This window comes from Lampetra planeri, chromosome 54 (assembly GCF_965212315.1).
Source record: "Lampetra planeri chromosome 54, kcLamPlan1.2.h2, whole genome shotgun sequence".
Classification (NCBI taxonomy): Eukaryota; Metazoa; Chordata; class Hyperoartia; order Petromyzontiformes; family Petromyzontidae; genus Lampetra; species Lampetra planeri.
In genome coordinates, this window is record NC_136160.1 from 2,228,149 (window position 1) to 2,350,368 (window position 122,220).

Consider the following 122,220-nt stretch of genomic DNA (forward strand, 5'->3'; position numbering starts at 1 on the left):
CTGAAATTAGTACCTGGTGCGGTGTGTACTGGGGAGATAAATGCAGCCGGGCGTGGTGTTGGCCACCCACCCCCTCGTGTGCCGTGCCGACCTTCATAGGTGCTCGCTAACAGCACTTGCCCCTACAGTGTTTTCAAGCTATACGGGATACGAGCGTGTAGGGAATTTCAACAGGACAGCAGCCTGCGCGACCTGGGTTTGACACCAGGCCAAGGTGCCCAACCACGACCATAACCCGACTTTGTCCATTGACCTGCTCTGATCGAGCAGAGTGTTTACTTTAGCCTGGGTCTCCACCACCGTCGGATTAGTTTAAACAAACAAAAATGCATATATAAAAAAAATCATAATCTTATAATCTCATGGTTAAACATGAAAAAAAATATATAACGCCGTGCAAAGAACGTGCCTCTCAATCACCACCATGACCACCACCACCACCAAAGACAAAGATCCCCCGTATAGCCTGAGCAGACTGTTGGGGCAAGTGCTGTTAGCGAGCACCTATGAAGGTCGGTGCGGCACACGAGGGGGTAGGTTGCCAACACCACGCCCGGCCGCCTTTGTCTCCCCACTGTCAATGTTTTACACACCGCACCAGGTACTAATTTGAGGTTGAGTCGACCTAGGGGAGGCCCAAGACTGGTTCATATAATAGTCACTGGTGTTGGCCGTGAGTGGGAATCGAACTCGGTTCGCCAGGTTCGTGGCGCTGTGCACTACCACCGCCACACACACACTACACACACACTACACACACACCCTACACACACACACCCTACACACACCCTACACACATCCTACACACACCCTACACACACCCTACACACACCCTACACACACCCTACACACACACAGCCTACACACACACACCCTATACACACACGCTACACACACACTACACACACACAGCCTACACACACACAGCCTACACACACACACCCTACACACACCCTACACACACACTACACACACATACCCTACACACACCCCACACAGACCCTACACACACACACACCCTACACACACCCCACACACACACTACACACACACACTACACACACACCCTACACACACACCCTACACACACACACCCTACACACACCCTACACACACCCTACACACACCCTACACACACCCTACACACACCCTACACACACCCTACACACACCCTACACACACCCTACACACACCCTACACACACACTACACACACACTTCACACACACTACACACACACCCTACACACCCTACACACACACACCTTACACACACACCCTACACACCCTACACACACCCCCTACACACACACCCTACACACACACCCTACACACACACCCTGCACACACACACACCTTACACACACACACTACACACCCTACACACACCTTACACACACCCCCTACACACACACCCTACACACACACCCTACACACACACACCCTACACACACACCCTACACACACACACCTTACACACACACACACCCTACACACACACACCCTACACACGCCGTCTGCAGCATTGTAATTGATTTTTAAATTTCAACGGGCGCTGCCTCTCTCCATCTTCCAGTCAAAGCCCAACCGCCGGGCTGTTGATCAAGAGCCAAAGAGGAGCCATCGCATCCATCAATTAGGAGGCAGAGGGGTGCTGGTGGTGGTGGTGGGGGAGTAGGAGGAGGAAGGGAGGAGAGAGGGAGATCCTAGGATGGAATGGGATGAGATGAAGGAGCGGGTGTTGGGTGAGGGGAGGGGGTGCGGGGAGATGGGGTTGGTAGGGAGTGAGGGGGGGGGGGTCACAGGAAGCCCTGGGAGTGGTGATTGAGCCGATCCTGCGTTGGTAAACTGGGGGAGCCGAGTGATGAATGTGAGTCTCTTCTCGCCACGTGAATGGCACTTTAACGCAGCCCCGCCATGCATATGCATCGCAGGCGTCGCCGCTATAAAGCACGACGGGGGGGGGGGGGGGGGGATGGAAATATGTACGCATGGAAATATCCGCACGCGAGCGGGTTTGGTGGGCCAGGGATAAATAAGTAAACGCCAGGCCGAAAGAGGAGGAGGAGTAGGAGGAGGATGAGAAGAATGAGGAGGATGAGGAGGACGTGGCAACGTGGAGTCACGGACTTGCCCCCTTGGCCAAAGAAACATCAAACGGAAATCTTGCACGCATGGGGAAATCTGTGCTCACCTAGTGTGGGAAAAGGCGAGAGAAAGAAAATCAGGTCGGGAGAAGGAGGTGGTGGAGGAGGTGGGGGGGGGGGCGTCTGATGCAGAGCACGTGGCTCATACAGAAGGTCAAGAGGTCGTCACGGCCAATGCCGTTGATGCGACCTCGCGCCTCCAACGCGTCCTCCCCACTGAGAGGATCCAGCAGCTGCCACCGAGTGACGCTCCGTGAGGTCTCAACATCACCACCACCATCACCACCACCATTATCACCACCACCACCACCACCATCGCCACAATCACCACAATCACCACCATCACCACCATCACCACCATCACCACCACCACCATCACCACCACCATCACCACAATAACCACCATCACCACCATCACCACCATTATTGCCACCACCACTACCACTACCATCACCATCACCACCATTACTACCATGGCCACCGTCACCATCACTACCATCGTCACCACCGTCACTACCATCACACCACCGTCACCACCAACGTTGGAGGGCCCGAAGCAGGAACTGCTTTAAGGGCCCCTCGATTTCAATTGATAACCTCCTCGCGAGGTGACAGAAGAGTGATGGACAGTAGAGATGGTAGTGAGGCAGCGTAAATGTAGAGAAAATTAGTGAAGAGTGATGCAGACAAGATAGCGATTAAATATATTAATTGGCTTTATTAGATAGAAATGATAGGGATTCAATATATTAATTGGCTTATTTGAGGTCGAGGATCGATACAGACAATCATCACTGGTGCTTGGCCGTGAGCGGGAATCGAACTCGGGTGGCCAGGGTTCAGGGTACACTACCGCGCCCCACGCACACACGCGCGCTCACACAGAGGCTTCGTTGTGCTATTTCAAGTGGCGTGAGTCTCAAATATGTTCATGCCACAAAGGTCGAAGGTCAACCAAACAACATCGCCAGTGCCCTTTCACCGTTTTGATGGCCATTTTGGCTCCTTTGAGGGCACTATTTAATCAAATGTTTGAATCTGAACTATTTAAAACGTTTCATCATGGGACCTCCTTTGCCAGTACCAAAATATACTAATAGTAGCGTGCGCCTTTTGGCGTCATCTGGTCGAACACCATATGAGACTAGGCTCTAAAGAAAGCTGTCTCTGGTGTGGACCAATCAGTTTCAAAGACAATGCATAAATGATCAGAGTATTGTTTTTTGTTTGCATTTGACTGCAAGTATTGTGGTTAATGTAAGCATGATTCCTTGCAAAAGGTGTCAGTTTTGTTGCCAGAAAATAGGGGAAACACCCTACTAGTATATTTAAAATGTTGTTATTTATTAATTTCCCTAGCTAAGGCCCACTCGCGCGCAACTAGAAGCGTCGACGTGGACAGACAGAAAGGGCTCGTCAAGCGAGGCACCGTGTGAGTGCGTGCGGCGACGACGCTTGAGCCAAGCCCTATACGGTCCCACTTCACATTGATTCATGATGGGATTTACAGCCCCTTCGCCAATCCATTTACTGGCCGAAGCCCTCTCTGCGTCGGTGTTGGCCATGGGCACGTGGGGGGGGGGGGGTCGGCACGTGTGGCTCTGTAAGGAACGAGCTTTGTGACGCTTTTTTTTTCTCTCCATAATACAGAGGGTGGGGGGGGTTCGGGGGGGGGGAGGTTAGATCGCGTAAATATATAAATGTTGCGTCGTTTAGCTCGCCACCACCACCCGACACAGCCAATTAGTAAGGTTTGTCACGTGAACAGAACGTGGCCAATTCGTTACTCGTACAGCACACCGGTGTGTTGGAGAGCAGATCCACAGTACTCAGATTGTAAATGTCGTGGCTTGGCTCTCCCACACACCGGTGTGCTGTACTAGTATACTACACTATACACTACACTATACACTAGTGCTGTACTAGTATACTACACTATACACTACATTACTATACACTACACTATACACTACACACTAGTGCTGTACTAGTGTACTATACTATATACTACACTATACACTACTATACACTACACTATACACTACCATACACTACAGTATACACTACACTATACACTACACTATACACGATTACACTATACACTAGTGCTGTACTAGTGACGAATTGGACACATACTGTTTAAGTGACAAACCTTACTAATTGGCTGTGTCGGGTGGTGGTGGGTTTAACGACACATTTATGCAGTTACGCGATTTAACCCTCCCAAAAAACTCTATTATGGATGATATTAATCGCGAAAGCCCTACCACGTGTTAAACTTACTCTATTTTTTTTTTTTATGAAGGAACCACTGCCGGTCTCGTATTCACCACGCGGCACTGCGGCTCTTCAAACATCGAAGGGTCTTCGTTGTTGTTGAATGACCGAATTCGAGCAAAAAAAAGGCGTCTCTGCTTGTTATTTCCGTTGCCAGCTCCTTTGCCACGGGAGTAGTGAGGCCAAAGTTCAGCACCCCGGACAGCGCGGGTCTGGCGGAGATGTGAACCAGATGGCCTGGGATCGGCTCGCTTTGCTACTGAACCAGATGGCCTGGGATCGGCTTGATTTGCTACTGAACCAGATGGCCTGGGATCGGCTCGCTTTGCTACTGAACCAGATGACCTGGGATCAGCTCGATTTGATACTGAACCAGATGGCCTGGGATCGGCTCGCTTTGTTACTGAACCAGATGGCCTGGGATCGGCTCGCTTTGCTACTGAACCAGATGACCTGGGATCAGCTCGCTTTGCTACTGAACCAGATGGCCTGGGATCGGCTCGCTTTGCTACTGAACCAGATGGCCTGGGATCGGCTCGCTTTGCTACTGAACCAGATGACCTGGGATCAGCTCGATTTGATACTGAACCAGATGGCCTGGGATCGGCTCGCTTTGCTACTGAACCAGATGGCCTGGGATCGGCTCGCTTTGCTACTGAACCAGATGGCCTGGGATCGGCTCGCTTTGATACTGAACCAGATGGCCTGGGTTCGGCTCGCTTTGCTACTGAACCAGATGGCCTGGGTTCAGCTCGCTTTGCTACTGAACCAGATGACCTGGGATCAGCTCGATTTGATACTGAACCAGATGGCCTGGGATCGGCTCGCTTTGCTACTGAACCAGATGGCCTGGGATCGGCTCGCTTTGCTATTGAACCAGATGGCCTGGGTTTGGCTCGCTTTGCTACTGAACCAGATGGCCTGGGATCGGCTTGCTTTGCTACTGAACCAGATGGCCTGGGATCGGCTCGCTTTGATACTGAACCAGATGGCCTGGGTTCGGCTCGCTTTGCTACTGAACCAGATGGCCTGGGTTCGGCTCGATTGCTACTGAACTAGATGGCCTGGGATTGGCTCGCTTTGCTACTGAACCAGATGGCCTGGGATTGGCTCGCTTTGCTACTGAACCAGATGGCCTGGGTTCGGCTCGATTGCTACTGAACTAGATGGCCTGGGATTGGCTCGCTTTGCTACTGAACCAGATGGCCTGGGATTGGCTCGCTTTGCTACTGAACCAGATGGCCTGGGATCGGCTCGCTTTGCTACTGAACCAGATGGCCTGGGTTCGGCTCGATTGCTACTGAACTAGATGGCCTGGGATTGGCTCGCTTTGCTACTGAACCAGATGGCCTGGGATTGGCTCGCTTTGCTACTGAACCAGATGGCCTGGGATCGGCTCGCTTTGCTACTGAACCAGATGGCCTGGGTTCGGCTCGCTTTGCTACTGAACCTGACGGCCTGGGATCGGCTCGCTTTGCTACTGAACCAGATGGCCTGGGTTCGGCTCGATTGCTACTGAACTAGATGGCCTGGGATTGGCTCGCTTTGCTACTGAACCAGATGGCCTGGGATTGGCTCGCTTTGCTACTTGACCAGATGGCCTGGGATCGGCTCGCTTTGCTACTGAACCAGATGGCCTGGGTTCGGCTCGCTTTGCTACTGAACCTGACGGCCTGGGTTAAAATTCCGCCCACGGCGAGTGATATCTGAACCGTGCCTGGGCTTCCCCTAGGCCGACTCAGCCTTAAATTTATAAAGGGGCAGTGTGTGATCACCATCAGCGTGGTGCTAGCCCCACCAACTCCGCGTGCGTTGCGTCCGGCCTTAGTAGGTGCTTGCCGACAGAACTCTTCCAAACAGTCTACAAGGCCTTACGTGGTACACAAAAAAATGAAGATCCCCCCCGTATAGTCTTTACACAGTGCGCGCACACACACGGCACAAGAAGGCGCGCACACACTCTCTCCTGCTCCTGTGTGTATTGCGCTGTGTATAACACAGAAAGCCATCAATAAGAACATTGCTTGGGTAAACTGAGCTTCAAGATCGCTCCCCTCCCACCCCCCCCCGCCCACCCCCAACCGCTCCCCTCTTCTTCACGTCTCCCGCGTGTACCCCCCCTATCCATCTAACCCCACGCCCCGTGCTCCCCCCACCACCCCACCACCACTCTCTCTCTCCCATCTCCGATCCATGTCCAGCCACCCACCCTCCCGCCCTCTCGCCAGTTTAACGCGGCGGGCCGAGGGGTTGATTGCCGTATTGGCAGTCGCAATTGCGAATCGATTTCAGGAGCCGTGCCCTTGCTCGTGGGATCACTGGCGAGGGCAGCCATCCTCCCCACCCCCTCCCCACCCCCTCCTCCCTCCTCCTTACCTCCTCCCCACCTCCTCCACCTCCTCCACCTCCTCCCCACCTCCTCCCCACCTCCTCCTCCCCACCTCCTCCTCCCCTCCTCCCCACCTCCTCCCTACCTCCTCCCCATCTCCTCCCCACATCCTCCTCCCCACCTCCTCCTCCCCACCTCCTCCTCCCCTCCTCCCCACCTCCTCCCCACCCCCTCCTCCCCTCCTCCCCACCTCCTCCTCCTCCTCTTCCAACTCCTCCTCCATCTCCTCTTCTTCCAACTCCTCCTTTAACTCCTTTAACCCCTCCCCCAATTCCTCCTCCACCTCCTCCACCTCCTCTTCCAACGTGAACTCCTCCTCCTCTTCCAGCCCTCCAATTCCTCTCATCTCCCCCACACTCCTCTACCTGCCGCTACTGCTGCTGCTGCTGTTTATATGCTGACCTCTTCTTTTCATCTTTCTCCAGTCCGTCTTTTCTTCTCTTCTGTGTCTCTCCTCTTTTTCCCACCTGATAATGTAGTTACTACGCCACTGAAAATGTAGTCACTACACCACTGATAATGTAGTTACTACGCCACTGATAATGTAGTTACTACGCCACTGATAATGTAGTTACTACACCACTGATAATGTAGTTACTACACCACTGATAATGTAGTTACTACACCACTGATAATGTAGTTACTACGCCACTGATAATGTAGTTACTACACCACTGTTAATGTAGTTACTACACCACTGATAATGTAGTTACTACACCACTGAAAATGTAGTTACTACACCACTGATAATGTAGTCACTACACCACTGATAATGTAGTTACTACACCACTGATAATGTAGTTACTACACCACTGATAATGTAGTTACTACGTCACTGATAATGTAGTTACTACACCACTGATAATGTAGTTACTACGCCACTGATAATGTAGTCACTACACCACTGATAATGTAGTTACTACACCACTGATAATGTAGTTACTACGCCACTGATAATGTAGTCACTACACCACTGATAATGTAGTTACTACACCACTGATAATGTAGTTACTACGCCACTGATAATGTAGTTACTACACCACTGTTAATGTAGTTACTACACCACTAATAATGTAGTTACTACACCACTGATAATGTAGTTACTACACCACTGATAATGTAGTCACTACACCACTGATAATGTAGTCACTACACCACTGATCATGTAGTCACTACACCACTGATAATGTAGTTACTACACCACTGATAATGTAGTTACTACACCACTGATAATGTAGTTACTACACCACTGATAATGTAGTTACTACACCACTGATAATGTAGTTACTACACCACTGATAATGTAGTTACTACACCACTGATAATGTAGTTACTACGTCACTGATAATGTAGTTACTGCGCCACTGATAATGTAGTCACTACACCACTGATAATGTAGTTACTACACCACTGATAATGTAGTTACTACGTCACTGATAATGTAGTTACTAGGCCACTGATAATGTAGTTACTACGTTACTGATAATGTATTTACTACACCACTGATAATGTAGTTACTAGGCCACTGATAATGTAGTCACTACACCACTGATAATGTAGTTACTACACCACTGATAATGTAGTTACTACGTCACTGATAATGTAGTTACTACGCCACTGATAATGTAGTTACTAGGCCACTGATAATGTAGTTACTACGCCACTGATAATGTAGTTACTACACCACTGATAATGTAGTTACTACACCACTGATAATGTAGTTACTACACCACTGATAATGTAGTTACTACACCACTGATAATGTAGTTACTACGCCACTGATAATGTAGTTACTACGCCACTGATAATGTAGTTACTACACCACTGATAATGTAGTTACTACACCACTGATAATGTAGTCACTACACCACTGATAATGTAGTCACTACACCCCTGATAATGTAGTTACTACGCCACTGATAATGTAGTTACTACGCCACTGATAATGTAGTTACTGCGCCACTGATAATGTAGTCACTACGCCACTGATAATGTAGTCACTACACCACTGATAATGTCGTTACTACACCACTGATAATGTAGTCACTACACCACTGATAATGTAGTCACTACACCACTGATAATGTAGTCACTACACCACTGATAATGTAGTCACTACGCCACTGATAATGTAGTCACTACACCACTGATAATGTAGTTACTACGCCACTGATAATGTAGTCACTACACCACTGATAATGTAGCTACTACGCCACTGATAATGTAGTCACTACACCACTGATAATGTAGTCACTACACCACTGATAATGTAGTTACTACACCACTGATAATGTAGTTACTACACCACTGATAATGTAGTCACTACGCCACTGATAATGTATTTACTACACCACTGATAATGTAGTTACTACACCACTGATAATGTAGTCACTACGCCACTGATAATGTAGTCACTACACCACTGATAATGTAGTTACTACACCACTGATAATGTAGTCACTACGCCACTGATAATGTAGTTACTACACCACTGATAATGTAGTCACTACACCACTGATAATGTAGTTACTACACCACTGATAATGTAGTTACTACGTCACTGATAATGTATTTACTACACCACTGATAATGTAGTTACTACACCACTGATAATGTAGTTACTACGCCACTGATAATGTAGTTACTACACCACTGATAATGTAGTTACTACACCACTGATAATGTAGTCACTACGCCACTGATAATGTAGTTACTACACCACTGATAATGTAGTCACTACACCACTGATAATGTATTTACTACACCACTGATAATGTAGTTACTACGTCACTGATAATGTATTTACTACACCACTGATAATGTAGTTACTACACCACTGATAATGTAGTTACTACGCCACTGATAATGTAGTCACAACACCACTGATAATGTAGTTACTACACCACTGATAATGTAGTTACTACACCACTGATAATGTAGTCACTACACCACTGATAATGTAGTTACTACACCACTGATAATGTAGTTACTACACCACTGATAATGTAGTTACTACACCACTGATAATGTAGTTACTACGCCACTGATAATGTAGTCACTACACCACTGATAATGTAGTTACTACACCACTGATAATGTAGTCACTACACCACTGGCAATGTAGTTACTACACCACTGTTAATGTAGTTACTACACCACTGATAATGTAGTTACTACACCACTGATAATGTAGTCACTACACCACCGTCGTCCATGCTGATTGCATCTGTCAATCGCTGAGTAAGAACCACAGGCCACGCAGAAGGTTGCTTGACTGGACGGTCTGCCGGCGCCAACAATGCTCTGCAATTCTCTCCATATAAAGATGTTTTCAGCCGACCAGCGAGCGTTTATTATAATACACGTGGGAAGAAAACAACCGGACCACTCGTATGAAAAACCCACGCACGCGAGGGGACAACGCTCTATCCCCGTGACAGAGGTTGAGACGCGTCACATCAGCCCACGCTTTTTTGTGCTGGACTACAGACGCAGTGTCGCCAAGGGAGCGATGGCGTTTTATTTCCCTTGGGGGAGAGGGGGGGGGGTGCGGTGCGCTTCGTGAAAGGATCGTTCGACTCGTGAGGAGCGAGTAGCATGAAGCAAGAGAGGAGGAGGACGAGGACGAGGAGGCGACCCAGCGTGGCCGGCCAGACAAAGCGCGGCCTGGACCTCCTAATGACTGGCGGTCGTATTTGACGATTTTTTTTCTTTTGTTAACAAAAAAAAAATCGTCAAAAATAAACTTTTTTTTTGGTTAACAAAAAAAATCGTAAAAAAAAATATTTTTTTTGTTAATAAAAAAAATCGTAACAAAAAATCGTCAAAAAAATTCGTTTTTTTTTTACAAAAAAAAATCCTCCCCCCGAGACTGCTGCCACCCTAATGATGATTTACGGCGTGCCGATGATGAACGACAAACGGCGGACGGATCATTCCCTCCCTCCTCCTCCCTCCTCCTCTTGTTGCGACCAAATTATTGCGCCGCGTTATTTCTTTATTTATATCCCATCGCTAATTCGATTTGCGAACTCGTTCACGAGTTTAGCACCGCGCGTGCCGAGAATGTGTCTCCGAGGGAGGGGCTCGTCGGCGTTCGGAGGGAGCCGCGTTGCTCCTCTTGTCGGAGGGTGGCGGTGGAGCTTGGTGAAGGAGGGGGGGGGGCGGTGAAATTGCAAAGGGTGTAAGAAAGTGATCCCCCCATACTTTACACACTCGTCGTGAGTGATAATCCACGTGGGTACGCGTGCGTGCGCGTGCGTGTGTCCTGTAGATTTCCGGCAAGCTTAACGCGTGGTGAAGGTGTATTCTCCGCTGTATTGAACTAAGAAAGAAAGTTTAACTAAACTCTGTTTTATTTTATTTTAGCAGGTAAGGCCCCACTGACCTCTATGCAGCGCTTTTTTTTACAGAAGCGACCTGGCCTCATCACAAATGACAGCTCAACGAAGTGGACTCATCATCATCATCATCATCGTCATCATCATCGTCATCATCGTCGTCATCATCGTCATCATCATCATCATCGTCATCATCATCATCATCGTCATCATCATCATCGTCATCATCATCATCGTCGTCATCATCATAATCGTCATCATCATCATCGTCATCATCATCATCGTCGTCGTCGTCTTGTGGACATTGAGAGCAGCCGAATTACTCGAGACGCGCGATGTGGATTCTAAACGTGGAGGGTGAAAACTGGAGGACCCGGAGAAAAAATAAATCCACGCGACCACGTGGAGAGAGAGGGAGAGACACACGCAAACTCCAGATGTACATTTTGTGACTGAAAGCTTTCGTGACTGCAGGAATTCATATTCTTTTATTTATAATTTTATTGATAAAATAATATGAAAAAGAATATCTTTCGGTAAAGTCACGTAGATAGAAGAATTATAATAATAAAAAGAAAGTGAATAAAAATAAAATAAAAATAATAATGAATAAAGAACCAACGATTCCAAAATATACAGCGGGCGTCAGGGTAGGGATCGAACCCACGACCTCCTGCATACTGGACGAGGTAGTTAACATCTCCTCGCCACCGTGATGTGTATGACGATGATGACGACGATGACGACGATGATGAAAACACTCGTTCACGACTGATTATACTGATGGCGAATAGCGCCAACGCGATGATTTTGACAAACGATGTAAAACCGACGATTGAAGATGATTTTGAAATATAAATGCACTCCCACACACACACTCACACGTACACACATTCACACACTCCCACACACACTCACACGTACACACATTCAGACACACACTCACACGTACACAAACTCACACACTCCCACACACTCACATACACACACATACATAACTCACGCACTCACACGTACACACACTCACACGTACACACTCACACACTCCCACACACACACTCACACGTACACACACTCACACGTACACACTCACACGTACACACTCACAGACTCCCACACACACACTCACACGTACACACACTCACACTCCCACACACACTCCCACACACTCACATACACACGCATACATAACTCACGCACTCACACGTACACACACTTACACGTACACACACTCACACACTCCCACACACACTCACACGTACACACATTCACACCCTCCCACACACACTCACACACACACACTCACACACTCCCACACACACTCCCACACACTCACATACACACACATACATAACTCACGCACTCACACGTACACACACACGTACACACACACACACACACTCCCACACACACTCACACGTACACACATTCACACACTCCCACACACTCACACACACGCACATACACACACACTCACACACTCACACACGCACATACACACACACTCATATACTCCACACACTCACACACACTCACACGTACACACACTCACACACTCCCACACACTCACACACACTCATACGTACACACACTCACACACTCCCACACACTCACACACACTCATACGTACACACACTCACACACTCCCACACACACTCACATACACACACTCATACATAACTCACACACTCACTAAACACACTCATACAACCACTCACTTGCACACTCACTTACACACACAACACTCACGCGCGCTCACAAATCACGGCCATCAAAATCCCACACATGGCAAATGAGTGGAATGATGGAAGTGATGACTGCGACATTCTCGATGCTGACCACGCACTTTTGTCCCCTTCCGAGTGAACTAATAACGGCGGGGCTGGGGGCTCGGGGACGCGTGGCCGTGTTGGGCTGTGTGGGTGGGTGGGTGGGTGAGTGGATGTGTGGGTGGGTGGGTGAGTGGTTGTGTGGGTGGGTGAGTGGTTGTGTGGGTGGGTGGGTTGCTGAGTGGGTGAGTGGTTGTGTGGGTGGGTGAGTGGTTGTGTGGCTGGGTGAGTGGTTGTGTGGCTGGGTGAGTGGTTGTTTGGCTGGGTGGGTGAGTGGGTGAGTGGATGTGTGGGTGGGTGGGTGAGTGGTTGTGTGAGTGGGTGGGTGGATTGCTGAGTGGGTGAGTGGTTGTGTGGGTGAGTGAGTGGTTGTGTGGCTGGGTGAGTGAGTGGTTGTGTAGCTGAGTGGTTGGGTTGTTGGGTGGCTGTGTGGGTGAGTGGCTGAGTGGGTGATTGGTTGTGTGGCTGAGTAGTTGGGTGGCTGAGTGGGTGAGTGATTGGGTGGCTGTGTGGGTGAGTAGTTGGGTTGTTGTGTGGTTGAGTGGTTGGGTGGTTGGGTGGCTGAATGGTTGTGTGGGTGGGTGAGTGGTTGTGTGGCTGAGTGGTTGTGTGGTTGTGTGGGTGGGTTTCTGGGTGGGCGAGTGGTTGTGTGGCTGAGTGGTTGTGTGGCTGAGTGGTTGAGTGGTTGTGTGGCTGTGTGGGTGAGTGGCTGAGTGGGTGAGTGGTTGTGTGGCTGAGTAGTTGGGTGGCTGGGTGGGTGAGTGGTTGTGTGGCTGAGTGGGTGAGTAAACGGCTGGGTGGGTGGGTGGCTGAGTGGGTGAGTGGTTGTGTGGCTGAGTGGTTGGGTGGCTGACTGGTTGTGTGGCTGAGTGGGTGAGTGAGCGGCTGTGTGGGTGGGTGGCTGGGTGGGTGAGTGATTGTGTGGCTGTGTGGGTTGCTGGGTGGGTGAGTGGCTGGGTTGGTGGCTGGCGGGGGGGGGGGGGCGGGTGGCTGCGTGGCTAGGCAAGTGGCTGTGGGTCACGGTTGGCGTGGGGCCACGTGTGGAGACCTGGGCCCAGGCTTGGGGAGTAGGGGAGCTGTGGTGAGAGGGGGGGGGCACCGTTTATGATGAGTCTATTAACGAGCGGCCGAGAACTTCCCCGTTGATTAATGCGTCCGAGGCCGACGCTCCGCGTGCCTCCGTGACTTTAATGAAGTCGCGGGGAGCGCGCGAGCGTGGCCGATTTGATAAACAGCGTAATTAGGGGGGCAGAGGCAAGGCAACGGTCGATAGGCGCCCCTTGTGTAACAGGGGGCCTACCCCCCCCCCCCACACACAACCCAACCGCAACAACTCACGGCTTGCCTCATACCTCACCCGCTCAGACAGCCAACCACTCACCCGTGTGGTTACTCTCGCACGCAATGAGCCACTAGTCCACCCAGTCAGGCCGCTCACCCACCCGATCAGATGACCACTCGACCATACAACCGCCTATTCACCCCGTAATTCATATCGCTCGTCCACCCACCGGCACATACATACAGCCATGCACTCATCCAACCACATATCCACCCTCGCAGCCATCCACCTGGTTATCTGCTTGCCCACTTACACAGGCGTCCACCACGTCACTCAACACCCTGTCATCATCCATTCACCCACTCAGCCGTCAACCCACCTGCCTACCCAGCAACCAGTCAGCCACTCACCTGCCCACCCACCTGCACACCCACCTGCCCCCATGTATCGACTGGCTCACCGCATCACACTAACCCGCCCGTCCATCTGACGTTGCCAGCCACCGATCCGTCCGCTGGCCCCAAATTAATCGCCCGCGTACGCACACCACACACTCCACACACAGACACACACCACACAGACCACACACACCACACACCACACACACCACACACACCATACAGACACACACACCACAGACACACACCACACACAGCATACACACCACACAGACACACACCACACACACCACACAGACACACACACCACACACAGATACACACACCACACACACACCATACACTCCACACACACACCACACACCACACACACACCACACACACCACACACACCACACACACCACACACAGATACACACACCACACACACCACACACACCACACACATCAGTAGTGTGTATGTGTGGTGTGTGTAGTGTGTATGTGTGGTGTGTGTGGAGTGTGTGTGGTGCATGTGGTGTGTGTGGTGTGTGTGTGGTGTGTGTGTGGTGTGTGTATGGTGTGTGTGTCTGTGTGTGTGGTGTGTGTGTGGTGTGTGTGGTGTGTGTGTGGTGTGTGTGTGGTGTGTGTGGTGTGTGTGTGGTGTGTGTGTCTGTGTGTGTGGTGTGTGTGTGGTGTGTGTGGTGTGTGTGTGGTGTGTGTGGTGTGTGTGTGTGTAGTGTGTAGTGTGTATGTGTGTGTGGTGTGTGTGTGGTGTGTGTGTGGTGTGTGTATGTATGGTGTGTGGTGTGTATGGTGTGTGTCTGTGTGGTGTGGTGTCTGTGTGTGTATGGTGTGTGGTGTCTGTGTGTGTGTGTGGCGTGTGTTGTTCGTGTCCTCCTCATGTAGTCTCATTCATGTCGCCTAACTCACACGCGCTCACACATGCGCACACAACACATCAATCGTGCATTTGTTTGAACGCGGAGTTTTAACGTGCTTAATTGTAATTAGCATGCGTTGTTTACTTGAATGAACAATCTGTTTTGTATATGCATCGTCCTCTTCTTGGGGTGTGATAATCACGTAAGCACCCTGGGCTTTCCAATCTCACCTGCACCACCACCTCACTTCGTCGTTTTAATCTCCGCCGTTTGTCTTTGACGTTGTAATTTTTTTTTGGTACGAATAAAAAATACATGCGCTACGGACCCGGCGACCCGGGTTCGATTCCCGCTCACGGCCAACATCAGTGGCAATTATCTGCACCGGTCCCGGGCCTCCTCCCCTAGGTCGACTCAGCCTCAAACGAAATCATCGCCACTGGGGGAGACAAAGGCGCTCGGGCGTGGCGCTGGCCACCCACCCACCCACCTCGTGTGCCGTGGCGGAAATGGAACTCGGCTCGCCAAGGGTTCGTGGCGCAGCGCGCTAACCACTGCGCCACCGCTCCCCGCCGCCCCTTCCACGCACGCAGACGCGCGGCAGAAAACTCGCGCGAGACGTAAGCGCGCACGCAAATTGATACAAATTGGAACGAAGAGAGTGAGTGGACGACGACCCGGAGGGGTTAATATTTTAACGCGAGAGCAAATTGAATCTCCGCTCCTTGCCCAACGAAATCAATTAGGGCCGCTGATGGCATTTTGTGTGTTCACGAGGCGCTCTGACCGCGGTCGCAGTCGGCGAGACGCGCGGAGTTGAGACCCGTGCCTGCACAAAGACAAAGATCCCCCGGGTAGCCTCAACAGACTTGCTGTTGAGGGGCAGGGGCAAGTGCTACTCGATTTGAAGCTTTCGTGACTGCAAGGATTCATACTCTTAGTTTTTTTTCGGTAAAGTCACGTGGGTAAAAAAGAATTAAATTAAAATTAATAATTATTCTTTTATTTTTTATTAATTTTAATTTCATTTTTTTACCTACGTGACTTTACCGAAAAAAAATCTAAGAGTAAGTGCTACTCGCTCCGACGGTCTCTATGCGCGCTATGCACGGGGGATATTTGTCTGTAGAGCCCATTCCGGGCGGACGAGGAAAGGGGAATGACAAAGGACCCCCGGGTAGCCTCAACAGAGCTGTTGGGGCAAGTGCACTGACGGGATTGGTGGCCAGCAATGGCACGTGCCCGACCGCCTTTGTCTCCCTCGTGGCGATGCGTACACAGACACGTACCCAGTCTTACATGACTCCAGCAGTGATATATCCACACACACACATGCTAACACACGCACACACGGTCTAAAGTATATACACACACGTACACGAATTTGTGCACATGTATCCAGCATAACAACACACATATGTAGCTTATTTTGCTACTAGTATCACCCGGCACTGCAAGCGACACAAACCACAGCGCCATATCGTTTGGAGTATTTGTCTGCTATAAAATTCCACAGAAGCCACTTGGTTGAGCTATCATTTGTGGCCAGGTCGCTTCTGAAAAAGAGCTCCATAGCTCAGTGGGCCTCATTTGGTAAAAATTGACCCGTAAAAACAAAGTTTTTCACTCTAAATCCTTTATATGCGTGGCGGCTAGAGTCCTCTCGTCCTCTGGCTTGAGATGGCTGCCACCTATGGGTCAGCTGATTGCCTGCCACCATTAAGCAATTGGTAATTAAATATAAAAAAAAATTCCTAAAAAGGGTTAAATTTTGGAAAAAAAATTCACGAAAATAAATTGTCACGCACAACGAGTTTGTGTGCAAAATGTCAGCTCGATTGGATCACGGGAAGTGGGTTAAAAACGACCGAAAGATTTGCACGGTCGTAAGCGTGCAAGCAAGCAAGCAAATGAACTTAATATAAAGGATTTAAAAATAAAAAAATAGTTGAGTTTAGTTTCACTCCTCCATCCTAACCCCCACTCTGCCTGATCCACTCTCCCAACTAGCTGAGCTGCAATGTGAACCTGAAATTCTACTCAGTCCGAATCGACACGCTGTTCAGCCATATATCCACCCACCCAACAATTCGCTCAGCCATCCACTCAACCACCGAACCACCCACTAATTCAACCGCCCACTAAACCACCCAGCCACCCCAACCAATCACTCAACTTCCCACTCACTTAACGACACAGGTACTCACTCACCTACCCAGCCACCCAACCAATCAACCATCTAGTCAGCCACTCAACCACTCACTGACTCAACAATCCACCTACTCCTTCAAACACGCAGTCACCTAACCATTTATACAAACACCTAACCAGCCACAAAACCACCCACTCACTCTACCACACACTCACTCAACCACCTAGCCACCCAATAAATCACCCACCCACTCAACCACCCAGCCATTCACATACTCAATTACCCAGCCACGCATCCACTCACTCAACCACCCAGCCAGACATCCACTCAACCACCCAGCCACCCACTCACCCACTCAACCACCCACCCACGCACCCACCCACCCATTCACTCAACCACCCACCCACCAACCCACCCACCAACCCACCCACTCAGCCACCCAGCCATTCACCCACCCACTCAACTACCCTGCCATTCACCCACCCACTCAACCACCCACCCACCCACTCAACCACCCACCCACGCACCCACCCACCCATTCACTCAACCACCCACTCACCCACCAACCAACCCACCCACCCACTCAACCACCCAGCCACCCACTCAGCCACCCACCCACTCAACTACCCTGCCATTCACCCATCCACTCAACTACCCTGCCATTCACCCACCCACTCAACCACCCACCCACCCACGCACCCACCCATTCACTCAACCACCCACCCACCCACCAACCCACCCACTCAACCTCCCAGCGCCCCCGTACGCGCCCCGTGCTTGCACTGCCTCTGTCTGCGAGGGGGCACGCCTGGCCAATGGGATTTGGCAGTAATGCTAATCTACTTACTATGAAAAATGAAGGCGTGGGGAGTGCATCCGTCAAGCACTTCCACTCGGCCTCGTCTTTTGTTTGTGTCTCCTTAATTCCGTCCGCCCTCACTCAATTTAGCCCATGCCGCCCTTGATCGCGTTACTCGTATTTTTGTCCCCTTAACTTCATCACGCGGGGGGGGGGGGTGACATGCGCGTGTGTGTGTGCATCTTATGGAAATGTTCGCGCGATGGATTTGCAAAAAGTTAAAGAGACGTCGGTGTCTCGTCTGTGTCTGTGTGTGAGAGAGAGAGAAAGGCGGGAGCGGTGGCGCAGCGGTTAGGGCACTGCGCTACGAACTCCGGCAATCGATTGAGCGCTCATGGCCAACGTCGGTGAAGAATATATAAACTCGTCTTGCACCCTCCATAGGACAGCGAGTCGCTCTGTACCCCAGCCAGCGAGTCTCTCTGTATGGCAGTCAGCGTGTCTCTGTTTCCTGATGGTGATGATGTTTTCGTAGCGACACGACTTGAAACCACAGTAGAATTACAATCGAGCGGCACGCTTCTTCTCACGTGCTCGATGCATCGTATCGGTCGTACGCTGGACTTCTTTCGCACCGTACCGTAGCCATCCGTGCCAATCGGAGATTGTGGGGGAATTCATTGTTACATCTCAGAACGCACAATCAGCCGTGGTTCATCCAGCAGTGGATCAACCGTGGCTGATGATGACTTGATGATTATTATACTGGTAGGAACATCTTGGTTACACCAGCCCACATGGGATTATTGTGTCTGTCCGTCCGTCGTGCAGGGAGGGGCTGGGTGGGGAGGGTGGGGAGGGGCTGGGTGGGGATGGGCTGGGTGGGGAGGGTGGGGAGAGGCTGGGTGGGGAGGGTGGGGAGGGGCTGGGTGGGGAGGGTGGGGAGAGGCTGGGTGGAGAGGGTGGGGAGAGGCTGGGTGCTGAGGGTGGGGCTGGGTGGGGGGTGGGAGGGGTGGGGCTGGGTGGGGAGGGGCTGGTCACCCCGTGGTGCCCTTATAAAACTCAACGTTTAACCTACTCACGCCGGCTTGTGCCCGCCCTCACAGTCGGCCATATTTGCGGAATACACCACGCCGCCGTTGACCCTGGCCATTGACCAAGCAACCCAACACGTTCCTACCAGCTCCCTCCGCAGGAGGAATGTGTTACTTTGCTGTATGTACGTTGAACTTCTTTCACACCGTAACATAACCAACCGCTGATGCTATTGATTACGATGATGATGATGATGATGCTTTGACGTTGACGGCGACGTTGATGAACGTAACGTAAAGCGACGCGATGGGGTAAATCGACCCACAGCACCGGGGATTGAACCTGCACTCGGCCTGCTTGCGAGTCCGAGGGCTTCTCTCAGGGACACTTTGCGTCTCATCTCGTGCTTGTCGGTGACGAGGAGGAGGAGGAGTTGGAGGAGGAGGAGGAGGGGTTAAATGACCCCAAGTCGCGGGCCACTCCTCAACGCGGCAGTGAAATCACGGGGAGCTCAAATTATATCAGCCAACTCCAGTGACGAGCTCAGCAAAAATTAACGGTCGGGAAAGTCTTCGCGTGGCGGACGAGCCTTAGCTTCGTTATTAAAACGCGAAGCAAAAAAATTAAGTTAAAAGCGCAGCCCCTGCAATCGCTCGCTCGCATCGCTGCTGGCGGATGCGCTAACCCGTCCACTCCACTCCCACCACCCCAAAGACAAAGACCCCCCCCCCCGTATAGCCTGTAACGGAATGTTGGGGCAAGTGCTGTTCGCGAGCACCTGTGAAGGCTGGCATGGCACACGCAGTGTTATTCGACGCATGCGTCGAGTGTGTTTTTTTATGTTTTGAGAAATAAATGACGCGCGTGATCTCCTGCGATGTCACATTTTCGAATCAATCCGAAACAATTTTTTTTCTTCAATCGGATCGTCTCGATCTAAAGCAATGAATTTCAAATCTTTTAAATCTCGATCGAAAACTCATTTCTTTAGAACTGCTGTTTGTCGTTTAGTTTGCTGTTCACACTCCCCTCCCCCCTCCCCCGAGCACCTCCGATTAGCGTGGTTGACTACGTACGGTGCGAAAGAAGTTCAACAGAGCACACAACTACGACTCCACGACCCCACGCAGCTTCCAAACGCCATCGCCAAACGAACATCAAAACGACGTCTTGAGTTGTGGGGGAGGGGGGGACGAGGAAGGAGGGATGGGGGGGGGCATCAAAAGCGATGGCTGGGCGTTTTTATTTTCCTGTTTGCCCACGTCTCACAATGCGTTTGTGTTGAGAAGCACTTATTGTGTTACATAACGCACACACACACACATAGCAATCATCACCACCACCATCTCTCGCTAGCTCCGGCACGCGAGACGATGATTGTCGCTCCGTCTCCGCGTTGAACGTCCCCCCTCCTCCCCCCCCTTTCTATTTCGCGTTCCATTTACTCAGCTTCCAACTCAGTGACAGGGGGGACCCACACTACGGTTCCCAGGACCGTGTCGCGCGAGTCTCAAGGATCATTGCCAAGAGGCTCCTCTCTCTGCATTGGGATGTTTGGCCACGTTGTGTTGTTGTCAGCGCCCTTTCTTCAAGTTCAAGTTCATTTATTTGGTATATTCTTAAACGCACATTTCTGAATGTGGAGGGGAAAAACCGGAGGACTCGGAGAAAAATCTACGCAGCCACGGGGAGAGAGAGAGACACGCACACACGTTTTTTTCAGCTTAATTTATTTGGTATAGCCCTGTGAGCCATTCGGCTCTTGAATCGGGTGCAACCGCAATCCAAGAAAAGACAGCAAAATATTGGCAGAAAAAGCACCGTACACCAACACTGTGTTCTTAGCGGGCACCCTATCAAAGCCTTTACAGAGAGTGAAGATGCCAAGCCGTGGGCACTTGCAAGGCACGCCGGACCGCCTTTGTCTTCCCAGTGCGAACGCTTCTTTCGCACCGCACGTAGCCAACCGTGCCAATCGGAGGTGCGTCATCACGACGACGGTCCACTGCTTTGTTCGACGGCTTTTTCGCACCCGGCTTGGAAATCCCAAGCCGGGTGCGAAAAAAGTGATTTACATTTTCGGACCCGTGTTCACTGGGGTCAGAGGTCGCAAACGGGTTTTGATTCCTTACCCGTACCCGTACCCGGCCGCACCAGGGTCGCAAATGGGTACCCGTACCCGGCCGGGTACGGGTACCCGTTCCCTACCCATACCCTACCCGAAATGAGTGACAAACGGTTACTCACCAGTGACTCACGGCCTACCCGTACCCGGCCGCACCAGGGTCGCAAACGGCTACCCGTACCCGTACCCGGCCTAGTACGGGTAGCCGGGTATCGGGTAGGGTACGGGTATCGGGTACCCGGTTGCGACCTCCGCTTGGGGTTCTCAGCTGCAGTCTGGCCCGGCACAACCACATCCAGAATAGCTCTCGATGTGGCACACGCACGTGACTTCTCGTCACTTATCGTCACGCGCCACCTACAACAACACTGGGGATACAAAGGCGGCTGCGCGCGTGGTGCAGGTCACGTGACCCACTCATGCGCCGTGCCGGTGTTCGTAGGTGCGCGACGGCAGCAGAATCAGAAAGATGAAAAAACAAGTCGGAACATTTATTTAGACTGGAGGAATCCGATGCGCGATTAAACAACAGCAATAACAACAACCACAACAACAGTAACAACAACCACAACAAAAGCAGCAACAGCAACAACAACAGCAACAACCACAACAGCAACAACAACCACAACAACAGCAACAACAGCAACAACAACCACAACAACAGCAACCACAACAACAACCACAACAACAGCAACAACAACAACAACCACAACAACAACCACAACAACAGCAACCACAACAACAACCACAACAACAGCAACAACAACAACAACCACAACAGCAACAACAACCACAACAACAACCACAACAACAGCAACCACAACAACAACCACAACAGCAACAACAACCACAACAACAACCACAACAACAGCAACCACAACAACAACCACAACAACAGCAACAACAACAACCACAACAGCAACAACAACCACAACAACAGCAACAACAACAACAGCAACAACAACCACAACAACAACCACAACAACAGCAACCACAACAACAACCACAACAACAGCAACAACAACAACAACCACAACAGCAACAACAACCACAACAACAGCAACAACAGCAACAACAACCACAACAGCAACAACAACCACAACAACAACAACAACAACCACAACAACAGCAACAACAGCAACAACAACCACAACAACAACCACAACAACAGCAACAACAACCACAACAACCACAACAACGACCGAATCGACTCCGTTAACCGGCACTGATTGAAATCGGAGTTAGGTGAACATTTTTAGACTTAAGTTGCTTTTTGTTGTTGCTGTTTATGAAACTGACCGCTGGAAAGTTCAGTCGATCCCCGAATGTGATCGTGTAGCTCTTCTTGAACTTCCCGGTGGCGAGCGAGGCGCTGGGAGCCACGCGGTCCGCTACAACGACCCCCCCACCCACTTCGCCTTGTTTCCACATCGCAGAGCACTCAAGCAAAGGGGTAATTAAGTGGCCGTCTCGCTGATAAATCTCAATGTTTGCGCGCGTGTGTGTGTTGGTGGTGGTGGTGGGAGAGGGGTGGGTGTTTTTTTTTGTTCCACCAAAGAATAAAAAGCTTTTAAAATCACACACACACACATACACAAAGACAAAGATCCCCCATAGAGCCTTAACAGACTGTAGGGGCATGTGCTGTTAGCGAGTAGCACCTATGAAGGCCGGAACGGTACACGAGGGGGTGGGTGGCCAGCACCACGCCCGACCGCCTTTGTCTCCCCCAGTGACGATGTTCTCACACACCGCGCCAGGTACTCATTTGAGGCTGAGTCGACCTAGGGGAGGCCCAGGACCGGTTCAGATAATCGTCACTGGTGTTGACCGTGAGCAGGAATGGAACCCGGGTCGCCAGGTTCATAGCGCAGCGCGCTAACCGCTACACTACCGCTCACATACACACACACGGTCATACACACACACGCGCGCGCACACACACACACACAGACACACTCTCACACACACACTCTAACACTCTCACACACACGCACACACACACACATAGTCACACACACACAGTCACACACACACACGCTCGCACACACACACACACACAGACACAATCTCACACACACACTCTCACACACACGCGCACACACACATAGTCACACACACACACACGCGCACACACACACACACACAGTCACACACACACACAGACACACTCTCACACACACACTCTCACACTCTCACACACACGCGCACACACACACATAGTCACACACACACAGTCACACACACACAGTCACACACACACAGTCACACACACACACGCGCGCACACACACACACACACAGACACACTCTCACACACACACTCTCACACTCTCACACACACGCGCGCACACACACATAGTCACACACACACAGTCACACACACACACGCGCGCACACACACACACACAGTCACACACACACACAGACACACTCTCACACACACACTCTCACACTCTCACACACACGCACACACACACATAGTCACACACACACAGTCACACACACACACAGACACACTCTCACACACACACTCTCACACTCTCACACACACGCGCACACACACATAGTCACACACACGCACACAGTCACACACACACACAGACACACTCTCACACACACACTCTCACACTCTCACACACACGCGCGCACACACACATAGTCACACACACACAGTCACACACACACACGCGCGCACACACACACACAGTCACACACACACAGACACACTCTCACACACACACTCTCACACTCTCACACACACGCACACACACACATAGTCACACACACACAGTCACACACACACACATACACACTCTCACACACACACTCTCACACTCTCACACACACGCGCACACACACATAGTCACACACACACACACACGCACACACACACATAGTCACACACACACAGTCACACACACACACGCGCGCACACACACATAGCCACACACACACAGTCACACACACACACGCGCGCACACACACACACACACAGTCACACACACACACAGACACACTCTCACACACACACTCTCACACACACGCACACACACACATAGTCACACACACACAGTCACACACACACACAGACACACTCTCACACACACACTCTCACACTCTCGCACACACGCGCACACACACATAGTCACACACACGCACACACACACATAGTCACACACACACGCACACAGTCACACACACACGCGCGCGCGTGATTCCGAGTCTTCCTGCGAGAACGGTGCCCCGGTCTGGAAGTCCTCACCACCCCTCACCACCCCCCACCACCCCCCCACCACCCCCCACCACCCTCACCACCCTCACCACCCCTCACCACCCCCCACCACCCTCACCACCCTCACCACCCCTCACCACCCCTCACCACCCCCCACCACCCCCCACCACCCCCCACCACCCTCACCACCCTCACCACCCCTCACCACCCCCCACCACCCTCACCACCCTCACCACCCCTCACCACCCCTCACCACCCCCCACCACCCCCCACCACCCACCACCACCCCCCACCACCTCTCACCACCCCCCCACCACCCACCACCACCCCCCACCACCTCTCACCACCCCTCACCACCCCCCACCACCCCCCACCACCCCCCACCCGCCGCCTTATCGCGATGTCGCCTTTCCCAGATTTGGGGCTTCATGAACACAACAAAGGGGGGAGGGGCGGCGGGGGGGGGAAACAGAAGCGTCACCCGCCTCGTCTCAACGTCGCCCGCGCCGCTCGCCCTCCATCCGCCCGCCCGCCTCCTCCACGCGGCCAAAATATTTCTAATCCGCGACACTCACTCGGCTCTGGCACGGTTCTGGCACGGCTCTGGCTCGGCTCTGGCTCGGGTTCGGCTCGAGTTCGGCTCGGGTTCGGCTCAGATTCGGGGTCTGGCTCGGCTCGAGTTCGGCTCGAGTTCGGCTCTAGCTCGGCTCTGGCTCGGCTCTGGCTCGGCTCATACCTGGCCTCTCGCTAGGCTCAGCCCAGGCTCGTGCCGCGCAGTCGCTGCCAAACTCAAAAAATAGTCGTGGGTGTCGTCGTGCACACGGTCATACCTACGTGAGAAAACTAAAGTTTTGCGGACTGGATTCCTGCCTGGGCGGATTCCTGGCCCGGCACGTGGCCAAGTGACCGTGCGCTGTGGTGACGTCACCGCGCACGTCTGCCGTGACGACGTCACCCGCATCCCCAGAGTGTTGAGCCGCAATAGGTCGGCGGGATTCGCTATCACGCTACGGACGTGAGACAACTACAAGTTTGGCTTGCTGGAGGGACGGCACGAACGGTCGCATTCAAAGGGCGTGCAGGCTGCTATTAAGCAACACAACTAATGAATATCCATCACTCACTCACCACTCACTCACCACTCACTCACCACTCACTCATTACTCACTCACTCACCACTCACCCACCACTCACTCACCACTCACCCATCACTCACTCACCACTAACCCATCACTCACTCACCACTCACCCATCACTCACTCACTCACCACTCACCCACCACTCACTCACCACTCACCCATCACTCACTCACCACTCACCCATCACTCACTCACCACTCACCCATCACTCACTCACTCACCACTCACCCACCACTCACTCACCACTCACCCATCACTCACTCACCACTCACACACCACTCACCCATCACTCACTCACCACTAACCCATCACTCACTCACCACTCACTCACCACTCACCCATCACTCACTCACCACTAACCCATCACTCACTCACCACTCACCCATCACTCACTCACTCACCACTCACCCACCACTCACTCACCACTCACCCATCACTCACTCACCACTCACCCATCACTCACTCACCACTCACCCATCACTCACTCACTCACCACTCACCCACCACTCACTCACCACTCACCCATCACTCACTCACCACTCACACACCACTCACCCATCACTCACTCACCACTAACCCATCACTCACTCACCACTCACTCACCACTCACCCATCACTCACTCACCACTAACCCATCACTCACTCACCACTCACCCATCACTCACTCACTCACCACTCACCCACCACTCACTCACCACTCACCCATCATTCACTCACCACTCACCCATCACTCACTCACCACTCACCCATCACTCACTCACTCACCACTCACCCACCACTCACTCACCACTCACTCACCACTCACTCACCACTCAACCATCACTCACTCACCACTAACCCATCACTCACCACTCACTCATCACTCACTCACCACTCACTCACCACTCACCCATCACTCACTCATTACTCACTCATCACTCACTCACCACTCACCCACCACTCACCCATCACTCACTCACCACTCACTCACCACTCAATCACCACTCACTCACCCACCACTCACCCATCACTCACTCATCACTCATCACTCACCCATCACTCACTCACCACTCACCCACCACTCACTCACCACTCACCCACCACTCACTCACCACTCACCCATCACTCACTCACCACTCACTCACCACTCACCCATCACTCACTCATCACTCACCCATCACTCACTCACCACTCACCCACCACTCACTCACCACTCACCCACCACTCACTCACAACTCACCCATCACTCACTCACCACTCACTCACCACTCACCCATCACTCACTCATCACTCACCCATCACTCACTCACAACTCACCCACCACTCACTCACAACTCACTCATCACTCACTCAGCACTCACCCACCACTCACTCACAACTCACCCACCACTCACTCACCACTCACCCACCACTCGCTCACCACTCACCCATCACTCACTCACCACTCACCCATCACTCACTCACCACTCACCCATCACTCACTCACTCACCACTCACCCACCACTCACTCACCACTCACTCACCACTCACTCACCACTCAACCATCACTCACTCACCACTAACCCATCACTCACTCACCACTCACTCATCACTCACTCACCACTCACTCACCACTCACCCATCACTCACTCATTACTCACTCATCACTCACTCACCACTCACCCACCACTCACCCATCACTCACTCACCACTCACTCACCACTCAATCACCACTCACTCACCCACCACTCACCCATCACTCACTCATCACTCATCACTCACCCATCACTCACTCACCACTCACCCACCACTCACTCACCACTCACCCACCACTCACTCACCACTCACCCATCACTCACTCACCACTCACTCACCACTCACCCATCACTCACTCATCACTCACCCATCACTCACTCACCACTCACCCACCACTCACTCACCACTCACCCACCACTCACTCACAACTCACCCATCACTCACTCACCACTCACTCACCACTCACCCATCACTCACTCATCACTCACCCATCACTCACTCACAACTCACCCACCACTCACTCACAACTCACTCATCACTCACTCAGCACTCACCCACCACTCACTCACAACTCACCCACCACTCACTCACCACTCACCCACCACTCACTCACCACTCACCCATCACTCACTCACCACTCACTCACCACTCATCCATCCCACACACGAGCTTTGATTTATTTACTGCCTCGGGTCGCAGACAGAGCGATAACGCAGATCTCTTTTCCTGTCTCTCCATATCCACCCTCTCCTCCTCCTCCTCCCTCTCTCCTCTCTTCCATCTCGTCTCTGTGAGCTCGCCCGGCTCACCTCTCCACACTCTCTCACCCATCGCCATCCTGTGAGAATTATTTTATTATATTATTTTATTACGTTTTATTTTTATTATTTTATTACTTCCCTTCTACGTGACTTTACCGAAAGAACCAAGAAGATGACATCGCCATCCTCTTCATTTCCTTTTCATATCTCTATTTCCTGCCTCTGTATTTCTCTATTTCCTGTCCCTCTCCTCTCTGGAATATCTCCTCTCTCCACAACATCTATACCCTCTCTGCCTCTCCGTACACTCCCCTATCTAACCCCATGTCACTCTCTCCCATCACTCTCTCCAATCTCTCTCGCCCATCTTCCATAACAATTCAAATCGCTCTCAAATCTGCTACATCTCCCGTACATTCATCTGCCCCATCTCTTGCGCCTCTCTCTCTCTCTACCAACTCTCTCCCATCTCCCCATCCAATTTCGCATCTAGATTTTAATCTCTAATCTCTCCCCCACTTCTCACTTCTCTCTCCCATCTCTGTGCCATCTCTCTGCCCCGTCTCCCAGATCTTTGCCATATTCCTCTCGTATCCCCTCCCTCTGCCATTATCTCACTCACTGTCTCCCCATCCCTTCACCCTGCCATCTCCCATCTCTCTCTCATCTCTCTCAAATCTCCCCCACCCCTCTTCCTCCTCTCTCAGCGTGGTTGTGAGAGGCGAGCGGATGGGATCCCATCCATGCACAAGCGTTGCGCACAACACGCGTCTCTGAATTATTGATGCCTCCGCTGGCCCCCTGCGTCTTTCTTACACGAACGACATTAAATTTTAACCGCGCCGTCCCAAAAAAATTGGCACGGAAAAAAAACACACGTGGGGTCGGTGGGTGGGTGTGTGGGTTGGTGTGTAGGTGGGTGTGTGGGTAGGTGTGTGGGTGTGTGGGTAGGTGGGTGGGTGTGTGGGTAAGTGGATGGGTGTGTGGGTAGGTGGGTGGGTGTGTGGGTAGGTGTGTGGATGTGTGGGTGGGTGTGTGGGTAGGTTGATGGGTGTGTGGGTAGGTGGGTGGGTGTGTGGGTAAGTGGGTGGGTGTGTGGGTGGGTGTGTGGGTGTGTGGGTAGGTGGGTGGGTGTGTGGGTGTGTGGGTGGGTGTGTGGGTGTGTGGGTAGGTGGGTGGGTGTGTGGGTGTGTGGGTAGGTGGGTAGGTGGGTGGGTGTGTGGGTGTGTGGGTCGGTGGATGTGTTTGTGGGTAGGTGGGTGGGTGTGTGAGTCTGTGGATGGGTGTGTGGGTAGGTGTGTGGGTGTGTGGGTAGGTGTGTGGGTGTGTGGGTGTGTGGGTAGGTGGATGGGTGTGTGGGTGTGTGGGTGTGTGTGTGGGTAGGTGTGTGTGGGTGTGTGAGTAGGTGTGTGTGTAGGTGGATGGGTGTGTGGGTAGGTGTGTGCGTGTGTGGGTGTGTGTGTGTGTGCGTGTGTGGGTAGGTGTGTGCGTGTGTGGGTGTGTGGGTGTGTGGGTGGATGGGTGTGTGGGTAGGTGTGTGGGTGTGTGTGTGGTTGGACATAGCCACAAGCCGATCCCGCATGTGGGCCCACTGCGGGTCTAAGCAGAAAGAATATTTTTGACTTTCGGAATCCGGGATCGACGTTCGTGTGTTCCCGATTTAGTTGTTTGTGTTGTTATCAATCCACGTTACGATTTAGTTTTTTTGGCCGGTCAGTATGTGGCGTCCGTGTGGCGTCATTTGCATCGCCTCGAACAACCAATCACGTGGTCTCAAACCCCCCCCCCCCTAAAATATCACAAATTGTCCGTAACAATTTTATTTTCTGATGGTATTTGGGTGTGTACTGTATCTCTATGTACCGAAATGCGTTGAACACATCAATGCATGTTTTTCTTCTTTTCTCCACACTATACCAGGCATTCATTTACGGCTGAGTAAACCTAGAGGAGGCCTAGGATAAATCCTGACAGCACTTCCCCCCACCCACTGATGTTAACCACAGCCAGATATTTGAACTCACAGTGCGGAACCACTACACGACAGCATAGACAAAGCCGCAGGACCCCTGGGGTAGCCCACGCAGGCTGACGGGCAAGTGCTGGACATCTGTGATAAATACTGGGCATCGGATTCCTCCGGCGTGAATAAATATCTCTGCTTTTATTTTCCCCTTTCTGATTCCAGCTTCCAGCAGAGGTCGCAACCGGGTACCCGATACCCGTACCCTACCCGATACCCGGCTACCCGTACCCGGCCGGGTACGGGTAAGGGTACCCGTTTGCGACCCTGGTGCGGTCGGATACGGGTACGGGTAGACTGTGAGTCACTGGTGAGTCACTGTTTGTCACTCATTTCCCAAAGTCTTGTCTCTTCTCACAATTCAAGTTCCTAGAATCAACCCACCCGCGCCTGCGACATGGCTTCATCCCAGAGGTCGCAATCAGGTACCCGATACCTGGCTACCCGTACCCGGCCGGGTACGGGTACGGGTACCCGTTTGCGACCCTGGTGCGGCCGGGTACGGGTACGGGTAAGGAATCAAAACCCGTTTGCGACCTCTGGTGCCGGGTACGGGTACCCGTTTGCGACCCTGGTGCGGCCGGGTACGGGTAAGGAATCAAAACCCGTTTGCGACCTCTGGTGACACGTGACCTCCCATGAAGACCAGCGCGGCCTGTCAGAGGGCCGTGTCACCGGCACCACGCCCAGCTGCCTTTGTATCACCCAGTGCTGATGTTCACCCCTGGACACTCATTTTTACGACTGATCCAACCTAGAGGACGCCCAGGTCCGGTTGGGATAATCGTGCCTGACGTGAGCTGTCGCCAGGAATCGAACTCGCGACGCCGGGTTTGCAGTGTCCTAATCACTGCACCACCGCTCCCCCCCCTCCCCAAATGCGTAAAACAAAGGTAGATATCCCCCGTATAACCTCGGCAGACTGTTAGGGCAAGTGCTGTTAGCGAGTAGCACCGATGAAGGCCTGAACCTCACACGAGGGGGTGGGTGGCCAACACCACGCCCGGCCGCCTTTGTCTCCCCCAGTGGCGATGTTTACACCCCGCACCAGGTACTCTTTTTGAGGCCGAGTCGACCTAGGGGAGGCCCAGAACCAGTTCAGATAATCGTCACCGGCGTTGGCCGTGAGCAGGAATCGAACTCGGGTCGCCGGGTTCGTAGCGCAGCGTAGCGCTAACCGCGTAAGCACAAGCACACGCATGCAGTTTTGCATTTGGAAAACGTTTGGTCCACCGGTTCTAGGTTTAAAATAAAAATAAAATAACAGAATGGCAATCTCGAGAGAGAGAGAAAGATAGACAGAGAGAGATAACAAGAAATCTAACGCTTCGGGGTTTGAATAAAATTGACATGGAGCCCTTCAATCAATCAAGGGCGCTCTCGAGTCAACCCAGAGATGCGTGGAATGCCGCTGCGCTGGTTGTCACGAAATGCCTGGGTCGTTTTGAGGCTGAGTCGACCTAGGGGAGGTCCAGGAAAATTTCCCGCAGCACTTTTTTTTTGCCCACCGCTGACATTCACCGTGGCTCAGGGGAGGGGGTGGGGGGAGGTATAAGCACCTTGTGGACACTACTTGATCACAAAAAAAATCATTGCAAGCGCGCGGAATTCCGTAACTCGAAATTCCGTAACTCGGAATTCCGTAACTCGGAATTCCGTAACTCGGAATTCCGTAACGCGCGTTGTTTGCGGCGGGGCGCGAGGGGCCGTCACGGACGAGCAGCAGGGGAAGGCAGCCACGTGGCGAGCGGGCCCCAGCGATTTCCCAAGCTCTGCGGTTCTCGGATATGTAACGGTGCTATCGACTAATGAATGAAGTGAGGGGTTTTTTTTTACACACATGGGAGGAAACCGCAGCCACTTCCGGAGAATCCGGAGGGCCCCCTTGAGCCGTTTGGGACCTCTTAACCTTTAGCTTTGCCGATGTCTTCTGCGCCAACCGCCGATTGTTGGCAAACTTCTCGCGCCGAAGCAAAACATGAAACCTTCGCAAGCGAACTTTGATTTATGATGAACGATGAAATAAACGAATTAGACCAACCACAAGAAAGAAGGAAAAAAAAAACCCCGTTGGATTTTTTTTGTTCTCAGCTCTTAAATGAAATTCAAAAAGTGCGGCGCGCGTAACCTTAATTCGCGCGCTGTCGCTAATAGACGCACACGCGCGCACGCATCTTAGAGCGCCGATTGAATTAGCGGAGATTTAAACAGATTTCAAAAAGTTTGGGTCGAGAGTGTCTCTCTCTCTCTCTCTCGCTAGGCGGTGGTGGTAAAGTTATTGGATAGATGGGTGATGAGTAGAGCCGGGGATGAATTTCATTCCTCGGTAAAGTCAAGTAGGTTAAAAAAAGAAAACAAATAAATTAAATGACGACGTTTCGGAGGCAACACAAGCCTCCGTCTTCAGGTGGAACCGTCACAGCAAAACTACTGTATCAAGTGATACAGTAATTTTAATTTGTTTTATTTTTTAACCGACGTGACTTTACCGAAAAAACCAAAGAGTTTATGGATCCTTGCAGTCACGAAAACTTCAAATCTAGAATTTCATTCCTCGGGTCTATCCTTGTCGGCGAGCCGCGGAAATATTTGCGCACCCGGCATGCCACATCCAGTATACTTGGCGCGTTGACTGTGGCTACTAAACACGCGCCACAAACTCCAGTCTACCAATAGAAGTGGAAAATGTCCTGTGAGTGGTGAAGCCCTGGAATGAGGTGGAGAGAGGAGCAGACAGTGGGACTAATGAGGGTGTGGGGAGGGGGTGAGGTCAGAGTGGGAGAGATGAGTGGAGAAGGGGAGAGATGAGATTGGAGAGAGATGAGTGGAGAGCGGCAGAGATAATTGAGAAAGACGAGAGTTTGAAACACGAGTAAGTAGTGGGAGAGATTAATACTGGTAGGAACCTCCTGGTTACACCAGCCCACAGGGGATTATTGTGTCCGTCCGTCGTGCAGGGAGGGGCTGGGTGGGGAGGGGAGGGTGGGGAGGGTGGGGCTGGGTGGGAAGGGGCTGGTCACCCCGTGGTGCCCTTATAAAACTCAACGTTTAACCTACTCACGCCGGCGTGTGCCCGCCCTCACAGTCGGGCATATTTGCGGAATACACCACGCCGCCGTTGACCCTGGCCATTGACCGAGCAACCCAACGTTCCAACCAGCTCCCTCCGCAGGAATGTGTTTGAGAGTGGGAGAAACGAGTGCAGAGTTAGGTAGAGATCAGCTGAGAGTGGGAGAATGAGAGAGCGAGAGAGACGAGAATTCAAGAGATGAGAGTTCCAGAGACGAGAGCGAGAGAGGTGAGTGTGCCTGCCGTGGGAGCAGCCGTGATTTCAGTGCGGAGATTCCAGATTTGAGAACGTTCGTTACATCTCGTGTTCACGGGCAGGCGGTCACCGCCATACCTCTGGTGTTCATCTGTTCCTTACCCGGAGCTTATCAGTGACAAAAAATGATGGACAACCAGAGTCAGTGGGTGTGGTTTGTTGCTGTGGTGGTTCTTGTTTTGACCAAACTGGACGATCCGCTTTCATTTCACCGATTGTGACGAGCCAATCAAACTCGCTGACCTTTTTGTTTTGGGGGTTAAGAAACATCACGCGTCTCTTAAAACAATGCAGCAGCAACAACAACAACAACCACCACACAATCTAATTACGTTAAACATTAAACGATCATTCAACGCGAGTCAACGCGTTGTGCGTAGCCTTGCAAACAACTTAATTATTTTAAATGCTTTGCGCAAGATCGCTTCGCTTTGCCAAAAACGGCAGAAAGAAATCGTAACGAAAATAAAATAAAAAAACGCGTGGACTTTCGGTGAAACCAGCGCTCTCCCCTCGTGTTTACTCACGGGGTGATTGACCATACTTCACCACGCCTGGTCATTGCGAATTGGTGAAGGGGGAGGCAAGACGCTGTTCCGCCAGGCCAGGCTGCTGTGAGCCGCTCTGCTGACGAGGCATCTGCGGCCGTTTGGAACGTTCTTCTTCCTTCCGACACTACGATGCCACTGGGAGCGATACACCGTGAGAATAATTGAGATTGAAAAGTCATTTATTTTTAAAACTGCTTTTTGTGTTTAGTGTGTGAGACACGTGATGAGATTGAGAGACACGTGGTGAGATTAAGACCCACGTGGTGAGATTGAGAGACACGTGATGAGATTGAGAGACACGTGATGAGATTGAGAGACACGTGATGGGATTGAGAGACACGTGATGAGGTTGTATGTATGTATGTTTGTTGAACCATACGTACCCAACCATGCTAATCGGAGGTGCGGATTCAGAGATTATGAGTGGGATTGGGATATACGTGGACATAGAGTTGTAGTGAAACAAGGAGGTGAAGGACGAGATGAGATTCATTCACTCTTCCCTGTTTCCCATCTCGTTGTGCCCATTAGGATCATGAACTTGAGCTGATGTTTGGTGCATCTTCGAATGTTTTCATGAATCCCGGTGCCCCTTGATCCACTTGGGTCCCTTCGCGTTCGCTCGGACTGCTCGCCCCGCGTGCGCACGCTACTGAACGTCACCACCGAAACCCGTCCCGCGGTCCAATCCACTGGCTCATAAAAAACAAAACTGACAAATCGATACGCGCCTCCCTCGCTGGGGTTCTGTGGTTAATAAATAAATAAATAACCCCCCTCCTCCCCCCTCCCCCGTTTCCTCGCGAGCGATTTCTACGTTTTTCTTTAATATAAATACACGCAGGCGATGACGCAGCAGAGCGGTAAGCAAGGCGCTGCACAGATCCTGGCGGCCCTGAGTTTGATTCCCGTCCCGGAGCAAACGATCCGAATCCCGTGCGTGTCGTTCGGCGCGATGACCGACGTTCTTGCTCCACGTGCCGGGAGCTTCTTCACGAACCAAACTCACCGCGTCGGTACGCAGCAAAGACAAAGGTCCCCCGTGTAGCCTGCAACAGACTGTTGGGGCAAGTGCCGTTAGCGAGCAGCACTTATGAAGGCCGGCACTGCACACGAGGGGGAGGGTTGCCAGCACCACGCCCGGCCGCCTTTGTCTCCCCAGTGGCGATGTTTTAACGCACCACACTCGGTATTCATTTAAGGCCGAGTCAACCTAGGTGAGGCCCAGAACCGGTCCAAATAATCGTCACCGGTGCCGCCGGGTTCGCAGCGCTAACCGTTGCACCACCGCTCCCGGTACAATCCGCACGTACGCGCGCGCGCGCTCGTGCCGCAGAGCTGAAGAGGGCTCGATTGGGCGGCCGTGGAAGTGGGCTGTCTGCCCTCTCGCCCGCAGCGAGCGAGGGAACACACTTCCACGTGCAAACACAAAGTCGCAGCCACCGTGTGGCCTGGTGCTCCTGCAGGTGACCAGTGGAAGGTATTTGAGCGCTGGGAGAGCGACCAACACCACCCCAGATAAACATCGCACTGACCCCCCTCACCCCCCTGCAGCGCTACTCCCCAGACCCCCCCTCCCCCCCCCCCCACTACGTGTCTGGCCTATCCCGCTTCTGTCCTCCCACTCCCTCCCTCCGTGTCTCACCACCTCCCCCCCCCCTCTCTCACTCAACTTACCCCTTGGCCCAAATCCTTCCCATCGCATCTTAAACCCGGGGGGCTTTAGCGAGGAGTAAACGAGTCTGCGTCACTCCCCCTCCTCCCACCCCCCCATGTGGTTGTTTACACTGCGGGTGGATGCGGCTTGCTGGAGAAATTGCGTTGCCGATAAGGATGAGGATGGCTGATACTGACCAGACGATTAGGGATATTCTGCAGAACTGAACCCTCTAAATAGACATGCATGCTCTTTATAATATATTTGTTTTTATTTTAGCAGGTAAGGCCATGCTGAGATGTATGGCTCTTTTTTTCAGAATCGACCTGCCCACAAATGATGGCTCAACGAAAGTGGCTTCTCATCGCGTGGAAATGTGTAGCAGCCAGACACTCCAAACGCGTGTTTCTCGATGTCGTGGGAAACATCGGAGGACCCGGAGAAAAATCCACGCGACCACCAGGGAAAATGCGCAAACCCCAAATATACAGCGGGCATCGTCAGGGTCGGGATCGAAGCAGCGATCTCCTGTACACCAGGCGAGGTGGTTGACATCTACTAGCCACCGTGACGCCCCATTGAACCATCGCAGTGCAGCTTTCTCAAATAGGAAACATTTACGTACGTATACATGAGAGATGGGAAATCCAGTTACTTTATTGAGGGACTGCTACTGCTGTGTGATGTTATCTTGGTGTGGTCTGGGAATCATTTTGTCGTTTTTTTTCTGCCTTGCCCAAGCCTGATGAATCGGACTTACGTAATTAATACATTTATTACGTATTTAAATTTAGCTATATGTAGCTATATATTTAGCTACATATAAATTCGTCCACTCTCATCGTTTTTTTCGCTGTCCCATTGTTTTCCCCTGCAACTCGCTGACCCGCCCGTTTTTTTTTTCTGGACGCATCTGTGAAAGAAGAAAAAGAAAAAAGCTTTTCAGCTCATCGGATTCCTCCGGCCTGAGTGAACCTTCTTATGGCGACGATTCTGGAATTGTCCCGCGGGCGACAGAGGGGGGTGGGGGGGGGGGGCAGGAACACGACCACCACCACCACCACCGTCATCACCATGTGGTGGAGTTAAAGTGGCGAGTGACCAAGAGCTGCCTTACCGGCTAGTCGAGAAGGGTGATTGCTCAGCCAGATTCTTGATGTGCGCCCGCAACGGAGACCGCATTCGCTTTGTTGTTCCAAGGTGCCACAGGAAATGGGGGGAGGGGGAGGAAAAAAACAAGCCCCAACATCTCGGAGCCAGAGTATCGCAAGACAAAGTGTAACAACAGGACGATAATTCTTCTTGGTTCTTTCGGTAAAGTCACGTAGAAGGGAAGTAATAAAATAATAAAAATAAAACATAATAAAATGAAATAATTCTCACGACGTTTCGGCTACAACGCAAGCAACCGTCTTCAGGTGAAGAATGAGACACTACCAAGCTAGGAGCTTATATATAAACTGGGTTGGAGGTGGAAGAGCGCCTTAACAAAAAGAATGTGCATATGAAGAGGAATTTAGCATATTCATGGCAAATGCGTAGGAGGTGGGCGGGGGGGTTTCAAAGTCATATTATGCCCATGCATTATGCAGGATCAGCAGCACCAAGGGGGGGTGCAGGGAGTAGCATTAACAAAGGAAAGGAATGTTAATGATATGTAGCTGCAGTTACTAAACAACCACGTAGAGAACTAAAGTATAAACGATAATTGTTACCGTATTCCGTCGATGCACGTTGTCTTCTTACCCGGCGTGTCGAACCGAGAGTCGTGGCACGGAAGCTGCTGCGCTCACGGCCAACATCAGCGACGGTTATCCGAACTGGTCCTGGGCCTCCCCTAGGTCGACTCGGCCTCAAATTGCTAACTGGCGCGGTGTGTAAACATCGTCACGAGGGAGACAAAGGCGGCCGGGCGTGACGCTGGCCAGCCCCCACCCCCTCGTGTGGCGCATTGCCGACCTTCATACATGAGGTGCTACTCGCTAACAGCACTTGCCCCAACAGTCTGGTACGGCTATACGGGGGATCTTTGTCTTTTGTCTAACGTTACCGGCATCAGCCATGAGTCTTATCGTACGGAGATTAGGGCAATAGTTTTATTTTTTTTTTTTAATAAAAACACAATTGGAATATATTAAGAAAGAGATCAATGTGGCTCTTGCCAGTCTTGCACCACTTACCAGGACACATTTAGCAAATTAAACGCGCAGTGAGTGAGCTAAATGCTTTCAAACGCGGTGCACACATAGCGGGCCCCATTGTGTTGAGGACACGAACCAACATTGCCCGACAGATATTTACTTTCATCCGAAAGTGTTCACAATTTCGAGACGAATGAGCAAAGAGTCAAACCGAGTGCCGAATTGGAACAGTTCCTAGTTTTTTCAGCGTTCAACATCGCGGCCACGGATAACATCAGCGGCGAGCGATATCTGAACCGCTCCTGTGCCTCCCCGAGGTCGACTCAGCCCTAAAACGAGTACCTGGTGCGGCGTGTAAACATCGCCACTGGAGAGACAAAGGCGGCCGGGCGTGGTGCTGGCCACCCACCCCCCTCCCTTCACTGGTGCTATTCGCTAACAGCACTTGCTCCAACAGTCTGTGAAGGCTATACGGGGGGGATCTTTGTCTTTGTGTGCTGTGTGTGTGGAGGGATTGGAGCATCTGCAGCGTCTGTGTGGCGAAGAAGGGAAAATCGACATAAGCCAGGCGGAGGGTTATCTGTGCGTATGTATGTTGAACTTTTTTCGCACCGTACGTAGTCGACGTGCCAATTGGAGGTTCGGGGAACGGGGACGAGCTAAGGACAACCAACTGTTGTTACATTGTTTCTTTAAGCTTTATTTTGATGATTTTAAAAACATATGGTTAAGCCATATTTTTAAAATCTAAATTGTCTTATAGCTGTTATTGTTTGGCTTGCATCACACTGGGATTATTGCACACAGTGTTGTAATACGTTTTTTTTTGGAAGATTTGCTGGTTTATCCAGGATGTTTCTGTTGCGCGTCGTCGCTTTAAGATGTTTCTCCTAGCCACCGTGATGATGATGATGCGAGAGAGAGAAACATAGCAAACTCCAAATGTACAGCAGGTATCATGGTCGGAATCGAACCCACAACCTCCTTCATACCAGGCGAGGTAGTTAACATCTCCTAGCCACCGTGATGATGAGAAAGACACGAAAACTCAAAATATACAGCAGATGTCATGGTCGGAATCGAACCCACGACCTCCTGTATACCAGGCGAGGTAGTTAACATCTCCTAGCCACCGTGATGATGAGAAAGACACGAAAACTCAAAATATGCAGCAGATGTCATGGTCGGAATCGAACCCACGACCTCCTGTATACCAGGCGAGGTAGTTAACATCTCCTAGCCACCGTGATGATGAGAAAGACACGAAAACTCAAAATATACAGCAGATGTCATGGTCGGAATCGAACCCACGACCTCCTGTACACCAGGCGAGGTAGTTAACATCTCCTAGCCACCGTGATGATGAGAAAGACACGAAAACTCAAAATATACAGCAGATGTCATGGTCGGAATCGAACCCACGACCTCCTGTACACCAGGCGAGGTAGTTAACATCTCCTAGCCACCGTGATGATGATGATGAGAGAGACACGCAAACTCCAAATATACAGCAGCAGGCGTCAGGGTCGGAATCGAACCCACTACCTCCTGTATACGAGGCGAGGTAATTAACATCTCCTAGCCACCGTGATGATGATGATGAGAGAGAGAGAGACACCGCAAACTCCAAATGTACAGCAGGTGTCAGGGTCGGAATCGAACCCACGACCTCCTGCATACCAGGCGAGGTAGTTAACATCTCCTAGCCACCGTGGAATCCCAGGCTAGAACCTGTCGATCAACACTCACAATTGGGGTTGTCCGTGTGAACTAAATGACTCGTCAACTAAACTTGACATTAACTGCACGAGGTGTTACCAAACAAAGACACGCGAACTTGGTGCAGTCATGTAGCAATAGCGGTGCAACTTTCCAAACATCACACAGTGAGCAATTACCATACACATACATGCAACCCTTTAAATGTAACTTTATTTTGAAATTAATACCTTCACGTGTTTTTTTTATACATTCCGCAATGCTCATGGTTTTTTCTTTTTTAAATCCGCGAAAAGGTTTAGTCAATGCAGATAAAATGTACTTTTATTAGATTTGTGCAGGCAATATTGTGTTGGTTAGCATGGCATGCTCATCTCTAAATACCAGGATCTGCCACGGCTATATACAACACACAACAGTACTGTTCTTGATTTAAATATTGCTTATATACAACTTGTGTATTTTTTTCAACATACCGTCTATTTAAACTTTTTATTTTCGTTTTTTTTTCTTAACAAGCAAACCCCCCCTGATTACTGCCCTTAAAAATCAATAAATATAGATGGGTATATTTTACAAGGTATACCAACTTTGTGTAAATATCGTACCATCATGCATAGATTTCGCGACGTTGTAAATTTACACGGGCAACTATTTACAAATAATCCAGTACCTCAATCTTTTACTAAAAACTCAGGACATAGTTTCGCCCAGTAACTCTCCGCTTCCGTACTCGTGCGAAGAAGCGACAATTAACGCTGCTTCCCCCCCCCCCTCGATTATCCGACACGTACGATCGCGTGCCACGAACGGCGCATGATACGAACGCAATCGTTCATGGGTTGTCACGCCAGAGTGAATGTCCACCCCGTTGTCTGTGCGCGTGCCCTTTTGCGCCTTGCCACAGCGCCCGCCCTGTGATTGCGGAAGATGCCAATAAAATGTCGGGCACAAGACGGGTCAGAGAGCAGGCACACGCAACACACACCTGCCCCAGCTGTTATTCAACGCAACTCACCACGTCGTCTTTGTAATACAGCGGCGGAAGAGGGCATGGGGGCAGTGTAAAGTGCATCTTATAATCCGGACAATTCTGGCACCAATGTACACAAAAAAAGATGAAGATCCCCCGTGTAGCCTCGATACACTGTAGGGGCAAGTGCTGTTGGCGAGCACCTATGAAGGCCGGCACGGCACGCGAGGGGATAGGTGGCCAACACCGCATCCGGCCGTCTTTGTCTCCCCAGCGGCGATGTTTACTACACACCGCACCGGGTACTCATTTGAGGCCGAGTCGACCCAGGGGAGGCCCCGTTACCGGTTCAGATAATCGTCACCGGTGTTGGCCGTGAGCGGTAATCGAACTCGCGCACGTGAATATCTCGTTCGCTGTGATCCTTGCAAGCAGTTTGGGAGGAGCCATTGCGGCATCGCTGTGAAACCAAACAGCATTGCAACGATGTTGTCACTTAAGTACTGCAATTAGAAAAACATATATAATCGGTGTAAGCGGAGATGGTTTCGTTGAAATGAAACTAACAAAAACACACGGAGGAGGCGTTGTGCGATAACAAACAACAACAATCAGACGAGCGATCATCATCATCGTCAGTCATGATCCATCCACTGCTGGATCAAAGCCATGATACATCCACTGCTGGATCAAAGCCATGATACATCCACTGCTGGATCAAAGCCTTGATCCATCCACTGCTGGATCAAAGCCATGACCCATCCACTGCTGGATCAAAGCCATGATCCATCCACTACTGGATCAAAGCCATGACCCATCCACTGCTGGATCAAAGCCATGATACATCCACTGCTGGATCAAAGCGTTGATCCATCCACTGCTGGATCAAAACCACGATCCATCCACTGCTGGATCAAAGCCTTGATCCATCCACTGCTGGATCAAAGGCTTGATCCATCCACTACTGGATCACGTCGTGAGATGCTTTCATCACAGCCACTGCTAAGGGGTGGGGGCTCTTCTCAATCATCCACCAGTGGGGGGGGGGGGGGGGGGGCAAACGCTTAAAAGCCCCCAAACATCGATGTCGTTGTGAGCGAGCCGCCATAGGCCACGTGCGTTCTGCCGTTACTGCTGCTGCTGCTGTAGCAAAAAGGGGCTGGGTCAGTTCAGTTTAGTTCATTTATTAGGTATAACCCTGTGAGCCATTCGGCTCTTGAGGAGGTAAATCAATAATAGACGTGTTTGCCGCGGGAAGAGTTATATTTCTATATTTTAAATATGACACAGATGGCGCTGTGTTAACCCTCCGGTGTTTGATTTTCGATGAGATTATTCGGCTGCTAAACATCTCCACGTGATGAGCCACGATTCGTCCAACGCTGGAGCCAGACGCGCATAGAGAGGTGGGAGTAATCACACTTTCATCCACATTTAGCAACATGCATTGAGATTATTGAGATTATACTGGTAGGAACCACCTGGTTCCACCAGCCCACAGGGGATTATTGTGTCCGTCCGTCCGTCGTGCATCCAAAAATGGAAGGGGTCGGGCTGGGTGGGGAGGGGAGGGTGGGGCTGGGTGGGGAGGGGATGAAAGGGTAGGGAGGGGCTGGGTGGGGAGGGGCTGGTCACCCCGTGGTGCCCTTATAAAACTCAACGTTTAACCTACTCACGCCGGCTTGTGCCCGCCCTCACAGTCGGCCATATTTGCGGAATACACCACGCCGCCGTTGACCCTGGCCATTGACCGAGCAACCCAACGTTCCTACCAGCTCCCTCCGCAGGAATGTGTTTTTGCTATCGTTTGTGGCCAGGTCTCTTCTGAAAAATAAGTTAATACCTCGGCGGGGTTTTACCTGGTAAAATAAAATTAGTTTAGTTGTATATGTCTATGTGGATTTCCCATAAATATTTCCCATAAATATGCTAAATTCCTCTTGATATGCAAATTATTTTGTCAAGGCGCTCTTCCCCTTCCATCCCAGCTTAAATAGTCGCTCCAAGCCTGGGGTGTGTCATTCAGACTCTGTCTTCTCGACAGACCTGTTCTTCACCTGAGGATGGCTTCTTGCGTTGTGGCCGAAACGTCGTGAGAATTATTTTATTATGTTTTATTTTCATTATTTTATTATTTCCATTCTACGTGACTTTACCGAAAGAACCAAGAAGATCTATGTGGTCTGTTTACCTTTCTTATTCTTTGCACTCCTATCGCGTTTGTGTAACTGTTTGCTGTAACGTTCTGACCAGCCTCCTACAGGACATCTGTGAAAAAGAGCTTCACAGCTCATCGGATTCCTCCTCCGGTATAAATAAACATTCTGACTCTGATTATTCCATTTCTCATAGTCGTTCATCATCGTCAGCCGTGGTCAATCCACCGCTGGATGAACGCCTCCCCAATTTCCCCCCACTGCTTGTCATGATTCTATAATGTACCACGGTACCTTATCAGTGATGGGAGCATATTTGTGTCTCGCTTAATGCTTTGCAACAAATGCATCGGTCATGTCTGTCGGTCCGTCTGGAACATGGGGCTGATGGCGGGGAGAGGTCACAATAACTCTTGTAACGATGATCGATTATCAACTTGAATGTTGTCTCTGTCGCAACGCCACTCACAAACCCATCGACACGTGCACAAAACGACGAAGTATTCATATTCTTGGCGTTTTTCGGTAAAGTCACGTAGGTAATTTTTTTTTTGCTAAAATTGATAAAAGTAAAATAATTTTACTTTGATCAATTTTAGTTTTAATAAAGTAAAATAATTTTACTTTTATCAATTTTAGTTTTAAAATTTTACCTACGTGACTTTACCGAAAAAACCCAAGAAGATGAATCCTTGCAGTCACGAAAGCTTCAAATCTAGAATTAAAACGACCAAGATCCTCTTCGACGACGTCATCACGCGCCATGCACGCGCCTCGCCCGTGCGACGTCATCTCGCGGCGCGTCACCGCGTGCACCGAGTGACGTCATGTCGTTCTCTTTTTTTTTGTTTATTTGCGACTCACAAGGTGACGTCAATGCCGGCGATTCAGTACTGCTCTGGACTTAGAGAGGTCAAACGCATGTTGGAGGGCGATGCAGATGAGAGTGTCGTGCGTATGCATGGTTTTTCTTCCACGTGTTTTTGTTTTCCATTTTCATCCGCGGGGTCCCTCCTCCCCCACCAACCAACCACCAACGTTTCGGGTCTTGGGCCAATTTTTCGATGCACAGCGCGACGACGAATCAAAGTACTCCTCCTGCCAATATCGTGAAATGTTCTTCGTTGAGGTTGACCAAGCGATGATTTGACGTCCATCGCAGTTCCATTTGATAGCTGATACTGTTCGATTGCATTTTCAGTGTACAAAAAAAATTAAAGAGAACTAAAAATATATATACACGAGGCGTTTACAAAAGAAAAAAAGTGTTCTGATGATTAAAAAGTTCTCAGTTTGTTCCAACGCTTATTTCTGTCGTTTAAGCGTTTTTAAAATATTTTTTTATTTTCATGCCAGTTTTAAAAACGCTGGTTTATCAGCAAAAAATCCACGAGTTGTTGTTGTCGGCTGCTGTTGTTGTTGTTGTTGTGATCCGGCGAAGGTCATCGACACCGTCCGTGGTCAAGCGGGATTCGTGGTTTTCGTGCGGCGCTGATCCCTCGCCTCTCTCGTCGCCGCAAGTCGCTTGCCGGAGTTCTCGCGGCAGCTCGCAGTCCGCTGACATCGGCGTTGTTGCCGCGACGGCCACCAGCGTCAACAGCAACAACAGCAGCAACAACAACAGCAGCAGCAACGGCGGTGACGGTTGCGACGAGGAGTAGGAGATGAACACGATTCGTTGAAAACAGAAATCTAAAGAGGGTGGCGGTACACTCCTGTGTGTGTCTCTCTCTTTCACTTGTGCTCTTGCGCAGAAAGGGAGCACAACTAAAAAATAAGACGCGTGAAGGGGTTTTCATCCGATCCATCTGGAGTCGAGGAGAGACACCACGCAGACGCGCGCGCACAGGGTTGGAGGGACACGGGGAGATGGGGGAGCAGGGGGAGAAGGGGTGGAGGGGGGGGTGGAGGAGGGTTGACGGAGAGAGACAAACGCACGCAGATTAAATGATGGAGCTGGAATTTGAGCGAAAACGTTGTAGATTTGCTCTCCAACACACCGGTTAGTGCTGTGCTCGTAACAAATTGGCCACGTTCTGTCCACGTGACAACCCTTACTAATTGACTGTGTCGGGTGGTGGCGGGTCTAACGACACAAAATTGATATTTATGCGATCTAACCCAAAACAACCTCTATTATGGATAATTATTAGCGAGGATAACTTCATTTTTGTGCAGACGTCAAGAGTTAAACAAGACCACGTGACATTAAAAACAACTATCTATATATCTACTGCACACAGTCGTCAAACATCAGCCACGGTCTATTCACTGCTGGATCAACGCCTCCCCACGAACGCCGCCGCCACCGCCGCCGCCCTCACGGTCCTGCCACTCGCCAAACTCATCTTCCACTCCGGCACGGAACCCCGATGCGATCTCATCCCCTCCATGTCACTGGTTTCAAGTTCAAGTTTCAAGTTTCACTTATTTGGTATAGCCCTGTGAGCCATTCGGCTCTTGAATCGGGTGCAACCGCAACAAACAAAAAAAACAAAAAACATGAACAAGAAAACATCTTCAAGTGACTATGTGACTATGTGCAAACAGAAAATCCAAGAAAAGACAGCAAAATATTGGCATAAAAAGCACCGTACACCAACACTGATGGTGCGGTCGGGGGGGTGGGGGAGTTTACCCCTCCCTTGCTTGTATGTATGCTGAAGTTTCTTTCGCACCGTACGTGGCCAATCGCGCCAACGCGGCTGCCCGTTTCCCCCACCGAGACCCCATCGATCGGGGCCACCGTGACCCCGTCTCGCCGTGCCGTGCGGACACTCGGTCAGCGGGGAGCGGCGGTGCAGCGGTTAGCGCGCCGCGCTACGAACTTGGCGACCCAGGTTCGATCCCCGCTCACGGCCAACACCCAGTGACGACTACCTGAATCGGTCCTGGGGCCTCCCCTAGGTCGACTCGGCCTCAAATTAGTAGCTGGTGCGGTGTGTTAACATCGCCACTAGGGAGGCAAAGGCGACCGGGCGTGGTGTTGGCCACCCACCCCCTCGTGTGCCGTGCCGGCCTTCATTAGGTGCTACTCGCTAGCAGCACTTGCCCCTACAGTCTGTTACAGGCTATACGGGGGGTCTTTGTCCTTATCCTCGTTCACTCAGTCAACGCGCGGTGTCTCCGATTGCCATTCATTTGATTTCCTCGCTACACGTGTCTCTCTCTCTCGCTGTCTCTCTCTCTCGCTGTCTCTCTCTCTCTCTCTCGCTGTCTCTTTCTCTCTCTCCCTCCCCGTGTCGTGTCTCAATCGTCTCATCTCGCTCTCCTCCTTTCAGAGCGATTTGGAGCGGCCTTGCAATCTGCCCGTGCTGCTTTCGCTCGCGAGCGCGCGCGAGTGCGGGCGTGCAGGCAATCACTCTGAAAGTTGACCAAAAACGAGCTCTCCTTTACAGCACAAAGCGAGCTCAGAGTTACTTTTAAGGGAAATTGAACTGTTCCCGTAAAAATAAAATTTTTTTATAAATAAAAAAACAAGAAGCTGCAGGGAAATTGCAAAGGAAAGGCAGGGAATGACGAGTCGAGGAGTTCTATACTTGAATTGTTCACGTCGATTTGTTATCGATTTGTCATCGATTTATCATCGATTCTTCGACTCGAACTTGATTCTTGCACTCGGGATACATGCGTCGAATTGTGCACGAGAGTGATATTATTTCTTATTCATATATATACACACACACACATACATAGGTTCAGATATATATGTGCACATATGTTTGCCCACATATTTACGAATCGGAGATAGTACGCTTTGGTGTTCATGTGATGGTTATACTGTTACTGAGTACACAGTCATATAAATGTGCATGTATATGAATACATATATTGACGCTACAGATATCATTTCACAACAGTCGCTACATCCAATGCAACAGCAAAACAAAATATGATTAAAATCCGTTCATGTTAAGCATGAGTGAGTGTATCGAGGCTGGCAATGGCAGTAGTGGTAAATTATTAAGAGGACGAACATATTAACTGAGAGGCCTTTTGGCAATCCACTGCTGGATGAAGGCTTTTCCACCCTATGGGTGTATGACCAACGGTGGAGCCAGGATTTTTAAGTAGTGGGGGCAACCCCTCCAACAATGAAAAATTATAGAGGAGTTGTTAGTGAGTAAGGAGTTGTTAGTAAGTAAGGAGTTGTTAGCAAGTAAGGAGTTGTTAGTAAGGAGTTGTTAGTGAGTAAGGAGTTGTTAGTGAGTAAGGACTTGTCCCTTGCTTTGTATTCGAGGCGTGTGCGGCGATGGCGCAGCCATCGATCGAGGGTCGAATTCTAACCGCGTCGTATGATCGGCATCGCGCTCGCTGAAGGTGTTTGCCTTCAGGGAAGTCGTGTACTGTTTACGCAACTGCGCACAATTCTGTGAGTCACTTATAACCGCTTTGCCGTTACTTATTGCCAATTATGGACTCAGACTATTGTCCTATCATCTCATAGAGGTCGCAAATGCCGATTTATTACCCAATGATCCGATCAGGCGAGGTAGTTATCATCTCCTAGCCACCGTGGCGCCCTCTCTGCCCGTGCCGATTGGGGAACAACGCGGCGTTCAGTTTGCGGTGTCATTTTTACTCGTTTCGATGTTGGCAGTCATCGTTCTTGACCCACGGTCAACGCTGCCTTGCACGCAAGACGACCGTCCTGTGCAACTTGGGACTCGATCTTGAACGCGGTTAATCCGCCCGACGGAGTGGTTGGGGGGTAATCTCGAGCTGACTCTACAGATCACAGCGCTTGAGTCCCAGGTCGCAGCAATCGGCAGCCACTGTCACCACCAATCAAACCAAACGACGAGAGAGAGAGACACGCAGTCGTCACAATTGTTCTTGAGACTGCCGGAGGAATCCGATGGGGGCCATTGAAGCTATTTTTTGTTGGGCGCAGATGTTCCACATACGGGCGGCTCAGCGACTTAGGGCGGCAAACACTTCAACAAACACGACGGGAGTGCAACGTAGAGAACATTGGTGTAAGTAAGTCACTAAATGTAATTATACTGGTAGGAACCCACTGGTTCCACCAGCCCACAGGGATGTATTGTGTCCGTCCGTCCGTCGTGCAGGGAGGGGCTGGGTGGGGAGGGGAAGGTGGGGAGGGGCTGGGTGGGGAGGATGGGGAGGGGCTGGGTGGGGCTGGATGGGGAGGAGAGGGTGGGGAGGAGCTGGGTGGGGAGGGTGGGGAGGGGCTGGGTGGGGAGGGGCTGGGTGGGGAGGGGCTGGGTGGGGAGGGTGGGAAGGGGCTGGGTGGGGAGGGTGGGGCTGGGTGGGGGGGTGGGAGGGGTGGGGCTGGGTGGTGAGGGGCTGGTCACCCCGTGGTGCCCTTATAAAACTCAACGTTTAACCTACTCACGCCGGCTTGTGCCCGCCCTCACAGTCGGGCATATTTGCGGAATACACCACGCCGCCGTTGACCCTGGCCATTGACCGAGCAACCCAACGTTCCTACCAGCTCCCTCCGCAGGAATGTGTTATGAGTCCGAATCACTTTTCTATTGCGTGTGTGCTGTGCATATATATACACACACACCGTTATCATTTACGTATACAAGTTTACACGGGCCGTGTCTTAATCCGTAGGCGTGTTGGCTTTCCACACCAAAGTCTTGTCGGGCGGACAGAAGATTTATCGGAAGACGCGAATTCCGGACTGTTTCGACGCCAAACTCCCGGGATCGCCACGCGTTTGTTTGGGTACGAAACAAAACAACAACAAAAACTCACTCGCGTCTAAAACACTTTGCTGTTAAAAATGTGGCTTTGGTGTTACCTCCAAGACGAATGGGGGGCTAAGGAGGGCGGGGGGGGGGGGGTCAAGGTACCTTCCCTCTGAGCCCCCCCCCCCACCACTCCACTCTCCCCTCTCCAGCCACTAACCACCCAAGCTGCTAAGGGATTCTATCCCCGCCTCGGCCAGCACAGTGATGAATGCTTTGCGTTCAATAAGAAATACTAAGTGCTCTGCCAGTGGAAGTGGCGCTGGGGAGAGGTAGCGGGAGATTGAAGGGCCCAGTCGTTAATGAGGGAAGGTGAGAGGCACGGGAAGATTCCTCCTCCACGCGCACATGCACACAAAGATCCCCCGTATAGCCTTAACAGACTGTAGGGGCAAGTGCTGTTAGCGAGCACCTATGAAAGCCGGAACGGTACACGAGGGGGGTGGGTGGCCAGCAACCACGCCCGACCGCCGTTGTCTCCCTAGTGGCGATGTTTACACACCGCACCAGGTACTCATTTGAGGCTGAGTCGACCTAGGGGAGGCCCGGGACCAGTTCAGATAATCGTCACCGGTGTTGGCCGTGAGCGGGAAACGAACCCGTGTCGCCGGGTTCATAGCGCAGCGCGCGAGCCGCTGCACTATCGCTCCTCACACGCACACACGCACACAGACACACACACACACGTGTGTGTGTGTGTGTACGTGGGGAGCGGTGGCGGAGCGGTTAGCGCTACGCTACGCTACGAACCCGGCGACCCGAGTTCGATTCCTGCTCACGGCCAACACCGGTGACGATTATCTGAACCGGTTCTGGGACTCCCCTAGGTCGACTCGGCCTCAAAATGAGTACCTAGTGCGATGTGTAAAAACATCTCCACTGGGGGATTCAAAGGCGGCCGGGTGTGGTGCTGGCCACCCACCCCCTCGTGTGCCGTTCCGGCCTTCATCGGTGAATACTCGCTAACAGCACTTGCCCCAACAGTCTGTCGAAGCTATACGGGGGATCTTTGTCTTTGTGTATGGGGAGCGGTGGCGGTGGGGAGCGCACTGCGCCACAAAACCCAGCCGACACAGTTCCATTCCGGTGCCACGCCTAGCAGGGATGATATCTCACGAGCAGTCCCGCTCCTAGGTAGACTCGGCTTTAAATACATTTCTGGGTGCGGCCGGGCGTGGTTCTGGCCACCCCAGGCCCACGAGTACCGTGCCAGTAGTGACCCCCATCATTCTGTGTGTGCGCTCACAGTGGACATGCACATGTCACCATTTGGGACATAGAACAAGTAAAATACGAAGACCCCCCCCTACATAGCTGTTGACGAGCAGCACCTATGAAGGCCGGCACGGCACACGAAGGGGTGTGGTGGTGAACGCCACGCCCGGCCGCCTTTGTCTCCCCCAGTGACGATGTTTACACACCGCGCACGAAGACTGGTTCAGATCACGTGAATGGAACTGCGGGTAGATAGTGCAGCGCGCTGACCACGGTACCACCGCTCCCCACACATACAACACACACACAGTCACACAACACACAACACACACACAGACTGACTCAGTCACACACACACACACACTCACTCATTCACCCAGTCACACACACACACACAGACTCACTCAGTCACACAGTCACACACACAGTCACACACACACACAGACTGACTCAGTCACACAGTCACACACACAACACACACATACTGACTAGTCACACACAACACACACACAGACTAACTCAGTCACACAACACACACACACTGACTAGCTCAGTCACACAGTCACACACACACACAGACTAACTTAGTCACACACACACACACAGACTCACTCAGTCACACAGTCACACACACACACACAGACTCACTCAGTCACACACACACAGACTAACTCAGTCACACACACACAGACTAACTCAGTCACACAGTCACACAGTCACACACACACAGACTGACTCAGTCACACAGTCACACACACACACATAGACTAACTCAGTCACACAGTCACACACAGTCACACACACTAACTCAGTCACACAGTCACACACAACACACATACAGACTAACTCAGTCACACACACACAGACTAACTCAGTCACACAGTCACACACACACAGACTAACTCATTCACACAGTCACACACACACACATACTCACTCAGTCACACACACACCACACACACAGACTAACTCATTCACACAGTCACACACACACAGACTCACTCAGTCACACACACAACACACACATACACAGACTAACTCAGTCACACAGTCACACACACACAGACTAACTCAGTCACATACACAACACACACACACACAGACTAACTCGGTCACACTGTCACACACATACCTCAGCACATACAAAGAACACACGGCAACACACACGGCGACTTTAATACACGTGAAGCATCTTGGCAAATAAGCACACGACATGCATTAACACACAGACGCAATAACACACACACACACAAAGACAAAGATCCCCCGTATAGGCTGTAACAGATTGTAGGGGCAAGTGCTGCTAGCGAGTACCTATGACGGCCGGCACGGCACACGAGGGGGTGGGTGGCCAACACCACGCCGGGCCGCCTTTGTCTCCCTAGTGGCGATGCTCACACATCGCACCAGGTACGCATTTTAGGCTGAGTCGACCTAGGGGAGGCCCAGGACCGGTTCAGATAATCGTCACCGGTGTTGGCCGTGAGCGGGAATCGAAGCCGGGTCGCCAGGTTCGTAGCGCAGCGTAGCGCTAACCACTACACTACCGCTCCCCACTAACACACACACACAATAACACACACACAATACCACAGACACAGACAATAACACACACGCGCGCCCATTAACACTCACGCATTATCACACTCTGCTGAATATAGCGCTCACAGCAAAAAAATGCCCGGGGCTGTTTGTGCAAAGCGAATTAGTTTTATACACAAAACAATTACAAAAAGTCACAATCAAAATACAAACATCTCCTCCCGTTTAGCCGGCTCGTCGGCTGACATGCAGAGCGCACACCACAACATATGCACCGTATGCGAGATACACGCCTATGCATTGATGTAGGCAAATAAATAACGCATCGCACATGTCCACGTACACACATTGTAACTCGCATACACCCGTGTGACAATCATCCCCGTGGGATCGATAAATCGAGTACCACGTTGACTGAAAGCATTCGTGGCTGTCACGTGGATGAACTGGTCCTGGCCGTGAGAATGTGGAATTGTCACCCGTGGGTCATGACCCCCTGGCTTCCCACGGAAGGGGAGGCCATGAACCGGTTTAGACATCCTCCGCTGGCCACTGATGTTAGACGTGAGCGGGAGTCGAACTCGGAGTGACCGGGTTCGCAGTGCATTGTGCAATACACTATTCCACCGCTCCAAGGACAAAGACACCCCCATGTAGCTTTTACAGAATGTACGGGAAGTGCTGTTAGCGAGCACCTATTAAGGCCGACACGGCACACGAGGGGGTGGTGTTGGTCAGTGCCACGCCCGGCCTCCCCCTCCCACCACCACCTCCACGCACACCGCACCAGAAATTCATTTACATCCGAGTCGACCTAGGGGAGGCCCAGAAGCGGTTCAGATATTCGTCAACAAAACGATTTGCCCGCTAGCCAGCGGGGGCGAAAATCGAACTCGGGTCTCCGGATTTGCGTGCGCAGCGCAGTGCGCTAACCACGGCACCACCGCTCCCCAAACGCACATGCACACAGTGTGCACTCTCCCAACGCCTGTCCATCATTCACCCCGCACTCCTCCGCACCCCCCCCCTCTCTCTCTCTGCACCGCACTCATTAAGCGAGTTGTTGTGATGATGCTGATGATGCCGCTGCGGCGACGATGGCGGTGATTAGCCACGATTATCTCGCCTCGCAGCGCACGCAACGGGGCTCGCGCTAATGACGGCGTTTACAGCCGCCGCCTTCTAATTGACGGACATCTCTGGAAATAAACCGCGGCGGGTCCATCGTGTCAGAGCGACAATCAACGCGGCCGCGATGTGTGTGTCGAGGCGTCTGTGCGTAGGTGCGGTGGCGGTGTGCAGTGCTTCGCGATCAGCACTTGCCCCGACAGTCTGCAGGCTATACGGTGGAGCTTTGTCTTTGCGTAGTGGTTGACCACCCACCCACCCACCCTCTTGTGTGCCGTGCCGGCCTTCGTAGGTGCGACTCGCTGACAGCACTTGCCCCAATAGTCTGTTAGCAGGCTATACGGGGGAGCTTTGTCTTTGCGTGGTGGTTGACCACCCACCCACCCTCTCGTGTGCCGTTCCGGCCTTCATAGGTGCGACTCGCTAACAGCACTTGCCCCAATAGTCTGTTAGCAGGCTATACGGGGGAGCTTTGTGTAGGGGTCTGCAGAGAGCGCACTATGAAACCTGGCGACTCGAGTTCGATTCCCGCTCGCGGCCATCAACACCGGTGACGATGATCAGAACTGGTCCTGGGCGTCCCCTAGGTCGACTCAGCCCTAAATGACTATCGAGTGCCGTGTGTAGACATCGCCACTCGGGAGACACGTCCATACTAATGAAGTGAAGGACAATATCATTAACATGAACCAAAACTACAAACTAAAACCAATGACCTTTCATGGTTGACCTTACTAAGTAGAAACACCACGCCCTCTTATAACATCCTTTTTTTACTGGTAGGAACCTCCTGGTTACACCAGCCCACAGGGGTGGGGAGGGGCTGGGTGGGGAGGGTGGGGTTGGGTTGGGGGTGGGAGGGGTAGGGCTGGGTGGGGAGTGGCTGGTCACCCCGTGGTGCCCTTATAAAACTCAACGTTTAACCTACTCACGCCGGCTTGTGCCCGCCCTCACAGTCGGGCATATTTGACGAAATATACCACGCCGCCGTTGACCCTGGCCATTGACCGAGCAACCCAACGTGCCTACCAGCTCCCTCCACAGGAATGTGTTTGCGTTCGAAAAGTCAGATTCAAATGCTAAATCTTGACTTAAAGCTTTCGTGATTGCAGGAATTCATATTATTGGGTCTTTCGGTAAAGTCACGTAGATAGGTTAAAACAAAAGGTTGTTATTTTTTGCTTTTTTCTTTGAACCCATCTACGTGACTTTACCGAAAGACCCACGAATATAAGATTCAAATGCTGTTTCAGTAAAAAAAAAACACACAAATGAGCGTACGGATATTCACGACGCGAAACGATACAGCGTCAGATTTGTCTCTGACTCTCTCGCTCTCTCTACATAATAAATAGCTCAAATAAAAGTGCCGTCAAACACGCAGGAGGCTTTCGCGAACAATTGTATTCACATTAAAGGTTTTTTACACGCTTTTTATTTAACCCACTCTGTCTGTTGAATCCTCAACTCTGTCTGTTGTCGTATCCTCAAATATTGCAACTCAATTTTCACCCACTTCCCAATGTTGTATCGACTGCAAACTTGCTATACTTACGTCATATATTTTAAAGCAATCTTTTGTATATTTTATATTTCAGCTTGGGTCTTATTGTCCACGCTCATCCCGGCGCTCTGATCATTGTTGTGAGCGTCGCTCCTCTGCCCTCCGTCGTTGCTGCTTGAGGGCGACTGCCTCAAACTGCTCAGTAGCAGCGGCTTCCTTCACGAGCCTGCTCCACTCCATAGAAGCCGATCTTGGCACCGCTGGTACCAGTCATCGGCAAGTCCACTCAGCTCCATATCCTCCCGTAACCACATCAGTCCATCTCTTCTCCAGCCAATATCGTGCCTATTTAGCCCCCTCTGTGCGGCCAATCAGAAGCTGATTGGGCATGCGGTGGCTTGGCATGCGGGCTATATGACCCAGCCAACGCAGCATTGCTTGCCGGAGGAGCTCTCTGATGGGAATGTGTCCAGATCTTTCAAGCCACTTGGGAGCTGCGGCTCCAGAAGTCCACGGGTTTGCGATTCCCTTTGCCGTGTTTGGGAGCAGTCTGAAACGGACAGGTTTCTGAAATCCCCTCCACACCACCGCTGTCAGTCAGCCAGCCAGCGGTCTTCAATGTAACAACTTCCTGATTATTAATCTAGTATAAAATGACAATAACCCCCCCCCCCTCAAATCGTTGCACCTGATGAGTTGATGAGTTAATGATGACGTCACCCTGCTGCTGCTCTATTTAAGACTGGGAGCCAGAGCAGAGCCTCACCATTCTGGCGAATTGCCCGATGATGCTGGATGCAATTACCAGCGAAACGTCGTACTCAAATTGTAAATGTTGTGGTTTCACGCTTCAACACACCGGTAGGCTAAATCAGTGAACTGTTTGTCTTTTGTCAACGTGACACTTTTTTTTACTGATTGGCCGTGTCGGGTGGTGGAGGGTTACGACACATTTATAAATAACGCGATCTAAACCCAAAAACGTTGATTATGAATAATATTGGTCGCGAAAGCCTACGTGTTAAACTGGTCTTCAATGGGTAGACAGTTTTTTTTAGGTTTTCAGTTTCATGTATTAGGTAAAGCCCTGTCCACAAAGTTAGTCCTCATTGACCGGCAGATTGCGTGCTGCGTACAGTTGTGGGTGTTTCCCACCTGTTCCGTGACATCTTGGCCAGCGTTCAAGGGTCGGCCAAATACCCTCTCGGGCAGCGGTTCTTAACCCGGGCTGCTCGCCCTTCCCTGCGTGTGCCAAATGCCCTTTCTGGGGGTAGCTGAGACATGGGCAGATGTTTTTCGAAGGTAAATCGTCGAAAGCACGTATTAAGCACGGACACGTAAGGTACAACTAACCTTGTTTCATCAAACCTCTATGTTAATTTGGAGCTTTCGTGACTGCAGGAATGACTCTTTGGTTCTTTCGGTAAAGTGACGTATAAAGAGAAAATAATAAATTAAATACTAGCATACGACGTTTCGATTGCAACACAAGCAATCATCATCAGGTATAAATGAAATAGAAACACAAATCTAGTATACTTAGAAATGTAATACAACAGAGAGTCGGATAACATAACAGTGAACACCCTACCTGGTTGATTACGTTCTTCCTGAGAATGCTAAATTTGAGAGAGAGATAAAACACAGAACCAGAGACATAGACAGACATATAAGCAGACAGATATCACAGAGATACATAGAGAGAGACACGTACATAGGCACACAGAGAAACCACGCCTCTGTGTCGAGGCCTTAAATAGAGAGAGTGGGCGGAGAGAGAGGGAGGGGTTAGAGAAATTAGCATGTCAATGAGTGGCACGGTGAGTGGCACGGTGCAAAAGCTTGAAAAAACTAGTATTTAATTTATTAGTTTATCTTTATACGTGACTTTACCGAAAGAACCAAAGAGTAAACCTCTATGTATTTATAAACGTAATTTTTGTTTACGATTTAGAAGCAAAGTGGTGCAAGGCTGCAGTAAAGGTGAAGAGTCCACTGATCTCGAACAGTGGTTCTCAACATTTTGTTGGCTACTGTCATTTATTTTAATTATTAAATATTTATTATTTATTTTTTATCTACGTGACTTTACCCAACCTTGTTCAACTATGTTTCAACAGAGTGACCGCCCCCACCCCCTTACCTGACCCAACATGGTTCTGAGAAGTAAATGAAATGAATAACGAACATGGATATATTATTGAACCAATTGCCCACTTTGTGAGGTTATCCTAACTTCGTAACTGCAAGCGAATAAAAATAAATGCAACGGACGCTCCTGCACGCGTGATGTATTTAGAACCGTCTTTTACATCGTTCTAGGATACCATATTGATCAACATTTTTTATCGTAATTATTTCATCTTGGCAGATCCACGCGCGATTATTCACCGATGACTATGATATAAATTCACGCTTTTATAATTTACCCCACGTACCCCCTGGGACATTGCCACGTACCCCCTGGAACATTGCCACGTACCCCCGGGGGGTCCGTGTACCACCCCCTTGAGCTCCCTCTCTAGCGGAGGCCCTTCCAGGCAAGCAGGCAGGCGGGCAGGCAAGCAATTGCAGGGCTGCACCTTTCCCTGTTTGAGCAGAGAGACCGTGGGTCATCAATGACCGTGCCAACACCCCCCCCCCCCTCCAGACTTCATTTGGCCCAAATCTCCCATAAACGGTTCGAACGGCTGTCATGCCATTGGGACCGCTGATTCGGAACGTTGCTGTCAAGGGCAGGCAGGGCTTTTGGCGAGAAAAAAGCGTTGCCGGCAAAAACTTTTTTTAAAAAAATGTGTGGAGCCTCGGGGTCGTCTTAATGGAACTCGGAGGTAGATCTGCGATATCTGCTTCCACGGGAAGTCGTCTGACACGAAGGGGATGATGTCGTCTCGTGGGGGGGGGGGGGGCAATGGGGGAGGGAGGTGGGGGGTGGTTGGGGGTAAGGGGCAATATTTATGGAAGCCGTTCTGCCACCAGTATCATGATCATGCAAAAAAAAGGCTTCTATGGGCAGGAAGGAGCGTTCCAGACGGCCACGGAAGCGCATCTGAATGCGGTGACCGCCGTTTTTGTTCGATGGCTCAGCCAAAAGTTTCCGCTCGAAGATCAACGGAGTTTGCGCGGTGGTTTGTACTCCTGGACGAGATCACGCAGGCTCGAAGAGGGGATTTAGGATGTTAAAACACCACACGGACACCTATTATCCATAATAAAGGGTTTTTTTGGGTGAGATTTCGTAAATATAAATGCGTCGTTAAACCCAGCTATGGCTGCAGGGTTTTGGTAGTACATGTTGTTTATGCCATTTATTGTGAAAATTCTGTCACAGTTCCTATGGTCACTGTTTCATTGGTTTCATGGCTTTGTTTTGGTGATTTCGAAAAGTGTATTGGTTTAGCCATGTTTGTTTGTTGTAGTACAGAGTTAGACTGATGGCCTTAATCTAAGTTGCATTGTGGTTGTTGTTGTTTGACTTGCATCCCACTGGGATTTTTGCACACAGCGTTGGTGTACGGTGTTTTTTTTCTGCAATATTTTGCTGTCTTTTCTTGGATGTTCTGTTAGCACTCAGTCACATATTCACTTTAAGATGTATTTTTGTTCATGTTTTTATTTTTTGTTTGTTGCGGTTGCACCCGATTCAAGAGCCTAATAAATAAACTTGAACTACTGCAGTGAACCCACAACTTTTGCGATTCGGGTCCTGTAACGTTTCGCTGGTGATTACAATCAACAATATTCTGGGTTTACTCTCCCAACACACTGGTTAGTGCTGTACTAGTAACTAATTGGCCACGCTTTAGTTCGCGTGACAAACCTTACTCATCGGCCGTGCAGGCTTCGTGGCGGGTTTCACGTCACATTTATACTTACGCGACCCTGACCCCCCCCCCCCAAAAAAACCCTTCTATTTTGGGTGATTTTTGTCGCGAAAGCCTGCGACTACGACCGCTACGCGTTCAACGGGAAACACATCGCACGGCGTCAACCCCGCGTTGACCACACACGCGAGTCAGACGAGCGAGCGAGTGTGCTCCGAGGCTGGTGCGCGTGCCGCTGAGACCGGGAAGAGACGGGAGAAGGGAGAGAGAGCGCTGAAGAGTGCGACCGGATGGGCGATGCTGGAGGGGGGGCCCTCCATGCCGGGCTGAAGGGGGGGGGGGGGGGGCTGGACGCCCAGATAAAGCGCTCGCGGTCAGCGGTGCTGCAAGGGTTCATTTTATATTTAAAAAAAATCCCAAGTAAATGAAGCGAGCGACGTATCAAAGAAGGGAACGATAAAAAAAAAATCAACAACTCAACAAAGATTAGGACGTGAACACAAAATTGCATTTTCTGGTTCCTCTTTTTTCTACTTCTGCGAAGGACCTGTTTATTCCGGCTGTGGTTTTGTTTTTTGTGTGGGTCAGTGTGGTGGTGGTGGTGGGGGGTCAGGGTGGTGGTGGGGGCGGCGGGGGGGGGGGGTGTTCGCGTTGTGTTCGCGGTTGGGGTTTGGGTCGCCGGGCCTGGCACGGTTCCCGGATGCCCGAAACCGTTTGCGAGTTGCCAAGAGGGTGGCGTGTAGGAACGGTCCGACAACCACTTCCCTTCGCAGAAATGTTCTCGCTCCCCTGCTAAACACCATCCACTCGCTGGTCAACTTCACAGTCAACCCACGCCGTCTTAACAACCCTCCGTGGACTCACCCCTTCCTCCCTCTCCTCTCTCATGTCAGTCCACACTCCTCCACGCACTCTCCTACCTCTCCCCTCCCATCTCACTCTACTCCCCTCCACGCACTCTCCTACTTCTCCCCTCCCATCTCACTCTACTCCCCTCCACGCACTCTCCTACTTCTCCCCTCCCATCTCACTCTACTCCCCTCCACGCACTCTCCTTCCTCTCCCCACTCATCTCATTCTACTCCCCTCCACGCACTCTCCTGCCTCTCATCTCACTCTACTCCCCTCCACGCACTCACCTACCTCTCCCCTCCCATCTCACTCTACTCCCCTCCACGCACTCTCCTACTTCTCCCCTCCCATCTCACTCTACTCCCCTCCACGCACTCTCCTTCCTCTCCCCACTCATCTCATTCTACTCCCCTCCACGCACTCTCCTGCCTCTCATCTCACTCTACTCCCCTCCACGCACTCACCTACCTCTCCCCTCCCATCTCACTCTACTCCCCTCTACGCACTCTCCTACCTCTCATCTCCCTCCCCTCCATGCACTCTCCCACCTCTCCCCTCTCATCTCACTTCACTACCCTCTACACACTCCTCTACCTCTCTCTACTCCCCTCCATGCACTCTCCCACCTCTCCCCTCTCATCTCGCTCTACTCCCCTCCATACACTCTCTGCCCCAGAACCAAGGTCTCTCCTTCTCCTCTGTTGCTCCTGTAGCCTGAAACTTCCATTTGCTCCCCAACACTCCGGTGCGCTGAAGTAGTAACGAATTGGCGCGTTTCGTCTACGTTACAAACCTCACTAATTGACTGCGTTGGGTGGTGACGGGTTTAACGACGCATTTATATCAACGCGATCTAACCCAACAAAACACACTTTATTCTGGACAATATTGATTGTACGACTACCACTACGACGCTTTAAACTGCCGTCTCTCACGTCGACCGAGAGCTGCCGATGATGCCACCGTTCGCCACCTTTTGTCTTTTCGTAATCTGGAAAAAACTTAAATTATTCATGAAAAAAATAAGCAAGCGAGGTGGCTGGGGAGGCACGGAGGCCGTAGCGGGGTGGGCTGGCACCGCTGAGACCCTGGGCACAAGTCCAGGTCACCGGTGGACTTGGCAACAACAAAAAAAACCCATCCCATTAAGTTTGTTCCTGCACTTAAATTAGCACAATTCCAGATCTGAGATAAAAAAAAATATTGCTTTGGCTGGTCATGATATGGACATTTAATCTCAGGCGCAGTCAGTGGCCAAAAACGCGGTCCCATTTTGGTATGTGCACCAGAGGTCACCACGGTGAAGGCTTCTCTCAGAGGTAGTTCTCTGATATTCGCTTCCACGGGCCTATCTCTAGCATCGGGGGTCGCAACCGCAAGAGATCCGGACGGATTATGCGTCTCGTGACGACGCTGATGAAAAAAAATCACAATCTGGACAAAAATTGTGGAAATGACGTTTAAAAAGATACAATAATGAAATTAATAAGACAATGTAATCGGCTGGTACAGTAACTGTCGTCTTCTTATTACACAAGAAATACGCACGCCATGCGTGACCGGCGGTATAAACGCTCACACGTTTAGGCTCACTGCCTTCTTCTGACCAGCGTGGTGAAGTATGGTCAAACAAACCACCACAACCAACCGCACGGCGAGGGAGAGACCCTCTCATCCTGCGGCGGATCGATAACAAAGGCGCTGTGGACGTAATAACAATCATAATTTGTATTTTTCACAAGGCGCCCATTGCATCGTATATCCCAGACTGCCGTGTGTGAAGGTAGGGAGAGGATTGAGTGTGTACGTATGTTGAACTTCTTTTGCACCGTACGTAGCCAACCGTGCTAATCGGTGTAACCGGGGAGAGAATAGTGACAGAGAGAGAAAGAAACAATCTCGAGAGAGAGAGAGAGACATTCAAAAGTAAAACGCTTGAAATTCCGGCGATGCTTTCAGAGTAAATAAATATCAGAATGGAAAATAAATAAAATAAACAATTTATTTTTATTTTTTACCAGGAAAGGCCCACTGAGCTATAATAGCTCTTTTCCGGAAGCGACCTGGCCACAAATAATATCTCAACGAAGTGGCTTATCATCGTGTGGGAATTCATCGCAGCCAAATACGTTGATTCTAAATGTGTAGGGAAAACCGGACGACCCAGAGACAAATCCACGTCAGAGAGAGAGACACGCCAACTCCAAATATGCAGCAGCAGGCGCCAGGGTCGGGATCGAACCCACGACCTCCTGCACACCCGGCGAGGTCGTCAACATCTCCTAGCAACCGTGATGATGATGAGAGACACGCAAACTCCAAATATACAGCAGCAGGCGTCAGGGTCGGGATCGAACTTACGACCTCCTGTATACCAGGCGAGGTCGTCAACATCTCCTAGCCACCGTGATGATGATGATGATGATGAGAGAGAGAGACACGCCAACTCCAAATATACAGCAGCAGGCGCCAGGGTCGGGATCGAACCCACGACCTCCTGCACACCCGGCGAGGTCGTCAACATCTCCTAGCCACTGTGATGATGATGATGAGAGAGAGAGACACGCCAACTCCAAATATGCAGCAGCAGGCGTCAGGGGTCGGGATCGAACCCACGACCTCCTGCACACCCGGCGAGGTCGTCAACATCTCCTAGCCACCGTGATGATGATGATGAGAGAGAGAGACACGCCAACTCCAAATATGCAGCAGCAGGCGTCAGGGTCGGGATCGAACCCACGACCTCCCGCATACCAGGCGAGGTAGTCAACATCTCATAGCCACGCTGATGATGATGAGAGAGACACGCAAACTCCAAATATGCAGCAGCAGACGTCAGGGTCGGGATCGAACCCACGACCTCCTGCACACCAGGCGAGGTAGTCAACATCTCCTAGGCCCCAAACACGCCCGAATGGAACAATGTGACGACGTTTAATTGGACGTCAATTAACGGCGCTTTATTTGCGCCGGGCGACAGAGTGCGTGGCGCGGAGCCGCGGCGTGACTGACGCGGGGCGTAAACCGAGCCGCCACGGACGAAGAAGAAAAAAAAAATCGGCAAGACGCACTCCGTAAACTGGACGTGAATTGAAAACTGATACAAAATAAGCGGCTGTCATGTGAAATATTGCTTTTATTTTTTCTCTATATGTACTTTGGCAGTTTAGCTTAGAACAATCATTCATCATAAGTCCTGGCTCCCACAATAAATAAATCATCGTGGCAGCCCGGTAATAATGTCATTTATTTACTCGGCAAGGCCTCGCCGAATTTGAAGACTCCTTTTTCAAGAGGGTCTTGCTACTCACTTGCCACGGCGGTGTTTTGGCCGCACTTTGGAAAATAAATATTATTCCTCTCCCGACGTTCACGCCGCACTGGCGTGCCGAGACACGGTACCGGAGTTCTGCGTGTGTACGCTTCGTTTACCCATGATGCCCAACAACAACGTTTACCCATGATGCCCAACAGCAACAGCGGGACCGCACCAGCGACGCTTGAGTTTGTGCGCGACATTGATTTTTGCGCTGGGACGGTTAATGCCGCGGTGTGGCATCAGCCGTCATAATAATACTACTACTACGTTTCGATTTAAAGCTTTCGTGACTGCAGGGATTTATCTTCTTGGTTCTTTCGGTAAAGTCACGTAGAAGGGAAAAAAAAAATAAAAAAAAATAAACATAATAAAATAATTCTCACGACGTTTCGGCCACAACGCAAGCAGCCGTCCTCAGGTGAAGAACAGGTCTGTCGGGAAGACAGCGTCTGAATGAAACACCACCAGGCTTGGAGCGTATATTTAAGCTGGGTTGGAGGGGGATGAATACTACTACGACTGCTACGCGCCGCCTGGTTCACGGCAGACGTTAAAGAGCATCGTTCGAAGAACAGTTGTTGTTGCTCGTCTGTTTATGTGTGTGTGTGTGTGCATGTTTTATTGGAAGTGCATTTAAAATTGCAGACGTTTCATAAATCCTGATGGATTCAGGGCGCTGAGTTTGAAACGTCGCAGCGGGTGCCGGCAAAGTGACTTTTTCTAGATATATTTGTACAGACACGTTTAAAGAGACGGGAGTCCCCACGCTTTTATCCACATTTAGCAACATGCATTGAGATTATTGAGATTATTTTGCGATCATTTGTGGCCAGGTCGCTTCTGAAAAATAAATGAATACCTCAGTGGTGTTTACCTGGTAACATAAGGAATAGTTTAGTTTTATTGTGTTCATTTATAAGTGATTTGTTTACATTTTTCTTGGTTCTTTCGGTAAAGTCACGTAGAAGGGAAATAATGGAATAATAAAAATTTAACATAATAAAATACAATTTTCACGACGTTTCGGCCACAACGCAAGCAGCCGTCCTCAGGTGAAGACCAGGTCTGTCGGAAAGACAGCGTCCGAATGAACGCCACCAAGCTTGGCAGCGTATATTTAAGCTGGGTTAGAGGGGGAAGGGCGCCTTGACAAAGGAATTTGCATATCAACAGAGGAATTTAGCATATTTACGTAAAATGCAGATATGGGATTAGTCACCACTTGTGGAATGTGTAGGTGGTGGGGGGTGGGGTCTCAAAGTCATATTATGCCCGTGCATTATGTAGGATTAGCAGTCATAAAGGGAGGAAGTAGGATTAGCAGTAATAAAGGGAGGGACATTTTAATAGTAAGGAGCTGCAGCAGCCAAACCACCACGTAAAAAGCTCAAATATAAACTACATCAATATCATCAATATCATCAATATATCTTCCTGGTTCTTTCGGTAAAGTCACGTAGAAGGGAAGTAATAAAATAATAAAAATCAAACATAATAAAATAATAGTGAGAATTATTTTATTATGTTTTATTTTTATTATTTTATTACTTCCCTTCTACGTGACTTTACCGAAAGAACCAAGAATATTAATCCCTGCAGTCACGAAAGCTTAAAATCGAAATCATCAATATACTTTAAATCGAAACAAATGTCATGTTAATAGCTTCTAAAAAGTCAAAGGGTCTCCCACTTGTTCGCCATTGTTGTCAACACGTGCCTGGAATCTTCTTTGGGTTAGATAGCGTTATTTATAAATGTGTCGTAACCATCCACCACCCGACACGGCCAATCAGCTCAGCAAAAAAGTGTCACGTTGACAAAAGACAAATAGTTCACTACTTTAGCCTACCGGTGTGTTGAAGCGTGAAACCACAACATTTACAATTTTTGAGTAGCACGACGTTTCGCTGGTAATTGCATCCAGCATCATCGGGCAATTCGCCATGATGGTGAGGCTCCCCTCTCGCTCCAGGTCTTAAATCGAGCAGCAGCAGGGTGACGTCATCATTGAACTCACCACTTGTGTTATTGTTGCAAATTCTCCGAAGTGTTAACCTTGTTTTGAAGCACACTCTATTTCAATTCCGATTCTTATCCCACCGTATGTGACCTGCCGATCGACTTGAGTGATATTTGAGTGTGTGCTTGTCCAGTGCTTGTGCAAGGAAGTCAGCCTCTGGTGAGAATCCTGTAGGCACGGTTTGCTGATGAGCTGCAATGAGGGCGGAACGTAATGCTCGCGCTCCATGTGCCGTTGACTGGTCTAACGCGCGCGGTCTAAAGACCGAGCAGTATTCGCCAGCAATGAATGGAAATCTTTAAAGAAAAAAAAATAGTAAAAAAAACAGAAACGTTTACTATGATCCAGTATTACTGCTACTACTTACTAATAATGATCATAATTCACTGCTGTACAAAGGCCGTCTTATATTGCACACAGGTAGGACAAATCAAAGGCAAAGACACCCCGGGGGCAGGTGCTGTTAGCGAGTAGCACCTATGAAGGCCGGCACGGCACACGAGGGGGTAGGTGGCCAGCACCACGCCCGGCCACCAGGTGCTCTTTTGAGGCCGAGTCGACCTCGGGGAGGCCCAGAACCGGTTCCAGACAACCGTCGTCGGTGTTCTTATTGCACTCGGATCTGTGAGTTCATGAGCTAGAGAGCCGAGATCGACTCTGGCTGCAAAGGGGAGCTCTGTTGCAGAGATCGCTTGTGGTGGATCCCCCCCCTCCTTCTTTGGCCATGTTTGTTTGTTGTAGTACAGAGTTAGACTGATGGCCTTAATCTAAGTTGTCTTGTGGTTGTTGTTGGTTGTTTGACTTGCATCCCACTGGGATTTATGCACACAGCTGTGGTGTACGGTGATTTTTTTTTCTGCAATATTTTGCTGTCTTTTCTTGGATTTCTGTTTGCACTCAGTCACATAGTCACTTTAAGATGTTTTTTGTTCATTTTCTTGTTTTTTGTTTGTTGCGGTTGCACCCGATTCAAGAGCCGAATGGCTCACAGGGCTATACCAAATAAATGAACTTGAACTTCTCCTCCTATCCCCTTCATCCCTCGTTCAGCTTTTCTACTTTGTGAGATCGCGGCAGGGAAAATACGCAGTGCTGGGGGTGGCGGGCGGGGGGGCGGGAGGATCGTGTACACGCGATTTAGTGATCTCCCATTGTCTCTGTGCTCTGTTCCCCGTGCCTCCCGTTGAAAGGCCGGAACGCGATGTCGGGCATGGAACGAGATGAAATAGGCGACCGTGAATGAGAGTAACGGAACAATTCCGGATGTTGATTTTCAATTGTAGAGACGGTTATGACAAAGCACGCGTCCTTTACGTTCTGTAATGGACAGGCACTAGTAATTTATTTTAACGAGTGCAGTCCGGGCTGCGTTGAAACGATCTGTTATTCAAGCGCGCACACGCGTACGCACACACACACACAATACCAGGCTCCCCCCTGCCCCCCCCCCTCCCCCCTGTATGTATAGGCTATTAGACTGTTGGGGCAAATGCTGTAAGCGAGCAGCGATCAAGCTTGACGCGGCGCACGAGTGGGTGGTGTGGCCGGCGCGACTTCTCCCCAATGGCGATGTTTACACACCGCACCAGGTACTCATTTGAGGCTGAGTCGACCTAGGGGAGGCCCAAGACCGGTTCAGATAATCGCCACCGGCGTTGGTGACCGCTAGCGGGAATCGAACTCGGGTTCGCCGGGTCCTGAGCGCAGCGTAGCGCTAACCGCTCCCCCACACGCCCACAGAGCACAGAGAACATTTCATTTTATTTTTTATAATTTGCAAGGCAAATTATTTTGGGGGCGGTGACGCGGCTCAGCGATAAGCGCCGTAGCGCCGCTCTTCTTTGCAGAGGTTCCAATCCAGCGGCCGCCCCGGTTAATACTGCGGTGGGTGGCTGTTTAGATTATTTACACTTTTGCCCGCCGCTCTTCTTTGCAAAGGTTCCAATCCAGCGGCCGCCCCGGTTAATACTGCGGTGGGTGGCTGTTTAGATTATTTGCACTTTTGCCCGCGCGGCTCGCGTGACCGGTGGCATCATGGAGGAAGGTCCCACCCCCTCGACGCAACCGAACCATGCGAAGGACTGCGGGGGAGGGGCGGAGGTTCCGTGGATGAGTGGGGGACAGGGGGCTGGCTGCAGGCTCAACCGAGTTCGTGCCGAGTGTGTTGCGTTCAACTTCTTTCTCGCGCCGTACGAAGCCAACCGTGGGGACGCTACGCCAGGGGGAGAGATGAACGTTTAATTGGGGGAGGGGGATTACCGGGGGTGGGGAACTACATAGTCGACCTCATAAGGGAAACGTTTATGGCGACCCTCCACCATTCCGAGCTCCGCTTGACCACCGAGGGGTCCTTACCCCCCCCCCCCCCTCTATTCCCGTGTCTTGTCTCCCCGCCCCCCCCTCAGTCCGACCGGCTGCATTTCAAACTCTCTATAACAGTGAGCGGAGCGCCGGGTGGCTAAAGCACAGCAAGTTGGTACAGTAGGGGGCACAGGTGGTGCATCAGCCAGTCATCTCGGTCATCTCGGTCAGTCGACCCGTGGCACCTGCTGGGTCTGCCCCGTGACCTCCTGCCAGCGGGCGTTCGACACTTCACGTGGCCTCAAGGTGCACATGGCCTGGCACAAGCGTCGTGGTGACGTCACCGCCACTTAGTGGCGAATGGCGGTTGTTGTTGTTGTGTGCGTGCTAATAGCACTTGTGGGGAGCGGTGGTGTAGCAGTTAGCTACGCTGCGCTACGAACCTGGCGATTCCCGCTCACGGCCAACACCGGTGACGATTATCTGAACCGGTCCTGGGTCTCCCCTAGGTCGACTCAGCCTCAAATGAGTACCTGGCCTGGTGTATAAACATCGCCACTAGGGAGACAAAGGCGGCCAGGCGTGGTGCTGGCCACCCACCCCCTCGTGTGCCGTGCCAGCCTTCATAGGTGCTCGCTAACAGCACTTGCCCCTGCAGTCTGTTATAGGCTATACGGTGGATCTTTGTCTTTGTGCGCGTGTGTAAACGTTACCTCTGGAGAGACAAAGGTGGCCGGGCGTGGTGCTGGCAACTCCACCCTAGTCACAGCCTCGATAGGTCCTCGATAAATGTACTTGCCCCAACCAGCCTATGAAGGCTATACAGCGGCCCTTTGTCATTGTGTTTTAAAAGACCCCCTTTTACACGGAATATATTTGTAATCTGAGTCAAATGAGTCTCGCACAAGTCTATATACGTATTTATTTTGTATAATATATACTGCACCGATATTAAAACAACTCAGTTTGTAAATTTACAATAAATATAACAATTGGTTTCTGTGTTTCTCATGCACAGCACCGCCATCATCATCATCATCCACAACTAAAATAGCGAACGCATTTTTGTTACGGAGGGCTTATCCATATTCACGCACACGCACGCCCAAAGAATTTCTGCGCCTTTGCACAAATATACACATCTTTCTTGCGAGCGCGTTTGTGTGTGTAAAGCGTAGAGTGGGGAGCGGTGGTACAGCGGTTAGCAGCGCCGCGCTACGAAACCCGGCGACCCGAGTCCAATTCCAGCAGTGAATTGATTATCATCGTTATTGTTACGTCTGTATGACAATCTTGTTCTTTGAGCCGTACTAATGAAGAACAAGATTTGTTATATTTGTATCATTATTGTGGAACGTACATCCAATATCTGTGTTGTTTTCTTCTGCAAAACCCATCGGCCATCGTGAGATTCGCATGAATGCAAAACTCACAAATCTAACCGGGACTTTTAAGATTCCACAGAGAATGCAAATGTCCAAAAAAAAAACCTGACACAAGCCAATGTCGAGTCCTTCCCCACCCCTACCCTTCGTTTATCCAGGAAATATTTTTCATTGTGTCTGAAGCAGTTGAAACACCGCGATGTAGATTCACAACGGGGATTCCGTCCCCACCCACCGACCCACACGCCCCCGCCCCCTCCCTTTACAGATTGAGCCACTGGAAGGTCCGGCTTGGCTGCTGTCTTAACATCCATGGGGAGGCACACACCACTCACCCACCCACCCAACACACCTTTTCCAACCAACCACCCAACCACTCATCCACCCACCCACCCACCTACCCGCTCGCCCATGCAACCACTTGCCCACCCCACCCAGCCAACCCACCTACTCGCCCACACACTCACCCAAAGACAAAGACCCCCCGTATAGCCTTAACAGGCCATTGGGGCAAGTGCTGTTAGCGAGCACCTATGAAGGCCGGCGAGGCACACGAGGTGGTGGGTGTACAGCACCATGCCCAACACACCCACCCATCCGCCCACCTACTCACCCACATATCCACTTACCCACACACACCAAGTCATCCACCCACCCAAACCCACCCACTTAACTACCCCCCCCCGCCCCCCCCCCGTAGCAGCAGCAGCAGCCGCATTCCCTGCGAAGCGCGCTGTCTCGCCAGCCCTGGGTGTAACCGCGACTTCCCATCAGCGATACGATCCCAGCGGACACGGCGACAGCTGTCAAAACGTCAGAGCGCACACAACGCGTAGACACGCGCGCGCCCCTTGAACAGCAGCAAAGATCCACACTCAGCTTGAATGGACTGTCAGTGGATCGCGTCCTTCGCGAGCGTCTATTAAGGCGGACACGACAGGCGAGGATGGCGGGTGGCCAGCAACCACGCCCGGCCGCCTTTGTCTCCTCCAGTGGCGATGTTATTTACACACAGCACCAGGTAACTCGTTTGAGGCTGAGTCGACCTCGGGGAGGGCCAGGAACGGTTCAGATAATTGGAACCGGGTTAGAAGCGCAGTACGCTAACCTGCACCACCGCTGCGCACTCATGCACACAACAAAGACAAAGATCCCCCCTGTAGCCTTAACAGGTTGTTGGGGCAAGTGCTGTTAGCGAGCACCTATGAAGGCCGGAACGGCACACGAGGGGGTGGGTGGCCAGCACCACTCATGCACGCTCAAACACACACGCAGACACATACGCACACACATACTCACACGCACACGCACACACATACGCACACACATACACACGCACACACACACACATACACACACACGCGCACACACACACATACGCACACACATACACACGCACACACACACACACGCACACACACACACGTACACACACACGCGCACACACACACATACGCACACACATACACACGCACACACACACACGCACACACACACGTACACACACACGCACACACACACACATACACGCACACATAAAAATGTGTCCCCTACACTGTGGCTCGCTTAGACTGTTGCGACAAGCGCTGCGAGCAAGGGCGGCACACGAGTTGGCAACAAACACCCGGTCACCTTTGTCTCACCGGTGCCGAAGTTTAGACACCGCACCAGGCACTGCTAATTCGAGGCCGAGTCGACCTACGGGAGACCCAGAACCTACGGAGTGGTCATTCGCCTCTGCTGATGGCAGCCTTGGCTGGGAGTCGAACTCGGAACTCGCCACGGCGGTGGTGTTGGCGGCACGCTAACCACGGCCCGTGGGGGGATCGGGAATGGAACCGTGGTTGCCAATGTGGTTGTCAGCAACAACAAAAAACCGAAGTTTCCCCCGGTGCAGCATCATCATCATCACCGCCACCACCGCCACCGCCCGGCTCCCGACTCATCGGCGAGGATGCGTCACCGTGACCCGCGGCCGATCCGGCCACTTTCCAAGCCACGCGGCACGCCAGTGTCTATAAATGAACGTCGGCGTCGGCGAAGCCGTGACGCACTCCGGCATCAACAGCGACGGAACATCTGTCAGCCAGTCCTGGTGCGCCCTGCCGGGGGGGTGGAGGTTTGTGAGGTTGATTTCAAACTACCGCCGTTTGCATGTCTCGATCACTCACTCACTCACCCCCCTCCTGTACTCGATGTGATGTCGTCTCTCTACTCATCCGCGGTGGACTCGTCGTCGTCGGTGCCCCGATTGAGGCGTCAAGCGATGGAAGCTACGGATTTTTATATTAAAAGCTTTCGTGACTGCAGGGATTCATCTTCTTGGTTCTTTCGGTAAAGTCACGTAGAAGGGAAATAATAAAATAATAAAAATGAAACATAATAAAATAATTCTCACGACGTTTCGGCCACAACGCAAGTAGCCGTCCTCAGGTGGAGAACAGGTCTGTCGGAAAGACAGATGCTGTCTTATATAAAAATAAAACATAATGGAATACAATTCTCACGACGTTTCGGCCACAACGCAAGCAGCCGTCCTCAGGTGAAGAACAGGTCTGTCGGAAAGACAGCGTCATTCAGACGGAGTTTAGTGCCTCGCATCACGAGGGGTCCCTGTCTGTGTGTCTGTGTCTTGTCTCTCTGTCTCAAATGTAGCAATATTTGGAGGAGCGTTAATCAACCAGGCAGGGTGTTGACCGCTGTGTTGGCCGACTCTCTGTGTTGTATTGCATTATACTTCCACGTTTACGACGTTTGTTTTCTCATGCATTTGGACCTGATTATGGTTGCTTGTGTTGCAATCGAAACGTCGTATTCTAGTAATTAATTTAATTTAATTTCTTTCTACGTGACTTTACCGAAAGAACCAAAGAATAATCCCTGCAGTCACGAAAGCTTCGAACCTAGTTTTTACGACAGAGTCGCAAGTGTTTACATGGTTAAAAAGGAGAATGAGATCGGGGGAATGGTTATTTTCATTCCGAAGTGACAAGAATACGCGGACAATCCCCGCTGGGACCTCTGAGGAGGCATAACACAGCGACGGGCGAACATTCTCCACGGACCTTCCCCCGGTCAGCCCCCCCCCCCCCCACACATCCACCCGGAGTATTCCCCCAGCCGTCCCTCCTGGAGGTCACCTCGGACGTTCCCCCCCAGGGGTTCCCCCTCCGAACGTTCCCCCCGTTTGTTCCCCCCCCCCCCAAGTTGATCCTCCCCCGGTCGTTCCCCCCCGGACGTTCCCTCCCTCCGGACGTCCCCCCCCCCCCCCCCCGGTCATTCCCCCCCGTGGACGTTCCCCTCTGGAGCGTTCCCATCCCGCCCCCATCCCGTCTTTCTCGCGGTCGGCATCGTTCGCCCGTTCCACCCAAGGGCCCCCTCCCCCCGCACCCTCCCCCCCACCCCTCCCCCCCACCCCTCCCCCCCACCCCTCCCCCCCCCTCCCCCCCACCCCTCCCCCCCCCACCCCTCCCCCCCACCCCCCCCACCCCTCCCCCCCCCACCCCTCCCCCCCACCCCCCCCCACCCCTCCCCCCCCCACCTGAATGTTTCTTGACGGGGCGGACGACGCTTCCTACATCGCGTCGTGATCCCGTCATGTCCCTACGCGATTCTCTCTCCGTGCTCCCCCCTGCCCCTCCCCCCCCGCCCCCCCTCCCCCCCCTCCCCCCCTCTCCCCCCCGCCCCCCCCCTCCCCCCCACCGCCCCCCCTCCCCCCTCTCCCCCCACCCCCCCCCCGCGTCTTTGCGCACTTCTCTCTCCCTCTCTCGGAGCTTTTGTTCCGAGATTCTTTTGTCGTCGTCGTGCGCGTCTCTGATCCGCGTGTCACGGCAGATCATATAAAACTGATTAAAGAGAAAATATACGATAATGTTTTATACAGGAGTGGCCGGTGGATGGTGGGGGGGGGGGGGGGAGTGGAGAGAGAGGGGGGGGGGGGATATCCTTAACAAAAAAAAACGTCGCTGGGATAGATCGGCGGCCGATTCTCATCGCTGCCTTTTATCGGCTAAAAATACTCGCTCGCGTTTATTGATTCATGTTCTCAAGACAGTGATCCCTTTACACAAGCCCGGGCGCTATTACATGATAACTTGGCTAAAAGCACTCTCTTGTACACACACACACATATTTATTTATTTTTTTGCTCTCCCGAGTTACGCTCGTTCGGCTTTGTTACCGCGCGACGCTCCGCACGATGCCTCCTCCAGCTCATGCCGGAGGCTCTCTGCGCGAATCTGGAACGTCGGACACGCGCTCGGATATTTAAAATAAATATATATTATATATGAAATCGCACGCAAAAGTTCACGGTGCCAAGTGAATAATCGCCGGCGATCGCGATGACTTCGCAGGGACCGTTCGTCACGGGGAAAATTGACCCGCTAAATAAAAACGATGAATCCTTTTGGCCTCCACGTAAAATTAAAAAAAGTTGCAGTTGGTTTTCGCGACACATCAGCACTGTTTATCTTCAGCTTCAGCAAAAAATTAAAAAGTTTTTGTCTTAATCGCTTAATGCCACGTAATCGCCATCGTAATCATCATCGTCGTCATCATCGTCGCCGCTATCATCGCCACCGTCGTTGTCAACGTTTGCTCGTGCGTAGCTCGCAGCTGGCGTTGCGGTGCCTCTTGCTTGAGTCATCATCGCGCTGTCCGCGATCGTAGCGCTCAGCGGATGCCGCCGCCGCTTCGTTCAAATTGCGGCTCATCGGACGGCCTTCGGGAAAAAAACATGAAACCACAGGCGCGCGAGTGTCAACTCGGCTTGAACTTGACTTGGCGTAATTCTAGATTTGAAGCTTTCGTGACTGCAAGGATTCATATCCTTAGGTTTTTTTTCGGTAAAGTCACGTAGGTAAAAAAAGTAAATTAATAAAAGTAAAATAAAAATAAAATAAAATAAGAATCACGACGTTTCGGAGGCAACACAAGCTTCCGTCTTCAGGTGGAACCGTCACAGCACGATAGCTGTATCAAGTAAAGATACATTCCAAGAAAACAGTTTCTCTTACTTGATACAGCTATCGTGCTGTGACGGTTCCATCTGAAGACGGAAGCTTGTGTTGCCTCCGAAACGTCGTGATTTTATTTTATTTTTATTTTACTTTTATTAATTTTAATTGTTTACCTACGTGACTTTACCGAAAAAACCTAAGAATTTGACTTGACCTAGCCGGTCAATGTAACCTTTGTGGCGGGGACCCCGGGGTTCCCGAATAAACGGAAGTTAAAATCGCTATTTATTTATTTTTGGCGACTCCGTCCCACACCTCGCACATAAACGCCGCGACCCCCCAGGAACCAATCCTCTCGTTCTTCACCAAGCACACGGGTCGTGGCCAAAATCGCCGTAGTCACAAACAAAACTCCACCACACGCAGAGTACCATGGTGGGCCTGTGCATACGTGTGCATACGTGCGTGTGTGTGTCTGTGCGTGTGTCTGTGCGTGTGTGTCTGTGTGTGTGTGGGGAGCGGTTAGCGCTACGCTGCGCGACGAACCTGGCGACCCGGGTTCGATTCCCATTACCGGTGACGATTATCTGAACCGGTCCTGGACCTCCTCTAGGTCGGTTCAACCTCAAATGAGTACCTGGTGCGATGTGTAAACATCACCACTAGGGAGACAAAGGCGGCCGGGCGTGGTGTTGGCCACCCACCTCCTCGTGTGCCGTGCCGTCCTTTATAGGTGCTCGCTAACAGCACTTGCCCCTACAGTCTGTTAAGGCTATACGGGGGATCTTTGTCTTTGTGTGGCTGTGTTCCCGGGCTGGGGTTGGTTCCAGCCCACAACAAACAGGGTTCCATTTCTGCCCCCCCCCCCATACTCTAAACCGCTGTCACCCTCCCCCTCTTCCTCGACATGTGGTGGTGGTGGTGGTGGGGGGGGGAGTAGGTCGACTCAGCCTCAAATGAGAGTACCTGCTGCGGTGTGGAGTAAACATCGCTACTGGGGAGACAAAGGTGGCCGGGCGTGGTGCTGGCCACCCACCCCCTTCGTGTGCTGTGCCGGCCTTCATAGGTGCTGCTTGCTATCAGCACTTGCCCCTACAGTCTGTTAAGGCTATCCGGGGGGGGTCTCTTTACCTTTGGTGGGAGGGGGGTGGGGGTGTAAATATTTTCCGAAGGGCAGCCTCAGACACCTCCATCTGAAATGAACTCCTAACCCCACGTATGGTCGAATGACCCCAAGGTTCCCATCCTGTGCGCGTTCGACCCCTGGACGGTCCGGAAATCTGGCATCTTGAGTTCTGGTGGGCAGCGGGAATTGATTTGCGCTGAGGTCTGGTGCCGGCGTTGTTGTGTTGAACCTCGCTTGCAGGACACTGCGCGGTTCTAATAATAGACCTGGGCTGACTGAGATATACGTCCGGGTTGGGTCAGCAGTGGAAAAGGTGGTTACCCCGAACAACCCTCCCCCATCTTCGCCCGCCCCCCGCGAGACACACACACACACGTGGGGGAAGAGGCATTCATCCAGCAGTGGAAAAGGTGGTTGCCCCGCGAGACACACACACACACACGTGGAGGAAGATGCCTTCATCCAGCAGTGGAAAAGGTGGTTGCCCCGCGAGACACACACAACACACACACACGTGGGGGAAGAGGCATTCATCCAGCAGTGGAAAAGGTGGTTACCCCACGAGACACACACAACACACACACACACGCGGAGCAAGAGGCATTCATCCAGCAGTGGAAAAGGTGGTTACCCCACGAGACACACACAACACACACACACGTGGAGGAAGAGGCATTCATCCAGCAGTGGAAAAGGTGGTTACCCCACGAGACACACACAACACACACACACGTGGGGGAACAGGCCTTCATCCAGCAGTGGTCGGTACTACTACAGCACGGTTAAACACGCGAGCACCTTTGGCGCGACACGCTCGGGTGTGCGTGTCAGCAACAAACAACAAAAAGCACCGAGCGTGGGAGCCGGCAGAGAGAGAGAGAGAGAGCGGTGCGAGGTCGCGCTGTGACCTCCAAAACGCCGGGGCGCGGATAAAGCCCCGAGCTCACCGCTGGGTCACGCACACTGAGTCACCCGCAAACTCCGATCGGCGCCGTTGGCCACGTGCGGTGCAAAAGAAGTTCCGACAACGTAACGGTCCGCGCGTACCCTGCCTACCTTTGCCCCCAAATATCATCTATAGTATATAGATTTTTTTCCGATTTGGGGCAGCATTATTGACGAATGTGTTTCATTAATTATTTAATTAAAAAAAATTGTTATCTGCGCTCACGCGCCACTGCCCGACGCGGTATCACGGCCGCAAAACGATGCAATTCGGGACGTTGAAAATAATTTTATTTTTTGTTTCATTTCTTTTTTGTTGTTGTTGTTGTTCTTCCCGATGTATTTCGGGCAAGAGAAAAAGTACGCGCTCGTCTGCGGCAAAAGGGCTCGCGTCTTTCCAGCGTTACACTCGCTCGAGTCGGTCAAGGCAACGTTCTCTGTCGCTGTTTGTTGGGTCACGTGAACGTGTCGTGAGACCCACCGCCACCCGGCACAGGCAGGTTCGTTAAGCGGTTTTTTTCACGGACGAAGCGTGTTGGTTGTAATCGCCGGTGAAAACGTCGCAGCACTCAAATGGCAAATGTCGTTGGGGTTAGGGGCCGTTCATAAATGACGTCACGCGATTTTGGACGATTTTTTACCCCCCTCCCCCCTCGTCACACGGCGTCACAAAAAGTCAGACCCCCCCCCCTCAAATATGACGTCACAAAGCTCTGCCCCCCCCCAAAAAATAAAACATGCTTCAAATCGCTTTAAAGTATTGTCATTGTAGTGCGTATTTAATGTGGCGCTGCACTCTGATGTTGTAGGAGAAAACATTTATTTAAAAGTCTATTTAATTAAGTAGAATGTGTTGTCTTTATTTATTTAAAGTTGCGCATTTTGATGTGACGTCACATTTCTCAAACCCCTCCCCCCCTCGTCACACATCGTCACAAATGTCTGACCCCCCCCCCCCTAGGTGCGTGACGTCATTTATGGACGGCCCCATCACACCGGCTCGTGACAAACCTTACTAATTGGCTGTGTCGGGTGGTGGTGGTGGTAGCCGCAACGACACATTTATATTTTTAATTTAAAGCTTTCGTGACTGCAGGGAATCATCTTCTTGGTTATTTCGGTAAAGTCACGTAGAAAGGAAATAATAAAATAATAAAAATAAAACATAATAAGATAAAATTCTCACGACGTTTCGGCCACAACGCAAGAAGCCGTCCTCAGGTGAAGAATGACGCTGTCTTTCCGACAGACCTGTTCTTCAACTGAGGACGGCTGCTTGCGTTGTGGCCGAAACGTCGTGAGAATTATTTTATTATGTTTTATTTTTATCATTTGATTACTTCCCTTCTACGTGACTTCACCGAAAGAACCAAGAAGGCACATTTATACTCACGCGATCTCACCACCCCACCCCACCCCCCCAACAAAAAAAACTTTTATCGTGAATAATATTGGTCGCGAAAGCCCTACTGCTACACGATGTGTTACTACGCTCGCCTGAGTCAGTCGAAATTCTGGTGACTCACTGACCCGGCGCGCGCGGAGCCGAACTGCGTTCCCGTTATCGTCGCTCACCTACACGTGCTCACCACCCCTCAATCGGTCGCCCAGCATTAATACTAACACATTTTTACGCCGCCACTCACAACGCTCCGCTTGCAAATTTACTTACACTTGCTTTAACCTTCATTTTGTGGCTAAGCGTTGCTCAGTCTCACCTTAGTACGTTCCACCAACCGCCCCCCCCCCACCCCGCCGCCACTGCTTTCCCACTCGTCAAAGTTCGCCCGACGTCAAATTCCAACCTTTTCAAATCGCGCGTGACTGGTTATCATCATTATAATTATTATTTAGTTTTTCTGTGCTGAGCCAAATAATTCCCCCCCCATCCAGTGGCGTAGCTAGGATATTTTGCGCCCGGGGACGAACTATAAAATTGCCCCCCCCCCCCGTTAAATCACATACCAAAATGTAATTACATGACATGTAGGCTGTGTGTGGCGGGATATATAAACTTTTAGGTTGAGGTGTAGATTTGTGCAGTAGTTTCAGGCTGCCGCGCCCGCCGCAATAAGTTAGAATGTGACATTATAAGCCTCATTTTGGCGCCCCTTTACCTTGGCACCCGGGAACACATGTACCCCCCTGCCCCCCCCCCACCTAGCTACGCCTCTGCCCCCACCCACCCTAACCACCCACCCCTCCCTCCCCACCCCCCCGAAACGCGAGGCTGGGACAAAGCTGCAATTCTGCGTCGTCACTCCGTCGAATTCGTTTGTCGAAATGAAGCCAGCGGAGTTCCACTCGCGGCCCTCGACCCAAGCGCCGAGACGCGACGCTGCTGTCGGCTGCCAGTCGAACAAAGGCGGCGGTCACCGCACCACCGCACAACCGCACAACCGCACAACCGCACCACCGCACACCCGCAAAACCGCACCACCGCACAACCGCACCACCGCACAACCGCACAACCGCACCACCGCACCACCGCACCACCGCACCACCGCACAACTGCACCACCGCACCACCGCACAACCGCACAACCGCACCACCGCACCACCGCACCACCGCACAACCGCACTACCGCACCACCGCACAACCGCACCACCGCACCACCGCACCACCGCAACAACCGCACCACCGCACAGCCGCACAACCGCACCACCACACCACACACCACCGCACAACCGCACCACCGTATCGCACGACGCTTTCAGACGCGCTTCTAGCGGCCGTCTGGAACGCTCCTTTCTGCTGATTTTAAGGAAGGCCACTTTCGGCTATAGAACGTTTCCAATCATCTAGATTGAAAAGTCATTTCTTGAGAACTGCTTGTCGTGTTTGGTTTGTCGTCCCTCTCCCCACGCACCTCCAATTCGCGCGGTCGGCTACGTACGGTGCAAAAAAAGTTCAACATACCATTGGTATCTCATTTGTCAGTAAAAAATATGATAATTGGTTTTAAACCCTTTAATCTGGCAACAAAACTGACACCTTTTTTTACTTTCTCGGGGTAAATGCTTACCCCGAGCTTTCATACTCTGATGGTGCATTATCTTTGAGTTGTGCGCTTTTTGGCGTCATCTGGTCCAACCCATGTGAGACTACGCTCTAAGGAAAGCTGTCTCGGGTGTGGACCATTCAACTTCAAGGACAGTGCATACATTATCAGAGTTGTGTTTTTTGTTTGCATTATGACTGCAGGTATTGTGGTCTATGCAAACATGACTCCACGTAAAAAAAGGTGTCAGTTATGTTGCCAGATTAAAGGGTAAAAAAACAAATGATCAAGTTCAACATACGTACATACACGTTCGAATGAATGAAGTTAATTGAAACCTCAGAAACGTGGGAGATGATGATGATGGTGCTGGGATGGCGTAACGGGTTAGCACACAGATGGACTTGCAATCCAGATGTCATTGTGCAAGAGGAGGCCATTGTGTGTTCAGGGTCCACGCTTTCCAAATTCGTAGAAAAAAAATTACACCAACTGACCACCGATGATATATTTACTACTCGAGTTTGGGGATCATACCCAGCAATAATCGCATCTTTTATATTTGCGATAGCCACCTGGCTATAGCCACCTGGTTATCGCGAATGACAGCTCAACGAAGTTCACAAACGATAACGCAACGAAGTGGCTTATCATCGCGTAGAAATGCGTCGCAACCAAATACTGTGAACGTTGGTTCTAAATGTGGAGAGGGAAAACCGGGAGGACCCGGAGAAAAATTCACACGACCACGGGGTGAACACGCAAACTCCAAATATAGATGCATCAGGGTCGGGATCGAACCCACGACCTCCTGTATACCAGGCGAGGTAGTCAACATCTCCTCCCCATGGTGGCAGCAGATTAATACCCCCAAATCGCTCTTGCGCAAATGAGACTTCATCTGGTCTCGTCAGTTCTCCTGCTGAGCAATTTAGCCGCTTAATGAAGTGGTGACAACAATCACAGGTCGCCGGTTCGATTCCATCTCCAGGTGCGGCGGCGGTTCACACAGCGGTGGCGAAGTTTCTTGAATCCCACCCCTCCACCCCCCGTGTGACACCACGAGCTTAGTACGCTTAAATTTCGATTTAAAGCTTTCGTGACTGCAGGGATTCATCTTCTTGGTTCTTTCGGTAAAGTCACGTAGAAGGGAAATAATAAAATAATACAAATAGAACATAATAAAGAACCAATAATATGCTTCTTTACTTTGTTTCAGACCCTCTCCGCTGCCCCCTGTCCACTCAGCAGCAGCATGAATCGGTCCACCGCAGCCGGTCGACCGGTAGGTCGAGCGTGGTGGGGTAAGGCGTGGGTACTGTCACCAAGACCGTCATTCATATTTCTCCACCCCCTGCTCGTAGCAGAGGCGTGGAGCACAGCAAGGGAGTTGCAGGGCCGCGCCTTTGTCTGCAACGTCTGGTTTTGCGTAATCGTGTTGCTTTCGCGCGCGACGTCAGGAGGACAACTGTGGGTTGCCAAATGCAGTTGGCCACTGTTATCAATTCCCACGCGATAAGCCACTTCGCTGAGCGATCATTTGCGGCCAGGTCGCTTCTGAAAAAAGAAGTATACATCTTCTTGGTTCTTTCGGTAAAGTCACGTACAAGGGAAATAATACAAGAATAAACATGAAACTTAATAAAATATTTCATTATGTTTAATTTTTATTATTTTATTATTTGCCTTCTACGTGACTTTACCGAAAGAACCAAGCAGATGAATCCCTGCAGTCACGAAAGCTTTAAATCAAAAAAGAAGTATACATGCTCAGCGGGCTTCACGTGGAAGGGAGAACCAAAGTTTATTTTCACTCTTTTGTTTGTTTGTTGCTGTAACTTTCTCACCACGCCCCTGCTGGACACCTGTGAAAAAGAGCGTTATAGAATTAAGAGCTTAAAAAGCTCATCGAATTACTCCTCCAGTATAAATCAATATTCTGATTCCGATTCTGAGCTGGATGCGATGCGGCTATAAGTTGCTTCCTCCGCTGGACTGTCTTCTGGGCGGCCTGCAAGCCGATCCCTTCAGCTCCCCCCCTCCCCCCCTCAGGTTTAAACCCGTCGGGTGACTGAGACGGAGATGGCGACCATCCCTGCACCGCAGTCGAAACGTTTGAACGCCGCAAAGCGCATCGGCCGGTTTGTAGAACCAACACGGACGTTGACGCTCGTTAACCTGCCGCGTTGCGCATGGAGACCCCTGCAGTGAATTGTGCATCATTCATAACGACGACGATGATGATGAGGATGATGATGACGATGATGGTGACGATGATGATGACGATGACGATGATGATGATGACGATGATGATGACGATGATGATGATGATGACGATGACGATAATGATGGCGATGATGCTGACGGTGATGATGGTGACCACGGCGACGACGTTGACGGCGACGATGGCAACGACTACGATGATGGTTACGGTGATGATGACGACGGGTCACCATGACGACGACGACGGTCCTAGTCACCGGTCCCACTGCGCGGTTTGCGAAACGTCGACTCAAGGCCGCCACGACCCATTCCACCACCACCACCCCACCCACCCGCTCCGCCGAGAAACCGTTGAGCGCTCGACGGCCGAAGCGAGATCCTCCGAGAGATTTGAACGCGATTTTGCAAGTGGCGCACGGGTGATGAAAGTAGCCACGCGCGCGCCCGACCTCGCAAACTCCCCCCCGCTACCTCCCCTCGTCCGGTGCGACTCGGCGCGGAACACACAAACGCCGAAGCCATTTGCCGTCTCCGCTACGAGTAGCGCGTCGTTCAAGCGCGGTGGGTTTTTTTTTCTCCCCTCCCGCAACGCGCCACGCAATCGGCCCGCGTGCGCGCGTGCAAATGTTGAGCCGAGATCTATCCGCTGCTGGATGAAGGGGTCGCCGTTTCTCGCAGCCCGATTGCGATTGCGATCAATTCGTGTCCTAACGCAACGCCATTCCCCCCGCTCCCCCCCCCCACACACATCCCTACCAGGGAGATCGGCAACCGCCATGGGAATGTGGAATCGGCACCAGCGGAGAGTGAACACAGAGCTCAGCGGTGAGCGTCGCGTGAATCAGTCCAGGGTGCTCACCAGTTCGCACCGACCGGCGCGGTGAAGTATGGTCAAACTACCCCCCGTCAACCAACAGTGGATTTCCAGGGAGCTGTAAATTATCATTTATTTGTAATTTCTACACTATGCGCGTTCATGCACCGCCGTGTCCATGTAAAATACACACTATTCATTTCGGCATATGTTCGCGAAGAGTGCAAATAAAGAATAGGTAATGCACAGTACATGGGGTGCATGGGATATATGTGGGATATGTGTATTTAACGCACAAAGCAGCACGGTTTGCAAACGTACGGTGCGAAAGAAGTTCAACATACATGCGAGCGTGGTAACACGTGGACTATGACGCACGAGCGAAACAGGACAAAAACACATTCCTGCGGAGGGAGCTGGTAGGAACGTTGGGTTGCTCGGTCAATGGCCAGGGTCAACGGCGACGTGGTGTATTCCGCAAATATGCCCGACTGTGAGGGCGGGCACAAGCCGGCGTGAGTAGGTTAAACGTTGAGTTTCATAAGGGCACCACGGGGTGAATGAATATCTTCAGAAACTAAATCGTGAACGGAATTTTTCGACCCGAGTCTCGACGCTCGAACTAGCGGAGCGTAAACTCGGCACGCCGCTTGACAATTCCCCCCTTCTAGAGCTGCAGCACAAAGATCAAAATCAGAGATCTCAGTATTTGCCATCAACCGACCGGCCGAATGAGCGCATCGCGCCAATCGGACCGTGACGACGAACGACCCCTCCACTCCTCCCCCACCCGACAATCCGCGTTCTCTTCCTGGGGTCGGGGGCTGGTGGGTGGGTAGGTGGGGGGGGGGCTGGTGGGTGGGTGGGGGGCTGGTGGGTGGGTAGGGGGGGGGCTGGTGGGTGGGTAGGGGGGGGCTGGTGGGTGGGTGGTTGGGGGCAATGCCGCTGAAAGGGTCGCGCAAATATGTCGCGGGGTCCGCATCGCGCGTCACGTCAAGGGCCGTCCTCTCTCGCGGAAACCTTCCCCGCTAAGCGCAGTGTGAGCTGCCCCCCCCTCCTCCACCCCCCCCCCCTGCTACCCCCCACCCCCCGCACCCCCCCCCCCCCCACCCACCCACGCGTCCCCCACCTCCTTCTTGTGTTGGTTCGTCTCTCTCCCGGGCCGCTGGTGATGTATTATTGAAGCGGCCCGAGTGCTGCCGGGGTAAGAACAACCTACCGGGGCGATTTGGAGGGAGGCGTTGTGCGAATGTCGGTAACGCGAAAGCTTTTCGCTCGTAAAGAGCCGTGGGCCGGGAAGCGGAGAGGAGCAGGAAGAAGGGGGATGAATAGGAGAGTGGAGAACACACAAACACACACACGCGCGCGCGCGCATGTATAATGTATGCGTGCGTTGTGTGTACACACAAGCGACCCGGGTTCGATTCCCGCTCACGGCCACCAACGCCGTTGGCGGTTACCGTAAACCGGTCCTGGGCCTCCCCTAGGTCGACTCAGCCTCAATTGACTACCCGGTGCGGTGCGTAAAACATCAGCGCTGGGGAGACGTGGTGCTGGCCACCCACCCGCTTTGTGCACCGTTTCGGCCTTCATCGGTGCTGCTCGCTAACAGCACTTGCCCCAACAGTCTGTTAAGGCGACACGGGGGGGATCCTTTGTCTTTGTACACACAAGCTAAAAGGTAAAAGCGCAGCCCTGCAAGCGCTTGCTCTCGCCGTGCTGTTGCGGCAGAAACGTCAGAAACGTGTTGTTTCATCCGCTACGCCGAGAGATAGAACCGGTGACCTCTGGATCGCAAGTCCATGAGTTGTGATGAGCGCATCTGCGATGAGCACATGCGTTGAGATTACCTGGATTATGGTGGTGTCATGATGTGCAAATTATGGGCCGCTTTGTCGAGCCTACGTCTGTGGTTGCCAGGTCGCTTCTGGAAAAAATGGGGCTGGTTGAGAGTTGAATTTGTACGCGTTTGCGTGATTTGTTTGACTCTCTTGTACTTTGCACTGTTTGTTTGTTGTTGTGACGTTCTTACCCGCCCCTATTAGGCATCTGTGAAAAAGAGCTTCATAGCTCATCGGATTTCTCCAGTAAAAAAAAATTGCATGTTGAATACGGCGTGCAAGAAGTTCAACACACATACACGCACGGCACCAATCGTCAGACTTCTCGCCCCCCTCCTCACCCCCCCGGTGACTCTTGCAGATGAGATTCTCGTCCGGGTCTCTGTGAGTTCTCACCTGGTTCAACAACTCCAAATCAACACTTGGAAGTCGAACTTACTCAGGAGGGGGGTGGGACTGGATGGACGTTCCAGTAGTAGCGGTTTGCGTTGCCGAAGAAATCGCCGTTGCAATAACAGACGTCGATCCTAATGCGAATGAGAAGGGGTTGTCATTAAAATCACCAAAGTCGCACGCCAAGCGAGAGACTAATTACATTTGGCAAACAGCAACAGGTTGAACGAAGACCGAGGCGAGCGGCTAGCTTCTAGAAGCTTTGAGCGCGGTTGGCTACGTACGGTGCGAAAGAAGTTCAGCGTGCGTGCGTGCGTTGTAAACGTTGTGCGGAAAAAAACAACAACTCAAAACTGGGAGGTGCTAACGTGCTGCGGGGCTGAGCGATAACGCTGCGAGGGGTTCTTCAAAACAAATCGTGAAAGCAATCGGATTCGCGAAGTCCTTCTTGTCGGCTCCGGCTAAATGTCACAACCCCGTTCCACCCCCCCCTCCCACCCCCCCCCCCAAATGTCGAGGTCAAAGTTTATCGCGCTTGGAAGGTGACAACGCAATCGTTCGCGTGTTAAAAGTTGAGGAAGTGGTATATATTTTATTTCTCCCGGTGAGTAATACGAAAAAAATCATCGCGATAATGAAAAAGGTAAACAAGCGTAAACATGTTAACCCAGAAGTAAACATCAACAATGACTAAATCGCAATTACGTACTTTCGGTTTCGCATCGAAAGCCTCTCGTTATAAATCATTCCCAGGCTTAATGAGCTCTCAACTCGCTCCAAACCTTCAACAGAAACACAAACGCGCAAGTGAGATAACACACCGGGCGGGCGGGCTTGGGGGGGCGGGCAGGGGGAAATCATGCGCGTGCATTGATTCTGCGACACTTTCCAACACGCAATTGCACTCGGAAGGATTGAACGAGCTCCGCGGAGCGTGACGTGTGCGCGCGTGTGTGTTGAACTTCTTTCGCGCCGTACGTAGCCAACGGTGCTAATCCGAGGTGTCGGGTCAAAGCATGTAAAAACGTGCTTAAATACTAGCGGAGAGTTATTTGAAAGCGCTTGGTTTGTGTCTTGCCAAGACGTGGGCAACGCTTCGATTAAATTTGGTCCGAATTTGAAACGGGGGATGGAGGGTGGGGAGGAGTCCATCCGAGCAAGAGAACCTTGCGCAACATTTCAGTTCAAATTCTTAGGTTTTGTCGGTAAAGTCACGTAGGTAAAAAAAATCACGACGTTTCGGAGGCAACACAAGCTTTCGTCTTCAGGTGGAACAGTCTGTGACTGTCTGTGACTTTTATTAATTTTAATTTTTTACCTACGTGACTTTACCGAAAAAAACCCTAAGAATATGAATCCTTGCAGTCACGAAACCTTCAAATCTAGAATTTCAGTTCATGCTTTCGGATCATATTCGTCTGCGAGAGTGTTCGTGCATTCCCGTTGCCTCCGAACGGTACGGACGGACAAGCTCCGATCTCAGAGCGAGAGCGTTGGACTCATGGTGTGTCTCTCCCAGTCGCCGTCGAACGAGGCATCCACCCCACCACCCCCCCCACCACACCCCCCCCCCGTGAATCGTGTTGCATTGCGGTGAGCGAGGGTGCTGGGCTATCGGCCGATTGGCCAATTCCTCCCGAGGATTATTTGCAAACCCGAGGCGCCGTTGCCCAACAGGCAGCCGCTGTGGCACACGCGGGCGTGGTGAAGTATGGGGGGTGGGGGGGAGATTTGTGGTGTGGGCCAGCAATACGATGGCGGAGGAGCGCTTGCATAATCGACTCACGCTCTCCCTCACCTCAACCACCACCACTACCACCACCAGCACCATCACCACCACCAGCACTACCACCACTACAAGCAATACCAGCACGACCACCACTACCTCCACCACCACCACCGCCGCCACCACCACCACTACCACCACCAGCACTACTACCACCACTACCACCACTACCACTACCACCAGCACCACTACCACCACCAGCACCACTACCACCACCACCAGCACAACTACCACCACTACCACCACCAGCACCACCACTACCACCACCATCACTGCTACCACCACAACTACCACCCTCAGCACCACCACTACCACCACCAGCACCACTACCACCACCACCACTACAAGCAATACCAGCACCCTCAGCACCACCACTACCATCAGCACTACCAGCACTACCACCACCAGCACCACTACCACCACCAGCACCACTACCACCTTCAGCTCCACCAGCACTACCACCACCAGCACCACTACCACCAGCAGCACCACCACCCAGAGTCACAGGGCACTGTGTGTGGGCGTCCGTGCACCACCAACACGTTCAGATATTTGCTGCTAAGAGACACGCAACCGCAACGGTTTTGACAACAACAATGCCGCCACTTTTGAGCCCCGCGCCGCTCTCCCTCTCTCTCTCTCCGTTTCCCGCACGGGGCGACTCAAACGGCGACGTTTGCGCGGACGCTAAGATCGTGGTGCCTTGCAGGCCGGAGTTGGGTTAGACGCGTTCAAAGTTGGTGGTGGTGGAGGAGGAGGAGAGGGGTGGGGGAGGTTAGTGAGTCACTGGCTACCGTGCCGCATTACGGCCGCAGCGGCGTACGGGAATCACCGATGGAATGAGCCAAAAAAACCGTGGGGCTCAGCGCTGCACGTGCCGTCATTCCATCGGCATCCGTCGGGGAGGCGATTCGCGAGCGAGGAGCTCTGCCAGCTACTTCCACCCGTGCGACTGCGTCCCCTGCGTGGACATCTGTTAGCCAAAGTGAATTAATTCACCCACGCAGAGATCTGTTAGCCAGAGTGAATTCAATCACCCCCCAAAGCGGTTCGTTAGTATTTGCCTCCAGCGGTTGATTGTCAGACCGACCTCACCAATCACACTGGTCAACACACTTTGTGGCATAAGGAATTCCAACGGTTTTAAGGTAATTTTGGGGTGCTGATTCCAAATCTGGCATCAGTTTTTGTCTATCACATCAGGTTTCTGAGATATCAAATATTGCATTTTCAATAAAAACTGCAGAAGAAAAATATTAAATAAATGTGGATATCTACATAAAATGATATTGTAAACACACTATCCTAAAAAACACAGCACCACATTTTAACACTAAAGCAGTCACTGACTCGCAACAACGTGCAATCATAAGTGACAGAGTAAATTTCGGGTAAAATCAATGAAAATGGGGTATGCCGACAGCATAAAAATGAGATGTGATAGAGCAAATCTGAGATCAGATTTGGAATCGGCACCCTGAAATTAGTCTAAAACAGCTGCAAAAGTCCAGGCCAGAAAACAAATGTTTTTTTTTTGTTCACCAGTGTTATCACCGGGAACCACTCCCCCGCGCACGCTCGGTGTGACCTCCCGTGCCACTGACACCACCGCCACCACCACCGCCGCCACCAAAGCGGCCCGGCCAGCGTTGTCCGCCCACCTTGACGGCTTTGTTTTGAGCGAGCGATCGCTGGGATCTCGTCCCGCGGTGCCCCGTGAGGTCGCTTCGTGTGTTGTCGCGCGTGTGGCACTCTGCGCAAAGAGGTGAACGATGGGGTGGATTTTTAAAGAAAAATTTTCTTTTAAGATCCGACCGTGTTCCGTGCATTACTCGCCGAGTCGCATTGGCTTCCGGTTTGCCGAGCGAATGGGTTTTAAGGTCGAGCTCGTTAGGCACGCAAAGTTGCTTGCCACAAATGAAGCCCCCAATTTAGCCTCTTGCCAAGGGGCATCAACCATCACCGCGTGAACTCACCCTCGCAGCAGCGGCTTTTGGCTGCTGGCCATCGAACATAAACAAGTGACGTTTTCGTTATCAATCCATTGCTTTACTTACACGTAGCAATGGCACTGACTGTGGAACATTCGCAATCCATTCTCCAGCTTGCAAAAGATAATGATCGCGTTGGAGGGAGCGAGCACCAATGGTTGGAGTTGCCACGGCATATGAAGGGGTTGTGACAGTCGCTAGCGATGACCTCGGTTATGAGAGTTGTGCGTTTGTTCATGTTACTCGCTTACTCGCCCGCTGACCAGAAACACACAAGACAAAGATCCCCCGTATAGTCTTAATAGACTGTAGGGGCAAGTTCTGTTAGCGAGCACCTATGAAGGCTGGAACAGTACACGAGGGGGTGGGTGGCCAGCGCCACGTCCGGCCGCCTTTGTCTCCCCAGTGGCGATGTTTACACACCGCTCCGGGTACTCATTTGAGGCTGAGTCGACCTAGAGGGAGGCCCAGGACAGGTTCAGATAATCGTCACTGGTGTTGGCCGTGAGCGGAAATCGAACCCAGGTGGCCGGGTTCGTAGCGCAACGTAGCGCTAACCGCTGCACTACCGCTCCCCACACACAGACACACACACACACACAGACACACACAGACAGACACACACACAGACACAACAACAATAACCGCCATTCGCCACTAAGTGGCGGTGACGTCACCACGACGCTTGTGACAGGCTACGTGCACCTTGAGGCCACGTGAAGTGTCGAACGCCCGCTGGCAGGAGGTCACGGGGCAGACCCAGCAGGTGCCACGCACAGACACGCACAAAATCCGCCTCTGTTTTTCCCTTGATGGTCACGTTGATGAAAAAAATGCCTCATTTAAGGCTGAGCCGACCCTAGAAGATGCCCGCGCCAGCATTGTGCGGATCGCATTTCCCCTCTGCCGGACGTCATCGACGGGAACTGAACCTCATTTTTTTTTCAAACAAATGTACCAAACCGTACGAACACTAACCGCGAAGATCCCCTAATTTCAGACTGCTCGCAGACCGTTGTGGCGAGAGCGCCAACGATGGATGTGGCGGTGGTGTTGGCCCACAGCAGGTCGTCGTTTTTAAGTCGACGTTTACCTAGAGGAGGCCCGAGACTCGTTCAGATGTTCGCCCACAAAATGTTCACCATGGCCGGGAATTGAACTCGGGGCGGGCCGAACTCCCAATGTCACCTCTTGACCCTGCAAACCACGACAAAGATCCCCCGTGTAGCCTTAACAGGCTGTAGGGGCAAGTGCTGTTAGCGAGTAGCAGCATCTATGAAGGCCGGCACGGCACACGAGGGGGTGGGTGGCCAGTAACCACGCCCGACCGCCTTTGTCTCCCCAAGCGGCGCTATTTACACTACTGCACCGGGTACTCGTTTTTAGGTTGAGCCGACCTAGGAGTGGCCCGGGACCGGTTCAAATAATCCTCACTTGTTGTTGGTCGTGCGCCGGAATTGAAGTCGAGTCGCCGGGTTCGTGGCGCAGAGCGCTAACCGCTGCACCACCGCTCCCCACAAAACCACTACACACACTCAACACACACACACCACACCAAAGACAAAGATCCCCCGTGTAGCCTGACACGGGCTGGCGGGGGCAAGTGCAGTTAACGAGTAGCGCCTGCGAATGCCGGCACGGCACACGAGCGGCTGGGTGGAGACCACCGGCCGCCTTTGTCTCCCCAGTGGCGATGTTTTTTACACACCGCCACCAGCTACCCACTTGAGGCTGAGTCGACCTAGAGGAGGCCCAGGACCGGTTCAGATAATCGTCGCCGGTGTTGGCCGTGAGCGGGAATCGAGCGCAGCGTAGCGCTAACCGCGACACCACCGCTCCCCACAAACCACTACAAAGACAAAGATCCCCCGTGTAGCCTTCACAGCCTGTCGAGGGCAAGTGCAGTTAACGAATATGAAGGTGGGTGTCGATTGTCGGCCACCTTTGTCTCCCCAATGCAAACGAACGCACACCCACAGCACTGTACGCATACGGGGGGAGGGGGGGCAGAAAGCTTATCTACTTATAACTGTCAAGAAGGCAGAGTGCATTAATAGGGCGGGTGGTGATCGGGTTTCATAGCCTGTGCCCGGGAGCCCAATGCCCACTCAATTTCCTGAGAGCCGCGTGCGTGTGTACGTGTACGTGTGTGTGTGTACGTGTGTGCGTGTGTGTGTGTACGTGTGTGTGTGTACGTGTGTGTGTGTGTACGTGTGTGCGTGTACGTGCTTGTTGGTGTACGTGTGTGTGTGCACGTGTGTGGGTGTACGTGTGTACGTGTGTTTGTACGTGTGTGTGTGTACGTGTGTGTACGTGTGTGTATACGTGCGTGTGTGTACGTGTGTACGTGTGTGTGTGTACGTGTGTGTGTGTACGTGTGTGTGTGTACGTGTGTGTGTGTACGTGTGTGTGTGTACGTGTGTGTGTACGTGTGTGTGTGTACGTGCGTGTGTGTGTACGTGTGTGTGTACGTGTGTGTGTGTACGTGTGTGTGTGTACGTGTGTGTGTACGTGTGTGTGCACGTGCGCGTGTGTACGTGTGTGTGTACGTGTGTGTACGTGTGTGTGCGTTATACGTGCGTGTGTGTGTACGTGTGTGTGTGTGTACGTGTGTGTGTGTGTATACGTGTGTGTGCGTTATACGTGCGTGTGTTTGTGTGTGCGAACGCGCGCGTAGATTTGGGGTTCAAGAGGACACGGGCGCATTTGTCATACGACGCACTCCCAACTACCGCCCCCCCCCAGTCCATTCACAACATCCATCCATTCCCAGTCTATCCACCACCACCCCGCCCCATTCACCCACCCACCCACCCCTCCAGTTAGGGCTGGTGGTGGGATGCATTGGCCGAGCAGTCCCGAATCCTCGATACAGATGCCGCACGGCAGCGAGCGGCATCAGCGACATCGGAAAGGAAATTTCGATTTTAAGCTTTCGTGACTGCAGGGATTCATCTTCTTGGTTCTTTCGGTAAAGTCACGTAGAAGGGAAGCAATAAAATAATAAAAATAAAACATGATAAAATAATTCTCACGACGTTTCGGCCACAACGCAAGCAGCCGTCATCAGGTGAAGACCAGGTCTGTCGGGGAGACAGCGTCATTCAGACAGCGTCATTCAGACGCTGTCTCCCCGACAGACCTGGTCTTCACCCGAGGACGGCTGCTTGCGTTGTGGCCGAAACGTCGTGAGAATTATTTTATTATTTATTATTTTTATTATTTTATTACTTCCATTTTACGTGACTTTACCGAAAGAACCAAGAAGACTCATTTCTTTATCACCGCTTTTTGCGTTCGGTCCGCTGTCCTTCCCCCGGCACCTCCGATTAGCGCGGCTTGGCTACTACACGTACGGTGCGAGAGAAGTTCGACGTACGTACGTGCGAGGCTGGTGGGGGGGGGTGTCAAGGCGGGTTCGTGGGAATTTCCATCGTGCGGTGAGCTGAGCGAGCGAGAGAGAGAGAGAGTCGGCCAAGCCCTGCGAGGAGGAATCGTGACCCTTTGCGGGGAGTGGTGGCGGGGGAGGAGGCGGGGGGGCGAGTTCCCCACGGACGGAGTGACCTTACCTTGAACAGGAAGTGGCGAACGGCTGCCGGCATTTGGGGCACCGGAACCAGGAGTGGCGGTGGGCGGCTTTGAACGTGGAGCTCGCAGTCGCGCGCTCACGGTTAGCGTTGGGTGGGTTGGGTGGGTTGGGCGGGTTGGTTGGGTGGGTGGGTGGGTGGGTTGGGCGGGTTGGTTGGTTGGGTGGATGGGTTGGCTAGTTGGGTGCGTGGGTTGGTTGGGTGGATGGATGGATGGGCGGTTGGTTGGGTGGGCTGGTGGGTTGCGTGGTTGATTAGGTGGTTGGGTGGATGAGTGGGTGGGTTGGCTGGTTGGGTGGATGGGTTGGGAGGGTGGGTTGGGTGGGTGGGTTGGGAGGGTGGGTTGGTTAGGTGCGTGGGTTGGTTGGGTGGATGGGTGGGTGGTTGGTTGGGTGGGTGGGTGGTTGGGTTTGGAGGGTGGGTTGGGTGGGTGGGTGGGCTGGTGGGTGGCGTGGTTGGGTGGATGAGTGGGTGGGTTGGGAGGGTGGGTTGGGAGGGTGGGTTGGGCGAGTGGGTGGGTGGGTTGCGTCGTTGATCAAGTGGGTGGGTTGGTGAGTGACTTGCGTGACTGTGTGCGTGGTTGGGCTGGTGGGTCGGTGGGTTCGCTCGGCGTGTGCGTGCGTGGGCGACGACTTCTGGTGGTTGTCACGCGACGTTCACCTTTCCTGAGCGGTGCTTCCCGCAACAACTCGAGTGGATATTCCCCTGATTGTACACTGATTAGTGTACACTGATTAGTGTACACTGATTAGTGTATACTGATTAGTGTACACTGATTAGTGTACACTGATTAGTGTACACTGATTAGTGTACGCTGATTAGTGTACACTTATTTAGATGACAAGCCTAGGGAAAGTTTCACTCGAGTTACCTTTTTTTTTTTAAATCGAACAACGGCCACAGGAGACCTGAGTTCAGTCGGCGGTCACGATTTGCGCTTTCCCTACCGGCGATCGGCTGAGTTAAGGCGCGCCTCGAGTCGCCCCCGAATGTGGACGGGCCTCAAAATGATTGCCTGAGGATGTGGCTCGGACGACGACGACAACGACGATGACGGCTGTCCGTGTGGTCGAGGCTTAAACGGCCGAGAGCGGCGCAAGAGTTGCACGAATTGTCGCGCCGCGTGACGGGCAACCGAGAACATTGATGCGCGCGTGCGACAAACGCTGCAAACGCAAGCATGCGCAGTCTTCCCACAAGGTCGCGAACACGGGGACCTACGTATAAAGAAGAGTGGTGTGTGCGCACTGCTCGGCACGTGCGTTCGCGCGCTACACGAGGCAATCGCGTGCGCAATTTATTCCCTTATTCACCCGCCGTCACGGGAGCGGTAAAGGAGCAGCCCCGCAAGTGCCTGCGCTCGAGCCACCGCTGGCGGAAGAGGCCTCCGCTAGGCTGACCACACGGGGCGTGCGGAGCGGGTAAAGGCGGGCACTGACAGAGGAGGCGGAACGAAAGCTGATGAATGCACGGAGAGGCGCGGGGTAGGTGACTGCTACTGGAGGTCTGTGCAAAACGACTGGACGGGAGCTTTACGGCTTATCGGATTTCTCCAGTGTGAATAAATATTCTGTGTGGGGGTGGGGGGCGGGGGGGGGGGAGCGAGAGCTTAGGGGCGCTGGAGACGATGTCCTGTTGATTGGAACGGAAGGACGTGGGCTGGAGCGGGGCACGTCTGCGAGAGGAGGCGATACACTTGAAACGAACTGAACTATTTAGTATTTTGCCGGGGTTAAGGCCCACTGAGCTATGTAGATGTTTTTCGGAAGCGATCTTGCTACGACCAAATGGCAGCTCAACGGAGCGGCTTATCGTCGTCTGGGAATTCATAGCAGACAAATGACTCTCAAGTGCGTGACGTTGATTCTCAATGTGGAGGGGTGGGGGGGGAAACGAGAGGGCCTGGAGAAAAATCCACGCGACCACGGGGAGAGAGACACGCACGCTCAAAATATACAGCAAGCGTCAGGAGTCGGGATCGAAGTCACGACCTCCTGTATACCAGGCGAGGTAGTTAACTTATCCTAGTCATCGTAATGATGAGAGAGACACGCAAACTCCAAATATACAGCAGCAGGCGTCAGGGGTCGGGATGGAACCCACGACCTCCTGTATACAAGGCGAGGTAGTTAACATCTCCTAGCCACCGAGGCACCCCTATGAAGGCTGCTGGTACGATACACTACGGGCTGGGTAGACGGCATCATGCCCAACCGCCTTTGTCTTCCCAGTGGCAAATGTTTAGAAACCGCACCAGCTACTCATTTGAGGCTGAGTCAACCTAGAGGAGGCCCGGGACCAGTTCACATAATCGCCAATGGTGTTGGCCGTGAGCGGGAATTGAACTTGGGTGGCCGGGTTCGTAGCGCAGTGCGCTAACTGCTACACACACGTAGATACACACACACACACATAGTTTCATACACACAAAATATAATTGAGTAGCAAGTGCTGGGAGAGAGAAACTATTACAATTCATTATAATTATCTTCTTCATAAATAAGTATAATAACTATCATTAGTCTAATAACGATTTACTTTTAATACATTGATCACACGGTCTGTAACTATACGTGTGAAATTATCTTTCTGAGTTTACATCCCAGTTCGGGGAATAGGGGGGTTGACTCAGCCCATCATCGCTCCCTCCGGGGTCGATAAAATATGTACCACTTTGCGGGGAAGCCGACAGTGTCTGGTTTATGGATGGACTCACCCCTGCCACAGGAATGTGGAATGTCCACAGATGAGCACCAATGCGTCATTGCTCATTCGGGCAGGAAACCTCTGAGGTTGGACTTTGAATGAAAGTATGGGAATGCGTGGCACGCTTTCTTACAATCACATTATAGGTGCGTACATACAAAAATAGGTCTCTGTTTATACGTGTGTGCTATTAATAACCAAGCACCGTTACATAATTACCGTGTGCACTCCCATACTTTGCAAAGCGTGTTGCGTTTACGCGTGCAGCGGTCACATGGACGGGTACATTGCGTTCGCGTGCCACATGCATATGCGATCAAATAGGAAATGTGGAAAAAAGCGACGCAATTGTGTCATGTAAAATACTCGAATTATGCTGCTAAATCAACTATTATGTTATATATATATTGCTATGTATGTCACGTGATGAAAAATATTGACTATGTAACACATATAAAAGTCACATTTTCGCCTGCGGAAACGAGTTTGGTCCGCTAGTAATATAACGAACGGACGGGAAAATGTGAAACGGATTCACGGACACGGCCGGCGTGTTTGGAGAGTCACCTCCACGACGTTTACGATGTGAGTGCTGTGCGACGTTCCTCTGGTGGCTACAACAACCGGCTTCATCAGCCGATTTGCCGGAATGGGTGTGCTGAACTTTAGCTGATTGTGCACGTTCTGTGTACGTGACAAACCTCACGAATTGGATGTGTCGGGTGGTGGTGGTGGTGGAGGGTTCACGACACATTTATACATACGCGATCTAACTCATAAAACCTTTATTATCAATAATATTGGTCGCGAAAGCCTCCTACTACGTGTTCAATTTACGAAGAAAAAGTTTTTTTTTTGCAATAACGATAGTGTCAATTATTTACCCAGAATAGCCACACTTTGAGTTACATATTTGTAGGCTACGTACGGTGCGAAAGAAGTTCAACATGTATGCATTGTTTCGTTTGTTGTCCTTCCCCACGCACCTCCGATTAGCACGGTTGTCTACGTACGGTGCGAAGGAAGTTCCACCGTACATGTGGATGTCAGGCCGACACCACCGATATTAGTTTGTGGGTGTGATGTGTGCGAGCGTTCAGCTACGGTGGAGGAAACCGGAGGACCCACGTGACTTTACCGACAGAACCAAAGAGTATGGATCCTTGCAGTCACGAAAACTTCAAATCTAAAATGACCCACGGGAAACCCCCATGCCGGGCAGGGTGAGAGAGCGTGCTGAAGACACGCAACCCGAGTCGGGAATCGATCACGGCTCCTTCTCGCCGCGTGGAGTGACGCGCCACCCCGACTACCCAAGCCGACGCGCAGTTTCGTCGTGAATGGGCCAGCGATCGAGGCGATGCATTGGCTCAGGGCTCGGTACGTTGGGCCTGGGAAGGGGAAGCATGATGGCCAAGCGGTCGAGGCTAACGACGGCGTGGGCAGCCAATAGGAGAGGAAATCGCGTCCCGAGGGGAACTCCACCGCAGACGTGGGGCGATGCCGTCAGCGCCGTGACCGGGCCCCGCGGAAGGCCCTCCACCCATCCGATGGATCGTGGCTGACCGTGACGACGACGACGACGATGACAATCAAGGAATCTGACAGCATCCTAAGCTTACAGCTACTTAATAATAAACACACACACACACTCTCCCATGTACACACACGCGAAGCACTTCTGGATTAAGTGATTTAATTATTTAATGGCTCTTGTGTACTCGCTCCGGTTCTTTCCATGCCGCTGTGGCTGTGCGGTGGGCCGGGAAACAGCTAACAGAGGCAAAGGTCCCCCGTGTAGCCTTAACACGACACGCGGGGCAAGTGCTGTCGGAGAACGACGCATTAAGGCCGACGCAGGGCTCGAAGAGGTGGTGTGGCCAGCGACACACAAACCGGCCAGCACCACGCCTGGCTTCCTTTGTATCGCACCGCACCCGGCGCAGTGCACACATTTAAGGCCGAGTCGACCTAGAGGTGGGCCCGAAATAAAAAACCAGTTCGCATATTCGCCGCCGATGCCGTTCGCGAGCGGCAACCGAACTCGGCTCGCCGGGCTAGTAGCGGCGGCGCGCTAACCGCCGTGCCACCGCTCCCCACGCGCGCGCACACTCATGCACGCGCGCACGCACGCGCACGCTGTGTCACTGGCATTTAAAGCGGTGGGGGAAACTACGTTGCCGGCAAACAAATAAATACCACCGGGCGTTTTCCATTGACAACCCAAATACCGTGTGCTGATGCAGGCGTGAATGTTCATACCCAGCGCTTTGCCAAAGGTGATGATGATGATGGCGATGATGGCGATTTCATGATGATGACGACGACGGTGATTTGATGATAACGGCGCGATCCCAACCCACTTATTATTATAATGTCACCATCGTATCTGAGCTATCCCAGATCACCACAGGCACGGCATGATTCACACGTGGATTGTGACGGTCATTCGTCTCCCTTGCAGGGTACGTATGTGATCATAAAGGGGTGGTGGCGCAGTGGTTAGCGTACGGCGATACGATACGTACCCTACGACTTAATTCCCGGCCACGACTAACATCAGTGGCGAGCGATATCCGAACAGGTCCTACCCCCCCCCAACCTTTTTTCGCCAAACCCACGCTAACCCGCGTGGTAAAGTATTGCCCAACAACTAATAAATCACCGTAACCGATACGTGTGCAAGGAGGCTTTCATTCAGCAGTGGATCGGCAAGCGGCTGAATATTTACACCATTGGAACCTCATTTGCCAGTAAAAAATATGATAATTGGTTTTTTACCCTTCTATCTGGCAACAAAACTGACACCTTTTTTTTACAAGGAGTCATGTTTGCATAGACCACAATACCTGCAGCCATAATGCAAACTAAAAACATAACTCTGATAATGATATGCACTGTCCTTGAAGTTGATTGGTCCACACCCGAGACAGCTTTCCTTAGAGCCTAGTCTCACATGGGTTGGACTAGATGACGCCAAAAGGCGCACAGATAGAAGGGTTAAAAAACAATTATCAAACGGCTGAATGTCATCATGTCAGTTGCTTTGCGCTGTGGAGGCAAGTGTGCCGATGCAGGGTGGACGCACACACAGCACGACATGCCACAAGTTTGCATTTGCGGCCGCTATTCATTTTTTTGGCTCCTAGAATTGAACCCCTTTTGTTTGTTGTAGCCGGGAAACAGCCTGAAAACACAAAGACAAAGATCCCCCATATAGCCTTAACAGACTGTAGGGGCAAGTGCTGTTAGCGAGTAGCACCTATGAAGGCCGGCACGGCACACGAGGGGGTGGGTGGCCAGCACCACGCCCCGATCGCCTTTGTCTCCCTAGTGGCAATGTTTACACGCCGCACCAAGTACTCATTTGAGGCTGAGTCGACCTAGGGGAGGCCCGAAACCGGTTCAGATAATCGTCACTGAATGTTGGCCGTGAGCGGGATTCAAACCCGTGTCGCCGGGTTCGTAGCGCAGCGCGCTAACCACTACACTACCGCTCCCACCGGGAACACACACACGCACACACACGCACGCACACACGCACACACACACACACGCATGTACACACGCACACACACGCACACACGCACACAAGCACACACACACGCACAGACACGCACACACACGCACAGACACGCACGCACACGCACGTACACACGCACGTACGCACCATAGGTGCTTCGTGCGTGGTGGAGGAGAATGGGGGGGGGGGGGTACAGGCCCAAGACCAGCTCAGACAAATCGTCGCCGGTGTTGGCGACCATGAGGGGGGGGGAATCGAACTCGGGCTGTCGGGTTCGTAGCGCAGCGAACCACCGCGCCATCGCCCCTCCAACACGCGCACGCTACCCCCCCCCCCCCCCCCCCCCGGTGTATATGACCCCTTTGTAAATTCACCGCTGCACGTAGGCCTCTGCGTGCCATGCGGGGGGGGGGGGGGTCACGGGGAGTTTGTTTGACCGCACCTCGCCACGCAATGCTCAGTGTAGGCTAGTCGACGAGAGGGCTGTCTGTGTGTGTGTGCGTGGTGGCGTTCGTCAAAACTGCTCGAGAGATCGCTCGGCAGCGGCGGTAGCCGTCGCCGGCAGTATCAGAGCCGCTGTGTTCATTTTGCCCCGCACCTCCGATTTGCGCGGGCGGCTACGTACGGCGCGCAAAAAAGTCCGAAGCTCGTACGTGCACAGACGCGTGTACGTTCAGGGTGCAGCGCGCTAACTGCCACGGCTAATCCGCCGGAGTTGTCAGCTTTAGGTTGAACTTGCAGAAGGCGTTCGTGCGTTTGTTTCGCGACGTCCGTGCGCGCGTGCGGGAGTGAGTAAGACGTCAGCCGTGGCAGAAGGAGAGCGGAGGGTGCCGATAAGCCCTCAACGCGCCACGCACGCCGAAGACTGGACAGTTTTCTCGCCCCCACAAGATTTGCATGCCGCTCCAAATCGCGCGTTTGAGTTGGTTGTAAATGAACTTCCCAAAAAAAAAATGGCCGTGAAATACGAAGTGGGGAAAGTATACGCGATGGATAGACGACACGCGCGTGACACGCACGCAGACAAAACACAAAGTGAAGAAGAAGACGAAGATCACCTTCATAGCCCTCACAGACTTTCGTGTAAGTGCTGTTAGCCGGCACGGCGCACGATGGGGGTGCTGTGGCCGGCACCACGGAGTGGACGGACTGACGTACACCAGGATATTCGTTCACAGAATCGGAAGCTGTATTCATATCGGAGGTATCCGATGAGCTATGAAGATCATTTTTTTGAGGTCAGAACGTGAGAACAACATTTTTTGGAACAGGTCAAGTTCTCGGGGAAGGTCCAGGAATGGTTCACAGTCACACCCGATCGTGAACACACGCGCACGTGAACACAAGCAAACGCGTGAACACACGCACGTGTGATTGTGGGAAAATCTAGGTGATAGAAATCGTTGAAATTGCACGGAAACTCGATGCAAATAAAAAAAACACACGCAAACATCAAGCAAATAACCCTCCCCCCCCCAAAAAAAACCACTCGCGCTATATTTTTAGTTTGTTTTCCCTTTCAATTTTAATGATGACCAAAGCAGCACAAACAGTAAAAAAAAAATATTAAAATTAAATAAACAAAAATAATCAACATCATCATCATCATCATCATAGTCGCCGGGCCCGTAAACATTCCAACGTAACAAAAGCGCACGCTCGGTGGGGGGGAGGGGGGGAAGACAACACAATTTCGTACAAATTTCGATTGGTGGTGGATAAATCGACTCGAGACAACACACACGCAGCGTCCAGTTTGCGCGCGATGGCTTTGTTACAATTCGCATGAACGTCGGAAGACTTCCTGAACTCTGCCATCGCAAGGCCAGATTTCAAACAAACTATTTTTGTTCATTCTACCAGGTTAAGGCCCCGCTGAGCTATACAGCTCGTTTCCAGAAGCGACCTGGCCACAAATGATAGCTTCATGCAGTGTCAAGTGGAAATGTATAGCAGCCAAATACTCTAGAAACGCGCACGTTGATTCGAAAAACCGGAGGACCCGGAGATAAATCCACGCGACCACGGGGAGAGAGAGACACGCAAACCACAAATATACAGCGGGCATCGTCAGGTTCTGGATCGAACCCACGACCTCCTGTATACCAGGCGAGGTAGTTAACATCTCGCCATCGCGAATCAGGTATTGGGACTTCTGATTTCAGCGGACACATCGTACAATTTGCATTTTTGTTTTACAACGACGCCCGCCTCTGAATAATTCTCTTGCGGTCGTGTATATAAAATCTACGACAGTGTAAAACAAACCAAATGTTATCGACTTTTTAGTGCAACGTACAATATTTACAAACACATATTTTGATACTCTCATCTTCTTGGGACGAGTGGAATTTAGAAATGTAGGAAAGAAAAGATCTTAAGCCATGCATTACTACTAAGTTATGATTTCGATATTTTTTATATTGTGTTTGTATTTGTGCGGTGCTATCTTATAAATTACATTGTAATTACACACATGTAGAGGGAGGGGAATGTCAAACTTGCGTCTAATGGGACAATTATTCCACAAACTAACATCAGTCTGCTTTTTCATGGTCGTTATTATTTAACTTGGGATTAATGTCATGTTGGCAAGATGATATTGATGATGTGGTTGGCATCAAATTTTATATCACAAAAGTAAAGTTATAGGTTCCAATCCTGGTCACAGGCTAAATGAACCCATCATCCACTCCTCCTGTGTTGATAAAATTAAGCATCACTTTGTTGGCCAGTCAACGTTGGTTGTCATACATACATGTGGGAATCTGGAATTGGCAATATGGAATTGGAAATGTGGAATTTTCACCCCACACGGTCTCAAAGCTACCAGCAATAGTTGACGTCTTACATTAACAAAGGAGGCATTTTGAGATTTGTAAATACTTTTTTTTGACCGTCGCTCAGAATTTTCCACCTAAATCTGAGCCCCCAATCCTCCAAGAAGAATTCACAGCTTGTAAAAAGTCACCGTGGTAAGGAAGCAACGGAGCGCCGTGCACACATTAGCCTGATAATCATATCTTAAAGTTAATGATAATCAAGGTTATAGTGCATCAGGATTTGAGAGACACTTGATTATTGCACTTCGCTATGATTGGGCCAAATCTCAATTTGGACTGCGTCAAGAAAAATTCCTCGGCAATGCTTAACAAAAATAACAACCACACCTATACCAAAAATACATTCCTGAACATTACACCCAAAGCCAGTGGTTCATGATTTCAGGACCCATCATTGTAAATTGCAATTAAATAAATATCTTGGTAAAAGTGGGGTTATCATTTCCGAAACAACTTTAAATCACGCGGCTCGCGGCCTTGTCTCTTCAACTCATTTCACGCAGCAGAATTTGTTTTGATTAAAATGGAGGGGGGAGAAAACAACAACAACAACAACATCGAACTGGATTTCAAATGTACAGAGTCATCGGCAAGGTGTAGCAATTGCACGAATGCCACAGAGATGATGCTACACTATCGCAATCGTGCAATATGATAGCGACGTATTCTTAGGTTTTTTTCGGTAAAGTCACGTAGGTAAAAAAAATAAAATTAATAAAAGTAAAATAAAAATAAAATAAAAATCACGACGTTTCGGAGGCAACACAAGCTTCCGTCTTTCAGTAAAATAAAAATAAAATAAAAATCACGATGTTTCGGAGGCAACACAAGCGTCCGTCCACCTGAAAGACGGAAGCTTGTGTTGCCTCCGAAACGTCGTGATTTTTATTTTATTTTTTATTTTACTTTTATTAATTTTCATTTTTTACCTACGTGACTTTACCGAAAGAACCTAAGAATATGAATCCTTGCAGTCACGAAAGCTTCAAATCTAGAATAAATGATAACGACGCTTGCATTACGGAATTCTCCGGATTGCAAGACGCACTTCCTCTGTATTTCACAGTCAAATTTAGTGGGGGCGGAGAGGGTGCGTCTTACAATCCGGTAGCTGTGCGTGTGTGCGGCCAGATTTTCGTGTAACTTTGCTAACACCGGGCACGTGTTTGGGGTACGTCTTCTCACTCGCCGGAGCGTCTTACGATCCGGAGAATACGGTGACTGATACGATAATTACTACTTCTTATTTTGCTGCGAGTGGAAGCGCAGACGATTTTTTTTTGTGTGAAAAGTGGTCATTTATATATATTTATTAAAAAAGTTTACACACACGCGCGCGCATACACACAGAGACACACACAGAGACACGCACGCGCGTCAGTAGCTGATTAAAAACACTAACTCCACCACCGCCCCCACCTTACATGACCAGCATGTAGGTGCAGGGACTTTATAATGAGCGGCCTATGAGTGATTAGAACAATTACTTTATATATCTGCAGAGGTTTGTCAAAGGTGTAGAATCTACATCACGTGTATGTATGTACGCGTGACGTGTTTGTTCGATGTGGCTTTTAGCGCGATTTTACCGAGTGTAGAATGCACGGAATGTGTGTTTTATCGCAATAAAGTAAAAAAAACTAAATACTGGCAGATTCTATATTTATATCCCCAAGTTGAATCGAGTGGAGCGGTGGTGCCGTGGTTAGCACACGACGCTACGGACCCCGTGATCTAAGTTCAATTCCCCTCCGCCTCCACGGCTAACAGCAGTGGCGAGCGAGTATCTGAAACCAGTCCTGCTCACCTAACCCCCCGCCCCCCCGCAAACCCACAGTGACCAGCGTGGTGAAGTATGGTCAAACAACCCCACCACGATCGACGCACAGCGAGAGTGGAGGCATTCATCCAAGCGACGGCGGTTGTCAAAATTATTTGCCGGTTATTGGAGATTGAATTTCGACCGCTTTTAAACTTTTAGACACAAGTGGCACGGTTTAAAACGTCGCGCTTTCGCGGCTAATATTAAGATAATTGGTTTTCTTGAGACGGGGGGGGGGCGGGCGGTCAGATCTTGTGAATAAAATAAAATGTGTCGTAAACCAGCATCATCAGGCGGTTGATGTCCGACGATGCTCGCTGTTACTGTCAACGTAAAGTGACTGCAGGGATTCATCTTGTTGGTTCTTTCGGTAAAGTCACGTAGAAGGGAAATAATAAAATAATAAACATTAAACATAGTAAAACATAATAATTTATCATGTTTTATTTTTATTATTTTATTATTTCCCTTCTACGTGACTTTACCGAACTAACCAAGAAGATATAAACGTGTCGTTTAACCCGACGCCGCCACCCGACACGGCCAATTAGTAAGTTCATCACACCGGCGTGTTGGAGAGTGAACCCACAACAACATTTACAATTCGGGTACCGTCACGATTCGCCGGTAATTACAACCAGCTTCATCAGGCGACAGCCAGAGTCGTGAACAAATCCTCCTGTTGGGGTCTCCGAACCAGCACTAAATTGGCCACGTGCGCTCACGTGACAACTGGGTTAATTGGCTGCGTCGGGTGGAGGAGGGTTTACGACACAACGTTTTACTCGCGCGGCGATCTAAACTAATAAAACATCAGCTGTGAATGGCATAATTATACTGCACTCATTCACCGTGTGAAGCTTTGCAATTAGCCGTGTGTGTGTTATGTTGTGCGCTAGCCTTAAACTATGAATTAAACTATTTTTAATTTTATTTTACCAGGTCAGGCCCGCTAAGCTATATAGCTATTATTCAGAAGCGACCTGGCCACGATTGATAGCTCAACAAAGCGGCTTATCATCGTGTGGAAATGTACAGCAGCAGCCAACTACTCTGAACGCGTGATGCCGATTCTAAATGGGGAGGGAAAAAGCGGAGGACCCGGAGAAAAATCCACGCGACCACGGGGGGAGAGAGAGACACGCAAACTCCAAATACAGCAGGCATCGTCAGGGTCGGGATCGAACCCAAGATCCTCCTGCATACCAGGCGAGGTAGTTAACACTTCGCTAACGTGCGTGTGTGATACGCGTGCTACTCCTGCAAGATCATGTATTTTTCACGTGGACATGTGCTTTGTAAACCGCCGCGTGTCAAAGTTTCTTTCCCGCTCGTGCTGTTTAGCTAAAAGAGTCGTTTATGCACCAAGTCACCGCACACACTCTGCAGGCTGATGCACCAATTCTCTCTCTCTCACCACACAGTCTCTCTCTCTGTGTGTGACACGATCATAAACCCGCCGGACAAAGACGTTCGTCTGCATGTCCACACACGCGATTCCAGTTGCATCGTTATCACGGTCGCGACTACCACAACTGCCAGCTAAACTCTCACTTGGCAGGATCGCGAGGGATGGCGACGGCTATGGACAGAACTTCACCCAGAAGTGGATTGATCATGGCTGGCCACTGCTGCTGCTGCTGATGATGATGAAACTTAAGTTGTGTACCAGACAGTGGTTGTTATTATTATATTGACACGCAGCCTTGGGGAGGACTTTCATCCAGCAGTGGAGAGCCTCGGCTGATGGTGATGATCATGAATTAGTGGTGGTAGCGTTTGACAAACGTTGGATCAATGATCGTGGTGACTCTGATGATCGTAATGATTACAGTAGACGCTGATGGCTGAGCTGTACAGTCCTGATGAATCCCTAACGGGAGTGAAACGAGTAATATGTTTCTATATTATATGGCCGTCTTATTGTGCTACTGTTGCCTAAAATAATTTGGCCACAATGTTAGGTGGTGGTGCGTGCATCATAACATCTCCGATGAACACGGTTGGCTACGTACGGTGCCAAAAAAAATCTACATTTCGCGTAGACACGCAACTGCAATTCGCACGCAGCACGATCCCACGCCGTGCTCACGAATTCATGAACGCGCCGAAAGTGTCACGAGCTGATCGGGCAGAGCTCAGCACTGCACAACGGTACTGTGCTTATTACTGCCGCGCTACGATAATCGTGGTTTTAATTTAAAAAATATATATTAATATGGCAAGAGACATGAAGAGAGGGTTGGGGGCTGGTTGAAGAATCGTATGTACACATTTGTTCTTTTGTTAATCCGTCAACAACTAATCTGGCAGTTTGACAAACATTGCATTTCTTAAGCATTTAAAACAATAAAATAAAATAAACACAAACGCACGTGACATGTTCGCAAAAAAGGTAAAAAAAAACAGCAATTGATAACACAATGATGCGCGCACGCGGCTCTGAAAAGACCAGACACACGAGGTTCACGGACACAATGCCGGGTATCGGGGCTTCGGTGTAACACGTGGGAGTAGTGGGCACGACAAACAGGCAGGCAAGCGGACAGGTAGGGTGGTAGCTATGTGGACAGACAGGTATGTGCATGGGTGAGCAGATAAGCAATTAGGTGGCGAGTTAGGTTACGCCAGGCAGCTGGGTGGATGAGTGGGATGAGTGAGAAGGGATGGAGGGAGGTAAGTGAATGTGCAAAGTAGGTGAGCGTGCAGGTAGTCATACAGCTAGGGAAGTATTTAGGTTGGGAGACAGGTAGCCCACACAGCTGAAGAGTTAGCTAGGTCGAGAGATAGGCGAATACACCGGTGGCTATACAGGTGCGGATCTAAATCGGCAGGGTAGGTAGCCCAAGATAAAAAAAAACACAGGTAAGCAGGCAGACATGCGGATATAGACGTGAGCATGCAGGCGGGCAAGCAGGTAAGTGGGGGGGGTGCGGACAGGTGAAATAGCCACAGAGTGGCCACCCAGGAAGCATCGGGTGTGAAGTGAGAAACCAGGCAGGTGGGCAGGCAGTCACATCTTACCCTACCCTACCGGGGTGTGTGGGTGAGTCTCTCTCGTCCCCCTTTGTCTCTCCCTGTGTGTCTCTCTCTCTGGCTCTGTCTCTCACGAGTAGTATCCTGAAGGCGAGGGCGCTGGTACAGCAGCAGCAGCAGCAGCGGAGGAGGAGGAAGCGTCGGAAGATTTCCCCGTCCTCTCGTCTCCTTGATACTGAGCAGCAGCAGCGGCGGCGACGGCGGCCGGAGCTGCACCGGACGTCACCGCAGCTGACAAACGCTCGCATCTTGCCTTGTACGCGTCCCTCTCTCGAGCGAGACGAGCCAACTCCATCCGCAGCGCGTCCACCTGCCGTTGGAGGTCCGTCTTCTCGTTCTCCAGCAGGTGGCGCTGCTGCACTCGCTTGTGCCGGCACGACTGCGCGTAGCCGCGGTTCTTGAGGGTCCGACGCTTCTGCTTGAGCCGCAGGACCTCCTCCTTGCTGAAGCCTCTGAGTTGACGGTTCAACTCGCGCACGGACATGGAGACCAGCTGGTCGTCCGAGAAACGGTCGTCGACACGAAGGTTGTGATGGTGGTGGTGGTGGTGGCTGCTGCTACTGCTGCTGCTGTGGTGGTGGTGGTTGCTGTGATGGTGGTGGTGGGCGGTTAGAGGAAGCGCACCTTGCAAGTGCTGCTGTTGTTGCGGCTGTTGTTGTTGCTGTTGCTGCTGCTGCTGCGGGTGATGGTGGTGGTGATGCTGTTGTTGCTGGTGGTGATGTCCTTCAGCCAGCTCGGGGTCGTGGAGATAGGGGGCCTGCTGATGGTCGCTGTGATGTTGCTGCTGCTGCTGATGCTGCTGCTGCTGATGGTTCGGAGGCAAACCCCTGTAATCGAATCCCTGTAGAGGTGTACCGTGATGGCCACTGTTGATGAGCGCCTCGACTGCATCCTCCGGCGTGAGGCTCAGAGGGTCCGCGTTGAGATGCTGATGCTGCTGCTGCTGCGGTGGCTGCTGCTGCTGATGTTGATGCTGCTGCTGTTGTCCATAACCAGGTCCCATCCAATAGAGCTCTTCCAACTGATGCGATCTGAGGTCTGTAGACGGGCTGAGACTTGGTGACGAGGGCACGGAGCTGCAAGGCGTCGAGGAGATGGAGCCGAGACGAATGCAGCCACTTCCACCACCACCGCCAGCACCACCACCACCAGCACCACCACCACCAGCGCCACCACCACCGCCGCCACCACCGCAGCCTACTCCGTTCCGGGGCGGGGAGTCTGGTCCTGAAAGATCGGCGACGTTCGCCATTGGCTCCTTCTTGACTTCGAATTTCAAGAGGTCAAAGTCGTTCACGTACTGCATGGCGAGAGGACCACTCGGAGAACTAGAACAACTCAGGTTCATCTCCACGGCCATCGCTACCCGGTGCTCTCAGCCCGCCATCGTGGCCGGGTCAAGGTTGGGTCAGTGACCGGGTCCCGGGTGATGATGCCAACACGCGGATCTCTGCGGCCGAGGACCAACGCTTGATCGATGACCTGGCCAAGGTGAAAGAGAAATAAAAAAAAAATTGGCTTTCCTTTTTGTTGTTAAATGTACAAATCCTGAGATGTCTCAATGAAAGGAATTAGGGTAATCGAAGTTTAGTTAGGGGTTCTAAGTGTATTGTATTGAGTCCTGGTTGTAATGCTGCTGCTGCTGCTGATGTAATTATATGACTCCGCCAGGAATGTCCTTTTTAAGATTGTTTAGAACTTTTTTTGTAAAGGAGTCTCAGCAATACGAACGGGTTGATCTAAATTAACACTCTTACAAACTGTACATTCCACGTTTCATTTAAAATTGCGCCCATCATTAGCAATATTACAACCACCGTTACCAACGTTGATATAAAATAGTGTGAGAAAAAGTATACGTACTTTTTTTACATGCTTCCGCAAATGTTCTTCCTTTAAATGTGGCTCGAAAAAAAAAGTAAAAAAAAAAATTCGTTTAAAATAAAAACAAACCCTATGTTTACTTTGAGAGATTTGCACCAACTTTCCTCGCACACTTTTTCGCCGCTAATTGCGAAGCTCGTAAGACCGTGCTTGATTAAAAAAAAACACGAAAGCATATATTGTTATTATTATGTTGTTGTTGTTGCTGCTGCTGCTGCTGCGGTGATGTGCCTTGTTGGACACACACAGAGAGAGGGAGAGAGAGATAGTGAAGGGTAGCCAACAACAAGAGAGTTGCCTTGCAGTGGGGAGAGGCTCTCCCCTGCAAAGCCCTTTTATATCCGTGCTGACGTCACGTCGAGAGGGTGGCTGTGAATCGCCGTCTCTCTCACTCTCTACCCTCTCTCGTCAAACGCCTGGGCCAGCCAGCCGGCTAACAACCGGGCTAACATCGCAAGCCACACGGTCAGTCGGTTTCCAGCCGACGATCTTAGTCGGCAGTCATCAGTGCCCGAGTTTCGCGCGACTCAACTTCATTGCTGGGCTCTTCATCAGTTTCGGCGGGTTGGCTTCGTCCGTTCGGAGGCTGAAGGCAAGAGGCAGAGCGATGCGGCCAAGCCGAGATAGCCGGGCGGCTGGAGAGTGAATCGTTTAAACCTTTGGCTCATCGGTCAATCGCGAGCGTCAATCGGCCAGTCGACGAGCCAAACGAACGGCGGTGCAATCGGTGAGTGGTTTGGACGTTCGGCGAATCAGTCGGACGGAAGGTTGGTCGGTCAGCCAGCCACGGCTGTTACACGCTGCGTTCAAGGAATGCAATGCAATGGACCGTGATTCGTAGAGTGTATATGCATGTGTGATATGCAAATGGATGTGTATTGTTATGTGGCTGTTTATTTATTTTTAATGCATTCATACCAATGTAAACATCATCGCCGGCCGGTAAGAATGTCTATTAAATGTTCAAGAAATGTACATATATAGATAAAAAAAACGTTTTAAAATGTACTTGGATATGTATATATATATCGTATTAAATGAGTGTGTTTCCAAGTGTGTGCATTTTGGTGGTGGTTCATGCTTCAGTGTTTCGCATGTCAAGGCTGCTTGCTGTACGCGCGTGACTTAGTACAGGAATTCACTTGCGGTCTAAATGCTCGTGCATCATGAGGACACGGGGATTTGAAACATCACACGCGCGTGCGTCTTGTGTACGCGCGCGTGTGTGTGTGTGTACGCGTGTGTGTGTGTGTGTACGCGTGTGTGTGTGTAGCGGGGAGCGGTGGTGTAGCGGTTAGCGCTACGCTGCGCTACGAACCCGGCGACCCGAGTTCGCTTCCCGCTCACGGCCAACACCGTTGACGATTATCTGAACCGGTCCTGGGCCTCTCCTAGGTCGACTCAGCCTCAAAGTAGTACTGAGTGCGATGTGTGTGAACATTGCTACTGGGGAGACAAAGGCGGTCGGGCGTGGTTGCTGGCCACCCACCCCCCCTCGTGTGCCATGCCGGCCTTCATAAGTGCTCGCTAACAGCACTTGCCCCTACAGTCTGTTAAGGTTATACGGGGGATCTTTGTCTTTGTGTGTGTGTGTGTGTATGCATGCTCTTGTTGGGTTCGTCTGGTGAGTGGTGGTGTAGCATCGGTGACGCGTATCTGGGCCTCCAGATATCGATCGACTGAGCCTTGAGTTAGTACTCGGCGTGGCAGATAACGTACCGAGCACTGTGGAGACAAAGGCGACGGGGCGTAGTTGAGGCTGTCTCTCTCCTAGATCGACTCGGCCGAAAGCGACAAAGGCGGTCGAGGAATGCGCGGCCACTTGGCATAACCCCCCCCCCCCCGTGACTGGTAATAGGCGCTTCCTAACTTCCGCGTGTTCCTTACATGCAAGCGAAAGTGGGCTCATTCACTAACGTGTATCTCCAACAGCATTGTCTGACACGTGTGTACGTACACACGTGTCAAGGAAGCTGCACGTTGTTTTGCGTGCATCGTGTGGACACGATGGTAATGCCGTACACTCAGGCAGCATGGCTCGTACTTTTGCAAAAGGGTGTCGAGGTTTAAAGAGCCTTCGCTTCTTCTTGGTTCTTTCGGTAAAGTCACGTGACTTTACCGAAATAACCAAGAAGATGAATCCCTGCAGTCACGAAAGCTTTAAATCGAAATTTGAGCCTTCGCTTGTTTTGCGGAGGTTGACGGTTCGAGTCAAGCGGCCGCCCTGATTAATGCTGCGGGGTCGTGTTAGCCGTAAGATAGCGACACAAACGCGGCGTGCGCTTCACGGTGGACGTTAAAGATCTCGTGGCGGCATTCGTTTGTTTTGCCGCTGCGTGGCGGCGTCGTGGTCTGAATTCGTTTTTTTTTTTTAAATTAAATGAACGGACAAAAAATAAATTTGTTCCCCGCAAATGAAGACATTTGGAGTTGAGTTAAGCATCAGCCCAACCACCCAAAGCTGTGAACACTTGGCAGGACCCTCTTGAAAATAGTCACGAGACTCAGTGTGGCTTTCCTGGGCAAACAAGCCGAATAATGCGAGATAAAGACGAGTTTAAAATATCCCGTGCCCGATCTTTGTTCAGAGGGAGGTGGAATGGCTTCAGGTTGGTTCTACTGCCCTCTGCCGAGCAAAACAATATAACATCTCCCTTCGCAAACCAGCGCCTAATCTCCCATGGAATATTGAGACGGATTATGATGATGCACGCTGAGTATGATGATGAACAGATACGATATAAACGTATTGACCATGACGATGATGATGATGCATCATGATGATCGACGATTGTGATGTTCTTATATAGAGGCTGCTGCTGCTGATGCTGCTGCTGCTACTGCTGGGAAATCCACACACTTTGCTGACAAGTAAATTCTCCTTGTGGGAGTGCTGTGCGCGGTACGGAACGCGGTTTAATAATTACACAGTCGGCCACGGCAAATCCACTGCTGGGACGAAGGCGAACAGGCCCCTCGCATAAGCTCCAACTACCTTGGGCTGCCGTTCCGTCACTGCCCTCGACCACCCTGCCACGGTTAGAGACCCCTTCGAGCCGCGCCGTGCGTCCTGCCAAATTTGCCCCCCACGATTCGCTCTCGTGACGACTGCTGCGCACTTATTAAAACCTGCGGACTAAAGTTCTCTAATCATCCACGTGTTCTTCTTTCTCGAGTTCAGTGTCACTGTGCACGGCACCGTTGGTTCCCTTCTGCTGTGCGTTGATGGCCGCGCTGTGCGAACCACGTGTTGGGAGCGGTTGCAAAGAGCGTGTCTACCACGATTTGTGTGAATGGCACGATTGTGGTATAGATGTAACGTAGGAAGCGTAATGTGCAGAGCGTTTTCTTGGTTCTTTCGGTAAAGTCACGTAGAATGGAAATAATAAAATTATAAAAATAAAACATAATAAAAGAATTCTCACGACGTTTCGGCCACAACGCAAGCAGCCGTCCTCAGGTGGAGAGCAGGTCTGTCGAGGAGACAGAGTCTCTCCACCTGAGGACGGCTGCTTGCGTTGTGGCCGAAACGTCGTGAGAATTATTTTATTGTTTTCTTTTTATTATTTTATTATTTCCATTTCTACGTGACTTTACCGAAAGAACCAAGAAGATGAATCCCTGCAGTCACGAAAGCTTTAAATCGAAATTTAGTGCAGAGCGTTGTTAATCCACTGCTGGATGACGGAGCTCCCCAATGCTGTGGCGGTCGTAAGGGGGGGTTGGTAGGGTGGGGGGGGTTTGACCATACTTCACCTCGTTTGTCAGTGCGGGTTGATGAACATGGCGGCGGGGGGAGGGGGGGGATGCTGGAGGACTGATTCAAAATCGGAATCCGAATCTTTATTTATACCGGAGGAGGAATCCGATGAGCTATAAAGTTATTTTATTTTTTACAGATGTCCAGTAGGGGCGGTTCAGAACCTTGCAACAACAACAACAAACAATACGAAATCACGATAGGAGCGCAACGTATAGCAAAGGTAAACACACCACTCACAAACAATTAAACTAAACTCTTTTATTTTAAAGCTGTCGTGACTGCAAGGATTCATATTCTTGGTTCTTTCGGTAAAAGTCACGTAAAAGGGAAATAATAAAAAAAAATGTTTATTATAATTTTATTATTTACCTTCTACGTGACTTTGCCGAAAGAAGCAAGGATATGAAACTAAACTATTTTATTTTAGCAGGTATAGCCCACTGAGTTTGGTTCAAGACGTAGTCGGCTTTCGCGACCATCCATAATAGAGGTTTTGTTTGGGTTAGATCGCGTAAATCTATAAATGTGTCGTTAAACCCGCCACCACCCGACACAGCCAACTAGTGAGGGTCGTCACGTAAACAGAACGTAGCCAATTCGTCACTAGTACAGCACTAGTGTGTAGTGTATAGTGTAGTGTATAGTGTAGTATACTAGTACAGCACTAGTGTATAGTGTAGTGTATAGTGTAGTATACTAGTACAGCACTAATGTGTAGTGTATAGTGTAGTATACTAGTACAGCACTAGTGTGTAGTGTATAGTGTAGTGTATAGTGTAGTATACTAGTACAGCACTAGTGTGTAGTGTATAGTGTAGTGTATAGTGTCATATACTAGTACAGCACTAGTGTGTAGTGTATAGTGTAGTGTATAGTGTAGTATACTAGTACAGCACTAGTGTATAGTGTAGTGTATAGTGTATAGTAGTGTAGTGTATAGTGTAGTGTATAATGTAGTGTATAGTGGTGTAGTGTATAATGCAGTATACTAGTACAGCACTAGTGTGTAGTGTATAGTAGTGTATAGTGTAGTATACTAGTACAGCACTAGTGTGTAGTGTATAGTGTAGTGTACTAGTACAGCACTAGTGTGTAGTGTATAGTGTAGTGTATAGTAGTGTATAGTGTAGTATACTAGTACAGCACTAGTGTATAGTAGTGTAGTGTATAGTGTAGTATACTAGTACAGCACTAACCGGTGTGTTGGAGAGCCAAGCCACAACATTTACAATCTGAGTTACGACGTTTCGCTAGTAATCCACAACCAGCTTCATCACTGAGCTTATTTTTCAAAACCGCCCTGCCCATCACGAACGATAGCTCACCGCAGTGGCTCATCACCACGTGGACATTCCTAGCGGCCCAAACACTCCAAATAAAACTACAACGCTTGCTGCAGAAGTCGCCCGCCGCTGACGTGAAACGTGGCCGGGAATGTAACTTGTGCTCACGCTTTCCCCTGGCAAAAAAATTTATCGAACTACTTTATAATATCCTCGCTTGCAGCAATTGCCCCAACAGTCTATTCGCGCTATGTTAGACACCCATTTACACACCGCCGGTTAGCACAGTTGGCTACGTAGGGTGTGAAAGAAGTTCAACATACAGAGAGCGCGTGTGTGTGTGTGTGTATAAAGTGTGTATGCTCGCAGTTCACAATATCAGTGGAACGTGTGATCTCAACTTGTCCTGGACCTCCCCTAGAAAATATTCAGCTTTCAAATGCGTACTCGATGCCGTGTGTGATCAGCCGCACTGGAGAGACAAAGGCGGCCTGGTGCGACATTCGCCACTCCAACCACCCCCTCGTGGGTGCCCCGACAATACAAAGCGAAGTGCTCAGAAGTAAAAACGCCGCTTAACGTTCCGCCCAAATCGAGAATCGTTCCGTAAGTGGAGCGGTGGCGCAGTGGTTAGCGCGCCGTGCTCTGAACCCAGCGTGCCAGAGTTTGATCCCTGACCACAGCAGTCATCGAGTGGCAAGCGACGGTCTGAACCTGTCCCGTGATACCCTCACCCCAACCTCGCCCTCGCTCGACCACCCTCGTCACCGATGCGCACTGACCGGTGTGGTGAAGTATGGTCAAACAACCCAACCACGCCCCCCCCCCAAATGGATTGACAGTGTTGCGCAAACCACTCTACGAGTATCGCTAAGTAACGCGGCTTGTGAATAAGTTACCGGATTATAAGACGCACGGTGCCCGCCTGCTCCGTGTATTTCACGTCGTAGGTTCGTCTTATAATCCGGTAGGCGTGGTGTATAGTGTGGTGTGTTGTGTGGTGTGTGGTGTGTGTGGTGTGGTGAGTGGTGTGTGGTGTGTGGTATGTGGTGTGGTGTGTGTGGTGTGTGTGGTGTGGTGTGTGTGGTGTAGTGTGTGTGTTGTGGTGTGTATGGTGTGGTGTGTGTGGTGTAGTGTGTGTGGTGTAGTGTGTGTGGTGTGTGTGGTGTGTGTGTGGTGTGGTGAGTGGTGTGTGGTGTGGTGTGTGGTGTGTGGTGTGTGGTATGTGGTGTGGTGTGGTGTGTGTGGTGTGTGTGGTGTGGTGTGTGTGGTGTGTGGTGTGTGGTGGTGTGTGTGGTGTGGTGTGTAGTGTGGTGTGGTGGTGTGTGTGGTGTGGTGTGCATGGTGTGGTGTGTGTGGTGTAGTGGAAAATCTCTCAGCCAGGAAAACATCATGGCACAAAGTGGGGATAACCCTGCAGAGGCTGCGGTGCCTCAAATATTGGAAGAGGTCACCCCCTGTGAGTGGCTGGCTGAGGTACCAGCTGTTGAGGAAGTACTGAGGGCGATCCGGAGTCTGAGACCAGGGAAGGCACCGGGCAGAGATGATCTCCCAAGCGAAATGCTGAGGGAGGGTGGCGTTTGTGCACAGACTGCCCTATATGACATCATAACAACAGTCTGGACCACTGGACGGGTTCCGCAGGACTGGAAGGATGCCCTGGTGGTCCCCCTCTTTAAGAAGGGGGACCGTACCGACTGTAACAACTACAGGGGCATCTCACTCCTCAGTGTGCCGGGTAAGGTCCTGGCAAGGATTATTCAACATCGCCTTGCTAGGCATGCTGAGGAGAGGCTTGCGGAGCCCCAATGCGGTTTCAGGAAAGGGCGGTCCTGCACAGATGCCATATTTTCTGTCCGTTTGCTACAGCAGAGGTGTAGGGAATTCCAAAAAGACCTACATCTCTGCTTTATTGACCTGGTCAAGGCCTATGATACCATCAGTAGGACTGGGCTCTGGGTTGTTCTTCGTGCTTTCGGAGTCCCTGACCCTCTGCTCACGATCATTAAGGACCTTCATGATGGTGAGCGGGCCCGGGTAAAACTACGTGGCCGGGAGTCGGAGCCTTTCCCTGTACACCTTGGGGTGCGACAGGGATGTCCTCTGGCTCCCACATTATTTAACATCTATTTCGACTGCGTAGTTCGTGAAGCCTTCAATAGCTGTACCGGGGGAATTACCATTTGGTACAGATATAATGGGAGGCTGATCGACGCCCGGGTGCGATCAAGGGATGGCTCCCTATTGGTCAACCACGTTATGTATGCCGATGATTTGGTAATAGCTACTCATTCAGAAGAGGAGTTGGAGACGCTGCTGCTGAGACTGGAGTGTGCCACTAAGAGGTGGGGCCTTACCATCAGCCCCACCAAAACTAAGCACCTGCCTGGGTATTTTGTACCATCGGGCACTCCACCCCCACAACTCCCAATCGGTGATGGGGCAGTAGTGGAGAGAGTGGAGAGTTTCCCATACCTGGGCAGTGTGCTCATGACCGGCTCCAGTTTATCAGCAGAGGTCTCACTCCGAATCAGTCGAGCGGCAATATCTTTTCATCGGTTGCGTAACGCTGTGTGGAAGCTACCTGGTCTGTCGCTCCGCACGAAGCTTCAGGTCTTCTCGGCCACGGTCATTCCCTCCCTTCTCTACGCTTGCGAAACGTGGACCCCCCTAGTGGAGCATCTTCGCCGGTTGGAAACATTTAGGCTGGCCTGCCTACGATCCATCCTGGGTTTAACCAGGCTGGATTGTGTGAGGAGCTCACAAGTCCTTGAAAGATCTGGGCAAAGTCCCATCAGTGAGCTCCTCCGGCAGGCAAGGCTGCGTTGGCTGGGTCATGTAGCCCGCATGCCCAGCCACCGCATGCCTAAACAGCTTTTGTTCGGCCGGATCCAGGGGCCTAAACGGGCGCGGCACGGGCTAGAGAAGAGATGGAGTGATGTGGTACAGGAGGACGTGGAGCTGAGTGGACTTGCCTATGACTGGTACCAGCGGTGTCAAGATCGGCCTCAGTGGAGGAGGCTCGTGAAGGACGCTACTGGGCAGTTGGAGGCAGTCGCCCTCCAACAACAACGGAGGGCGGAGGAGCGACGCTCACAACAACGAGCGGAGCGCCGGGTGGCTAGGGCACAGCAAGTTGGCACAGTAGGGGGCACAGGTGGTGCATCAGCCAGTCATCTCGGTCATCTCGGTCAGTCGACCCGTGGCACCTGCTGGGTCTGCCCCGTGACCTCCTGCCAGCGGGCGTTCGACACTTCACGTGGCCTCAGGGTGCACATGGCCTGGCACAAGCGTCGTGGTGACGTCACCGCCACTTAGTGGCGAATGGCGGTTGTTGTTGTTGTGGTGTGTGTGGTGTGTGTGGGGTGTGTGGTGTGGTGTGTGGTGTGTGTGGTGTGTGTGTGTGGTGTGGTGTGTGGTGTGTGTGTTGTGGTGTGTGGTGTGTATGGTGTGGTGTGTGTGGTGTAGTGTGTGTGGTGTGTGTGGTGTGGTGTGTGTGGTGTGTGTGTGGTGTGTGTGTGGTGTGTGTGTGGTGTGTTTGGTGTGCGGTGTGGTGTGTGTGTGGTGTGGTGTGTGTGTGGTGTCTGGTGTGTGTGGTGTGTGGCGTGGTGTGTGTGGTGTGTGGTGTGGTGTGTGGTGTGTGTGTGGTTTGTCGTGTGTGTGGTGTGTTGTGTGGTGTTGTGTGTGTGGTGTGTGTGTGGTGTAGTGTGTGTGGTGTGTCGTGTGGTGTGTGTCTGTGTGATGTGTGTGGTGTGGGGTGTGGTGTGTGTCTGTGTGGTTTGTGTGATGTGTGTAGTGTGTATGGTGTGTGGTGTTGGTGGTGTGTGGGTGTGGTGTTGGTGGTGTGGTCTGTGGGGTGGTGTGGTGTGTCGCCAGATCTGTAGAACTTCACTGGCACAGGTCTGTTGGTGCGTCTGATTTTCCCGAGATGCTGTGTTTGATTTGCGTAGTGAGCATGCGTAGACGTGGCCAGTGTCGGGGCGAGGGTCGCTCTGCACGCCTGGTGAGTGACTCACCTGGTGTGTGACTCACCTGGTGTGTGACTCACCTGGTGAGTGACTCACCTGGTGAGTGACTCACCAGGTGAGTGACTCGCCTGGGGAGTGACTCACCTGGTGAGTGACTCACCTGGTGTGTGACTCACCTGGTGAGTGACTCACCTGGTGAGTGACTCACCTGGTGAGTGACTCACCTGGTGAGTGACTCACCTGGTGAGTGACTCACCAGGTGAGTGACTCGCCTGGGGAGTGACTCACCTGGGGAGTGACTCACCTGGTGTGTGACTCACCTGGTGAGCGACTTGCCTGGTGAGTGACTCACCTTGTGTCCACCTGTTTCGTTCCTTAAATAGAGGGGTAGATGTGATGACATCACTTGTGATACCTTATTAATTGGCCGTGTCGGCTGGTGGCGGGTTTAACGACACATTTATAGATTTACGCGATCTAAGCGAAATAAACACAAAACCCTGTATTGTGGATGACCACGTGTCAAACTGGCCCTGTCACACCAAGTGCTCTTAGTGGTAGTGCCTTACGCCAATAAATCCCGACTACAAGGCGGCTTAGCAGCATTTCGGACATATCGAGCGAGTAATGAATGCACGGAATCTCCATAAATACAGTATATAAATAGTACTGTATATGGATGCAGTACAGTATATATACACACACACACACGCTCTCTTGTAAGCGCAGCAGCAAAACACATTAGCGAGCTCCTAATGCGTTTTGCGAGGTTGAGTAAACAATATCGCATTCGCGATGCCATTTATCATGCTTTTAAAGAGCCGATAAATGATTAAACTTAACATCGCATCGATCCCACTGCAGGCATTCAATTGCGCAATCGATGGGGAGGTCCATGGATTTTGGCAAAGAGGTCTCCTGCTACATTTCTCGCAGTGTACGGCAGAGACAGGCAGGGGCAAATATCGTCAGCACCCACGCCCGGCCGCCTTTACACCGCACCGGGTGGTACTAATTTGAGGCCGAGTCGACCTAGGGGAGGCCCAAGACCGGTTCAGATAATCGTCACTGGTGTTGGCCATCGCCACTAGGGAGACAAAGGTGGCGGGGCGTGGTGCTGGCCACCCACCCCCCTCGTGTGCCGTGCCACCCTCCATAGGTGCTCGCTAACAGCACCTGCCCCAACAGCGTGTTAAGGCTATACGGGTGATCTTTGTCTTATCAGAGGACAGTGTCGCAACATCAATTATTGTACAGTACTCCATTTCTATGGTACCCCGAATTGACCGGCGTGGTGGGTGGCCAGCAGCCACGCCCGGCCGCCTTTGTCTCCCCAGTGGCGATGATATTAGTGTTAGTGTATGGGTTAGTTGTTAGTCTATGGGCAGTGTTAGTCTATGGGTAGTGTTGAGTCTATGGGCAGTTTTAGTCTATGGGTAGTGTTAGTGTATGGGTAGTGTTGAGTCTATGGGTAGTGTTGAGTCTATGGGTAGTGTTGAGTCTATGGGCAGTGTTGAGTCTATGGGTAGTGTTGAGTCTATGGGCAGTGTTGAGTCTATGGGCAGTGTTGAGTCTATGGGCAGTGTTGAGTCTATGGGCAGTGTTGAGTCTATGGGCAGTGTTGAGTCTATGGGTAGTGTTGAGTCTATGGGTAGTGTTGAGTCTATGGGTAGTGTTGAGTCTATGGGCAGTGTTGAGTCTATGGGTAGTGTTGAGTCTATGGGTAGTGTTGAGTCTATGGGCAGTGTTGAGTCTATGGGCAGTGTTGAGTCTATGGGCAGTGTTGAATCTATGAGCAGTGTTGAGTCTATGGGCAGTGTTAGTCTATGGGCAGTGTTAGTCTATGGGCAGTGTTGAGTCTATGGGCAGTGTTGAGTCTAAGGGTAGTATTAGTCTATGGGCAGTGTTGAGTCTATGGTGCAGTGTTGAGTCTATGGGCAGTGTTGAGTCTATGGGCAGTGCTGAGTCTATGGGTAGTGTTAGTCTATGTGTAGTGTTAGTCTATGGGCAGTGTTGAGTCTATGGGCAGTGTTAGTCTATGTGTAGTGTTAGTCTATGGGCAGTGTTGAGTCTATGGGTAGTGTTAGTCTATGTGTAGTGTTAGTCTATGGGCAGTGTTGAGTCTATGGGCAGTGTTAGTCTATGGGTAGTGTTGAGTCTATGGGTAGTGTTGAGTCTACGGGTAGTGTTAGTCTATGGGTAGTGTTGAGTCTATGGGCAGTGTTAGTCTATGGATAGTGTTAGTCTATGGGTAGTGTTGAGTCTACGGGTAGTGTTAGTCTAGGGGTAGTGTTAGTCTATGGGGAGTGTTGAGTCTCTGGGCAGTGTTTAGTCTATGGGCAGTGTTCGTCTATGGGTAGTGTTAGTCTATGGGTAGTGTTAGTCTATGGGGAGTGTTGAGTCTCTGGGCAGTGTTTAGTCTATGGGCAGTGTTAGTCTATGGGTAGTGTTAGTCTATGGGCAGTGTTGAGTCTCTGGGCAGTGTTGAGTCTATGGGCAGTGTTGAGTCTATGGGTAGTGTTAGTCTATGGGTAGTGTTAGTCTATGGGCAGTGTTAGTCTATGGGCAGTGTGTATGTTTGTGCTGCATGTTGAACTTCTATCGCTAATTATAAGTGGTTAATTATGGTTTAAAAATCGCACCCACGACTGTAAGTTAGGCGAAGGCCTTCATCCAGCAGTACATTGACAAAGGGCTGAATATTATCTTCACTGTATAATTGTAATTGTGCATTACATACAGTATTTATGAAGCTGTACATCCATATATATTTCTGTCAAATACTGTATTTTATAGACTGTGTATAAATGTCATTAAATGTAAATATTGAATATATCGACTGAATGCATGTTATGTACCAATATACAGTTTACATTAATGTCGTAGATTAAAGATCTGCAATTTTTTTTTTATTCCGATTTAGTTGTGTTTGGTCTGATTACTATTTGTTTAATTTGATTTTAAATTCACTCACTCAACCTTTTCTCACTCAATTACTCACCCGCCATCACTCACCCACTTCATTCACTCACCTATCTACTCACTCATTCACTCACCTATCCACTCACTCATCCACTCACTCATTCACTCGCTTATTCACTCACTCATCCACTCGCTCATTCACTCACTCATCCACTCACTCATTCACTCGCTCATTCACTCGCTCATCCACTCGCCTATCCAGTCACTCATTCACTCGCTCATCCACTCGCTCATTCACTCGCTAATTCACTCGCTCATTCACTCGCTCATCCACTCGCCCATCAACTCACTCATTCACTCACTCATCCACTCATTCACTCCCTCATTCACTCGCCTATCCACTCACTCATTCACTCGTTCATCCAATCACCTATCCACTCATTCACTCGCCCATCCACTCACTTATCCACTCGCTCATTCACTCGCTCATCCACTCGCTCATCCACTCGCTCATTCACTCACCCACTCACTCATTCACTCGCTCATTCACTCGCTCATCCACTTGCCCATCCATTCACTCATTCACTCGCCCATCCACTCACTCATTCACTCAGTCACTCACCTATCCACTCACTCATTCCCTCGCTCATCCACTCACCTATCCACTCGCTCATTCATTCACTCACTCATCCACTCACTCATCCACTCACTCATTCACTCACTCATTCACTCACCTATCAACTCACCCATTCACTCACCTATCCACTCACTCATCCACTCACTCATCCACTCACTCATTCACTCACTCATTCACTCACCTATCAACTCACCCATTCACTCACCTATCCACTCACCTATCCACTCGCTCATTCACTCACTCATCCACTCACCTATTTACTCATCCACTCGCCCATCCACCCACTCATTCACTCGCTCATTCACTCATTCATCCACTCAACTATCCACTCACTCATTCACTCACTCATTCACTCGCCCATCACATCACCTATCCACTAACTCATACACTCGCTCATTCACTCACCTATCAACTCACTCATTCACTCGCTCATCCACTCACTCATCCACTCGCTCATCCACTCACTCATCCACTCATTCACTCGCCCATCCACTCACCAATCCACTCACTCATTCACTCGCTCATCCACTCACTCATTCACTCGCCAAACTCATCATCACCTATCCTCTCACTCATACACTCGCTCATTCACTCACCTATCCACTCACTCATTCACTCGCCCATCCACTCAACTATCCACTCGCTCATTCACTCACCTATCCACTCACTCATTCATTCACTCATCCACTCACCTATCCACTCGTTCACTCACTCATCCACTCACCTATCCACTCGCTCATCCACTCACCTATCCACTCACTCGTTCACTCACTCATCCACTCACCTATCCACTCGCTCATTCACTCACCTATCCACTCACTCATTCACTCGCCCATCCACTCACCTATCCACTCGCTCATTCACTCACCTATCCACTCACTCATTCATTCACTCATCCACTCACCTATCCACTCGTTCACTCACTCATCCACTCACCTATCCACTCGCTCATCCACTCACCTATCCACTCACTCATTCACTCATGCGTTCGTACATTATCCAAACCAAATAAAGTGAAACTACTTCACGCATCATATACTACATTGTATCGAAGCTGTGTACGTGTACTGAAGGTATTGTCGACTTTTATAGACGGTATTTAGACGCCCTGTATCTATCATATAGACCATATTGCACAGTTAAAAACGAGAGGTTTAGGTTATTGAATTACATTTATAATCTATTTTATCACACGCGAAAACGTTAAATATAGATATGTGACAAACGGTGTAAAGTCTGTCGGCTTTGCGTGTTATATATGGTTATGGTTACGATACATTAAACGTGTAGCTTTTTATAGGTCTACATATTAATTAGTGTAATAACACATATCACGCGTACACAATTAAACGCATTGCGATGTGCATTATCTCACGTTATTTTCAAATGGACTTACACCCGTGGTATTTGAAACAGCGTTAAATTCAATAACGGACGCAGTGCTGTGCAATTTAGGTTGTTTTGACCATACTTCACCACGCTGGTCAGTGCTGGATAGGTATAGGATTTGCACCTATATAAGATAGATCGCTTCAGAGGTATCAATCGATCACTGATTGTTAAGTCTGGGGCGGTGATCGAACTTAGGTTGCCGGGTTCAAACGCGTTTACAATACAGCCCATATAGACTGCTGGTCTAAGCCCATATAGACTGTAGGACTAAGCTCATATAGACTTGTAGGTCTAAGCCCATATAGACTGTAGGTCTAAGCCCATATAGACTGTAGGTCTAAGCTCATATAGACTTGTAGTTCTAAGCCCATATAGACTGTAGGTCTAAGCTCATATAGACTGTAGGTCTAAGCTCATATAGACTGTAGGTTTAAGCCCATATAGACTGTAGGTCTAAGCCCATATAGACTGTAGGTCTAAGCCCATATAGACTGTAGGTCTAAGCCCATATAGGCTGTAGGACTAAGCCCATATAGACTGTAGGTCTAAGCTCATATAAACTGTAGGTCTAAGCCCATATAGACTGTAGGTCTAAGCTCATATAGACTGTAGGACTAAGCCCATATAGACTGTAGGTCTAAGCCCAATAGACTGTAGGTCTAAGCCCATATAGACTGTAGGTCTAAGCTCATATAGACTGTAGGTCTAAGCCCATATAGACTGTATTATCACAGCGTGTGTCTATGTTCAGGCTGAGTCGACCTAGGAGAGGGGGGATTGCAACAGATCGCTTGCCGAAGCTGTATTGCCGCTGTCGGGAATGGAACCCTGCGGCGTTGCGCGTGAATCGATGTGCAGCGGCTGATCGGACCACACCACTAGACCCACCGCTCATCTGCACGCGCTGATTGCACGCGGGACTTCTTGCGCGCCGTACGTAGCCCCACCGTGATCGTCGGAGGCGCGCGTTAGCAAACACGTGCGTCAATAACGACAACAACAACAACAACAACGACAACAACGACAACAACAACGACGACGACAACGACGACGACAACGACAACAACGACGACGACGACAACAACAACAATGACGACAACAACGACAACAACGACAACAACAACGACGACAACAACAACGACAACAACGACAACAACGACAACACCAACAAAAACAACAACGACAACAATGACAACAATGACAACAACGACACACATACTCACACACAGTCACTCACACACACACTCACACACACAGTCACACACTCACACACACTCACACACAGTCACACACACACACAGTCACACACACACACAGTCACACACACACAGTCACACACACACACAGTCACACACACACACAGTCACACACACAGTCACACACAGTCACACACACACAGTCACACACACACAGTCACACACACACAGTCACACACACACAGTCACACACACACAGTCACTCACACACACAGTCACACACACACACAGTCACACACACAGTTACACACAGTCACACACACACACAGTCACACACACACAGTCACACACACACACAGTCACACACACACAGTCACACACACACACAGTCACACACACACAGTCACACACACACACTCACACACACACAGTCACACACACACACACAGTCACTCACACACACAGTCACACACTCACACACAGTCACACACACACACAGTCACACACACACAGTCACACACACACACAGTCACACACACACAGTCACACACACACACAGTCACACACACAGTCACACACACAGTCACACACATAGTCACACACACACACACAGTCACACACACACAGTCACACACACACTCACACACACAGTCAAATACACAGTCACACACACACAGTCACACACACAGTCACACACAGTCACTCACACACACAGTCACTCACACACACACAGTCACACACACAGTCACACACAGTCACACACACAGTCACACACACAGTCACACACACACAGTCACACACACACACTCACACACACACACTCACACACACACACTCACACACACACAGTCACACACAGTCACTCACACACAGTCACACACACAGTCACTCACACACACACACAGTCACACACTCACACACACAGTCACACACACAGTCACTCACACACACACACAG

At 51.0% G+C, this 122,220-nt stretch overlaps 1 protein-coding gene and 1 long non-coding RNA gene across 3 annotated transcripts; one reads left to right on the forward strand and one right to left on the reverse strand.

The window, feature by feature from the left end:
- Positions 1-42,313: 42,313 nt before the first annotated feature.
- LOC144735273 (transcription factor MafB-like) lies at positions 42,314-106,492 on the reverse strand. Of its 2 annotated transcripts, XR_013588599.1 has the most exons (3): positions 106,082-106,492; positions 104,217-105,700; positions 42,314-44,615 (listed from the first exon to the last, which is right to left on the reverse strand). XR_013588599.1 is itself a non-coding variant. In XM_078617787.1 (2 exons), exon 2 carries the CDS (start codon positions 105,576-105,578, stop codon positions 104,289-104,291), a length of 1,290 nt encoding a protein of 429 aa, XP_078473913.1. In that variant the 5' UTR covers positions 105,579-105,700; positions 106,082-106,492; the 3' UTR covers positions 98,017-104,288. The 2 variants fall into 2 exon arrangements, 1 of the variants encoding a protein (XP_078473913.1); XM_078617787.1 differs by lacking the exon at positions 42,314-44,615 and having other exon boundaries at positions 98,017-105,700.
- Positions 104,036-107,155, forward strand: LOC144735274 (uncharacterized). The gene is made up of 2 exons (XR_013588600.1): positions 104,036-104,744; positions 105,215-107,155. It is a non-coding gene; the product is annotated as an uncharacterized LOC144735274 (long non-coding RNA).
- The last annotated feature ends 15,065 nt before the right edge of the window (positions 107,156-122,220 follow it).

Excerpts from the sequence above, each read along its gene's own strand:
- LOC144735273 (XM_078617787.1), bottom strand. The coding sequence starts at position 105,578 with ATGGCCGTGGAGATGAACCTGAGTTGTTCTAGTTCTCCGAGTGGTCCT.